This window comes from Lacerta agilis, chromosome 8 (genome assembly GCF_009819535.1).
Source record: "Lacerta agilis isolate rLacAgi1 chromosome 8, rLacAgi1.pri, whole genome shotgun sequence".
Taxonomy (NCBI): Eukaryota; Metazoa; Chordata; class Lepidosauria; order Squamata; family Lacertidae; genus Lacerta; species Lacerta agilis.
Genome location: NC_046319.1, coordinates 40,368,055 through 40,506,960, shown reverse-complemented (window position 1 = coordinate 40,506,960; position 138,906 = coordinate 40,368,055). Strand labels below are relative to the sequence as shown.

General features: G+C 45.0%; 11 protein-coding genes across 24 annotated transcripts in view; 4 read left to right on the top strand and 7 right to left on the bottom strand.

The window, feature by feature from the left end:
- The window catches only part of LOC117052151 (C-factor-like), a 13,283-nt gene extending 8,785 nt beyond the window's left edge, over nucleotides 1-4,498 (bottom strand). The window contains exons 1-3 of the mRNA XM_033158922.1: nucleotides 4,311-4,498; nucleotides 2,950-3,001; nucleotides 975-1,162 (exon numbers count right to left, since the gene is read on the bottom strand). Coding sequence (XP_033014813.1) covers nucleotides 975-1,162; nucleotides 2,950-3,001; nucleotides 4,311-4,463 — 393 coding nt within the window. The 5' untranslated portion in view covers nucleotides 4,464-4,498. The remainder of the gene's footprint in view (nucleotides 1-974; nucleotides 1,163-2,949; nucleotides 3,002-4,310) is intronic.
- Nucleotides 4,499-16,644: 12,146 nt separating this feature from the next.
- On the top strand, nucleotides 16,645-29,744 carry LOC117052150 (C-factor-like). The gene is made up of 6 exons (XM_033158921.1): nucleotides 16,645-16,861; nucleotides 22,011-22,062; nucleotides 24,448-24,635; nucleotides 25,781-25,939; nucleotides 27,153-27,263; nucleotides 29,475-29,744. The coding sequence occupies exons 1-6, from the start codon at nucleotides 16,715-16,717 to the stop codon at nucleotides 29,592-29,594; spliced, it is 777 nt and encodes a 258-aa protein (XP_033014812.1). The 5' UTR covers nucleotides 16,645-16,714; the 3' UTR covers nucleotides 29,595-29,744.
- A 5,399-nt stretch (nucleotides 29,745-35,143) lies between these two features.
- LOC117051932 lies at nucleotides 35,144-57,703 on the top strand. The gene is made up of 12 exons (XM_033158659.1): nucleotides 35,144-35,347; nucleotides 36,995-37,046; nucleotides 38,904-39,094; nucleotides 39,474-39,632; nucleotides 41,196-41,306; nucleotides 42,971-43,078; nucleotides 48,609-48,845; nucleotides 49,965-50,016; nucleotides 53,341-53,528; nucleotides 53,884-54,042; nucleotides 55,355-55,465; nucleotides 57,584-57,703. The coding sequence occupies exons 1-12, from the start codon at nucleotides 35,201-35,203 to the stop codon at nucleotides 57,701-57,703; spliced, it is 1,635 nt and encodes a 544-aa protein (XP_033014550.1). The 5' UTR covers nucleotides 35,144-35,200.
- Nucleotides 57,704-64,483: 6,780 nt separating this feature from the next.
- LOC117052157 (C-factor-like) lies at nucleotides 64,484-77,463 on the bottom strand. The gene is made up of 6 exons (XM_033158935.1): nucleotides 77,160-77,463; nucleotides 75,881-75,932; nucleotides 71,864-72,051; nucleotides 70,523-70,681; nucleotides 70,027-70,137; nucleotides 64,484-65,339 (listed from the first exon to the last, which is right to left on the bottom strand). The coding sequence occupies exons 1-6, from the start codon at nucleotides 77,304-77,306 to the stop codon at nucleotides 65,217-65,219; spliced, it is 780 nt and encodes a 259-aa protein (XP_033014826.1). The 5' UTR covers nucleotides 77,307-77,463; the 3' UTR covers nucleotides 64,484-65,216.
- Nucleotides 77,464-86,472: 9,009 nt separating this feature from the next.
- Nucleotides 86,473-94,612, bottom strand: LOC117052134 (carbohydrate sulfotransferase 5-like). 5 transcript variants are annotated; one of them, XM_033158898.1, is made up of 2 exons: nucleotides 94,547-94,612; nucleotides 86,473-88,007 (listed from the first exon to the last, which is right to left on the bottom strand). In XM_033158898.1, exons 1-2 carry the CDS (start codon nucleotides 94,595-94,597, stop codon nucleotides 86,808-86,810), a joined length of 1,251 nt encoding a protein of 416 aa, XP_033014789.1. In that variant the 5' UTR covers nucleotides 94,598-94,612; the 3' UTR covers nucleotides 86,473-86,807. The 5 variants fall into 5 exon arrangements, with proteins under 5 accessions (XP_033014789.1, XP_033014790.1, XP_033014791.1 ...); XM_033158899.1 differs by lacking the exon at nucleotides 94,547-94,612 and adding an exon at nucleotides 89,437-89,859; XM_033158900.1 differs by lacking the exon at nucleotides 94,547-94,612 and adding an exon at nucleotides 88,869-89,035.
- Nucleotides 92,339-98,616, bottom strand: TMEM231 (transmembrane protein 231). Its single transcript, XM_033158914.1, has 7 exons — nucleotides 98,463-98,616; nucleotides 98,212-98,375; nucleotides 96,248-96,376; nucleotides 95,399-95,542; nucleotides 94,869-94,950; nucleotides 94,652-94,757; nucleotides 92,339-93,008 (listed from the first exon to the last, which is right to left on the bottom strand). The coding sequence occupies exons 1-7, from the start codon at nucleotides 98,599-98,601 to the stop codon at nucleotides 92,828-92,830; spliced, it is 945 nt and encodes a 314-aa protein (XP_033014805.1). The 5' UTR covers nucleotides 98,602-98,616; the 3' UTR covers nucleotides 92,339-92,827.
- Nucleotides 98,617-98,795: 179 nt separating this feature from the next.
- On the top strand, nucleotides 98,796-104,226 carry GABARAPL2 (GABA type A receptor associated protein like 2). The gene is made up of 4 exons (XM_033158932.1): nucleotides 98,796-98,998; nucleotides 99,205-99,260; nucleotides 100,679-100,851; nucleotides 103,704-104,226. The coding sequence occupies exons 1-4, from the start codon at nucleotides 98,965-98,967 to the stop codon at nucleotides 103,792-103,794; spliced, it is 354 nt and encodes a 117-aa protein (XP_033014823.1). The 5' UTR covers nucleotides 98,796-98,964; the 3' UTR covers nucleotides 103,795-104,226.
- ADAT1 (adenosine deaminase tRNA specific 1) lies at nucleotides 99,332-117,045 on the bottom strand. Of its 8 annotated transcripts, XM_033158885.1 has the most exons (10): nucleotides 116,846-117,030; nucleotides 115,812-115,880; nucleotides 115,581-115,635; nucleotides 113,061-113,191; nucleotides 112,098-112,593; nucleotides 111,803-111,948; nucleotides 110,896-110,995; nucleotides 107,983-108,069; nucleotides 106,349-106,445; nucleotides 99,332-99,385 (listed from the first exon to the last, which is right to left on the bottom strand). In XM_033158885.1, the coding sequence occupies exons 1-10, from the start codon at nucleotides 116,997-116,999 to the stop codon at nucleotides 99,347-99,349; spliced, it is 1,374 nt and encodes a 457-aa protein (XP_033014776.1). In that variant the 5' UTR covers nucleotides 117,000-117,030; the 3' UTR covers nucleotides 99,332-99,346. The 8 variants fall into 8 exon arrangements, with proteins under 8 accessions (XP_033014776.1, XP_033014780.1, XP_033014774.1 ...); XM_033158889.1 differs by lacking the exon at nucleotides 115,581-115,635 and having other exon boundaries at nucleotides 116,846-116,963; XM_033158890.1 differs by lacking the exon at nucleotides 99,332-99,385 and having other exon boundaries at nucleotides 105,735-106,445; nucleotides 116,846-117,027.
- Nucleotides 117,046-118,420: 1,375 nt separating this feature from the next.
- On the bottom strand, nucleotides 118,421-128,554 carry KARS1 (lysyl-tRNA synthetase 1). Of its 2 annotated transcripts, none has more exons than XM_033158879.1 (14): nucleotides 128,288-128,405; nucleotides 128,067-128,199; nucleotides 127,435-127,600; nucleotides 126,967-127,060; nucleotides 126,425-126,611; nucleotides 126,183-126,308; nucleotides 124,892-125,011; nucleotides 123,955-124,117; nucleotides 123,676-123,849; nucleotides 123,198-123,283; nucleotides 122,617-122,702; nucleotides 121,275-121,401; nucleotides 119,001-119,144; nucleotides 118,421-118,620 (listed from the first exon to the last, which is right to left on the bottom strand). In XM_033158879.1, exons 1-14 carry the CDS (start codon nucleotides 128,377-128,379, stop codon nucleotides 118,534-118,536), a joined length of 1,785 nt encoding a protein of 594 aa, XP_033014770.1. In that variant the 5' UTR covers nucleotides 128,380-128,405; the 3' UTR covers nucleotides 118,421-118,533. The 2 variants fall into 2 exon arrangements, with proteins under 2 accessions (XP_033014770.1, XP_033014771.1); XM_033158880.1 differs by lacking the exon at nucleotides 128,288-128,405 and adding an exon at nucleotides 128,414-128,554 and having other exon boundaries at nucleotides 118,422-118,620.
- A 44-nt stretch (nucleotides 128,555-128,598) lies between these two features.
- TERF2IP (TERF2 interacting protein) lies at nucleotides 128,599-133,550 on the top strand. 2 transcript variants are annotated; one of them, XM_033158907.1, is made up of 3 exons: nucleotides 128,599-129,455; nucleotides 131,337-131,407; nucleotides 132,570-133,550. In XM_033158907.1, exons 1-3 carry the CDS (start codon nucleotides 128,858-128,860, stop codon nucleotides 133,029-133,031), a joined length of 1,131 nt encoding a protein of 376 aa, XP_033014798.1. In that variant the 5' UTR covers nucleotides 128,599-128,857; the 3' UTR covers nucleotides 133,032-133,550. The 2 variants fall into 2 exon arrangements, with proteins under 2 accessions (XP_033014798.1, XP_033014797.1); XM_033158906.1 differs by having other exon boundaries at nucleotides 131,334-131,407.
- Nucleotides 133,551-138,344: 4,794 nt separating this feature from the next.
- Nucleotides 138,345-138,906, bottom strand: part of LOC117052138 (carbohydrate sulfotransferase 6-like) — a 1,477-nt gene continuing 915 nt past the window's right edge. The window contains exon 1 of the mRNA XM_033158905.1: nucleotides 138,345-138,906. This exon is cut by the window's right edge and continues 915 nt beyond it. Coding sequence (XP_033014796.1) covers nucleotides 138,643-138,906 — 264 coding nt within the window. The 3' untranslated portion in view covers nucleotides 138,345-138,642.

The following is a 138,906-nucleotide window of genomic DNA, read 5'->3' as shown; positions in this document are numbered from 1 at the left end:
TGCCCACTTCATTTGCCTTATGTATTTATTCTCATGTAACAATCTACACTTGTACTATAAGTAATGCCATTTTTACCCCATCCTCCTCCCCCCAAAGAGTTCAAGCCATTGTTAATGATTCCTCCCCCCATTTTGTTCTACCTCCTTCTTGTGCCCAGAAAAGATGGGACACCGTTGTCTAGACAGTGCACTATTCTGCCATTTTATTCCCAGCAACACTTCATCTTCACTAATTCAAATCAAAGTCAGGTGACATAAACTTCTCAGTTTGCACGACGTGTTACACACGCAGAATTTGGAAAAGGGAGACGGAGCACCTGCAGGCCGAGGAGCTTGATGCTAACTTTTTGTGTGGTTCAGCCAGCAGCAGTTCTCGTGCCACTGTGGCTCCAGCATATTTGAGATTTGTGGAGACTCCTTCATTAGGCAGTGGATTCAGTATGTCAGTGGTGGCCCCTCCTACCAGAATTTTCAGGAAGCATACATGTCTTTACATTCAGAAACCAGTGAAGAGTACTTTGACTACCTGGACACTCTACTGCCAACTTGAATGCTGCAGTTTGCTAGTTTTAGACCCCAGACTTAATGTAAGGGGATGGCAATGTGCATTACTACACTTGCTTCAAAATATGGTAAGCCAGTCCCACTGCATTTGGGGTCCCTGCTGTTCATTCTGCTGTCTGGAGCCTCAAGGCCTGACCCTGACAGCATCCCTGTTAGCATGGTTATGATGTTTGCATAGCAACAAATAAGTGCTATTGTGAATGGTCATTATGCTTATTTTACATATATTTCAGATATACCTAACTGATGTAGCATGCATTTCTTACTTTTAGTGATCTTTTGACCCAACTGTTTACACTCCCCACACAAACCCCAGGATATATTTATCTGCAAAGGACACTTAGTGCATCAGATGAAGTGAATCATTTGACTGCTCCAAGCCTGCCAATTGCACCTCCAAGCACCTGTACCTTGCTCACTAGCAATGGCCCAGTCACATTAGTCTTGTATACATCTTCCATGTCTTCCTCGCTCACAGTGTCTAGCGTCATGCCTTTCAAAATGCCAGCATTGTTTATTAGCAAATTCAGCCCTGTGTCTTTCAGGTGGTCCCCAACAAATGCTGCAGCTTCCGTAATGCTCGCAGGATTTGTAGCATCTGCAAAAGCAGAAGCAAAAGAGATGGTTAGAAGCAGGAAGGAGTTGAGGAGCACTGGGAGCAATTCTGACCATTCTAACTCCACCTACAAAATGCAGGGACAATGTATGGACTTCAGCTACAGCAATACAAAAGAAAGAATGGTTCTCAAAGCACTCCCGAAAAGTTCATTGTAGTTGTTAATGCCCAACTTGATTATCCTCTTCAGGAGGTAACCTGAACTACACAGAATGATACATTAAAAGGAATTTGGAAATGGTCTTTAAATATTTAAAAAAACACCTTAACAAATGCATTTTAGAACAAGAGTGGCCCATGTGGTATTCCAGCAACACCTGGACAGCACAACTCCCATCATCCCTGACAACTGGCTGTGCTTTGGGAATTGAGAGTACTACAGTATTCAGAGGGCAACACATTGGAGGCCCTGCTTTAGAATAATCAACTAAACCTCACACCTCTATCTCTAATTCACATCTATGCAACACAAAACCATTATTAGTATAAACCAAACCCATTAACATAAAGCACACAGTGTTCATGAACCCACTTATATTAGTAACTACAAATATGCTTTCAAATAAAGTAAAAATGAAAAGGTGGAGACACAGACTTTTTGTTGGAACACTGCAGGAAAACACCATTGAGGCTTCTTTTTTGGCCAAGAGAGCAAATTACCTATTTTGCCCCTATAAGATTATAGATTCTGTTATGGGCAAAACCATTGTAACCGAATGGGGTTTTTTTGTTTTTGTTTTTTGTTCATTTGGCAAAATCCACTGAAATTAATAGACATTGCTAACTTAGCTTCATTAATTTAAAAGGGTAAAACTTAGTTGGTGACAACTCTATATCCTTTGTTGGACAATGAAGCACAAGCCATTGGCTTCTTGGAGTTTATTGTCAGGAAAAGTGAAGCAACAGTAATCTGCTTGCAATCAGGATCATCATCCTTATTTGAGGGAAGATCAATACATTGTTAGTCAGAGTGAGACCCGTGCGCTGTTAGTAACAGACTGGCAAGAAAAATATGCTTTTTCAACATCCCTTGAAACTCTTGAAAATGCAAACTCCTGTATATAGTACATAAACTCGTCTGTCTTCCTGTATGGGCAATATTCTACATTTTTAAAGGAGCCTGGAATTTGGTAGATGGTATTGCTTATTGAATCATATGCAGAACAGTGCCCTTATTTAATGCTATGTAGAATCATAATGCACTCTTTACTTACACTTGTCTTCAGCTTTGTAAAAGATTTCGTGAGAAGGAGTTATTATCTCTTCACTGATTAGCCTATATCAGTGAGTTTATCTTTTTAAAAATCAAGAATGATACCTGGTGTTTTGCAGCAGCAGGTTAAAACCTCTTGTTCTAATATATGAAGTTTGGGGTAATTATAGAAGGGGTTTATGGCACTGAGGGGGCACGATTGTGACTATTGTGATGGGACCCTGCACTTCTGAAGTAGCCACTGTACCCATGACACTAGGTAACAGAATTATGAAAAACAACAAATGTGCAGAGGGAGGAACTGCATTAAACTTCCTCCCTCTATAGCAGCCAATGCCATATTCTAGCTAAGATGCAAATGGCTGAAGAAATAGGGCACAGATCTCTAGCTACCAGGATCCAAACCAAGAGGCTATTTCCTCCAGCCTTTGGGGAGAAGATGGAATGATGCAGAAGGGTTTGCTGCAAAAGAAGGGAGAGGAGTGAAAATGAGAGAGTCCCATGAACATATGCTGGCTGTATGAAGGCTAAAAGGTAAGTGGAAGAGAAGGCATACCCAACTTCACCATCACAAGGTTTGGATGACTGGAAGCCAATTTCCTCAGTTCCTGAAAAGACATAAAGAGCAGAACAATAAATATTAAGAAGTAAAACTATATCAGGAAGGCTGCTGTTGGAGTATGCAATATTACTCCAGGATATTATTATTATTATTATTATTATTATTATTATTATTATTATTATTTTAAAAAAGAAATACTGGGCATGATCCAGCCACATTTAAGCACTCATTGGAATAAGTGGGAATTAAAACATGTTTAGACTTGTTCTATCCCTACTGGTTCTTCTTGAAGTGGGTCCAAGTGCTCTGACAGGATTGGAAGACTGGCAGGCATAGCAATCTTTTGCATTCAAATAAAATATTGATCATGAATATGGTAATTTATTTTGCATCGGCAGCTGGGAGGTCAAGACAATTTTAGATTAACGTTGACATAAAAATGATTTGTGGATAACCAACTCTTAATGATTTCACACCTTGTTTCATTACAGATTTGCCTTTAATGATGCTATACATGTGAGACCAGAAGTGAGACTGATCATTATCTAGCTCAGTACTGTCTTTACTGCCTGTTTTCTCAGTATAATACAATTACTTACCAAGAGCTGATATATATATATATATATATATATATATATATATATATATATATATGGATGCTAATGAACTATGGTGAAGATTATAAAACCATGGTCTACTAACAGTGCAGTTGTATGCACATCTTACTCCAAAGAAAGCCTCATTAAGTTAGATGAGACTTACACATTGGTGAAGTGTATGTGTATAAAGGATGTCAGACTAAAAGTGCTCTCCACCCTGGCTGTTTCTTGGCCACTGTCCTTGATATAAATGCATTCAATCAAAGTCTCATGTCAGTGCTGCATTAGTGAAACTGATAATTCAAGGTACAAGGTTCATCTCCAGTTTTCTGCTCAAGAAAACTGATAATTTACTTTATACCCCAATTCTTGAGCTTTTAGCTAACCTAGGAGTTTAAATAAACACAATGAGTAATGATTTCCTTCGCCTTGCTTTAACACGTTTTTGGGGTGAAAGTTCCTACCTAACACGCGACAGCAATTAACTACTGTAGTGCAAAATAACTTCCGGGCTCCTAGGCTTTGATTCCCAGAAAGTGCTGCTCTTCCTCCTTCCCTCAATTCCCAGTCACCCGACCAGCCCCAATCTCCACCCGTTTGCTCGGAAATAAACCCTGCTCAGTTCAATGGGGCTTCCCAGCGACTAAGGCTGCAATGCTGCCCCAGGGACCAAAGCGGGACTTGCTTCCGAGAACCCTCCTCCGTCCTCAAAGAAGCGGCTCCCAAGAAGCCCATGTTGGGGCTTGAGCCTCTCACCTGCCCGCGCTCCCCGTCCGGAGACCGGCTACAGGCAAAGAGCCACTGCGGCGGGTTGGGCATATCCAGGAGCTGGCGAACCAGCTCCAGGCCGATACCTCGGTTGGCTCCGGTCAGCAAGACGCTGCGCGCTCCCAAGCCCTCCATGAGCATCTGCTGCACGCCGTCCCGGGACTGCCTCCGACAGAAAACTTGCCTGTGGGACAACACCCTTCACGCCTTCTCTACCCGCCACACACCGCCCACATGTGGCCGCTTGCGGGAACTTGAGCCTTTCCTCGCAGCCTGATGACTGTGATTTTTTATAACAGTGTAAAAGAAGGGGTGCTCTGCACTTTGCGGAAGGTCTGCCTCAGTGGCAGAGCATCTGCTTTGCATACAGAAGGACCCACGTTCAATCCCCGGCATCCTCGTGTATGGCTGGGAGAGAACCTCTCCGAAATCCTGGAGAACCGCTGCTGCCAGTCAGTGTAGACAATACTGAGCTGGAAGGAGAAACAGTCTGACTCACTTTAAGATAGTTTCCTGTGTTATTCTGTAGGCCCAGTATGGGCAAAACAGCTGCTCATGCCAATATATCATCTAAGACTGTTGCTGTTTACCTGGGCTCTAACCTGCTCCCACTGCTGGTGTTTGAAGTTGTACACAATCATTATCTTTCCCCCTGTAAGTTTGTGAGATATATTTCTGTTCAGTGTGTATTCCCTCAAACAAGCTTCCATGGGCGTAGCCAATGGGTGTGTGCCGGGGGGGGGGGTGTAGCTGCCCTCCAATCAATAAAAATCAATAAAAATACATAGCAAACTCAGGTTTTGCCCCCCCCAAAAAGGCCTGCTTCCCCCCAACAAAAATCCAATTTGAAACTGTAACCTACATCTACTTTGAAGTTAAGGTGTGTACATTTGGGACGTCCGTTGCAGGTGTGTAGATGACAGCTTACTGAATAGGAGTTTGGTTTTCCCTCCCCGGCAACACCTCCCAATAGGTAAGTGAAGACATACCAGCCACCTCACTGGACAGCAGTGTGCAAATGCAACTTGAAACACAGCAAGCCCCCCCCAAGCCCCCAAATAATCTCACTGTTTTAAGCAACCCATGTGTGCATAAGCAAAAAGTAGGGGGAAGCATCTTCTAATGGAAGGCAATATGATCCAACATCCTGCTTGATGCAGCCAATGGGGATTTGTTTGAAGATCTCCAATAATCTTGAGCTCATTCGCCTCCTTTGGGAGTAGGTTGCATCCATTGTCAAATGGCTCTTAACTGTTTAGAATGTGGGTGGGGAAACTTTTTCGGAACAAGGAGGACATTCCCATCTCAGCAACCTTCCAGAGGGCAAACAGTATCTTCTTGTTAACGTGACGTTTTCACAATGGGTTTCATATAAGAAAAGTATATATGGCTTGGTTGTTTTTTGTTTTTAGAAATAAGACTCAAAATGTGCCTTCTTTTAATCAGTGAACCCCACCCCCTTACACTAAACATTTTTATCTTATACAATGACGTCATTGTAACCAATCAATTTAATCTTTCCGATCTTTAGCTTCAATTCATATTTTAAAAGTTGTTGTGTGCTAGAGATAATTTGTGTGATTAAATCTATGTTATAGCCAAGTATATAAAATGGTTCATAACTCATTTTGATACCACACACCCTGAACAAATGGACAGTTAACAATCATATCTAAACCACCACCCTCTGCTCCTTTGCTCCTCACCATCTCCACACCTCACTGTTTAAGAGATCACCATTTTACAACAGCACAACCTGGAGGCAAAACATTTTTTAAGATGAATTGGTGAAGGTTCCCTAAATGTAGTAGAGAGAGATCCTGTTAACAGGAATAAAAAGAAGTAAACAGAGAAACCTTCGTAACTAGAGACCAGAGGCAACCTCCCGCTCAGCCTACAAACAGTAAACAATATATATTACAATAAATAAAACTGCCATTTTGCAGACCAAAGCTCAGCAGAGAATACAAGAATTAGTCCAAAATAACAAGGTATATTTTAACAGCTGATTCTAACAAGGGAATTGCAATTTTCAGTTTTCATTTCACGTTTCTTTTTCTTTTCTTGTCTTTTGGAGTGTTAAGTCTCCAGTCAAAAATATCTGCAGCCTGCATCTTGTTCTCAGCAGCATGTGTCACGGAAGACCACAGCATAAAAGGAAATCCACATTTGTATCTGATGTTAGCCTCACTGTGTTTAGCTGGGCAGAAATACAGTGGATGTCTTTTTTTCAGACACAGGCTTCAAGTTTTGGTAAAGTTCAATCTATGTCCCCTTCAGCTTTATCTGGTCAATTTGCCTAGTCACTTTCAAGATGTTCCTTTATAGCACTGTTTGTGAATGAATGATTATGTCCTATGTGGGAAATCCTTCTTTAGGCTTTTGGGCTTGGGCTCAATGGGTATGTTCAATTTGATCTACAGGGAGATCAATTTCAGGGAATTGTTTAGAGAACCAATCTGCTGGAAAGCCCATCATATTTTGTTTCTCCAGACCTTCTTCATCCGATCTGGCCTTCAAATTTGGTCTCAGATCTGTTTTCCAGTTACTCAAGCTGGGCATCTATTTAATGTATAGCCTCTTCCATTTTTTTAAAAATGGCTTTTTTAGACTTCATGAGCATATTAAATGCTTCAGAAGCTGTTTTAGTTCTTTTATCTTTCCTGTGAGTTCTGTCACTTTTTCTTCCAAAGATAAGTCATATTTAATTTCTATTTTGAGATTTATTTTTTTTACTAGAAATAGTTGCAAAGTTAACTCAGAGAGAAGCTTTTGGCTATCTTTTGACAGTTTTCTGTATTTTTGGTGCCATTGCTAGGTCACTGTCAAATATTTCAATGAAACAATCAGACTCTATCTGTCCTTTCTTTAAAATATGTCTCTAGGCTCATTTCTTTAGAATTTAAATAGTACCTTACATATCCTGGAACAAGACAACTTTCTTTTCTTTTCTTTTCTTTTCTTTTCTTTTCTTTTCTTTTCTTTTCTTTTCTTTTCTTTTCTTTTCTTTTCTTTTCTTTTCTTTTCTTCTCTTCTCTTCTCTTCTCTTCTCTTCTCCCCCCCCCTCTTGTTCTGTTAGGATGTGAAGAGTGAAGTCTGGGTAATTGTCCCCATTGATTCTAAATCTAAGAAAGTGGGGTAGCCTGTGTCACACGTTTCTCAAAAGAAGGCTAAATCCAACCATCTTTCACCAGTCCTGTAAAACCCTACTACACACACATGATTAAATATTTGCCACTCCACTGGTGGCCATAGCAACACCGTTCAAACCACCAATCTTAAAGGCAAACATTGGCATTTTATACCTGTAATTATGACGAAAGTAGAAAGTAGATTAGCAGCAGAATCTTGCACACGTCCGCTGAGAAGCAAGTCCTACTGAGTTCAATGATGCTTAAGTTATGCCTCAGCAAGTGGTTATAAAATTGCATCCATAGTCTCTTTTCATTATCCAAGACTGCAGTTAGCTTTTAGTTTTATGTCTTATTTTGTGTTTCAATTGTTTGTTTGTTTGTTTTGACTGGAGTGGGGAGTCAATGCATCACATCTCTGGTGCATGTACACATAATGCACACAAACCACTAAGGCACCTTGCAGTGTACACCTTGCTGTTTCATAAACTGCAGTTGCTGGGGTATACATTTTAAATCATTAGCCTCTTGGAGGACATTCAGTTTTTCTAGTACTGTATGATCTTCTTCTTCCAGATAGTTTGGACTCCAGCTTGCAGCAGCCCCAATCAGCAGAGCCATGCACCAGCAGGGCACCAGCTTGGCAGAGGTTGTTCTTCTTATATATCTTCAACACCTGGGTATGATAGTTTTGACGCGGGTGGCGCTGTGGGTTAAACCACAGAGCCTAGGGCTTGCTGATCAGAAGGTCGGCAGTTCGAATCCCCGCGATGGGGTGAGCTCCCGTTGCTCGGTCCCAGCTCCTGCTCACATAGCAGTTCAAAAGCATGTCAAAGTGCAAGTAGATAAATAGGTACTGCTCCAGCGGGAAGGTAAACGGCGTTTCCGTGCACTGCTCTGGTTCGCCAGAAGCGGCTTTGTCATGCTGGCCACATGACCTGGAAGCTGTATGCCGGCTCCCTCGGCCAGTAGCGTGAGATGAGCGCCACAATCCTAGAGTTGGACATGACTGGACCTAATGGTCAAGGGTCCCTTTACCTTTATGATAGTTTTGTCTCCTCATACTGTTCATGCTACAGAATGGTCCCTACTTCTGCATCACATGCTGAAGGACCATTTGGGGCTGTTTTCTGGGCTATAGGCTTTGTGTTAATCTGTTGCAGGCATCCTGCTCTTCTTCCAACACAACATGCTTTGATCCGCATGATAATCATGGAAACTAGTCAACACCAAGAGAGTCTAGCCTTAAAGGCTCAGTGGGCATTTAATCCCAGGATTCCTTGATCCAAGTTCAACTCTCTGTCCAGTGCTGAAATTATGCAGGAAAACAGAAGTGAGTGTGCACAAGCCCTGTTGTTGTTGTTTAGTCGTTTAGTTGTGTCCGACTCTTTGTCACCCCATGGACCAGAGCACGCCAGGCACTCCTGTGTTCCACTGCCTCCCTAAAGCTCTATTTTGGTCAAATCAGAGTCCTGTGTAGCCTTCTCAAGAGAGGAGCTGAAGGGACTGTCAGAAAATGTAATGGGGGCTGGCCCATTCTGCACCACCTGTAATTCAAGGATGGATTATGTCCACTGCACTGCAATGTCTCTCATGTATTTTGTATGCTTGAATGATAGGGAGTGGATTTGTTAAAGCAGGAGTAGGAAACAGGATCTGGCCAGCAGGGCTGGATCCTGTGTTCCCTCACTCCCTGCATGTCATGTTGACGGGTGAGTGGGAGGGTTCTGGTAATGCATACAAGGTAAGTTGAAGAGAGGCAAGGCAAGAGTTCAGGACACAGATAGCATTAAGCTGGAGGCTAAAATGTCACTCCAGAAATAGGTAATTCCAGAATGAGCGTTAAACAGAGCTGCAGCTCCACCTGGGTGGCTAACTCTGCCTTTGGTGAGAGAAACCTCTTCACTTAAAGGGTGACAAACCATAGACTCTTGATGGTGAAGAGGGATAGTGGTTCTGCTGGACCTTCTGGTTTGGAGTCAGATGGGGGCAACACAACCTTTTTGGGCTAGAGAGATGCTGACAAAATGGGCTCCTGTTCTGTTGTTGCTTACAGTTGAGCGGGGACATTGAGGGCTGGCCCTGAAAAGTGTAGGAATGTTTATAATATAGTTTTGTTTAGTTGCAGAGTCAAACATTTCCTTACTGAGGTCTTCACAGCAGCAAAACGGCTTGCTGACTCGTTAGAGTCTTTCTTAGTTGCGAATCCCTTTTATCCCTCTTAAAAACAATACACATGAATCTGTGTGATAATAAAACAAACTAGTTTACTGTCAGATTCATACTTAGGTTACAAAATAAACTATATGTTACAAATTAGTGAGTCTTAACAACTCCATCATAGCATCTATCAGCATCAGCAGCTTAACTGTTCCACGGTCCAAACAAAACTGACACAGAGATGACAGTTGGTCCTTCTTGGAACGTTGGACTTGACTGACACATCCCACAAAAAGTACCTCTCCAATCTGATGCCTCTTCTAAATGCATGGATTCATTCCCCCCCAAAGATGGGGAGTTGAACCACCAGATCATTACATCAGGAGGGAGTCTTACACCTATCTTATTCCTGGGGGCAACAACTGCCTATTGATGAAGTCAAGCATTGATAACACCCTGGACCAAACTGTTCAGAGTAATCTACCTGGTAAACAGCCAAGTGCTCACATGGTTGGCTGAACACTTCCAAAACTGCATGCATCTTATGGCTGGTACACTAAATCTCCAAGTGTGTGCTCAGGTAAACAATCTCAAAGGCAACAATTGAACTTTTATATCTCATTAAAAAGGAACAAAATATGAAGGCAGATTAACCTTGGTCCATTGCCAGTCTAAAAAACCAGTTTCCAAACTCCTTTTCCACTTCAGAAGTAATTTAATCTATGAGTACTTTGGTGTAAATAACATAAGTGAGCAATGTAAGTCAAAAGTGCTAAACACTTATGCTCAATATCTTTCCAAAATGCATAACACTCCCTTTTCCTTCTTAAGAGATTCTTATATGCACTTCACTGTACTAAGAGCCTCTTAATTTGATCATCAGATTTCTCTGTCCTTAAAGATCTAGCAGCATTTACCAATGACTGTTTGCTTCTTCAACATTCTGCATCAAACTAAGTTTGTGTGAGAGATTTTGTTTCCTGATATCCAGGTTTTATGAAGCATGGCCTTAGGTTTTCTAGAATATATAAAATATAAACTAGTTACTTTTCTTATTTATGAGTTAGCTTAATCATGGTCCCTAAAATCTGCCTTATTTTACCTGCCACAGGTAATGTCCATCTAATATGTCTTCCCCCAATGTGGACACCTTGCATAGGATGTGTGGCAGTGTACTGTTTGCTGCTCTTTATGTAGCCTACCTATACGACCTATGAAAGGTGATTACTATCTGCCTGGTCTTCTAAATAGAAATATGGAACTTGTGTGTGTGTGTGTGTGTGTATGTATGAATTCTTAGCACTCAGAACTCCCTTGATCATTTAAAACTTTGTTGGTTCAAACAGTTAGAGCGTGTTTTTTTATCTGCCTTCAGCCCTTTAAGGATTGTCTCTTCTTAAAGCTAGAATGTAGCTCACACACCAGATGTAAATTTCAACTGGCAGACAGAGAAACCTCTCTCAGTTGCAAATTATAACCATTTCAAAGATAATTATAGAAAGGGAAGCTTTTGTGCACCCAAAGCCCATCAGTGTTCTTACGTGGCTTTGGGGCAGAATCCCAGGAGCTGACAGCTTCTCAGTCTCCTGACTTAGAAAATGGCTTTTTCAGAGCATCAGAGACTAAACTCCTGTTCACTCTTCTCTCTAGTGTGAATTTGATAGCCAAGATTTATGCCTGGCTATCACCAATCACCACTTAATTATGTCCATTGGCGACTTGCCAGGGTTAGTGTTTCCTTCAAGAATAAGGCACAATGGAGGCTATAATGTATTTAAGATATGTGGTTTGTTTACACCTGGAGCTTTCAGTGGAGGGGCTCACAGCACCAGCACCCCAAAACATGCCAGCGTATACCATAGTAGCAGCAACAATGAGTCCAGCACCATTCTTTCTCTGCAGCCTATCTTGCACTGTAGGGCACAACTCAGAATAATGGTTCCTCTCTGCTTCCTGGTTGCATCACCCTTAACTCCAACCCTTTTCCTGTCCCCTTGCCTAAGTTCTGGTCTCTTTTATATCCCAGAAGAGGGCCCCTCCTTTGATGTGCTAAAGCTCATTACCTCAAAAAGGACCAGCTTTTCACACTTATTCACAGTTAGCCCTTGAGAGAGGGAGGAAATCCACACATTTGCAAATGAGATTCATCCCCGCAGGTGGTCACCTCACCAAGAATTCTGTCTGACTTCATTAAAACTTGTTGATTTGGCTAAGGTTACAAGGTCTAATACACAACCCGGAAGTGTGCCTAGGTTAATTATATCTTCACATATGCTAATTCCAGGGAGATTAACAGTGGCTAATCCACATCTTAAATACACCTGAGTCTGACTATTACCGGTCCTAACATATGTTCAAATAAAATCCTAAAAATTTATTAAACCCAAGCATTTAGCACCCACAGATCTAGAATATATACATATATGAAAGCTACTTAGATGTAAGCATAATAACTCATACATGATACTTACAGGGGTTTAGGGGCTGTTTTAGGTATTACATACCTTAGTTCAGGATGCTTGACCTGAGTGGAAATTGCCCATTAGTTATATACCTTAAACCAGGCTTCCTCAACCTTGGCCCACCAGATGTTTTTGGCTTACAACTCCCATGATCCCTAGCTAGCAGGACCAGTGGTCAGGGATGATGGGAATTGAAGTCTCAAAACACCTGGAGGGCCGAGGTTGAGGAAGCCTGTCTTAAACAGAAGCATACTAAGAGCATGTGTTAATGTTTTGTTTAAAATACTAAATTTTAGTTTCCTGTGACAGAGAAGATACGAGCACATTCTGTGGTTCGAAACATGTGAAGGAGATAACTGATGTGGTTAGAACAGGTGCAAAGCGTGCCATAGAGAACATTCTGTGGTTGTGAAGATAGGTCAGAGAGTTAATATGTCTTGTGCTCAGGCAGAATAACTGAAAACCAGATATACTGTGGAAATTTTAAGGATTTCTTGTGATTTCAGGGGCTATATATGATTAGCCACCTGTATTGTCAGATTTTGCACAAATAATTACAAGGGGTATATAGGGGACGAGTAGGAACTCTGGTGGTTCCCACCCTAGGACAAAACATACTTTCAAGTCTACTCTGGGGGACAGGGGCGTCGCTAGGGGGGGCGCTGGGGGCGGTACGCCCCCGGGCGACAGGGGCCACAAGCGGCGGGTGGGGGCGACAAGCGGCGGGTGGGGGCGACAAGCGGCGCCCCTCCCGCCACTCCCCAGGCAACGCCGGTCACCCCGGGAGCAGCAGCGCTGCACGGATGGGGTGCTCCCTCGGCCGTGCGCTGTTGCTCCTGGGGCGACCGGAGCGAGCGGCGGCGCATGGGGGTGACAAGCGGCAGCCCCTCCCGCCATTCCCAAGCGCTGCCGCTCCCTCCGTCACCCCAGGAGCAACAGCGCACGGCCGAGGGAGCACCCCGTCCGTGCAGTGCTGCTGCTCCCGGGGTGACCGGCAGCGTGGGGAGTGGTAGGAGGGGCCGGCGCTTGTCAGCCCCACGCGCTGCCGCTGGCTCCGTCCCCCCGGGAGCGGTGCTGCTGCTCCTGGGGCAACGGAGCGAACGGCGGCACGTGGGGGTGGCAGGAGGCAGCCCCTCCCACCATTCCCATGCGCTGCCGCTCCCTCCGTCACCCTGGGAGCGGCAGCGCACGGCCCGACGACGGAGTGCGCCTGCGCGCGCAGGCGCACTCTGTCATCGGATCGCCGCTTCCACAGCCTCCTTTTGAGCCGGAGAGCTTAAAAGCGAGCTCTTCGGCTTAAAAGAGGGCTGCAGAAGCGGCGCCGGCACCCCCGGAAACGCCCTGGGGGCAGAGCGTCATGACGTCACAATGTGATGTCACGACGCCCCGCCCCCGGGGCGTTTCCTTTGCCGCCCCGGGTACCGCGGAGCCTTACTCCGCCACTGCTGGGGGAGAAGGGTTGTTATAGATCTAGAATTAGAAATTAGCAATGTGGTAGCATTAGGTAATATTTGGGACATGGATGGGAAAATACAGGTTGCAGCAGTTCTCATGAACTGTGCCAAACATGGAAATTCCTGGGTTTAGCCTATGCAAACTAGCCTGCCCAGACTAGCTGACTGCAAGCTAATGAAACAATGCCATCAACACATAAAATAAACATCCTTGGGTCTAGGCAAGACAGAGCTGACATGGTTCCTGCGGACAGAGAAAGGTTTGTGATTGAAAAAAAACGTAAGAAGGCAAGTTGTGCCAACAGGGGGGAAAGTGTCATTTTGCATAGAAGCTTAGAACAAGGAGTTCTGGGAACAAGGAGGAGGAGAAGATAGGTAGCTGAGGGGCAGAATATTGGCAGGCTGGCTGAAGGCAGGCTGGGACAGAGGCATGGAGATCATAGAATCATAGAATCACAGAGTTGGAAGAGACCACAAGGGCCATCTAGTCCATCCCCCTGCCAAGCAGGAAACACCATCAAAGCATTCCTGACAGATGGCTGTCAAGCCTCTGTTTATAGACCTCCAAAGAAGGAGACTCCACCACACTCCTTGGTAGCAAATTCCACTGTCGAACAGCTCTCACTGTCAGGAAGTTCTTCCTAATGTTTAGGTGGAATCTTCTTTCTTGTAGTTTGAATCCATTGCTCCGTGTCCGCTTCTCTGGAGCAGCAGAAAACAACCTTTCACCCTCCTCTATATGACATCCTTTTATATATTTGAACATGGCTATCATATCACCCCTTAACCTTCTCTTCTCCAGGCTAAACATACCCAGCTCCCTAAGCCGTTCCTCATAAGGCATTGTTTCCAGGCCTTTGACCATTTTGGTTGCCCTCTTCTGGACACGTTCCAGCTTGTCAGTATCTTTCTTGAACTGTGCTGCCCAGAACTGGACACAGTATTCCAGGTGAGGTCTGACCAGAGCAGAATATAGTGGTACTATTACTTCCCTTGATCTAGACACTATACTCCTATTGATGCATCCCAGAATTTCATTGGCTTTTTTAGCTGCTGCATCACACTGTTGACTCATGTCAAGTTTGTGGTCTACCAAGACTCCTAGATCCTTTTCACATGTACTGCTCTCAAGCCAGGTGTCACCCATCCTGTATTTGTGCCTTTCATTTTTTTTGCCCAAGTGTGGTACTTTACATTTCTCCTTGTTAAAATTCATCTTGTTTGCTTTGGCCCAGTTGTCTAATCTGTTAAGGTCATTTTGAAGTGTGATCCTGTCCTCTGGGGTATTAGCCACCCCTCCCAATTTGGTGTCATCTGCAAACTTGATCAGGATGCCCTCAAGCCCATCATCCAAGTCATTGATGAAGATGTTGAATAAGACTGGGCCCAAGACAGAACCCTGTGGCACCCCACTAGTCACTTCTCTCCAGGATGAAGAGTAGCCATTGATGAGCACCCTTTGGGTTCGGTCAGTCAGCCAGTTACAAATCCACTGAATGGTAGCATTGTCTAGCCCACATTTTACCAGCTTCTTTACAAGAATATCATGGGGCACCTTGTCAAATGCCTTGCTGAAATCAAGATAGGCTATATCCACAGCATTCCCTTCATCTACCAGGCTTGTAATTCTGTCAAAAAATGAGATCAGGTTAGTCTGACATGACTTATTTTTCAGAAACCCATGCTGACTTTTAGTTATCACAGTGTTCCTTTCTAGGCGCTCACAGACCATTTGCTTAATGATCTGCTCTAGAATCTTTCCTGGTATTGATGTCAGGCTGACTGGGCGGTAATTGTTTGGGTCCTCTCTTTCCCCCTTTTTGAAAATAGGGACAACATTTGCCCTCCTCCAGTCTGCTGGCACTTTGCCTTTTCTCCAGGAATTCTCAAAGATTACTGCCAGTGGTTCTGAAATCACCTCTGCCAGTTCTTTTAATACTCTTGGATGTAGTTCATCTGGCCCTGGAGACTTGAATACATCTAAATTAGCCAAGTATTCCTGTACTACCTCCTTACTTATTCTGGGCTGTGTTTCCCCAGCTGAATCATCTGCTCCATATTCTCCAGGTCTGGCATTGTTTTCTTTCTTGGAGAAGACTGAGGCAAAGAAGGCATTGAGGAGTTCTGCCCTCTCCCTGTCCCCTGTCTTGGAACAAGCCCCTCTTGAGATGCAAATGCTGTAACCTCTGCGCTCCCTCCACTGAAAGCTTCCAGTGCAAATATGAGTAAAATAAACCATATTTCTTAAATACACAACAGTCTGTGCCATGTCTTGAATTCTCAGTGGCAACACAGCCCTGGGTAAATGCCTGGAACCCTCTGGATATGTGCTACTGTTCGGCAGAGACTGGGGTGGTGGTGCACAACCTTTGTATGTGCTAGTACATACAAAGGTTGCACACCACATTTACACACACACAAAAAGCAACCCTGCCACTTAATTTTATGGGAATTGTGCATATTGCTAGGGATCTGTTTGCATCCTGCTAGTGACTGTGGTAGAAGCTGAAAGATGTTTCAGCAAAATAGCACTCCTAAAAAACTGCTGCCGTTCTTCTGCAGAACAAGAATGGTTAAGACGTCTAGCTAGTTAGAGTGTGAACTTGCAATTGAAACTGACTTTCCACAGAGGGAAATTGAGCGCTCTTTCCTGCCAGCAGCCGCTACTTCTCGCTGCGAGGGTAGTGCTTGATCCACAGCACCCGCGCCTTCTACCCCGCTCACTCTCGGCAGCCCTTACTAGGGCTTACTGGAGAGTAGGGGTGGCGTGCCGGGTGCCCGCCGGATCTCATGTCTCCAGGACGCTCTTCCTGGAGTTTTTCTGGGGGGTCGCAGCACAGTTGCGACTCCCCCTTCCCCCACAGCGACAGAGAAACCTCGGAGCCGAGGTTTCTCCCGACTAAGCAGGATGGCGCCCAACCGGAAGTTCTGTTCTGCTGTAATTCAATACTGCCTCCCTCTTCCCTGGCAGCTACAGGAGAAATGGGGAATGATCTCCATCATTCCTCCTCCTCCTTTTCATTCCGGTCTCAAATGTAATGCACTGTTGCGAAATGCAGAACACGGACCAATACAAGAGCTAAGAAAAGTTATATAATCCTGGTTGGAGAAGCTGAGAGCTAGATTTAGCCTTCGGGTTGGGTTGGCGAAGACCTTAGTCAGTTTGGCACAGGCTAGGAAGAGAGATGGCTGTGCTGAATGCACGCAGTGTCCTGGTGACTGGGTCCAATCGGGGTATTGGCTTTGAGCTGGTCAAACAGCTGGTTGGGAAAAGTAACCGGCCAGAATGGGTCTTTGCCACCTGCCGGGACCCAGAGGGACCACGTGCCCAGGTGAGCTCCAGAGTGGAACTTAGGGTGGGTTTCCCTTGATGTCAAGGAGATTGTGCACTGGCCAGTAGAGGTGTCTCACGAGGCTTTTTAAGTTCCACATTCCTGGGGTAGGTTAAGTGGCTTGGAGAGAGTTTGTATGTCGGCTCAAGCACAGATTGTTACCCCTTTTGGGGTCCCTTTGCTGAAATTTTCCCTTGCAGAGCTAGGAATGAAAAGCTGGAAAGAAGTTAATTACTCCCACCTGAAGAGCATTTAAACAGAGAAGTAAATATCCTGGTGAGTGCTGGAGATAACAATACATACCATGGGATGAATATTACTAAGGAGTCAATTACATTGTGCAGAGTGATTATTTTTTTCTGGGTCAAAGTGCTTAGGATTAGAATATCGCTAAACATAATAATTTGTATTGAAACAAGAGTGCTAGGAAACTGATTTGTGAGTCCATATATTAAAGTATAACACTCTGTTTTTCATCTGGGGAGTGCCTCTCCCCAGCTAAGCAAGAAGCCCTCTTTCTCCAGCTCCTTGCTAGGCAGTGTTCCTAGGGCTTTCACAAAAAGCCATAACCCCCTCTTTTGCTGTAAACAGCAGAGTAGCATTGCAAATAGAAATGCAGAAATGAGAAACGATTGCAAATATGTTGTTTTCTACTTTCCTGTTGCTTGGCTCAAATGAAACAAGTTAATTTTTAATCTCTTGGTTGCAATAGTTTGTTCTTTTAAGTTAGAGAAAGAAGTGGTTTGCAAATGATTTTTTGGCGGAGAAACAAAGCTGCATGCAACCAGAAGCAAGTGTTCCTTGCGATCTTTTCTGAAAATCATACTTGGACCCTCTTAAATGGAAGCTCTTTCTCTGTTCATATATTAGAGAATAACACTGTTTTTCATCTGGGTTACTTAGTCATATATAAGCACATGCTTGGTAGCCAAAGGCAAGAAGAAATTGCAAGCAGGCAAGTGAGCTGAGTTCTTCCTCTATGCCTAACTGCTAGAGGATAGAAGCCACAAATTATATTGGGTAAAGACTTGTGGTTCTCTTGGGCAAGGTTTGTTTTATCTCTAGTGGTGAAATCTGATTTCTCAGAACTGTATGCAAAAAGTTTGAGTTTGGAGATTGCTAAACAATTTTTTTATATTATATAAGTTTGTATATAAGTAGCTTAAGGAAAACAAGAAAGTTGACCAATAAAATGGGGAAAGACAACAGTGCTACCCTGCCAAATGACTGAGTACATGCTGTTTGTGACAAGAAAAACTTAAGACCATTAAATGATCCATATATCATGCTGTCATGAATTCCATAACTACTGCACTGGTGCACTTAGGGAGTGTTGCAAATTGTTAGCATTGGTATAGGTGATAAATATTGCTTAAAAAAATATGAAGCCCATTGGCCCGTTGGCAGATCAACTCTGCATAACAGAATTGTCTGCAAAAGTGACATGAAGGATGGCAACATTTGTTGAATATTGCAGAGCTTACGCAGACTGTCCAGAAGCATTCGGTTACAATCTGGCAGGATGCAGCAGGAACAAGATGCTGCTCACTAGTAACTTGTTTACTACAGAGGTTTATTATTTACAGCAGATTCACAAGTTACCATAGCTGTCAAGTTTCGGATTTGAAAATAAGGGATCAACAGCCTCACCTATCCCAGGGACATGGCAGTGGTGGGCGGAGCCAGAAGCAAAAGTGGGCAACACTGGTGTGAACGCGCGCAGTAGGCTTACTGTATTTTGGAAACGCTGCCCGTGGGCTACAATGCCTGTAAGCGCGGGAAATGGCTCCTGCTTGCTTTGAGGCTGCAAGGAGGCAAGGTCTTCCCAGTCCCTGGCCAGCAGGGGGAGGGAGAGGAGCTGCTTCCTTTGAAAAAACGGGAAATTAAAGGGATATAAAAAATAAGGGATAGCAGCGGGAAACTGCTTGAAATAAGGGAGATTCCCGGGGAAAACGGGATACTTGACAGCACTGCAAGTTACTATATACAAGATACAGACATGGATCTTAACTCTCTCTCTGAACAAACTCCAACAAAACTAACTACGAACCAACCACTGACCACTCACAAGAAAGTAATGAGTCACCATGCCTATATGGGTGACCTCGTCCAATAGCAGAGTTATAGCCAGGGCTCCCATTTCACTAGGCAGAATAACTCCCTCTGCTTGGTCTTCCTGGCCTTCGCCCAACTCCTTAATTGCTTCTGTGGGAAGCTGTATAGAGCATGTATACAAAATCCCAACAACATCAATCCTGCTGTGTGAGAATCCCTTGGAGACAGTCAGGTTGTGTAGCTACTGCAGTGACCAGAGGAGGAACGGCTGCTGAGAGGAATGCAGAAAGAAGAAACGTTCATGGTACACCTGCATCAGCAAAACATGATGCCTTGATCTGCCTCAGCTGCAACAAAACATGTCTCTCCCATATCGGTCTCTACAGCCACAGCAGGCGCTGTAACTCTCCAAGGGTTTCACTTCATCCACAAAGGTGCACTCTTTCTTTCTTTCTTTTTTTTTTTAAATAAACTTTATTACGTAAATTCAGACAAACAATCAATAAAATATGCATTCAATAAAAAATACACATCCTTTCAGCCTCAACAGAAAAAAGAAAAAGAAAATAGAAATTTACAAAGCAAGTTTGGTTATATCTTACATAAAGAAAAAATAAAAAATAAAAATAAAAATTCCCTTCGCAATACATTGTCTATAACAAAAAAGATAAAGTAGTGCATTCCAACTTCAAGGAAAACATATCCTTTACCTTAATTTCTATTACCCTTTAGCAGTACATATCCTTATCTTATTTCTTCTGTCTATTTATATCTCTTCTTATTTACTACCTCCTTCTTCAAAGCTTCCACTTGTCCTGATCCTGGTGCTCATTCTGACACTCCTTTTACCACTCTAAAATCTTATACTCCCATTTCTATTTCATTCTTCTTTCTTTCCTTTCTTCTAATTACTTCTTTGTTCAAGATACAGAATATCTAGAAATGGAGCCAGCATTTCACCGTGGGGCATTGCTTTTTAAAGTATTCTCCAAACTTTCCCCAGTCTTGTTGGAAATTTTGGTCACTGCATCCTCTAATTTTGTCCGTTAGTTTGGCCAGATCGATATAGTTAAATAATTTTTCTTGCCATTCTTTGATTTCTGGTGTTTCCTCCTTTTTCCAATATTGGCCTATTAAAGTTCTGGCCGCAGCAGTAGCATAGTGAAATAATTTTTCGTCTTGTTTTTTTATTTCTCCATCTATAATTCCCAACAAAAACAGTTCCGGATTCTTTTTTATATTGTATTTCATCATTTTTTTAATTTCTTCTAGTACCTGGGTCCAGAATTTTTGAATCTTCTCGCAATGCCACCACATGTGTACAAAGGTCCCCTCATCCTTGTGACATCTCCAACAAGAGTTGCTTTTAGATTTATACATTTTATGTATTTTACTTGGTGTCATATACCACCTATAGAACATCTTGATCATATTTTCCCTGATCCCCTCTGCCGCTGTAAATTTCCATACCTTTCCCCACAATCTCTCCCACTTTTCGAATTCTATTGTTTTCCCCAAGTCCTTCGCCCATTTGATCATAGTTTCTTTAACCATCTCGTCTTTTACCTCCCACTCCAGTAAGATGTTATACATGCTAGATATTACTTTGCTTCTAATATGTAATAGATGTTTTTCTAGTAGAGAAGATTCGTTTAGGAACCCTTTTTGTATCTTATCTTGGTTGAATTTACTGTTTATTTGATGATATTGAATCCACCCTGTTAGGAAATGTTTGATCTCGTTATAGTCTTTTAGTTTTAATTTGCCATCTTTTTCTTCTATCAAATCTTTATATTTACCCCAGTTTCCATTTGAATTTCTTTTTTTGACTGTAATTATTTCGATCGGAGAGACCCATTTAGGTGTCTTAGGTTCCAATAATCTCTTGTGTTTTTCCCAAATTTTTAATAAAGATTTTTTGATAATATGATTATTAAACCCCTTATGTGCTTTTATTTTATCCTCTACCAGGTACGCATGCCAGGCAAATTTATTTTCAAATCCCTCTAGATCGAGCAACTCGTGATTTTCCAATACAATCCATTCCTTTAACCACATGAAGCCTGCCGCTTCATGATAAAGTTCTAGGTCCGGCAATGCCAGGCCACCTCTGCTTTTTATGTCAATCAGAAGTTTATATTTGATTCTCGGGGGTTTATGGTTCCAAATAAATCTTGTCAGGTCTTTCTTCCACTGTTTAAAGATGTTTGTACATGTTCCAAGAATTGGAATCATTTGGAACAAGAATAACATTTTAGGGAGGATGTTCATTTTGATAGCTGCGATTTTACCAAGGAGGGATAGGTTTAGTCTGTTCCAAACTTCAAGATCTTTCTTAATGTCCTTCCATACTCTAATGTAATTGTCCTTAAAAAGGTTGTTGGTATTATTTGGTGCACTCTTTCACCAACAGTTGGTAACCGTTACTAAACATTAAATTTCTATACTGTCCTTCATCCGAGGATCAACATGCAACTGTGAAAATTGTATTTTCTATCTGCAATAATTGATGACAGAAGAAAATGATTTCTTAAGAAAAGTTGTGTGAGAGGGATTCAGAATTCTAAGTTAGTTTTAGGCTTTTTACATTCTGGTTATACATGCCTCTGTTCAGATTTGCATAAATTCATACTATTTCATTCCTTTTTATACTTCCTTTCACTGTTTGTAAAGAGGAGAAACCTTTCCTTTGTTATAGGGGCATGTTGTGATTTGTCCAGGAAATTCAGCATTCTAAAGTGTGTTTATTTTGTAGTTTATTTGCTTCCAAGCTCACTATTTCTATTTCTGCTACCTTGCCTTACTGTTAAACTTTGTTTTATAATGATCTAATGACTGGGGATAAATAAATAAATCTGATATGACAATCAACCATTTATTGAATTACTCTTACTGGTCCAGTTGCTCCTGTGGTTTATCGTGACTTTGGGTTTGAGCCCCAAATATCTGTTCTTTGCTGTCACACAGAAGGAAGAAACATGGTAACAACATGAATGTCTAGTGGGAAAGCACCCTCCTCTTCCTATCCTGTCTCAAATAATCCCTTATGCAGGATTTGAAGTTCTATTCTCTCTCTCCTTTTTTTTTATTTCAGGAATTGAAGAATTTGGCTGCTAAGCACCAGGGAGTAGAGATTCTTGCACTGGGTAAGTGCCTGCTCTCTCCACCCCACCCCATCTTAAATTCCCTCATCCTAAATTACTGTCTACAATAGCTAGAATTCAAGGCCATCTCATTCAAGGTATTTTGCAGGTTACATGTGCATTGTTTCTCTAGTGCTCACTTAGGGAGCTTCCAAATGGGGGCTCAATACTGCAAATGCAAAGTCATTTAGATGTCACAAACAGGTTGTTGGCTGAAATAAGTATGGTTTGCTTGCTTGCTTGCTTAACTACTTGGATTTTCCACAGAAAGGAGAAAATCTAGACTAAATTGGGTAGTAGCAGGGGGAGGTGGGAGATACAGACTGGCATTCTGATGCCAACAATGTGTCATGTGGAAACTGCAGGAAAAAATTGCATGTACATTATGAGGAGTTCTAATGCCACAGTAAATGCCTTCTCAAAACAACTTTAGAATATAAAAACTCGAAAAAAATGTTGGATCCAGGACCAAAGCAAAAAAGCTAATATTCTGCCAGGTAGATAAGAGAGAGAGAGAGAGAGAGAGAGAGAATGTTGTTCTTCTTCTATTTGGTATAAATTCAGTATGTTGCAGCAATTGGCATGCATAGTGAGTAAATAGGCAATGTAATAGAACAAACATAGGCAGTGAGTACTGGCAACTGTATAGTCAAAGCCTGGCCTTGAGCATTCTCAATCCAACATTGAGAGCTTCTCAGAAAAACAATTTTTTAAAAAAATTATATAAAAAAGGGGAAAGCCCAATCACCCAGTGAGGGCTGTAGTTGTGGAATGTTGTGTGTCAGTTAAAAGTGAATAACAATGGAAAAGCAGGGAAATGAAACCGTTTTCACTTTCACAAGTATAAAAGGTAAAGGGACCCCTGACCATTAGGTCCAGTCGTGTCCGACTCTGGGGTTGTGGCGCTCAACTCGCGTTAATGGCTGAGGGAGCCGGCTTACAGCTTCCGGGTGGCCAGCATGACAAAGCCGCTTCTGGTGAACCAGAGCAGCACACGGAAATGCCGTTCACCTTCCCGCCGGAGCAGTACCTATTTATCTACTTGCACTTTGACGTTCTTTCAAACTGCTAGGTGGGCAGGAGCTGGGACCTTCACAAGTATAGCAACGCCTATAAAAACACTGCTAATGCCGTGACCCCTGAATCTAGTAGTAAGCCAGACACAGGTTGGGAGGCTGCAAAGATACCAGCTAAGGAACTAGACAAAGTTCAAGACTTGAGGGGCTTGTTGGGGACCAGGGGAGCGTTGTGACTAAAGCCAGGGCACTTATGAGTGTCTTCCTCTGAGTCTGATGAGTCAAATGCCTCCCACGACACTTTGTTGGTCCAGCAGTGCACCAGGAGGAAGGAAAGGCGATGGAACTCAAGAGAAGTGTCCATCTTCAGGTCAGAAGGATAGCCCTTTAAGGCTCTGAAGTTGTTCACAATGGGGTGGAGGCTAGAAAAGGTAGTCTGGAGGTCAAGATTTAAAAGGTTTCAGTCTGGTCCTAACCTTCATCTGAGCAAGTAGGTCACCTAGAGCTATCTGTGGTACTATTTCTGCCCAACATGCAGACAGAAGTTGTTACTTAAAAGTAAGAAATACCTTTATTCAGACAAATAATGGTGCAGGCTCAGCAGCAGAAAAATTACTCGGGAGTCATGATTCAGAAGTTCAGGAACAAATAAATAAATTCAGAATTCGACAGAATTGGAGATGTCCCAACAAGTTTCCATGCCCCACCTGCCAAGCTTTTAAAGACTAAGTGTGGTGCATTTACTCATGAGACTTACTTGCCTTGATGGAATGTTGGGTTTGCAATCATGTGATTCATTGGGCAGGGTGAGTATGCTCCTGTCTACAAAGGTGGCACCTGGTTCTAGGTAACAAGACTGCATGCTCTGGTTCAACTGCTGCTTCCTCTATCTTTGGTGGCTCACAACCCTCCCCAGCCTCAACTGGGAACCAAGGTCAGGTTGGAGATCCATCTCCCCTGCTTCCCCTTCTGAAGCAGATGACACTGGGGTGGAAAGGGGAAATCTCCCCTCCTCTAACCCAGGATCCCACAATTCAGCCCCTCCAATTTTTATTCTTCCCCTTGTGTCAGGGCTTGCTGTCCCAAGCTCGAACCCAAGGTGCTGCAGAGCTCATGACACCTTGCTGCCTTCTCTGTGGAATACCTGTACAGTTCTGTCAAACATGTGCTTATCCATTGCGTGCATTTTATCTGCTATACATTATATATATGGCATGTATGCATAAAAATGTGCCAAGTAAATTGATCCATAGTCCTCTGGATTTCCAGAGCAAGAAGAGAGCAGGTACAGAGCAATAGCAGTGCTGATGAGGTCTGCAGGGTTAGATCTTCATTCACTTTCATTTCCTTTAAAATATTTTTGCTACTGTAGATACTTCCGAGCCATCTAGTGTCAAGGCTGCTGCAACCCGAGTCACAGAGTGGTTGAAGGGAGCTGGGCTAAATCTTCTGATAAACAATGCTGGGATTTTAAAGCTAAGCACTCTGGAAACAGAGACACCAGACAGTATGGCTGAGGTATACAAAACCAATGTGATTGGTAGCATGTTGGTGACTCAGGTAAGACTCTTTGTCTCTTTGTTGCATAAGCTTTTTGGCATGTTGCAGAGCCCTTGACTTTGGAAGGTCATGATGTCGTTGCTTTCTGGTTGTTGGGGTGATGGGTCGGTGTGCCTTTTGAACATATGAACAGCAGGAACTTTTTATAGCTGCACGACACACCAAAATTTAACAGATGTTGTATTTGCGGTTATGGAAGTAAAGTGATGAGAGAAGTTTGCACCTGATGAACAGATGTACCGGTAGCCTCTGTCTGGGTGAGCTGCAAGAGAACTTTGGCCTGCCACTGCAGGTAACTCCTGGGCTTATGTTTGTCCTCACAGTGAGAACGTTGAACTGGAGAGGAGATACACTGACCTTCTCACTGAGGCTAAGGCTGTATATAACTATCTAGACCCACTCCAATCCAGGTTCAGAAATTGATTTGGGACTGAATCAGCCTTGGTTATCAGTAGAGGGACAGAGAGAGGGCAACCCTGCTGCTCCTGCTTGATCTCTCATGACCATAGACAGTCTATGGGAGATTGGTACCAGCAGCACTATTCTGCTGTAGTTGCAGTCTTATCTCATTACTCTTGAGCTATGGAATGTTGCAGGACACTACATGTCTCCAGAGTTATTTAACATCCATATGAAACCTTTGGGTGTGGCCATATGGAGATCTCACACAAGGTCCAGCTCTATTTGTCTGTAACTTCAGAATCAAGAATGGTGGAGCAGGTCCTGGACCAGGGTCTGGATGCAGTGATAAGCTGGATGAGGGCTAATTGAATCCACTTTATTTTTCTTGCACCCAGGAGCCATAGCCACATGGCTCTTTGTTCCAGGAAGCAGGAGAGAGAGAAAGGGAGGGAAGCAAGGCTGCTGGATGCCTGTTAAGCCATACCCACTGGCAACTTGTGCTCAGGGCTCTTTCATGCATGCAAGCATGAGTCAATAATTGAATATCACAACAGAAGTCTCTTTCTTAGGTATCCATTTTTTATTTGTTTTAAACCTGTCTTTTGCTGGTTTGGCGGGGAGGAACTGTTTGAAAACAATTTTATCTGTTTTCCTGGTATGTTTGTCAATTGCCTTTAGATGATGGAAAAGGTGATTTATAAATTAATAATAATCCACATTCATTATTCCCTCCACTCCTCCAGGCATTCTTGCCCTTGCTGAAGAAGGCATCTCAGGAAAGCCCCCAGAAAGGGATGAGCTGCAGCAAAGCTGCCATTATCAATGTATCCAGTGAAGCTGGTTCCATTAAAAATGTCCTTGTATGGAGTGAAGGGCAAGTCATTGGTTACCGTTGTAGCAAGGTATGGAGATAACAGTTGTTGGCTCTGCAATCGAAAGTTTGAGAGTAACTCTCGGTTAATTTCACCTTAGGGTGCTGAAAAGGTTCTTAGAAAATCCATCCTATCTTGTGTTGGGATTTTTATTTATCCTCTGCTGCTTCAGCAGGACTGTTCTGATTAGTGTAAATCACATGAGTGTCTAAGAGAGTGTGGGAACGGAAGTCTGTCTTATCACTTCCGCCTAAGTGTTGTTATTGTATCATTTAGTTTCGCTTCTGCCATGTCGCAATTTGTACTCTTATTCGGAGAACTCAAACGTGATTATGGAGTCTCTGTATATAGACTGTAAATAAAGTAGTTTAGAGCTACAGATGAGTCTTTCTTCTTGCTGCCTGATGCTAGAATATCTGTGTGCTCTTTTCATAAGGAAAGGGTTGCAGATTACTGGCGCTCTGGACTGAAGGGATGTTCCAGCCAGAGAGGGCCACTGGGAGGACGCTCCGGAGTCTTGGGGAGTCCGCTGTCTGCCCCAGAGCATTTTTCCAACATCTTGACCATACCCATTTTTGTTTGTAACATTCAGACACTTCCATCTGTTAAGAGTTAGTGCATGCTGGCCTATTTATTTAATTTAACAGAATATAGATTGATAGATTTAAAAAAAATCTCTAAGCACATTACATAAAATAATAGATTTTAAAATAAATATATAACATTTATTTAAGATACTGATAGCATACTTTTAAAACAAACTGATATAATTAAATAGTTATATTTGAAAAAGAGTATAAATAATTTATATATTTTTTAAAAAAGTATACATAATTAGGAATGGGCATAAGCCCCTAATTTCTGGTTTCTCACAGCTTCTCATTTTCTCAGCCTTAAATTCAATCATCTTCCTTTCTGCTGTAATGTGATTTTTCGTATTAAAAATCCTCATGAAAATATCAGTCCAAATTTATCTTAATAGAGACATTTTTGATGCAGTTTTCACTGATACCCATGTTTGTATGTTATTTTTACAAATATAAGAATTTTATGTGCACTTTTCTATGTATGCTATATGCTTTCTTGTACATATTGGTTCGAGAACGGAGCCACAAAATTTAGAGAAGTGTACATTTCGAATAGAGATTGTTGTATTTCAGTTTGTGTACTGGTTTGAGTAGCTTCTCATCAAAATGGAAACAGAATTGAATTTCTACCTGCTTTTGCTTTGTCTCTCTCCTAGGCTGCTCTGAACATGCTCACCAGGTGCCAGTCCCTGGGATATGCCAAGGACAACATCCTGTGCATTACATTGCATCCTGGGTGGTTACAGACAGACATGGGAAATAAACTGGTAGGTGATTCATGTATGGGGAGGAGTAGTACCTGCAGACATCCTGGAGAGTGAAGTCAAATGGGCCTTAGAAAGCACTGCTAATAACAAGGCCAGTGAAAGTGATGATATTCCAGCTAAACTATTTAAAATTTTAAAAGATGATGCTGTAAAGGTGCTACACTCAATATGCCAGCAAGTTTGGAAAACTCAGCAGTGGCCAGAGGATTGGAGAAGATCAGTCTACATCCCAATCCCAAAGAAGGGCAGTGCCAAAGAATGCTCCAACTACTGCACAATTGCGCTCATTTCACACGCTAGCAAGGTTATGCTTAAAATTCTATAAGGCAGGTTTAAGCAGTATGTGGACCGAGAACTCCCAGAAGTGCAAGCTGGATTTCGAAGGGGCAGAGGAACCATAGACCAAATTGCAAACATGTGCTGGATTATGGAGAAAGCTAGAGAGTTCCAGAAAAACATCTACTTCTGATTCATTCACTATGCAAAAGCATTTGACTGTGTTGATCACAGCAAACTATGGCAAGTTCTTTAAAAAAATGGGAGTGCCGGATCACCTCATCTGTCTCCTGAGAAATCTCTATGTGGGACAAGAAGCTACAGTTAGAACTGGATATGGAATAACTGATTTGTTCAAAATTGGGAAAGGAGTATGACAAGGCTGTATATTGTCTCCCTGCTTATTTAACTTATACGCAGAATTCATCATGCGAAAGGCTGCAGTCCCAAGCCAGAATTAAGATTGCCGGAAGAAATATCAACACCCTCAGATATGCTGATGACACAACCTTGATGGCAGAAAGTGAGGAGGAATTAAAGAACCTTTTAATGAGGTGAAAGAGAAGAGCGCAAAATATGGTCTGAAGCTCAACATCAAAAAACTAAGATCATGGCCACTGGTCCCATCACCTCCTGGCAAATAGAAGGGGAAGAAATGGAGGCAGTGAGAGATTTTACTTTCTTGGGTTCCATGATCACTGCAGATGGTGACAGCAGTCACGAAATTAAAAGCCGTTTGCTTCTTGGGAGGAAAGCAATGACAAACCTAGACAGCATCTTAAAAAGCAGAGACATCACCTTGCTGACAAAGGTCTGTATAGTTAAAGCCATGGTTTTCCCAGTAGTGATGTATGGAAGTGAGAGCTGGACCATAAAGAAGGCTGATCGCTGACGAATTGGTGCTTTTGAATTATGGTACTGCAAGAAGATCAAACCTATCCATTCTGAAGGAAATCAGCCCTGAGTGCTCACTTGAAGGACAGATCCTGAAGCTGAGGCTCCAATACTTTGGCCACCTCATGAGAAGAGAAGACTCCCTGGAAAAGACCCTGATGTTGGGAAAGATTGGGGCACAAGGAAATGGGGACGACAGAGGACGAGATGGTTGGACAGCGTTCTCAAAGCTACCAACATGAGTTTGACTAAACTGCAGGAGGCAGTGGAAGACAGGAGTGCCTGGCGTGCTTTGGTCCATGGGGTCACGAAGTGTTGGACATGACTAAACGACTAAACAACAACAACAACAACAGTACCTCTGGTGGGGGACATGTCATACTCCTTCTGGACTAGTTTGCCCACCTTTGCTCCCCACCCTGCACTAAACTCTCACCTGTGGCTCCTAGAAACTGTCAGCATGTGACCTGACACATACAGTGGTACCTCTGGTTGCGAACGGGATCCATTCCAGAGCCCCGTTCACAACATGAGCAGCATGCAACCTGAAGCGCCTCGTCTGCGCATTGCGTGGTGCGATTCGGTGCTTCTGCGCATGCGCAAAGTGCGATTTCGCACTTCTGTGCACGCGCAATGCGCCAACCCTGGAAGTGACCCGTTCTGGTACTTCCGGGTTTGGCGTGTTCGTAACCCATGCCGAACGCAACCCACAGCAAACGCAACCAGAGGTATGACTGTATAGACAATTGCAAAACAATAAGGTCTGTGCTGCCTTTAAAAGTTTTTTGTGCTTCTGGAATTTGCTTCCTTACTGTGGGTGGGTGTTTTAAACTTCTATTTAAAAATCCATCCACTCCTTTTACTTTCCTAACCAACTCGGCACTATATTATTATTATTATTATTATTATTATTATTATTATTATTATTATTATTATTGAAAGAATTCTGACAGACCAGTTTTACCAATTTTGTTTGTAAAATAACATCTTTTTCCTGTTTAACTCCAAGTCGTTGTGTCACTTTTCCTATTCTCTTTCCAGGGGCAGCCCCCACTGACTGTGGACTACAGTGTGCGAGAAATCCTGAACACCATTCCCTCTCTCTCTGAGAAAGACCATGGCACATTTGTGAACTTAGATGGGAAAGTCCTTCCCTGGTAAAACACCAAACAACCTGCTTGTCTGCACAGCAGAAGGAACCCCTCACTACCAGAGGCAACATAAACACCTGAGAATACATGCTTTTTTTCTTCTACTTCTTTAAAAAATACATCTTCAGCTGAAACTCTCACCATCTAGCCTTCCTTTGAACTACTCTGTGTAATGAGGTTAATTTCTAGTGACTTTTGCAGTCTCATTTGCTTGTATTTCTTTTTAACAGTGCAAGTCATCTGTTAACTCACTTATTCACACTTTCAAGATATAGGCATCAAGGGTGCTAGTTTACCTCCACTGCACACATGTTATGGATGCTTCCAGATGTGGGTGACCTAACAACAGCCAGTGGTTGCTGTTCTGCTTGAAGCAAAAAGCAGAATAACAACTATTCTCTGAGATTGCTGGAATCCAAATAACATTGTCTGGCTGTGTAGATAGTCTCCTTTTCCCCAGCCTCAAATGTTTGGAAAGGGTTATTTTGGTGGACTATGGCATGTGAAGGCTAAACCAGTCAATGGGGCAGTCTTCCTCTTCCCCCACCAAAGCATTTGAAGGGTCACAGCTAGATTTGCTATATCTAATGCAGATATTTGGAGAAGTGCTGTAACAGCTCAGCGGCAGAGCCTCTGCTTTGCATGCAGAAGGTTCTGTGGTCAACCCTGATTCCTCCAAGAATATAGAATCATAGGAATGCCCCTTGTCTGAAAATCCAGAGAGCCTCTGCCAGTCAGTGTGGACAATACTCAGCATGATGGACCAATGGTCTGACACAGTATACCGCAGCTTCCTTCCTATGTTCTTCCCTCAGGGGCTGGGCCCAGCCGTTTGGCAGAGGGAGGTAGCAAGTAAACAAAGCTATGTGAGCCATTCTGCCTGACCTGTGCCCTCTAAGCTAACTTGGTGCCCTCAGGGGTGGTGGTGAACTCTGTCTCAACATTAGTGTTGAAATAAGAGTAACCATAGCTGCCAACCTTCCCATTTTTTGTGGGAAATTCCCCTATCAGTACTATACTATAGACTATAGTACTGATAGGGGAATTTCCTGCAAAAAAAGGGAAGGTTGACAGCTATGAGAGTAACTACCCATATGATTATTTGGAATCCCGTACAGATGCAACAAGACTGAGAAGTGCATGTAAAGGCAATTATATTTGGAAAGGGAGGGGTTAAAGGGATAGAGTTGATTCTTAGGGCTCATCCATACCACAACTAAAAATCCACATTCTTCTAAACCCATTTTGTTCTCCATAACCTTTTGTGCTTCCCAGAGGCAGAGGAAGGGGGCTGCGGTGGGTGTGGACCGCCCGGGATGTCACCACTGAGGGGGTGACAAAATGTTGGGCGGCACTCACCGCAGGGCCTGCAGCGCGCCCAAGCCACACATCTCTCCTGGGAGTGACACAGTGGCTTGGGCGCACACAGGCTCCACCCTGCCCAAAGGGTCCGCCCGCTGCCTCCCTCTCAGCTGTAGGGCAGTTGAGTGGGAGGAGGCAGGGAGACTCCAGAGTCCCCACGGTGCACCCCGCCCCTATGGGCAGCTCGTCCCACCCCTGGGCAAACTGCACCAGGCGCCTGAGCGGCTTCCTCTGCCGCTGGTGCTTCCATACCTATCTGATTTGTTAATGCTCTGTGTTTATCAATTAGAGAGGAACACACACACGCACACAAAGCAAACATACTGCATTTTTTCATGGAGTGCAAGCACTTTGCTTTGAGTACTTGAATGACAGTATCTGTGAATGAGGCTCTGTTTGCAAGAAAGACAGATCATTTGTTCTGTTAAAACAATGCAGATTATGCATACTATTTCCTTTATGCCCACTGGGATCAGGAATCAGGTGAATAAGGACTAGTGTGGCAATGGGCAGGAGTTATTGTGTGCCACAGGTAAGAAAAAAAGTGGCAACCATGCCAGCAGCTGGAAAAAAGGAGAAAGTGAAACACATCAGAATGCCAGAAAACAGCCCCTATATTTACCAGTATAGTTGTTCACTTCTAGGCTAAATATATGTATATTTATATTAAACAACATATAAACAGATTTACAGAGTTATGCAAAACAAGCTGCAAAAACCAGCAACCCTCTTCCCCCACGAAATAAAACAGTAAATGGGAGGGGCTTCTCTTGGTAACTGATAGGAACAGCAGTGCCATTAAAAAAAATAATTAGGCAGATCAAATTTAGAATGGGTGAGAGTGGGGAATGTGGTTAAGTGCTTGGAGGAGTTTCAAGATGGGAAAAACTGGGATAAACAACAAAGAGCAGCAGGGTATGTGCCTACCCAAGAATCATTTGATTTTTAAAAGCTTTTCACATTTTTAACAAGTAGTGAAAAACTGGATTTGAGAAGAGGAAAAACATAAAATGTCAGTCTTTCAGTAAGAACATCATATGATTCATGCAAAATTGTTGATGGTACAACTGGACACATTAAGTGGCAGTATGGATGGGCTCTTAGAGAGCAGAGCCAAACCACAGAGAAGGCAATAGCTGCTGGAGTAAACTAGACAGGCCATAGATAGCTGTAAAAGCTTTTGGACGTCCCTATTTTCATCAGAGAAATGTTGGAGGGTATGTGTATGGTTTCTCCGTTCAGTATTCTTGACTGATCTATGGTTTTGACTTGGTTCTCTGTTAGTGATTCACGCATCGGCACTGCCCTTGGAAGTAATTTCTCTGCACCTTTACTAGATTATGGTAGATTGATAGTGGAGCCTCAAATTGCCAATTTCACTCCAAATTTATGTAATAGCCTGGGAAATTTATGCAAATTTGCACAACTGTTATGTAGACTTGTATTCCCATACGGGTTTAATCAGGTGAACATACAAGCAAAAGTTGTAAAGCATTGCCTGAGAAGGCTTTGCCAGCTTGGTGCCCCCTGTCATGCCACACATGTACCCTCAGCAATGTGGCTCCTGGCACCACCCACATTTTCACCTCAACTCTCCATACCACTTTGTCATTCCCTTGGCCCAGAGCTGGGTTTCTGACAGGTATTTCCTAAACTCCCTTTGTTCCTACAACAGATACTCTGTACCTGCATATTTCCCACCTCTAATGTAGTCCATCAATTTATTAAAGCAGAAATATTAAAAGCCTTTATGATCATTTAATGTATGGAAGAATATGGTTTCAGTTTTGTCTGATCTTATTTTTACTTTGATGGCTAATAACAATATTGACCCTGCTGTATCAAACCAACTCTACTACTACCCTCCAAAACACACACACTCCACAACTACATACAACTCTCACTCCACCTGCAGTTCTAACTCCAAACTCAAACCCACCAGTATTTAAACTTCCTTTCAAACACTCATCCAATCACCAATCATTCCAAGCTTACTCTCTCCCCCTCCCAACCTAGCATTTACCCTCATACAACTAATATACTTACCTTCACATTTCTCACAGATTATTTTACCTTAATTACTCTAATATTGTTACATATACACACAATATTATTTACGTAAGAAAAGTTAAACCACGTTATTAAGCTCTCCTCTAAAAGCAAATCTTACTACCCAAATCTTTTTTGTGGATTTGTTAAAATTATCAAAATGAATGCAAGGAACAAATAATTCAAGTAGGTTAACTGTTTAAGTATGAAATGGTTGATTGCAGTAATAAATGATTTTTTGAATTCTGCAAATATTTGATAATTTTTAAATTTTAGTAACTGTAAAAACATGATTAGAACTTACTATGATTTGCAATTTCCTAATATTGTAAGCTATTCCTTTTGCATTTCAGTAAAGTAGGTTTGCCTATCTAATGACCTAGCATTTATCCTCATTAAATAATACTAAACTAAACAATACATTTATTATGTTGCTATTCCATGTAATTCAATATGCTATGTTTCCTAACATAATTTGGGGTGAGGTGCAGGAGAAGGCTCCAGGGCTACGTTTGGGCCACAGCCAAGGCAACTTTTGTTCAGCCCTGCATCATAGTTGTCTTTCTCGAAGTGGAAGGGTTAAAGTGGACTTTAGGACCCACCCACACTAGCTGCAAAGTATAAGAGCTATAGCTGAGCATAACAGGAAGAGCCAGAAACTCTGCTCTGTCCAAAGGTCACCCAGAAAGAAAGGTACAAAACAATGGCTTTGCTGGTATAGCTACCTTTTCCCACCTTCTCTCTTGAAATATGCAACAAGGCAAACTTCTAAAGCCTCTTGCTAAGCCAATGCATGAAGGCAGCTCCCAACAAATCTCTTTCTCATTATTTCTTGTCATGTAGTATCTGGGCTGCTGCCAGTCTGCCTGACAAAGGAGCTGAGTAGTAGAGCTGCTCCATCTATATGGCAAGGTTAGCTGATCACCTTAGGTGGCAGGGTCCACAGGGGCAGCAGAGCTGGACATAGATCTTTATTCCCCACCCCCCTTATTCCTGATGTAGATCTTTACTCAATCCTCCCTCCCTGGCAGGGAGGGGAGTGCCATTTTGTCATTCACCTCAGGTGACAAAATGTCTTGGGCCAGTTCTGCTAAGCGGACTTAGCAGCAAAACACTTCAGGGAAGAATTGCACACCACCCAACATTCCTCAGATGAAAATAGGGACATTCTATCCCTATTTTGTCCTGCAGGAAGCAGTGGAGGATAGGGGTGCCTGGCGTGCTCTGGTCCATGCGGTCGGACACGAAGAGTCGGACACGACTGAACAACAACAAGTCTACATCAATAATACTTCATTCCACCGCACATACACCCCTTCACTCCAGCAACAGATTTAGGATGGTGCAGGTAGTTCAACCACACAGGGTGCTGAGCCGAGCCAGTGGATAACAACAACAACAACAACAACAACAACAACAACAACAACAACAACAACGGTGATGATGTCTCTGTACACCTGGGGATGAAGAAGGTGGGAAGCACTTCTACAGATGAGACTCTGGCGCTTCCCACTTTAAAGGACCAAGGACTTGTGCACCCACTCCCAGCCTTCTTTGCCCACCCCCACCAACACCCCTGGTGTCCATGGCAATGCCACCACCCATGCAAAACACTGACAGGACCCAGGAGGTGGAGGCGTGGGGAACAAAACACAAGTGCACACTGGGCAGGGTGGGTGAGTGGGAGTGCAAAAAGCAGCAAAGGATGTGGAGGAGGGCTTCTTGCAGTGGCGATCAGGGAAAGCCAAATGATGAATAAGGACAGGTTAAGGGAAAGGGCGGAGGCGCTTGGTGTGTGGCGTTATCCGCTCTGGGATCCGGGCCTTTCTGGGCTACAGTGTTTCTGTGGTGATCCTGGCAAAATCAGGGCACTTGGACTGTATGGAACTGGGTGTCAGAATTAACTATCCTTGGGTGCCACTGAGTTTTCTTAGGCACGGACCGATAAATGAATGCTGTCTCTGCCCTGCCAGCTTCCCTTCCCCAGCTGGTGACAAGACTTGTTAATCTGCTCCTGCCTGCTAGTGGCAAACCCCGCTTCTCTTCCTTTCTCCTCTGCATGAAGTTAGTTGCACAACACTGGATTTTTGCCAAATGCAGAGCAGATGCTGATACCAGCCTTGCTGGAGAAACTGAGGGTTGGAGTTAGCACTGGAGCTGAGAGGACAAAGGGCATTTTCAGTCAAGTGCAGGCTGGGAAGAGAGATGGCTGGGCTGAATGCACGCAGTGTCCTGGTGACTGGGTCCAATCGGGGTATTGGCTTGGAGCTGGTGAGGCAGCTGGTTGGGAAAAGCAACCGGCCAGAATGGATCTTTGCCGCCTGCCGGGACCCAGAGGGACCACGCGCCCAGGTGAGCCACAGGTTGTACATTGGGATGAGTACGGAAATGAGGGTGATGCCGAGACACTTGTGCACCAGGCAAGCTTGTTGCACTTCCCATTCCCAGGGTCTGACTGCTTAAACACAATTTAGTGGCCCCCTTGTGTGCTTTGACAACCGTTTCTTTTACAGAATTAGGGAAGAATGAGTAGGAAAGAGATTTGGTATCTCTCACCCATTAATCTGAAGAACATTTAAAGGGAGAAGTGATTATGCTATTGGGGGTTGGCTGTTACAAGAACAGCTCAGATTTTGAAACCAATAAGGTGAGTTAAACATTACTAAATAGTTCTAGTTGCAGGTAGGTAGCCGTGTTGGTCTGCCATAGTCGAAACAAAATAAAAATTAAAAAATTCCTTCCAGTAGCACCTAAATAGTCGCTTCAGTGAAGGTTTTGTCTGTGTCAATGTGCTTACAATTGCAATGTTTGTTCGTATGCAATTGGATTGGAAGAGTGTGGAAAAAGAGCCTTACAACTTGTCAAAGAGGTAATGTAATCATTTAGCCTGCAGTTAGGGACTGTCTTCTTATAGTGGGGTGTGGGTTATTGATTCCAAGCCCCAAGATGTCTCTGATCCCAAGGAAGGCCCCTGGGGTTAGGGGGTGGAGATCCACCCTCTGAAGGAGACTCAGGCAAACTTTCAGTAATGCCTCCCTTTACCTCCCTTCAAGATATGCCCCCCTTGCTTCTCCACCTCTGTCACCTCTCCCTATTATGTAAAAAGCCTCCACCTTCAGGCAAGGTGGGTGGGAATACCAGTAAATCTGATACTGAGCCAGCACCCACCCTGCTTCCGTTGCCTAGGACAGAGACGCCAGTGCTGGCCCATCCTGTATTTCAAAAGGAAGGTGCACAAGGCTTGTTGGTTCATACCCTTGTTGGTTCATACCTTGTGCTTAGCCAAGTCTTTAATCTCTTATGTAACCCACCAATCCTTGCAACCTGTGACTAATCTGAAAATAAAAGCTAAAACCACGAGTTCCAGTTAATTGGGTGGGGAGAGGCAAGCAACACTTATGCAATCAAAATCAAAACCAGGACAAAAAAATATGCAGTAGATCTTGATTGTTTGTGGAACACATAGAAAAAACAAGTACTCAGTTTCCCTTGATTCTTTAATAAAATGTGTGTTTGCAGCCTAACCCTGTGTATACACTATACCTCTAAAGCACCTTGAAGCACTCCCCCCCCCCGAATTCTTGGCACTGAATTTTGTAAAGGAGCTGAGAACTGTGGCTCTGTGAGGGGTAAACAACGGCAACCAGAATTCTTTGCTTGGTGCTTCAAATGCCTTTCAAGGGTATAGAGTGTTCACAGCCATGGGTTTATCACCACTTCCTTCTTGATTACCTAATCAAGGCGAGGTATTTCAAAAGCATATATTGTAACCACCTCCACCCTTGTGGACAGCAGGATCTAGAATCAATATAGACTGAAAATTGTTTGTTAAGGTTGAGAATGAATTATTCCAGATTGAGGAAAAACTACATTTTTGAGTTATGAATGGGTTAGTGTGTACATAGCCCAAATCTTCTACTTTCTTCCCTCCAATTTTAAAAAATCCAACCTCCAGGGCTTGATGTTGCATCCTAAATCTATGGTCTGTGCATCTTCCAGGTCTTGAAGGATTTGGCTGCCAAGCATCAGGGAGTGGAGATCATCCAACTGGGTATGTGTTTGCCCCCCACCAAATTGCCTTTGCCCCCCTTTCCCACATTGTCAGAGATAAGAGCTGAGATTCAAAGTCATTTTGCAAGACTACTTTCCTGCAGGATATGTTCTAAAAAAAACAACTTAAATATATAAAAGTCAACTCCATTGTCTACAGTTGCTGAGAAGCATCCTCACACTGAGGATTCATCTCTTTCTCTTTAACTCTTTTGCATTATAACTTTCGATTATATGACACACTATTCCATATCTAGGCACGTTTGTACTCCTAGTGATGACCCTACCTCTGATATTATGAGCAACTTGTAGGTGTTGCAATATGGACAAAAATATGTTTTTATACTAGTTCAAAGAGGTCTGGGCCTCTGCCAGAAGACTGCACCGTAATCCTTTGTGGGATTGTTGCTATTGGGTAGCTGTGTGTTGCAATTAGACAGCTACAGCTACTGAAGAAAAAAAATGTGAATAAATGTATTGTTTCATGCACCCCCGTCTCTGAGCAGTGAGAGACTCCAGGTGTTCCAGTGCTTTCCTAGTATTTGCTTTCCTTGGAATGAAGGTCAACTAAAACTGCAGTGCCACTTGAGCATAGGATGGATGGGCCCAAAGTGTTAACACTCCACAGATCTGGCCTCCCCATTAGGGTTCCAGGGAGAATGTCAAGGCACATTTTGGGTCCAGTGCAGAGCAAGGCAAGCCTCTGTCTCCAGCTTCCGGTATCAACCAAAACGCTCTCACACATAGAGCTTCCCTTAAAAAAAACAAAAATTTTCATTTTAAAAAAAGACATAGAAAAAAGAAACAAAAATAAAACAAAAACACCTTGATAAATCCTTTACATCAATAGGTGACTTCCTCCAGTCCCCTCCCTCTGATTTCACTAACCTATTCTTCTTTGGCAGTCTCTTTAAATTATTACCTCATATCATATTTCCATAAAACAACTTAAAAAATTAACCTATATCCTAAATAAATTCTGAAAAACCTATAGCTACTTCTATTAGCGTTACTGAATATTACAATATTTTTTCAAATACAATTTAATTTTTTCCCAATCTTCTTCCACCGTCTCTTCTCCCTGAACGCAGAGTCTTCCAGTCAGTTCAGCAAGAACTGTGAGAAAAGTTCTTGCCGAACTGACACAAAGAGCTTCGCTTGGCCTATTGTTCTCCATCCATTACTGAATTGCAGCTGGCAGCCTTTTCAATGAAGAACCTTCCAGACTGACTTTGCCTATCCAAGGCTCTCTATTGTCACTAAAGGTCAAGGTTGCCCAGCTGTGGTTTATTATGTTCATTATCTTTGAAAGTGCATGTAGTTCTTAAATCTTTTCCAGCATGGGCTTCTTATATTTAAGACAGGTAACGTGCAACTTATGTGTGCTTAACATGTGTGATTTCAACTTTATGTGATTGAAGGCCAGCTGGTTGAAGTCACACAAATTAAATGCACAGAAGGCAGAGAGCTTAAAATCTTTTTGTGCAGGGTTTTCCCAGCATGGAAAGAGCTTTTAAGCTCTCAAACTTGCCTTCTGGGTGGAGGTTATACTGTTTGGTGTGCTGGCTCCAAATGTAAGGTTGCTTGCGCAGAGGCAGCTCCAAGGGCGTATATGTGTTTTTGCTTATACACATCATCCCTGGAATGTAACCCCTGCATAAAATGTGAGTTACTTGTATCTATTTTCTTCCAGTTTCTGGCAATTAAATCTCAGGGGGTGGAAATGGAACAATATTTGATGCATATGAAATTCCAATTCTTCCTTCTAAATATTATCATAAGAAAAAGGCTTATAATGTGTTGATTTGTGGTGAGAAGAAAAGTTGGACTTATGAAATTCTTCTCTTTGCTGCTGAAGACACTTCTGAGCCCTCTAGCGTCAAGGATGCTGCAACCAGAGTCACTGAATGGCTTAAAGGGGTTGGGCTGACCCTTCTGATAAACAATGCTGGAATTGCAAGGGTAAACTCAGGTATGGAAGCTGAGACGCCGGAGGACATGTCTGAAGTGTACAAGACCAATGTGATTGGGCCCATGATGGTGGGCCAGGTAAGGCTACCTGGTTGTTCCTCCTTCACAGAGATTTCTTGTCATGTTGCAGATCCCTTAATGTTGGAGAAGTAGGTGGCCTGATGTCACTGCTTCCTGGTGATGGGGTGATAGACAGCTGTGCCTTTTTCATGGAGAAAGGATATGGAACCAAGTTTCTATTAGCTGCATGAGAGAATAATATTTAAGGTTGTACTTGTTGAACCAGGTGTTGCAGCTCCCTTCTGGACGAACCATGAGAGAACTCTGGTATACCACCAGCAAGTAACTGCTGGGCTTACAGTTTCACTGACACACTGAACTTTGAACTGGTGACAAGATGCCCAGTCGTCTACATGAAGGATGCAACTGTGTGCAATTCTTTTCTCTCCTTCTCCAGGCATTCCTGCCCTTGCTGAGGAAGGCATCTCTGGAAAGCCCCCAGAATGGGATGAGCTGCAGCAAAGCTGCCATTGTCAACATCTCTAGTGAAGCTGGCTCCATCACAAATCTCTTCATGTGGGAGCATGCACAAGTTGTCAATTACCGTTGCAGCAAGGTATCAACATGTCACAGACAAGTAGTCAGTTTAGTGCAGTGTTCTTCAACCTTAGTACTTCAGGTGCTGTTGGGCTTACAGTGCCCTGTGCAACACTAATATCCAGCAGCCCCCACCGCCTCTTGCCTTCCATTGGATGTCATAGTTGCGGCACCTAAAGTTCTGCACCCGGTGCAACTGAACTGGTCATGCTCCCCTAGGTCCATCTTTGTCCCTGATGACTGAATAAGCAGACTGAGGATTATAGGAGTTGTGGCCCAATAAAATCTGTGCATCCAATTTAAAGAACACTGGTTTAGTGGTCAGTTATCCAAGGGGCATGTTTCTTTTGCCTTGAAGGTGCTGGCCAGGTATTTTTCCATGTATAAGACTAGGTTTCCCCCCCCTAAAAAATAATGCCCAAAATTAGGGGGCATCTTATACATCTCCCCCCCCCATTTTCTTAAATCTGAGTCCCCCAAAATAGGGGACGTCTTATACATGGGGGTGTCTTATGGACGGAAAAATACGGTAAGTATTTGCATATCTCCTGACCTTCATGACTATGAGCCAGTCTCCAGTTGGCTTTTTTGTTTGGGGGGGGGAGTTTCTCAAGAACCAAGAGGCTGGACAACCTCAGAGATTCATGGATGAACATTATTATCTGGCCCATTTTTGGCCCATTTTGGGACACTGCTTTGGCTTTCCTGGTTGACTATCTAAGTGGGGTGACTGACAGAGTGACTATTTTGATGCTTGTGGATATTTCTGTGTTTTTTATGATATTGTTGGTATTTTGCTTAAAAGACAAATAAGATAAGGTATAATCATAAAAAGAGAATTCCCTGGATCGCTAGATCCAGGTTTGGGGCAAGTACTCTTTGGTGAGAGAACCCCAGCACGGATTTAAAATAACAAAATATGCAGTAGTGTAAAGCAGGGAAATATAGGTTGTTAGACCTTTAAAATACCCCCTTCTAAGTTGCTTCCAAAGTTCCCCACTTCCTTTAGCATAGAAAAAGACCACACATTTGGTAGGTTAAAAATGGTTTACTTATAACCTCTTCAAAGGTCAGATTCATACAGCAGTAATAACACACAGGAAGTGAGAATTAGGTTCCTAAGTGGTGAGAGTTTCTAAATTATTTGTATAGAAACACAAAGGTGGATTGCTTAAGCCACACAGTCTGAGTTTGGAGCATCCAGCTTAGACCTCCTGGATGCTCCATGGTGGAATGGGGGAAAGCGGGAGGACAAAGAGCTTGATAACCCTTCCTCCCAAGGAGTGACCTAGCTAAGCCTGGCAGGACAAGCTTCCTTATCTAGGAAAGGTCATAGCTGGTAAACCCGCTGTAGATGGAATGTGGTACAACTAGCCACAGAAACCACCTGTGTCTTTCGTGAAGGACTACATTGCAAAATTCACAGAAGTGCAGACTTCAAAAGAATGCAGCATTTCAATTGAATATTGGTTTGGGAAATGGAAATAAGATTGGTTCAAATTAAAATACAAAAGGGGAAAAATTATCCCCCATCCTTAGCTGTATCATTCAGCTACCTGCTTCTGGTATGTCTCTCTCCTAGGCTGCTCTGAATATGTTGACGCGGTGCCAGTCCCTGGGATATGCCAACGACAAAATCCTGTGCATTGCACTGCATCCTGGGTTTGTGCAGACAGACATGACAGGTGGAGGGGTAAGTTATTTGTGTCAGAATCAGAGCACCATACAAGGAGCATTACAATTATCTAACTCGTTTGGCCTACATTGAAATAAGGGTCAGGGTGGATAATGAGTTTATTAACTTGTTTGTGTTTCAAAAGAATTTTAAAAGACATTCTCTAGTAAAAAATTTTTTTAAAAAAAATGAAAATAAGAAAGCCATTGGTCTGATGATCCAATCCAGCAAGAAAATAGTCTCACACACTGGAGGGCTACAATCCAACATAGTGCTTAAGTCATTTAAAATTTCAGCTATCTGCTGAATTGTGGCTGGATCCACAACCCTGACAAGAAAGATACTCCCGATAAGTCAAGAATCAGTCTATGGACTGATAATAATGCGTTTTGAATGTGTTTTAAACATGCAACATCAGATGGTGCCAGAGAGCGAGAATTGTTTAACTCTCATTGGATTTTTTTTCCTTTTGGTAAAAACAATCTATTTCTGACTCATTTACAGTTTTGTATTCCTGTGTTTCAATCCACCCTGTGAAGGTAGTGCCAATTCCCTACTATTTATTTCCAGAGCTAATTGTCTAGACAATGGCTATTGTGGCTGATAGCGACTGACAAGTGTTAAAAACATACGGTGTTTCCGGACTATCTTCATTTTGTGGGAAGGATTCAAGCACATCCCAGAACTCTTAGTTCTGATTAACTATTGCGAATTAAAGGGTTCTGTTGTCCTTGTGAAACATAATCACTTAAATTAAAAAAAAGAATCTGAATGTTTGTGGTTTGGAAAGTGATGGGGAGGCGTATTCAAAAGTGTGTGATGAATGAATGAAGACATCTGCAAAGGAACAATATTACCAAGCTGAAGGGTTGGGCTTTGGTTTCAATGTAGAGAAAATACAAAAGGCAATTTGATTTAGCATTTGTTTTTCAAGGTAGTTATTGACAGAAGAAATTCTAATCCGGTCTTGCTCAGAACTAGTTCAATGGGGCTTACTCCTAGGTAAATGGGGTTAGTGATTGCAGCCTGATTAGCTGGAGTGGGGATATTAGAAGTGCGTTAAGCGGAGGGGAAGAAGACAAGGCAAGGTATGGCAAATCTGCTTAGGAGTATGCTCAAGTGAACATTGTGGGAGCTGACTTTTGAGTAAAATAGTAAGGAAGGGAAGGGGAGGGAGGGAGGGAGGGAGGGAGGGAGGGAGGGAGGGAGAAAAGAAAATTTCTAATTAATTTCTAGGAGCCTTTGGTGTCATTATGAAATGCTTGTGGAAAGTACATATGTGTTTATGTATTGCATTTTTATTCCACCTTTTCCTCCAAGGAGCTCAAGGTGGTACGTGTGGTTGTTCTTCCTCTCCTCATTTAATCCCCACAATAGCCCTGTGACGTAGGTTAGCTTGAGACTCAGTGAGTGGTCCAGTGATCTTCATGGCCAAGTGGGGATTTGAACCCTGATCTCCCAGGTCCTAGCCTGACACTCTCATCATTGCACCACACTGGGTCATTAATGTCTTATTGGATCACCCTTATCCACAGATATAGGGAGCAGTCGTCCAGAATGCTTCTCTGTTTATGAATGTTGTCCCCTGTACTCTCAGTTGATGTTACTTAAGTTTTTTGTCACTCTTTTTTCCCTTTTCTTTTCTTTTACTCACAAGTCCCTAACCTGTTCTTTCTTTCCAGTTACTCACAGTGAATGAGAGTGTGCAAAGCATCCTGAAAACCCTTTCCCATCTCTCAGAGAAAGACACTGGGACTTTTGTGAATTGGCAGGGGAATGTACTTCCTTGGTGAACCCAAGATATTTAGCTGCCTGATGTGGAGTAGCAAAGTGCCTCAGAGTGCACAGTCCAAAAGCGGCTCATATTATTTTGACACCAGAGGCAGAAACACACACAAGCTCCTCTCTGTCTCCCCCAGCAGTAAAAATGCAACAATAATAAATTACAAAACTATGAAAGACACCTAGTTTGATACAGTCAGAGGTGGGGCAATGCATTTTGCCGCATGCGACAGACCCCCATTGGTTTTTATTTTATTTTTTAAATAATGTTTTATTTGGTTTGTAACAATATAGCAACATAACAATTCAACAATGCATGGCACCAATACGTTCTCAATCTAATAACAGAGAATAGGAAACCAAAGGGCGGAAAAGGGGAGCGAGATAAAGGATCTGTGAGTTGAAAATCATACATTTCACACACACACACACACACACACACATATTTCTTATATATATATACTAGTTAACATAATAAAATGTATAACATTTCTTATATATATATATAAACATTTCATATGTATTTGTTAACAAAATTAAAATTTAGAGATTCCAATGAATCTAGATCAGTGATGATTATTAATAAATTAAATGCTTCCTGTATTAGTATATGAAAGTTAGCTATATTTATATGAATGTGAATATAAAAATGAGTATGAATAAGATTATGAATGTGATAGGAAAGAGAGAAGCTGGGAAAAGGAGACCTGGATGCCCAGTATCTTTACCTTTTGTAGCTTATATCAAGTGGTTGTTGGGGATTGGTTATTATCTGGAATGCTTGCATGGGCAGGCTATAAATAATAAAATTATTATTATCATCATCATCATGCCAAATTGTTGTGAAGTTATCCTTTTGTTTCTGATCTGTTAACAATAATAATTTATTCATTAGTTTTTTTCCAGTAGAATGATATCCCATACACTTTGTACCAGTCGTCTACAATCCCCCCAGAGAGATTTTTCCAATGTCTGGCTGTAATAAGAGTAAATTCTACACAAATCCAGTGGGGAGTCCCTAAAGTGTTTGGACGGCACCTTGTTTGCCTTTTTCCAGAAAGTCCTGCAGCCAAACTGGTGTTAAATCTATTGCTCTGACTTCCTTTAGGCCACTATCAGTGAGGCTGAGAGGGAATCTTGTCATCTGGGCAGCCCAGGACCTCCACACACACTGCCCAGGTTTGTGCCCTGGGGTCCCTTGGGCAGTAGCGAAGCGAGACAGGGGCGGGTGCAGCAGGTGTTGGGGGATTGCAGGGGGTCATGCAGGGTATGTAGGGTGACAGGGGAGCTGGCACTGTCCGTCCCTCAATAACTTTGACGGATCTCCTAAAAAAAGCTCAATAACTTTGGTCCTCTAAAAAAAAAAACAACTCTGTCCCAGATGTTAGCGGGGGTTGCTATGCCACTGCTGGCCTGGATGCTGCTGACTTCACCCCCGGAAGTGCGCTCCATTGTCTCTCAAGACAAAAAGATCCAACAACAACAATTTTGTTGGATAATTCACCGCAAAATTTGGAGAAGGGCAAATGAGCAAGAACTGTGAATTAGACAATTTATTCCCAATCCCTACCCAGCAACAGACTTGAGGACAACCAACTAGCTTAGCAGGTGTAGGCAAGGTGGGCTCAGGGCAAATTGCAGGACTGCTGCTATCAACCCACCCGCAGCATGTGTCACTTTAAGTGGCTGCCTCACCGTGTCTAGTGTTAAGTCCAGCCCTGGATGCATCCCTCAGCAGATTATTTCTTTATTCAATGCATATTTTAAGGCTGTCTTTTAAAGGTTGTTCATTACATCTCAGATCGGCAGCATGAAAAGTGTGTTACTCCATGCAGTCACAATGTAAATATTATGGAATTTATCTCTTCCCTCTCACCACTGCCAGCATGTACTGTATATAATTTCTGTTGCTTATCCCAGGCTGCAGGTGTGAGCAGTAGACTAGGGAAAACCAACCCTGTCCAGCTGTACTGCCACCACCTTTATAGTTCCCCAGTCCTAAGCCAGGAGGAACTTAGGTTGTTCTGGACAAGACAAGAAAGACAAGAGCGAAACAGTTCACTCACTGTCTTTTGAGCCCCAAGCCCACAAAGGAGTCAGTAGTGTGCAACCAAGGTACCAGATTCAGAGCTTACGTCAAGAAGTCACACAAGGAATAAATGGAACACTTTATTAAGGAGGTTATAAACATAGAATAAGAACTCTTTACCAATAAAATACAGTTAAGAATGTCCAATATAAATATATATTTGGAAAGCCAGGTACAGAACAAAGTAAGAAAGGTAGCTTGCCTCATCCTAATACTTACAATCAGAACCACAGACTCCACAAGCAAGCTGTTTCCAGGCACACGTGGTTCTTGCAATGCATGATTCTTCATCTGAACAGGGTCATTAGACCCATGTCAGAGACAGGTTTATATACAAAAAGGCCTGCATACGGAGGGGTAGGTTTTCCTTCAAATCTGGCCAAGTGATGGAATCTTCTCTAAGCAAAAAAAATGACAAAAACTACAGTATTCATCTCACGGCTGTGGTGGAATTTTAGGTAAGTATGTCCTCATTACCATTTATTTCAATGCAAATGAAACACAATGCAAATAGAGAAAAGGTGTCACCCACTGTGTATTGTTTGTGGAGTGAAAACAACAGTGAATACAGATCATATTTGCGGAAATGATTTCCTTTCCAGGCATGAGACAAATAAGCAAATATTGGCCAATTTCCACTCCCATTTCCATTTCTATTTCCATTTCCATCATAATTATTCAATATCCTGTCTCATACTGTACATTTTAAAGCACCTTGGATGTGATGGTTAACGAGAACTCCAGGAACTGCTATATGACAAGTTGCCTATTCTAAAAGGGTTAACTGGGCACAACAAGAGGAGCCACCTCTTTTCATTTGTTGGGTTGTAGATCCTTCCTTGCATTGTTTATTCTGTTATCAGCAGGTTAGGCACTGCTTTCCTTTTGAGTGAAGACAGAGGCAAAGTAGGTGTTGAGCAGTTCTGCCTTCTCTCTGTCATCCAAAACATTTCTCCATCTTCTCCATGCAGAGGACCTACTACTTCCTTGTTCTTCTTCTTGCTTCAAACATAGCTGAAGAAACGTCTTTTAAAAAATTAATTTTAACCTATCTTGCAAGCCTGGGATCATTATGAGCTTTGGCCTGCCTGACATTCACCCTGCAACTGTTGGCTACTTGTGTATACTCCTCCTTCCTGATTTCTGCTTTCTTCCATTTCTTATACAGTGGTGCCCCGCTAGACGAATGCCTCGCTAGACGAAAAACTCGCTAGACGAACGGCATTCATCTAGCGGAAGCTGCCCCGCAAGACTAAAAGGTCTATGGGGCTGCTTCGCAAGACGAATTTTATTTTATTTTTTAGCGCGAAAACCTCCGCGCTCCATTGCCGCTTCGCTAGACGAATAATTCGCTCTACGAAAAAACTCGTAGAACAAATTATTTTCGTCTAGCGGGGCACCACTGTATATGCCCTTCTTACCGTATTTTTTGCTCCATAAGACGCACTTTTTTCCTCCTGAAAAGTAAGGGGAAATGTCTGTGCATCTTATGGAGCGAATGCATGGTCCCTAGAGCCAAATTGCCCAGGGAGGAAAGGCAGATCCTGCTTTTTCTGTTTTAGAAAGAGCTAAAGGCTAACAAGAGGGAAAGAGAGTGTTGAAAAGAACCCGCTCAACAGCTGATTGCAGGAGATCGGGGAGGGAGATAAGGGAGCTAGCTCCCTTCCTGCCCCGCCCAGGCCCCTTGCATCGTAGTTCCTTTGCAAGGGCTGAGGATCCTGGGAAATTGAGTTTTTCAGCCATTTGGGGCTTTCTGTTACTTTTCCTCTTGCTTTCTATTACTTGCTGATGCTTACTGGTTTGCTTTCTTCTTGCTTCCTATTACCTACTGGTGCTTACTGGTTTGTACTGGTTTGCTTTCCTCTTGCTTTGTATTACTTGCTGGTGCTTACTGGTCTGTACTGGTTTGTACTGGTGCTTACTGGTTTGTACTGGTTTGCTTTCCTCTTGCTTTGTATTACTTGCTGGTGCTTACTGGTCTGTACTGGTGTGTACTGGTGCATACTGGTCTGTACTGGTTTGTACTGGTGCTTACTGGTTTGTGTTCCTCTTGCTTCCTCTTGCTTGCTGGTGCGTACTGGTTTGTACTGGTGCTTACTGGTTTGTACTGGTTTGTGTTCCTCTTGCTTCCTATTGCTTGCTGGTGCGTACTGGTTTGTACTGGTGCTTACTGGTTTATACTGGTTTGTGTTCCTCTTGCTTCCTATTGCTTGCTGGTGCATACTGGTTTCTACTGGTGCTTACTGGTCTGTACTGGTTTGTACTGGTGCTTACTGGTTTGTACTGGTTTGTGTTCCTCTTGCTTCCTATTGCTTGCTGGTGCGTACTGGTTTGTACTGGTGCTTACTGGTCTGTACTGGTTTGTACTGGCGCTTACTGGATTATACTGGTTCGTGTTCCTCTTGCTTCCTATTGCTTGCTGGTGCGTACTGGTTTCTACTGGTGCTTACTGGTCTGTACTGGTTTGTACTGGTGCTTACTGGTTTGTACTGGTTCGTGTTCCTCTTGCTTCCTATTGCTTGCTGGTGCGTACTGGTTTCTACTGGTCCTTACTGGTCTGTACTGGTTTGTACTGGTGCTTACTGGTTTCTACTGGTTTGCTTTCCTCTTGCTTCCTATTACTTGCTGGTGCGTACTGGCTTCTACTGGTGCTTACTGGTCTGTACTGGTGCTTACTGTTTTGTAAGCAATGCTTTTCCCCCTTTGCAAAAGCTGCACAAATCTGAACTGATCCTTTGCAAAAAAAAAAAAGCTGTAAAACTTTGAGCTGATTCTCAAAAAAAAACCCATGGGTTTTAGAGGAGGAAAACCAGAAAAATATTTTTCCCCTTGTTTCCTCCTCTAAAAACGAGATGCGCCCTATGGTCCGAAGTGTCCTATGGAGCGAAAAATACGGTAAATCTTAGCTTATCTGCAAGCTCTGTATGCAGCCACACTGGTTTCTTTAGATACCTCCCACTTTTCTTTCTTATTGATATTGTCTGCAATATTTCACCCATCCATCTGGGAATCCCTCCTCTCTGGGTATTTCTGACCATGGGATCTCACTGAAGCATTTTGAAATCAGCCTTCTTAAAGTCCAGAGTGCGTGTCTGACTACACTCTTGTCTTTTTGTATCTGGTCTGTTGCCAGTTTGTCAGACACAGGATCTGAGCAGAGTCAGGGGCCAAGCAATTTATGTAACTGTAACAGTAACCTTTTGGGGGAAGAATTGAGTGCTTAAAATTGCCATCCTTGGGTGCCACTGAGCTTTCTTAGTCAGACACAGGAAGATAAGAACTTCTAAATTCAGTCTGCCAACTTCCCTCCCCCATTTATCCTACTTCCTTCTATTACAGCAAGAATCAATAAAAATCTAGTTTCTATTCCTGTTTCTTTTGAAGTGGGAACTTGCAAGGCATTGGGCTGTTGCCAAATGCAGAACACGAGCTGACAGAAAAACAAACAGCTTATGCAAGCCTTGCTAGATAAGTTGAGAGCTACATTTGGTGCTACGGTTGGGCTGAACAAATCTGTTCAGCGCAGGCTGGGAAGAGAGATGGCTGTGCTGAATGCACGCAGAGTCCTGGTGACTGGGTCCAATCGGGGCATTGGCTTGGAGCTGGTGAGGCAACTGGTGCGGAAAAACAACTGTCCAGAACAGGTCTTTGCCACTTGCCGGGATCCAGATGGACCACTTGCCCAGGTGAGCCCCAGGCTGTGCATTGGGATGAACATAGAAACAATGGGATTCCCCATGATGTCCAGAAGATAGTGACCAGGGCAAGGCTTTTTTATATTTTCCATTCTTAGAGTGAGGATGGTACCTTAAGCAGGGGTTTACTTAAGCACAGATTAGTAACTCCTTTTACACACACACACACTTCTTTGCAGAATTAAGAGAGGAGTTAGAAGGAAACTGGTTGATTCCTTTCACCCAGTGATTTGAAAAGCATTTAACAGAATTGTCTCAATGGGTGTTGGAAACTACAAAAATAACTCAGATTAGGCTAAACATTCCGAAATACATACCATATGATGAATATCACTAAATAATCAAACATAATCGAAAATTCTTTCTAGTAGCACCTTAGAGACCAACTGAGTTTGTTCCTGGTATGAGCTTTCGTGTGCATGCACACTTCATATTAACTTCATATTAACACACTTCATATTAACATATTAACTTCATTTTCTGTGTCAAATTGCTTAGAATTGCAATATTCCATCTTATTAAATTATGAATGGGTGGGTGCGAGGTTTAAAGAAGTTTCCCCTCAGCATTTTCTTGTATAAATCATAGAATTGTAGAGCTGAAAGCAACCATGAAGGTACTCTAGACCAACCCCCTCCAATGCAGGAATCTCAACTAAAACATGCTGACAGATGGCTATCCAACCTCTGCTGAAAAACCACAAATGAAGAAGAACCCACCACCTTCTGAAGGAGTGCACTCCACTGTCGAACAGCACAGCTCTCACCATCAGAAAGTTCTTTGTGATGTTTAGTTGGAATCTCCTTTCTTGTAACTTGAATCCATTGGTTTGGGTCCTACCCTCTGGAACAGAAGAAAACAAGATTGCTCCATCTTCCATATAGTTTGCATGACCTTAAACCCACCCAAGGACTTGCCACTCAGAGTAGACCTCTATATAAAGCACAAGTTTAAGCTGGCATACTTTCTGCAGGACACTTTTGCAAATGCTCTCCATGCTGAAAACTAAAAGCAGATGGGACGATCTTTTCCATTCCTATCCCAGTTCAAATAATTCAGACTTCAGGACTTGCTGTTCCATCCTAAGTCTGTACTCTCTGTATCTTTCAGGACTTGAAGAATTTGGCTGCCAAACACCAGGGAGTGGAAATCATCCCACTAGGTATGTGCTTGCCACTCCCTCCTCAAATTCACTTTTCCCACAGTGATGTGGACAACAGTTGATATTCAAGATCATTTCAAAATATTACTTTTTAGCAAATAAAAAGTGCATTCCCTATTTGTGTTGTTTAGTTAGATTTGTTTACAGTTTTATTGAATTATAAAAGAAAAAGAATATAACAAATAAATCCAAGTACGCTGTCACATTACAGAACCACTCATCAAGCTTTAACAGCTGAACAAGATCAACAGAGGAACACAATTTTTGTAAATCATAGTTTTGTCATCTAAATTCATGCATTAGCACAGGCAAAGAACATTGCAGGTCATTTGCAGTAGTGTAAGTGATAAATTACTCATAAGTAAGTTTCACTGAGTTCAATGGAGCTTACATCCAAGTAAAGTAACTTAGATGCAAATTAGGTTAATTACTGATAGATTTGAAAATAGTTTTGAAAATTCTGTCTCAATAATTGCTGCTTGCAATTGCAATTGTTAATCCAGCCCTGACAATGAGAAAATGTGCAAAGAATGGCAATCTCTGCACACATTTCTGTTTTCGATCGGAATTCTCTGACATCCCTATGTGAGAGTCTCATTTCAGTTCAGATTGGATCAGATTCTTATATTATATATAAGGTACATATTCTTAAAAGGTTACATGCCACCTCAATCTCTGAACAGCAAGTGATTCCAGAAGTTCTAGCACTTGCTCAGAGTTCAGTTTCCTTGGAATGAAGGTCAGCAAAGACTGTGGTGTATTAAGTATATATGGCTTTATTTGAACATATATGCAACCTGATTTGGCAAGCTTGTTCTTATATATTCTACCCCAGAAACATAGAGCAGGGGTGGCCAACTTCCAAGAGACTGCAATCTACTCACAGAGTTAAAAACTGGCAATGATCTACCCCCTTTTGGGGGGTTCAGGTCAAAGTTGTTGAGGAGGAAAGCGACATTGAGCTTGTGTTAGGAAGGAAAGCCCTGTTTTTGGTGGGTCGGGTCATTTTAGGGGTGGAGGGCAAAGATGTTGAGTTTTTTTAGGGGAGCCAAAGTTTTTTAGCTTCTTTGGGGGGAGCCACTGATCTACCAGTGATCTACCACAGACGTCCAGTGATCTACCAGTAGATCACGATCTACCTGTTGGACATGCCTGACATAGAGGACCCCAAGAATTGGAAGAGACTCAAGGCATCATCCAGACTGACACACACACCCCGCCACAAATTCAAAACATCATTCATACATCTCAGTATGCAAAAGTTAGGATTGTATTCGATTTTCATTCTACTCAGAGCTGACCAACTGAAATTAATGAACCTAACTTAGTTAGGTTCATTAATTTCATTGGGACTGCTCTGAGTTGGAATCACGAAACTCTTCCTCTATTTTAAAAGGACACATTTTTCCTGTGGTGATGCCTCCTGTTACCCTGGCAGCCTTCCCCCTCCCCACTCTGTTGCTTCTGCCCATTTCTCAGCAGGGTGGGTGTGGGTTAGAGGAGGGTAGCATCTGCACACTCAGTTGCTCTTAATGGCCCAGTACTTGGCTCTCCTTGTGTTCTTAATGGGATCACTAGCAGCAATCTCGTGAACAGGAGAACTGGTTCAGCCTGTATTTTTCACTGGCCTGCCTGCCTTCCCTTCAAATATTTGCTAAATTATACCCTTTACTAAATTCAGGGTTATGGATAGTCTGCCCCACATCATAAAAAGACTATTAAATTTCTGTAGGTATACAGATACGGGCAATAATTTCACCTTTGCTCAGTAGTGTGAAAGATTATGTAATGGTTTCAAATTCACTTTGGAATAGGATTATATTGTTTAGAGTTCATGAGCTTACTGAGTGTGATCGTTTTCAATTGGATGTAATAGTTAATAATGCTACCGATTAGGCTATTATCAATTATCATTATATGTCCCTTCAGACAAAGGGTTATGCTTGCTTGCTTGCTTCGGGTTTTAAGTAGGAAGGGAGAAGAAAACATTTGCATCAAGAAACAGTAATAACAGAAAACATATAAGTACCACATTAGATAAAGGGGTGTATCCAATTCTATTCATAGAGGAGACCCATTGACATTCATGGGCATCACTCATGTTGATCTCTTAATTGCAATGAGTCTACTCTGATTATGAGTAGAATTGGATACACCCCTTAGTAAATATAAAAGCTAGATGGAATAAAAGAATGGAATATTAAATTGTCCCACTGTAATTCAAACTTTGACAATATTTTAAGTGGGGTCATCCCTTGGATGGTGATGGGACTATAGTTAAATAGTCAGGTGCACAGCCTGGAAGTCATTTTGGACTCACAGCTGTCCATGGAGGCACTGGTCAATATTGTGTCCAGGGCAGCTGTCTACCAGCTCCACCTGGTACCCCAACTGAGACCCTACCTGCCTGTAGACTGTCTCACCAGAGTGGTGCGCACTCTGGTTATCTCCTGCTTGGACTACTGCAATGCACTCTACGTGGGGCTACCAAGTGGAAACACACTGGGAGCCAATGAAGATCCTTTAGGACCGGTGTTATATGGTCTCAGCAGCCACTCCCAGTCACCAGTCTAGCAGGTGCATTCTGGATTACTGGTAGTTGTAATTTTCAAATCACCTTCAAAGGTAGCCCCACGTAGAGCACATTGCAGTAGCCCAGTGTGTTTCCAAGCACAATTCTAAGTGCCGGTGCTGACCTTTAAAGCCCTAAATGGCCTCCGTCCAGTATACCCAAAAGAGTGTCTCCACCCCTATCATTCAGCCTGGACACTGAGGTCCTTCTCCTAGGGTCTTCTGCTGGTTCCCTCACTGCGAGAAGCGAAGTTACAGGGAACCAGGCAGAGGGCCTTCTCAGTAGTGACGCCCTCCTTGTGGAACATGCTCCCTTCAGATGTCAAGGAGGTAAAGAATTGCATAACTTTTAGACATCTGAAGGTAGCCTTTTATCAGGAAGTTTTTAATGTTTAATGTTTTATTATGTTTCAATATATGCTGTAAGCCACCCAGATGGCTGAGGAAACCCAACCAGATGGGTGGAGAATAAAAATAAATAAATAAATAAATAAATAAATAGCAAATCACTGACTGATATCATTCCAAAACATCTACAGAACTCTGGTCAATGAGGAGACAATAACTATAGGAAAAGTTATAGATGGACTTTGTTTAATTTTCAAGAACCAAATATGAGATGTACATACCGGTAAGTATTATAGAGAAGATGCTTCCTTCTAAATATTATCAACACAAAAAGGCTTCTGTTGATCTGTGACAAGAAGAGAAGGGTCTTACCTAAAAAATGGGATTTATTCTTTGCTGCTGTAGATACTTGTGACCCATCCAGCATCAAGGCTGCAGCAACTAAAGTCACCAAGCTGCTGAAAGGAGCTGGGCTGAATCTTCTGATTAACAACGCTGGGATTTTAAAGCTAAGCTCTCTTGAGACAGAGACACCAGAGAACATGGCTGAGGTGTACAAAACCAATGTGATTGGCCCCATGATGCTGAGCCAGGTAAGGCCATCCTATTGTACCTTCTTCACAGAACCTCCTGGCCATGTTGCAGAGCCCCTAATGTTTAGAAACTGTACTGTTTTCAAAGAGAGAGGATGCAGAACGGAACTTTAACAGCTTCATGAAAAACTGACATTAACAGTGCATCCTTTGGGCTTGTGGAAGGTTGTACTTGTTGAACCAGGTGTTGCAGCTCCCTTCTGGACGAACCATGAGAGAACTCTGGTATACCACCAGCAAGTAACTGCTGGGCTTACAGTTTCACTGACACACTGAACTTTGAACTGGTGACAAGATGCCCAGTCGTCTACATGAAGGATGCAACTGTGTGCAATTCTTTTCTCTCCTTCTCCAGGCATTCCTGCCCTTGCTGAGGAAGGCATCTCGGGAAAGCCCCCAGAATGGGATGAGCTGCAGCAAAGCTGCCATTGTCAACATGTCCAGTGAAGGTGGCTCTATCACAACTGTCTACATGTGGCATTTGGCAAATGTGGTCAGTTACCGTTGCAGCAAGGTGTGGACACAGAAGTACTGCAAGTTAGAAGCTAGAAACTGATTTTTCTGTTAATTTCACCTGAGGGTGTTGACAATAGTCTTAAAATAATGCAGTCCACAATATGCCTCCCTGACCCTTGCCTATCTTGGTAAGTAAATATCTGGCCACATGAGGGATCCAGCCCCCACTATGGAGGACCTGGGACCCCAGAATAGATGTTTGATAACTACCCCCGCTCACGTGAGCACCTGAGATGTGATCAACAAAATGATTTATTTAAATTAATCAACAATGGCAGGAACAGGAAGACATAGACAACCCCACAATGGTACTCTCAAGATGAAAATCTTCCCACATCCCCTCATTGTCTAGAGGTGCCAATGAATGTATTCGGCTTCACTCACAATTAACCCAAAGAGTCAAACTATTAGCTGGTGTCCATTCCTTGCTCCACAGAAATGTAAAAAAGAAAGAAAAAAGAGTGCATTAAAATACATTAGCCAGAAGATGGCAGCAAAAAGGCTTCCCTGGGTTCCCCCCCTTTTTTTGGTGCCTGCAGCATTATCAGTAAGAACAGCAAACCAAGACCCCTGTTAGTAGAAACCATCCATGATTGTAAATGGTGTTAAAACAAAACAAAACAAAACAAAACAGGAACTCACTTGGAATTCAGTCAGAAAGAATGAGCCATTACTGATTTCTGCGAATAGAAATTACACCATAAGATCTCTACTGCAAAGCTTATTTCATTCATTCATTCATTCATTCATTCATTCATTCATTCAAAGAAAACAATATAGTTTCCAAAAACAAAACAATAAAATTAGCATCAATGTTAAGATTTAAACAAAACAAAACAAAAATAACCTGTTAATAGTGAGAGCATTAAAACATATCTCAGTAATACAGAAGCCTCCTTTTTAAACTCATACCCTCCTGTGGCACTGGGTGGCATTCTAGGAATGGACGAATCTTTCAATGTTGGCTTTTCTTATTCATTTTTTTTCGGTTTTCCCCATTTCCCCATCAGTTTGTAATTTTTAATATGCATTTTTGTGTATGACTTCCCAAGCAATCCCACCTAATATAACACACTTTTGTACATTATTTTCACCACCAAAAGCATTCTCCCTAATATATATGCTTTAATTGGACAACTGCATCACAAAATTCAGAGAATCACAAATGTCAAAGGATTGCTGCATTTCAGTTTAAATATTAGTTCAGGAAATCAGATAGATTCACATTAAAATGAAGAATGGGAGCAAAATTCTCACCAATCCTTAGCTGCATCATTCAGCCCCTTGCTTCTGATATGTCTCTTTCCTAGGCTGCTCTGAACATGCTTACACGGTGCCAGTCCCTGGGATTTGACAAAGATGAAATCTTGTGCATAGCGTTGCATCCTGGGTTTGTGCAGACAGATATGGGAAGTTCAGTGGTAAGTGATTTGTGGAGGAATCTGAACTCTATGCATATTTACTGGATTTAACTCATTTGGCCTTACATTGAAGTAAGGATCAAGGTGTATAATTAGTTTCAAAATCAGCAAGGAAGACATAAATGGCAACAACCCCCCTCCCTTTGGTGCTTCAAAAGAATATTAAAAAAAAAAGTTGAGGAAAGCCATTGGACCAATGGTCTACTCCAGGAAGGAAATAGAGTCACACACTCTGGCTACAATCCAATATGTTATTTAGGTGTGCTTAAATTCAAACTCCAGGTTTCTGTTGAATTCTGGCTGGATACCCAATCGTCGCAGAAAGATGCTCCAGGTAAATTAAGGATTTCCGTGCTCTACCATTATCTGCATATGTTGCTCCCTGGGCAAGGAGTTTATTCTCTTTTCTTTTTCTTTTTTTCTTTTAATTTTTTTCTTTTCACCAAAGAAAGACACACAAAAAGTAAATGCAAAGAAAAAAAACTTACAATCACATACAAAATACACGTTTGTTTTCCAACACATACCAAAAATTATTGTTGCACCAAATATTATAAATTCCCTTGTAACCCCCACTCCCCCTCAATACTTTATTTCTACCATTTGTTGTGTTATTACCCTTTAATAGTTAATCATCTTATTCTGTTATTCTTTTCTTACTCATTCCTGCATGTTTCACATATTATCCATTAATATTACAATCCCAGAACATTGTTTTTTCATGTATTCCTTCACTCCTTCCCATTCTTTAACTATTCTCTGATTTGAGTGGCCCCTAATAATTGCCGTCAATTTTGCCATTTCTAAAAACTCACAGAGTTTGTTTTGCCATTCTAATAACGATGGGATTCTCTCCCCCTTCCAATTTTTTGCAATCAGTATTCTGGCCGCTGTGGTCACATATAGGAATATGTTTTTCTTTTCTTTGGGAATGTCACTGGATATTAGGCCTAACAAAAAACCCGCTGGTTTTTTGCTAAACAAGATCTTAAATAATTTTTTCAGCTCTTCATATGCCTCATTCCAAAATTGTTTTACCAGTTTACATTCCCACCAAATATAATAAAAAGTTCCGGCCTCCTTCTTGCATCTCCAGTATAAATTTGATTGTTTTTTGTACAGCTTAGCCAGTTTTTCTGGGGTGATGTACCAACGATAGAACATCTTCAACATGTTCTCCTTTATCGTATAACAAGCCATAAAATTGCAGTCCACCTTCCACAACCTTTCCCAGCTTTCTAATTGGATTGAATGACCAAAGTCCTTCGCCCATTTTATCATTACTTCTTTGCTTGCTTCATCTTTTAGTTCCTACTCTAACAAGAGATTGTACATCTTGGCGATTATCTTCTTTTTAGGTTGTATTAATTCGCTTGGTAATTTTGACACTTTTTGTTCAAAGCCTTTCTTTTTATCCCGATTAAATATGTGTGCTAATTGATAATATTGTAACCAACTGTTACAATAATTGCTAATTTCTTCATAAGCTTTTAATCTTGTCTCACCATCTCCTTCGATTATTAGTTGCTGGTACGTTGGCCATATTGTTTCTGTATTTCTTTTTCTTACTGCTATAACCTCCATGGGTGAAACCCGTTGAGGTATCTTCGGTTCTAGAAGCCATCCATATTTTATCCATATTTTATATAATGACTTCCTGACTATATGGTTCAGGAAATCTTTATGCCCGGCCACTTTTTTGTACACTAGATACACATGCCACCCATAACGGTTATTCCAGCCTTCCAGATCTAAGATTTCTGAGTTGTCTAATGTAACCCAATCTTTTGAACACTCATCCCCCACCACCACTTTCTGAACATGGCCCAGGAGGAAGGAGCAGAACCACTGTATAACAGTGCCCCCAGCTCCCAGCCCCTCTAGATGGTCCAGAAGGATGTTATGGTTGATGGTGTCAAAAGCCACTGGAGATCCAGCAGAACTAGGAAACAGCTCTCACCTTTGTCCATAGCCCGCTGGAGATCAATAATTCTACCTGGCCCCTAGGAGACTTTGGTGTCAGGTTTTGTGATTATGATACCCATGCTGTTTGTCACTCTTTAAAAAAAATATACTCACAAGTCCTTGTGTCACTCTAGTCTGTTCTTTTTTTCCCAGGGACAAGGCCCTCTGACAGTGGATGAGAGTGTGCAAGCAATCCTGAAGACCCTTTCCCATCTCTCTGAGAAAGACAATGGCACTTTTGTGAACTGGGAGGGAAACACCCTTCCTTGGTGAGCCCCAGATATTTTGCTGCCTGAAATGGAGCGGCCAGGTGCACAATCCCTGAACTGGGTCAAGTTATTTTTGGAACCAGAAGCAGAAAATCTGACCTCTCCCCCTGCCTGACAGAACAAAAGCAATAAAAATAAATTACATAACTAACAATCTGCTGCCCTTTCATGACACCCCAAATCAACTACCTGAGATGACCACCCCACTCAACCCAACAGCCTGCTTATTTACATAGTACGGATAATGCAGAAATTCAATTCATTTCACATTTAAAGCTAAATATATCCAAAACCTTATGAAACAATGTTAGAACGGAAACACAGCCATCCTTCAACATTTGCACTTATCTGTATTTTGTGATGCTGTTCCTCAAACCAGTTTACAAAAATGCATATACATCTGCATACATATGCACATAACAGTGCATATATTAGTGAAGGTAACATACAAAAATGTATATATTAGTCAAAACTGTTTTTCTCAGCTTAACCCACCCCACAGGGTTGTTGTGTGAATAACCTAGGGAAAAGGAGACCCACAAATGGGCCCCTTGGATGTGTGTAAATGTAACACTGAAAAATAAGGAATAATTATTTGGTCATTTGAGGGGCACATTCTTGATATGACAGTGTAAGTCTGGCAGGCCCTAGCGGGTGCCCCCAACCAAATTAGCCCTCCAAGGCTTGTGCCAAGCGTACCCAGTTGCCTCCCACCCCTCTTCATAGGCCTGTCTCCAAAGTCAGCCTGTCCAGACTGCATCACTGCAGACTGTACATGAGAACTCCCCAAACATTTCCAGACCTTCCAAGTGTCCATATTTTCCACAGGTGTCCCTGATTTAGAGAAGGCATCCTGGTTTCTGATTTGATCACAGAATGTCCCTTTTCCTTTGTTGTTGTTCAGTCGTTCAGTCGTGTCTGACTCTTCGTGACCCCATGGACCAGAGCACGCCAGGCACACCTATCCTTCACTGCCTCTCACAGTTTGGCCAAACTCATGTTAGTAGCTTCGAGAACACTGTCCAACCATCTCTTTTTTTTCTCAGATAATTTTTATTGATTTTAAATAAAACGCAAGCATGAATATAGCATAACACAAACATAAATATAACATAACACAAAAAATTTCAAAATAGTCTACTTCCCTTCTTCCATATTATGTCTTCCTTACATCATTCTTATATTCCACACAATTAATTCATTTCATCACATTTTAAATTCATTTTTCTCTAACATTTAGAAAAATATTATCTGTCATCTTAATTTTATTCATTCTGTCGTAACTGTTCTTTCACCCTATGAGATCAACGTCATTCTTTTACGATTTACACACCTTGTCTAGATATTCTATAAACCTTCCCCATTCATTTCTAAATGTTTCATCTCCCTGTTGTCTGACTCTCATTGTCATTCTTGCAATTTCCATATATTCCGTAATTTTTTGTTGCCATTGCTACACCATTGGTATTGTCTTTTGTTTCCAGACCTGTGCCAGCAAGAGTCTCGCCCCAGTCGTAGCGTACATAAAAAAATTTTGGTCGCACTTCCTTATTTCATTTCCTACTATTCCTAGCAGGAATGCCTCCGGTTTTTTCTTAAACGTATATCTAAATATTTTTTTCAATTCATTGTATATATTTTCCCAGTATTGTTTTACCGGGTCACATGACCACCACATATGAAAGAACTCACCGTTCTTCACCCCACACTTCCAACATATTTTGTTACCTGTTTTGTACAACTTTGTCAATTTAATAGGGGTGAGATGCCAACGATACATCATCTTATACAGATTTTCTTTCAGTGATGTACATGCTGTGAATTTCATTCCATTATTCCAAAGCTTCAACCATTTATCAAATTCAATATTATACCCGATGTCCATTGCCCATCTTATCATGACACTCTTGATCTCTTCATCTTTCATATTCCATTCGAGCAGAACGTCATACACCTTTGATAATGTTTTGATGTTATTTTGGAGTATCTCCTTCTCTATCCATGATTTCTCTTGATCGAAACCCTTCATTTTTTTGTCTTTTACAAATATACTATACAATTGGTGATATTCTAGCCACCCTGTTACTTTATCTTTTATTTCTTCAAAAGATTTTATTGACATTGTATTATCTTCCTCTGACAGAAGTTCTCTATATGTCAGCCATCTGGCTTCAATGTTAGGTTTTTTAATTGTAAAAGCCTCTTGTGGCGACACCCAACCTGGGGTTTTTTTTCCAAACCAGTCCTTATACCTGCTCCACACCTGGTAAAGTGGTTTTCTGATTGTGTGGTTAAGAAAACCTTTATGCACTTCCACCTTATTATACCACAGGTAGGCGTGCCATCCGAACCTGTTTTCTACCCCCTCCAGATCTAATAAGTCCGTATTTTTTAATCTAAACCACTCTCCTAGCCAGTCCATGCAAGCCGCCTTCCGGCAGCGAGAATCCACCTGTCCAACCATCTCATCCTCTGTTGTCCCCTTCTCCTTGTGTCCTCCATCTTTCCCAACATCAGGGTCTTTTCTAGGGAGTCTTCTCTTCTCATGAGGTGGCCAAAGTACTGGAGCCTCAACTTCAGGATCTGTCCTTCTAGTGAGCACTCAGGCCCCTTTTCCTTAGGCAAAGGTAAAGGGACCCCTGACAGTTAAGTCCAGTCGTGAACAACTTTGGGGTTGCAGCGTTCATCTCGCTTTACAGGCCGAGGGAGCCGATGTTTGTCCACTTCCGCAGTTTTTCTGGGTCATGTGGCCAGCATGACTAAGCCACTTTTGGCGAAGCCAGAGAAGCGCACGGAAACGCTGTTTACCTTCCCACTGTAGTGGTACCTATTTATCTACTTGCACTGCATGCATTTGAACTGCTAGGTTGGCAGGAGCTGGGACCGAACAACTGGAGCTCACCCTGTCGCAGGGCCTTGAACCGCCGACTTTCCAATTGGCAAGTCCAAGTCCTTATTTTCATTGGAGAAATGTTGGAGGGTATAGAGTTATCCAACCCTCGAGCCGTCTGAAGGCAATTCTGTATAGGGAAGCTTTAAAAATTGTTTATGTTTTTATATATGTTGGAAGCTGCCCAGAGTGGCTGGGGCAACACAGTAAGATGTGTGGGGTAAAAATAGTAAACTTATCATTATGGAATGGGGCACCCCTATTTTCATTGGAGAAATGTTGGAGGGTATGCATTCCCCTACACATAAAACCTAGGATGTCAGGGAGGAAGCCTAGCTGCAACCCTTTCCTCAGACTCGAGAAATATTGTGCGTATAGGTCTGCCTGGCTGGCTGTTGTGCTTTGCAAAGGACCCCTGTTGATGTCAAAATGGAACTGTCCAAATTTTAGGCCTTGTGTTGTTACTAAGTTGTGGGCCTGGTTAACACTATCTGCTTGGTGACAAGCTGTGAAAGGAAAGAGTGTTGATGGCTTTAATATTTATAGAAGGGGGTATGGATCAAGTAACACCATTTTGATTGGTCTGGGAAGCAAGAGGCTCTGATTGGCTGGAGATGCTAGTCAGTGAAGAAAGGGCAGTTAACTGTTGGGAAAGACAGTTGATGAGGGAGATTTGAACAAAGACCAGAAGCAACTGAGGGGAGAGCAGATAGCTGAGCTCTGGAGATGCTCTTACCCAGCTTGGTAGCTACTTGTTGCTGGTGACATTCAGAAGAAGGCTGTAGTAGGCCAAGTGGTTGCCCTGTGTAAAGGTCTTAGCTAAAGAAGGCTGTGCAATCAGGTTTTTTAAATCAGCAGCAAGAACTACAGCCAGAGGAGCTTTGGGGCCACAGGCAGGTTGTCCCCAGCACAGTGCCGGATTTATGTATAAACTAAACAAGCTATAGCTTAGGGCCCCACTCTCTTGCGGCCCCAAAAAAAATTAAAGAAAAAAAACCCTGGGTGTACATTTCCAAAATATGATAAAAACCAAATAAAATATAGGGGTGTATAGGGGATCAGATGTTAAGATGGCGGACTATCAACATCCTCCCTTCTGACCTCCGTATTTTACTGGTCTGTTTTTATGATTTATACTGTTTTTATCTGCTGCTTAGGTTTTATCTTTGTTTTACTTTTATTTTTATTTGTTTAAGTAAGTGTAGATTGAGTTTTAAATTTCAGTCATAGGGCAAAAATTCTACACTCTAAACTGGTGTCCCTTGGATTATCACCATTTGAACTACTGGGAATGGATTTAGGCCCTGCCAAGAGAGCTGTTAATATAAGGCTAAAGGAGGTTGATCTCCAGCTTAACATTCTGACAGGAGGTGGCACCTGTTCACCAACAAGCCTGGGGTTAGCACCAATAACGAAATTACCATCTTACTTATCTTCTATTTCTGTGGCGGCGCATAGGTATGCCTTTATCAAGGCCAGATTTAATGCCTTTCCTTCTAATGTCATGGACAACAGACTCTCAAATGGCCAGATCTCATTGCTATGCAACTGTAATAGTGGTTCCATAGAAACATTACAGCATATACTTTTTTCCTGCCCAGCTTATTCGGCAGCCCGGTCTAGATTTCTGTCCCCACTTCTGATAGGACAGGCTGATAGAACCCAGGAGGCTAAATTAATTCATTTATTGAATGATGAGGAACCGAGTAGATCTCTTACAGTCGCTAGATTTTTGATAAATGTCCTATCCCAGAAAAAGAGAAATGGGTCACTGCATAGTTTCGATACTTTAACTAATACTAAGTATCATTAAGAAGAAATTAAGTTATTAATCAACTCTTAAATTAAGTTTTAGCTGAATCCCTATGCTGTATATGTATTAACTAAATTGAGGTAAAATGTTGTTCTTGATGGGTTGCTAGATTTGATATTGTTTAAATTGCAGTCTTGCTGCCTCGTGTTTTTTTTTTTAATTGTCTTACGTCAAGTTGTTTTAAATTCTATGTTTTGTTCGCTTGTCTGATTTGTTCTTGATATGGGCCAATGGCCGTAATAAATTTTACTTACTTACTTACTTACTTACAAATAAAATAAAACCTACATACAGCAACAGTGTTTTGTGTTGTGTAGGTCCATAAATTACCATATAGTATATATTCAACACAAAAAACAGTGACAATTTGTTGTTGACAAAGGACAGCTGGACATATAAAGGGCCCAATTGCCTTTGTAGCAGTGGCCCAAAGGGGCCACAATGAATATGATAATGTGAACCCCAATAAATCATTTAATATGCTTCTATAGAGAATTATGGTAACCTGCTGCTTTAAGAAACAGATGATTTGGCATGAGACCTTCCCTACAGGGAAAGTAGTACAGTGAATATGCCAATCACACAAAGATGCCATTCATAAGCTAGAACAGTGTTTTTCAAACTTTTTTGGGCAAAGGCACACTTGTTTCATGAAAAAAATCACGAGGCACACCACCATTAGAAAATGTTTAAAAAATTAACTCTGTGCCTATATTGACTATATATAAAGTAATTTTTCAATTTTTCCCACAGCACACCAGGCAACATCTCGCGGCACACTAGTGTGCCACGGAACAGTGGTTGAAAAACACTGAGCTAGAACATAAGTTGATACATGAAAATGGCTACACGTAACACTGGTTCCCATGCATTGGCACACTAACAGAATGTAAAAATCTCTGAGAATCAAGGTTTAGTTAGCAATGCTTATTGCGCATGCATATTAGATTAGGTAATGTACATGCATACTAAACTGAAATGAGGTAATGAAATATGATTGGTTAATTTGAAATCCTTTGTTTGAAATGTTATAAATACCCCTGCCCAGACCTTTCGGTGGGGTTGCAGGCTTGCAAAAATGATTCAACTGTAACCCTTATTGCTTTGCAATAAGGAAAACAAAATGGACTCCAAGCTCCTCTACTCTAGTTTTATTGGTGTAGCTCAGAAGAAGGGCCTTTTGCCCAATGCAACACCTTCAGTAGCTTTTAGGGCCTCATCAAACCTAAATCCGGCTCTGCCCAAGCAGCTGGACTGGATTGTGACATGTGGATTTGGCTGAAGTGGAGACTTTGGGAAATTGGACTGAGATAAAAGCCACTTAGAGGCTAGTGTCAATAACAGTATCTTAACTGCTTAGAAATTGTAATTGAGTGCATTTAAAATGCCTTTATAAATAGCAGTATCCTGTTATGTATCCCTTTAGTAAACATAATTTAGTTCATCCGATGTTGGTGTCCATTTCATTCCTAATTGTATTTATCATGGTCGGAGGCAGCTTTAAAGGCATTCTAAGGAAATGGTAGCAGTAGAAAAGGGTCACATTGAGGAACTCTTAAGTTTTGGTGGCAGGGAGTTTGATAGACCCTGCAATATAAAAAAATTAAGAAGCACAAATTCCTAAACTGAGACTGTGGGACTACTTTTCTTTTCAGTTGTGGCAGCAGATGAATCAGTTCTTCTCATGCAGACAAATTGCATTTTCTACACACAGGATTTTTTAAAAATGGAAGATAATCGGGTCAAGTGAAGCCTTGATTGCATTATTTTACCTTTTTGCAAACCACTTTGAGGTTTTTAAAATAATAAAGCAGTGTATAAATGTTAGAAATAAATAAATAAAATGAAGAGCAAACAACGTGAGAGGGTTGCCCACCTTTTCATTTGACCCCTGCAGGTGTGACCAGCACTGATACCAACTGGAGAAAATGTGCTGCACTTTGCTGTAGGTAGCAGTATGAGGGGAACCAGGAACCAAGAGCTACCAGGTGACCCAGTAGCCAGGGCCAAAGAGGAAGTCAGAAGAACACAGGGCAAACCAGAAGCCAGGATCAAGAAGCAAGCAAACAAATAAAAGTAAGTAAATATAACTAATCATATTTTATTTACTTGCAGGTTTATAAACTGCTTCACAATCAAAACTTCTCAAAGCAGTGTAGAATAAAATCAAATATAAAATATGAAAGATTACAAACTCAGTAACTGAACACATTCAAACTATTTCTATGATTATACAGTTGTTATTCCATGAAATGACTAGGTCTTTAAAAGCCTTCTTTAAAAGCAATAAAACAATAGCTATCTAAATATCAAAACATGTGGCATTTGCCTAATTTCAGTTGGTAACTCAGATTAGTTACGTTTCACTATTCTAATTAGTGTTGTGCGTAATTTTGTTCATAGATCAGCATTAAACTTATATTTTTAATTATGTGTAGATCTCCCCAGAAAAAGGAACCAGTGTTCCAACACACATTGACCTGTAAGAAATCTGCTTAGCTAGCACTTTTGAGAACAAGTTTTTTCCCTTTTGCATTTTTTTCAGGATTGAGAAGACCCTTACATTATGTATCACTCAGAGACTATGTTTGTGAGAAGGCACAATAGTGACACAAGACAAAAACAATTAACAGACAGGCCAGGTCATATAAAGCAACCAGAAGGAATTTCTGGCACACAGAGCAGCTAGAAGGAAGTTCTAATATTTTCAGCAGAACTTGTTGCATTTATTGAAATTGAAGTTTGTCTATTCAGGTATTTGGATTGCCCATGGTGCTGGGTTCCCATTGCAGTGAGGACAATAACATTGTGCTTTCACCAGGGAAGGGTTTCCCCATCGATGTTTACAAGAGTGCCATTGCATTTCTCTGAGAGACATGCAAGGGTGTTTAGGATCTCTTTCACACCCTCATCCACTTTCATTAGGGCTGGTGTACCCTGGAAAAGGAGAACAGGTGAGCGATATACTCTTGCACTGTGCAAAGATGTAATGAAGACAAATGGGTGAAAGCAACACACTATTATTTATTTTATTATTTATTACATTTCTATACCACCCTTCATCCAAGGATCACAGGGCAGTTTGCACTTGCACCAAGTTCACGTATCAAGGGCAACCAGAGCTCCAACATTCAAACTGGGCATTTTGGAAGCAATGGATATCTGCCACTGGGCCAGTGTTTGCCAGGCACAGAGTTTAGATCATGTGTGATCCTAGGGCATGGGGTGGGAACTGAACAGCATAAGTAAGAGCTGAGAATTTTTGCAGTCCGCCTTCCTTGCTCATGTTGTTTTTTTTAAGAAAAATGTTTCCCTCTCTTTGGAAATAATGGGGGGGATGTGATTGATTAAGGTCATATCCTGGGCTTGTGTAAAGTTGTCCCAGATTTGAGGACACGTCACAGTGTGAGAAGTCTATCTTTGGATCCTAGCTTTCCCCTGTTCCTCACCCAGTCTACCCTCAGCCTGGTGCTTTTTGACTGTGCTAGCATCAGAGCACCAACATGGGCTGGAGTCAAAGAAGTTGCTGTGGTAGGGGAGAGTTGGGTTAGTGATCTAGCTATTATATTGGAGAGAGAAGTCCAATGTGTCCTAAGGCCCCTAGATCACTTTCCCAAAGTGATAATTAACACAGAATTCATTGCTACAAGATGTACTGTTGCAGGGGCGTACCCAGGATCAAAACTGGGGGGGGGGGGCAAGCCATGGTCGTTCAGGTTCAAAACCAAAAACAGCTTCAAAAAACAAAAACAGCTTCAAAAAACAGAAAAACTCCCCCCCCCCCAGAAAGCCCCAAATGGCTGAAAAACTCAGTTTCCCAGGATCCTCAGTCCTCGCAAAGGAACTACTCACCATGCAAGGGAACTCAGTTTCCCAAGCTCCCTTGCAACGATGAATCCCGGCAAATTCAGAAACTGTTCCTCTCTTGCCAGCACAATGTAGCATGGATACAAAAAGCAGGCAGAAGAGGAAGGATGAGAACCCAGGCTAAGACCATGGTCAGCCCTCGAATTCGCCCCCTGACACTGCCCAAGTCTCAGCCTGCATCCCCATTTGACCAAGCAGGGTGCAGGCTAGGATCTGGTCTCTGATAGGCACGGCAGCTCTTTGTTGGCATGAGGAAGGGGGAAACAGCCGGCGCAACACACACACACACACACACACACACAGTGGGCAACTGTGCCTCAGCAAGAGGGCAAGAGCTCAGTTGTTATTGAGATTTTGGGAGGGGGAGAAAGACCAGTCGTTGAGCTTTTATTCAGGAGGAGAGCTTTTTTTTCCCTTTTAGGCTGCCGATAACCATTTATTTTATTTTTTGCTTCTGGGGGGGGGGGCAGCTGCCCCCCCCTGCGTACGCCCATGTACTGTTGGCTACTGGGTTTTTGGAAAGGATGGGACCAATTCATGAAGCTTTTATTGATCAACATCTGTCAACCACAATAACAGAGAATACAACCTCCTTCTCCAGAAGCAGTATATCTTTTAATACTTGAAATAAGAACAAACTTATTTGAGTAATACCCCTCCCTACTCCCTCACTATATTTAAGGATCTGGTGACTTCTGTTTCAGTGTATCTGAAGAAGTGTGCATGCACACGATAGCTCATACCAAGAACAAACTCAGTTGGTCTATAAGGTGCTACTGGAAAGAATTTTCTATTTTGTTAAGAACAAACTATCAGCAATGGTCATTATCTTCATATATTGCTGGAGTGGGAAACCTCTGGCCTGCAACTGAAACTTGGCCCACCAGTCCTCCCCATTTGGCTCCCAAAGCTGTTTTGGGGAAGCCACATGCCCACCCAACCCAACTCCTGCCTTCATACATGATGTCAGGTGTAGGGTAGTGAAGGTGGTGCTTCAAAGGAACAAAAGGGCTCAAAAGAAGCTTAAAATGGGCTCCCATTTGTTCCTTTGTCTGAGCAAAGCATGCTTCCAACCACTTATGTTGATGGGCAGTAGGAGCATGTGTTGCTCAAAGAGGGCAAAGCAGTTTCCATTCAGTGGAAATTGCTTCTCTTCCCCAGAACTGGCTCCTTTCCATGTGGAGAATCGCAAAGCCCTTTGCAAGCATTCTCACTCTTCTCCTGTTCACATCCCACATTGAAGGTGGAAAAGAGAACCAGAGGGAGGCTTACAATGCATTCGACTGATAACAGCCTTTCTGCTGTGGTTCCCAAACTTGGGAACCCCATGTGGGTACTTGACAGGTGAGTGAGACAACCCACATGTCAATCATATGACATAATAATGATGGTATGTGATTGATATGTGGGTTGCCCATCCTAACTATCAAAGTGGGGCTGCAAAACAGGGCCAGAAAAAGATCTAGCTCCTGGAGCCAAAGAAGTTCCCTACCGTTGATATACTGCAGCATGTATGTATGTATGTATATATATATGCATTTGTTATTATTGTTGTTTCAAGCTGCTCAGAAAGCTTCGTTATGGGTTGTCAAATAAAGTATGCAGTCCTGGTAAACTTCCAAGTATGATCTGTAATGCCCCCATGGACAGGGCTGGAGGTCCAACCACAATTCAGTACAGATTCACAATAAAGTAATAGGCTGATGCTCACTGAGCTGTGAAGTCTATTTTGGCTGATGTGGGGGAGAAGGTTTTCTTGTGGGAGGAAAAAGGCCCGTGTAAGGTGGGAGCAGCTGAATACACTTGCCCCGGGCCCCAGAGGGCTGAGTTAGCCAAGGAAACCTGCCAGGGGGCTGATGGATGTTTGCTGTCATGCCAAGAAGGTCTGGTGCCTCCCAGTCACCTCGGGCCTGGGGGGAAGAGGATGTTTAAATAAATTTTTGCGGGACTTCCGGTGTGAGCGCCATCTCCAGCAGTTGGGAGCTGTCTCAGCTCCGAGACAGCTCCGGTTCCCCTGGGGGTTGGAGCCCCGCAACCGCGCTGCGGGCTCTGGCAAACCACGGGAAGAGAGTCCCGTGGTCAAGGGTTTCCAGCGGGCTCCGTGGTGCCGACCCGTTCTCAGGCTTCCCTTGTAAAAGGGAGGCATGAGTGAATGGGCTCCGGCACGGGGCTGTGGAAGCCGTCTCCAACCGGGGGAACAAAGCGGCAGCCGGCCGCTGGACTTTGAGCGCTCTGCTTTTCCTCAATCTGGACTTTAAAAAAAAGGGAAACTGTAAGTACGGACTTTAATTTGGACTTAAAACGTTATAATTAGGCTTACGGAGAGAGACTTAAAATGAGGAAGTCCGTCTCTCTCTGATGCGGCAAGATCAAAGTAACACCAGATTTGGCTGTTGCTATTTAAGACTGGCTTGAAGTTTTATGTTGATTCTGATTCTGAACGCTTAAGAAACCCCTGTTTGGGGCAAGACTGAGAAATTTGATTTATTTCTTCCGATTGACTGTGAATTATAGTGAGAGAAAGTTTACCCTCTGATTAAGGGGGAAATGGTGGCTGGGATTTGAGCAGTGAAGATGGAAAAGTACTGAAACTTTACTTCCTGCCTACTCCTGCCTGTTTGGTTCCCACAGTCTTTCCAGACCCAACAATGATTTCAGCGCAGAGGAAAATACTGTTGGAATTACAACTTTTGCAAAAGAATGTCATTGACAAGTTTTTTCAGATTCAAAGCACTTGGAAGAACTTTACTGATGATCTGCTCCAAGAAACAGTTAGAGAGAATTATATTCCAGAGATTTTATCTGAAGAAGAAAAGGCACAAGTACAACAAGAAGAGAAGTTTCCTGGACGTGAGAGGTCGGAAGCTGGCAACCGAGACAATATAACGGGTTTCTGGGGTGGCAGCTCAGAAACTTTGGAACAACAACTCTGGGAAATACAATTTGAATTGGGGAGTGGAGAAAAGATACTCTGTGACAAAGTTTTGGCTTGCATGTATCAAGGAAAATGTGACATTCTGGAAGAAGAAGGGAACTGTATCATCTTGGGACAAGAAGAATCTGGGCTGGGAAAATGTTGGGGGGAGATTGAAATGGGAGGGGGGAAGATGGTGAGGAGTGGGTGGGGTAAAGGGATTTATGAGATTTATTAGGAAGGCTGACCATGGTACCCCGACGTCAGAGGGCAAAAAGGATTTGGAGAATGGAAGAAATATTTAGGTTTTTATGAAAAGGTGTTGATTAAAATATTTTTGAAGTTGGAATTAGAAGTAATAAGTGTGACAGCTTTACTGAGTTAAGAGAAGAAAGGATATAAGAAGCTAAGGTTTGGAATATGATGTTTTATTTGATAAGAATGTTTTATTATTTAAGATTTGTTGATTATAATTGCAAGATTAAGATTAGTTGTAAGGAATTAGTTTTTATAATGTTACAAAGTTACTGAAGAAGATTAGAAATGAACGCACAAGAGAGGGCGTGAGTAGGTCCCAAGCTTAGGATTTAGAAGAAGTTAAGGATTTTCAAGTAATTGTGTTGTATTGTGTGTATTGTGTTGTTTTGTATGGGGTGTGGGTATTTGTAATTGGTTTAATTTGGAAAATCCAATAAATTTTTATTTAAATAAATAAATAAATTTTTGCAATACCACAATGTTATTTAACATATTATCCACTCTGAGCCTTAGTTGGACGTAGGTCCAAGTGTTTCAGTGCATTTGATGACCTCTGGGAAGTGGAGGGCACTATGAATCACTTACTCCTGAGTTTCCCATGTCTGTCTGTAACCACCCAGGATGCAGCGCAACACACAGGATCTCGTCTTCAGCAAATCCCAGGGACTGGCACCGTGTGAGCATGTTCAGAGCAGCCTAGGAGAGAAATATGGCAGGATCAGGAAGGTGGTGAATGATGTTATAGGAATTCTAAGGTTATATATAGTGCTTTAAACCCGTTAAATTAATGGGCGCTAGAACATATGTGGACTTCAACAGATGTACAGCAAGATTTTTTTTTAAAGGTAGTGATCATGAGGTAAAAACCAATTTGGCTGAGATGTGCTGCCACTGGAGCCCTGGAGGGGGGTGGGGAGTGTGAGAGGCAGAAGAAGAGGAGAGAGGTGCATCTGCTAAATCTTGCCTGGAGTTTGAGTCCTTTCTGGGGTGCATCCCTTCTGAGTCTGTGCCCCTGGCAGGGGTCAGCTTTGCCAACCACTCAGTGCGCCCCTCTTTGCATCACCATAAAATACCTCTGTACCTTGCTGCAGCGATAGTTGATGCCATGTCCCATTTCCCATCCAAGAAGATTTGTAATGGAACCACTTTCGCTGGACATGTTGACAATGGCAGCTTTGCTGCAGCTCATTCCTTTCTGGGGGCTTTCCCGAGATGCCTTCCTCAGCAACGGCAGGAATGCCTGGAGAAGGAGTGGAATGAAGGGACAACCTTATACTATGTTGGGAGATCTGGTCATCCTTTATTATAATTATTATTTAATAAATTTATATACCACCCTTCATCCAAAGATCACAGGGCAGTTTACAATGTAAAACACAAAATTCATAACATATTAAAACCAAATAAAATAAATAATAATAATAACAACAATAATAATTATAATTATAATTAACACAAACTTAAAAGGCCATTGATTGTTTAACAGCCAAAGGCCTGGTTGAAGGGAAATGTTTTCTCCTGGCTCCTAAAGATATGTAATATATATGTAATGAGGGCACTGGGCAAGCCACCCTGGAGAGATCATTCCACAAACTGGGAGCCACCGCAGAAAAGGCCCGTTCTGGTGTTGCCACCCTTCACACCTCTTGTGGAGGGGGCACATGAAGAAGAGCCTCAGATCATGATTGCAGAATCCAGGTAGGTTCATACTGATAGAGGCAGCCTTTGAGGTATTGCTGGCCTGAACTATTTAAGGCTTTATAGGTCAAAACTAGCACTTTGAATTGGGCCTGGAAACTAACTGGCAGTCAGTGCAGTCAGGCCAGGATTGGTGTTATATGATAAGACTGTCATGCCCCAGTGAACAAGCCAACTGCGGAATTCTTCACCAGCTGAAGTTTCCAAACTGTATTTAGAGGCAGCCCCACATATAACAACTGAGCCTCAAGTGACAGTAGTGAATCAAAGAGTACCCCTAAGCTACATACCTGCTCCTTCAGATGAAGTGTAACCCCATCAAGAGCTGCTGCCCTCCCATTCATCTGGTCTAGGGAAAAACCGGTACCCACTAACAGTGCCTAAGTTGTATCTGAATTGAGCTTCAGTTTGTTGGCTCTCATTCAGTCCATTACTGAAGCAAAACAACAGTCCAGCCCATCCACTGCCACATCAGTGTCAGTTGAACATCTGTCTTTCGTTCAGTTGTTAAAGGTCCTGTACATTTGAGAAATCAAGCATATTTATTTATTTCATGAAATTTCTATACTGCCCGAGTGTAAAAACTAAACAAAAAACACTCTGCAAACAATGAACTCATCACCAGAAAACACTTGCATAAATCATTCTGTTCTCCATAATTTAAGAGCTCTGCAACATGCTGAGAAATGTCTGTGAAGAAGCATGTATCCAGGGATAGCCTTACCTGAGTCATCATCATGGGCCCAATCACATTGGTCCTATACACCTCAGACATATTCTCTGGTGTTTCATATTCCATAGAAGCTAGCCTTACAATCCCAGCATTGTTTATCAGAAGATTCAGCCCGGCTCCTTTCAGACACTCGGTGACTCTGGCTGCAGCAGCTTTGATGCTGTTAGGCTCACAAGTGTCTATAGCAACAAAGAAATTATTGTAAAGGTGATTCTGCTGAACCAAGTTAACCAGTAACTAGTAAGGTCTAACAAGGTTGAACGTCTATCTTAAGGGCAGAAATGACTGAGCAATATACAGTGGAACCTCGGCTCCCAAATGCCTTGGGAGCTGAAACGGAAGCTGCGCCTTGGTTCCCAAACCGTTTTGGGAGTCAAATGGACTCCTGAAATGGGTTAAGTTTGGAAGCTGAGTTTCCACTGTACATGATTAATTAATAGCTGTTACATTTTATTTTATTTGCTAAGTTTGTTAGTTGCATTTGATATGTCAGGCCTGGATATTCTCTTTTTCAGAATAGAGTAGTTGAAAGGCGAAATAGAACACTGCAAGAAATGCTTAGAGCACCATTATGTTCGATGCCCTCCTGAACCATAAATAGTTTGAATTTGTTTGAGGTAAATTCACCACCTCAATCAGTTTGTAAAGTAGCAATTGGATAATCAAATCTATTCCCTGCCCATTTCACAAAGGACCCGAATGTTCCAGAATCAGATGCTCCAGAACCAGATGTCTCAATACAGTTGAAACAGAGTTGCAGAGTTGGCTTAGGGTACTTGACTTTTTGAGAGATTATATGAAACAAATTATTCTACTTGGAGTTATAAGATGGAAATGTATCTGAAAGATGAAGGATTCCAGAGCATTATCGAGACTGATCCTCTAGATGCAGATGATGATGACTTTGAACCATGGCAAATGCTTAGTTACAATGGTGAAAGTTCCTAAATTATTGGTATAGTATTGGAACACAAGAATGGCATGTAAGAGTCATGCGGTCTGAGCTTGGAGCAACCAGCTCAGACCTCTTTGCATGTTGAGGTTCTCGGGTAGACTGAAAGGGGAACAATAGGTGTAATTACTCTTCTCCCAGGCTTTTTGCTAATTAAACAATCTATGGCCTTTTAAACTGTGTATGTGTGTGGGATATTGTTACTGTTTATTATTATGGTATGTATTTTGTGTTTTATATTGTAAACTGCCCTGTGATCTTTGGATGAAGGGTGGTATAGAAATTTAATGAATTATCATCATCACCATCATCATCCCAAGGTGAGAGGGAGTGACCTAGCTAAGCCTGGCAGGACAGCTTACTCTATGGCATTAACCCCTGCATGCATTAAATAGATTTAAGCATGTTGGTTCTATGAGGCTGGTTATCCCACACTAGGTAACTATATTGTCCTGCCTTGCTGAAGGCTCTTGTCATATCCTACCATACCTGAGTGCTCCTCCAGAATACCTGTTTATTGAGCATCCATCCTGATTTGCCAGCAGTAAGTTTATATGGTGATTTGACTTGTCTCACATTTTCCAGTGCATTTTGTCATCACTTTCCAAAAGTAGATTTTTTGTTCTAGGTCAACAGGACACCTTAATCACTTGCATTGAGCAAATTCTCAGTGTGCACATGAATGCTTTCCACAAAAAAGTGATAGTTTGGAGGCACTCTTTTCCAGACAGCTCCCCTTCCCCCTAACTGTTTAGGGAAGTTTTTAACGTTTGATGTCTTACTGTGTTTTAATTTGTTTGAAGTTGTGCAGAGTGACTGGGGCAAGCACTCAGATGGGGGGGCATATAAATAATTCTTCTGATGATGACTGTAATTCAAATCAGAATTCAAACCACATTTTGCAAAGTTGAGGGCCATGTAATGATAGCTGAACTCCCAAGGAAGAGGTTCTTGCATGGAGGCACCATTGGTATCAGCTAGCACTTCCACATGCAGACATTATAGCCTGGAGTAGTGTGTAAAAATTAAAGCATGGAAGATTATAGAAATAATTACGTGCAAATATATTGTTGCATACCAACCCATTCTCCAAGTGGTGTGAGATTCCAGGGGTTCCAGGCGCTTACCCAGGTTTCAGTCTCCTCGAAATGAGGGATACCAAGAAACTGGCCTGGCTATTCTAATAATTGAATCCTTCCTGGATCCAAGATTTAGAAGCGACACAATATACAATGTAAAAAGACTTATTTACTGAATATTACATAGTAGTCTGTCCCCCCCCCCCCGCCGCCTTTTATGCCCCTGTTTCCTGCTCTTTCCCTTGCTCCCTTTACTACTTTTTTCTGTCTTCTCCCCACCTACCCAGTGGAGGTCCCTAGACAGTTAACATCTTGGGGAGCCCCCTTGCAAATTATCTCCCAATACATTTTTGTAATTTTCTTTCAAGATCAAATCAATATTATTTTGATCCAGTGTCACAGAGTCCCTAAAAGGGATGGGAAGCCCATAGGCAAATGCCTACTCTTCCTATTTGGTAATCCAGCACTGCACCCACCCACTTTTCTCATTTAGACTTGCACACTTTTGTATTTATCTCTTTGTTGTTTGCGCTGGAGGATGAACGGTGGTTGATTGTGTAGCAGCTTGTTTTAAAATTCCAAACATTTTAATTAGGAGGAACTGCATTTAAGAAGAGGAGAAAGGTTGGCCCACTCCTTTGTCTATTGAGGCAGATGGATCCCAACAAAAATTATGATGCCCCCAAAACAGAGCAGGAACCTGGGCAAGACATGTGAACTGCAAACTACAACTGAGGAACCAATACAAATGAAACAGAGATCCTGTAAAATGGCCTTAAATGACAGCACCTTTCTCCATTAAGGAGAGAGAATCAAGGGGATAAGAGCAGAGGCATCTTTCCCATTTGGCTGAGTGGCGCCACCATCTGCGGACTCGGGAGTCTCCTTGGAGGAGGCGCCACGCTGAAAGCCCCAGACGCTGCTCAATGGGGCTTTCATCGTGGTGCCTCCTCCTCCAAGGAGACCCCGGAGTCGGCGGAGGGTGACAGACCCGCTGCTGGGTGCCCCTGCTCTCTCAACTCAGGACCCGGCACACGTGAGAGAGAGAGCCACAGGCAGGAACGTCTCTACCCGGTGGTTCAAGTGGCTCGGGGCGCCAGGCTGAGACAGTGGCGAACGAAGGCTAAATTGCACCGAGGTGGGGCAAACCTCCGGCTGCCCACGGGTGGGGTTGCTTTCCCCCGCACTTTCCCTTTTTCTGTTCCCCTTCCCTTTTTTTCTGTGCGGGAATTTTCCAGCGGGAGCTTTTCAGGAGCGAAGTTGGGCTCTCCCTTCTTTTGGCGCTCTCGGGGAACTTGCACTTTGCAAATAATCTCTCTCTTCCCTGCCTCGTCCTGCCCCGCCACTCTCCCATCGTCCAGTGTGCGTATTCTCCCAAACCCAGACACCCCCTCCTCTCTCCTTTCCCCCCAGCACAGAGTTCCCCCTAACGGTTAATGGGGGGTGAAGAGGGGGCCAGGGCAGGAGAAAGTGCAAGGGCATGTTTGCAAAACGGGCAGCAGCTGAACTCTCGTACAGTGCGAGATGATTAATAAAGAGGAAAAAGGCACAGCAAGGGGAGGGGGCTTGGAAAGGAACATGTTTGCAGCAGCTGCTGGGGGAGGAGGAGGGGGAGCGTTGATCATGTAATGAAATAATAAACCGAAATCCTGAAGTCTGATTTTTGGGGGGCGGACCTGGAGAAGTGCGCTCTGTGCAATGCAAAAAAACCAAAAACACGCGCGCACACACATACACCCTCTCCCCTTCATCCAGGTCTTGCAGAAAGATCATAAAGGAGGGAGAGGGAAGGAGGGAGGAGGAGGAGGTGGCCAAGGCAATGGAAAGTCCCCATATGATAGTGGTGCAGGGGCTGCCTCCTGAAGCGGGGATCTTTGTGCCGTGGGGCGCTGCTGAGTGCGTGTGGGGGGCGCCAGAGGGATCGTTGAACCATGGCCCCGGATAGGCTTAAGATGGCCCTGGATAAGAGGCACATACCTAGTGGGTTGATAACCACTCCCTCATGCTTGGCAGCCAAATTCTTCAAGGCCTGAAAGATAACAAAACACAGCAATGTGGACTGAATTGTTTGAAACAATATAGGAAGTGTTACGGAAATTACAGGGGGGGGGCACATCTTTAAAGTTGTTAAATGTTATAAATATTATGCCTGAATGTATCCTTTCGACTTGACAGCTCAGGGAAGATACCTAGCTTTATAAATCATATAAAATCAACCCCTTTGCCAATTTCCTCCATTCCAATGCCATTTTGCCCTTGGCAAAAGGACCTTTTCCCCTGCCACCTCCTGCCATAATCCCTCAAGCGAGAGGACATGTACATACACCCCACCCAGGGGTGACAATTGTTGAGCTGATTGTTGGCCAAGGGAAGCCAAATCTCATCACTGGACTTGCCCCGGGATCCAGACATGCAAAGGAAGTTCTATTGTGCTTTGGGTGGAGGGTACTTCGAGGTGTTTGCCTATGCTAATCTTATACCTGGGTCTTGTCCTGATATGTCTGCTTATGTTAATCTTGTATAACCCTCCCCTTTCTGACGTTTTAGTGATGTAGCAATGATGTAGCAGTGTTGCTGTACGAACTGTATTCTGGGATATGGTGGGAAAGTTTTTAAAGTCATTGTCACCCCATGCTCAGGGTTCACTTGCTGCTGTTTGAACCTGTTGTGCAACAATAAAGGATCTAAGCCTACTGACTGCTGTTTTGCTCCAAATTACTTGGCTGGAATTTCCTTCTTGTACCCCAACGAGCTGGGCTGTTGAGTAGTCTCTCAACCCAGAATTTTCCTTATCAGAACCAAAGAGATTAAAGGCACTTCAATAGCAGGTGTCTTTGTAACCAACTGAGCTACAGAAGCTGCCATGCCACCCTGTGCTTTTCCCAGGCTCTTGCTGGCAAGGGTTGCTGCTCTTCTCTCTCCTTTGACTGCAGTAAGAAATCTGGTCTCTTCCCCCTTCCTGTGCTCCATAGCTGGGTAAAAATGCAAACCCTGGAATAAAGGAAAGACAGGGATAGCAAAACAAAAACTACCGATACCTAACCTGGTCCCTGATACACACACCATCCAAGTTTTTTCTCTATGGGGATGTGTATCTTGATTTGTTGTTGCTCTGCAGAAGTGCCTGAACAACAGAAAGCTTAAGAAATCCTCCACATAAACCCTAGGCACAATTTCCTTGGCACCAGAGGGAATTCACTAGCTTAGGCAATAGGCACCCATTCTACAGGATTGCTGACCCTTCCCTGGAGCTCACCTGAGCACTTGGTCCCTCTGGGTCCCGACAAGTGGCAAAGATCCATTCTGGCCTGTTGCTTTTCTCCACCAGCTGCTTGACCAGTTCTAAGCCTATGCCCCGGTTGGACCCAGTCACCAGGATGGAACGTGCATTCAGCATGGACATCTTCTAATGGATGAAACGTTTTGCTTGCCTAAGTCCCCAGCTCCTCCGCTGCAGTTCACACTAATGATTGCCCTCCTAAACCAGCTCTGGGTCTTTTTTAATTTTGCTGCATTTCTAGCTGCTTGCAGCACAACAAAAAGAAAGAGGAACAAACCTGTTTAGCGTACAATACCTCTACAAGCACTTCAAAGCAAGATTATTCCAAAATAGGCATATGATTTGGCAGAAAAAGAAAATAGGTGGAGATGTACACGTCAGGGAGCAAGAGAAAGGCAGCACCTGCCTGAGAACTTTGAACTTGTGCAGCGTGCAGGTTATTTGGCTATCCTTTGGAGTTTAACCCTCCATTCCCTGCCCCAGCAGATCTTGATTCAATCCCTTGATTTCTGAGCCTAATGGAAAAACAATATTCCTGCTGTAGAGCTCTTGCATAGCTTTGGGGGGGGGGGGAATAAGCAGCTAACTGCAAACCTCAAGAGGGGAGATTTGGTAGGGCTTGCCATAGCTGTGTGCCAAGGAAGGCTTGGCAACAATGTGTGAGAGCCGTGTCTGCTCACCCTCCCCCCTTTCCTTTCCCTCAACTGGAAAAAGAGAAGGGGGCTAAAGGAAAACAACCCAACTGCCTCTGCTTTGGATTTACCTGGAAATTTAGGTGTGGATTAAAGGCTTTGTGAAACAAATTCACCTCAAATTGACTTTACAGTTAGAAAAGTGGCAGGGAAATGCACTGAAAACCATAAAATGAATGGCTGATGGGAAGAAGTATAAATGTCCTGCAAACAAATCAGGATTAATGCAAGATGAAAGTTCATTTTCCTATAATGTCCTTGCAAACAAATCAGAACTGCTTAATAAAGATCAGATGTAATCTACCGTAATCTCTGTGTAAACTTTATGCAACCAAATCAGGATGAATGCTACTAAGTAGGTGATTTAGGATGCGGGTGGCACTGTGGGTTAAACCATAGAGCCTAGGGCTTGCCGATCAGGAGGTCGGTGGTTCGAATCCCTGCGATGGGGTGAGCTCCTGTTGCTCAGTCCCTGCTCCTGCCAACCTAGCAGTTTGAAAGCACATCAAAGTGCAAGTAGATAAATAGGTACTGCTCTGGCAGGAAGGTAAACAGTGTTTCCTTGCGTTGCTCTGGTTCGCCAGAAGCGGCTTAGTTATGCTGGCCACATGACTCGGAAGCTGTCTGCGGACAAACACTGGCTCCCTCAGCCAATAAAGCGAGATGAGCGCCGCAACCCCAGAGTCGTCCGCAACTGGACCTAATGGTCAGGGGTCCCTTTACCTTTACCTTTAGGTGATTTGAAAGAGCCCTTAGTTAACTGATGCAGCTCTTGTTCTGGCTTGTTAGAGATTAAGCATTTCTGGTTAACTGGCCAAGTATGGTCAGGGAGGTAGGAAAAAATTCCATAATGCTCTCAAAGGGAGTTTCTTTGTGACAGATCTTCTTAACTAGGTCTACTTCACAAGTTACATGAGACTGGGGTTAAACTAAATGAATCTCTCCCCCCCCCCAATCCCTGCCCTGCCCACCCCGACTCTGATGACAAAATAAAAAAACTACTAATGAGGTCAAACCAGGTGGACAAGGTTAGCTTGTCACATGGGCGTAGCCAGGATTTTTGTTGGGGGGACGGGCTTAGTCATGCTGGCCACATGACCCGGAAGCTGTATGCCGGCTTTTTTGTTGGGGGGGGCAGAACCTCAGATTTGTATTGATGAGTATTGATTGTGGAGGCAGCTGTGATGGTCAAGTACAAGTGAAGTGTTGGCACAGAAATTCAGTAACTGGAGATACTTCTGAACCCCCTTCTTCTCTAGCTGGAAATGATTTCATCAAGGTATCTGCATTTGAAAAAGAACAAAGACTGTCAGCCTTGAAATGAGGGTGTTAAAAGGGGGCACAGAGGTCTAACTTGCTTTTTGTGCAGAGCAAAATCCTAATAGGGGAGCCTGATCTGTTCAAGTGTTAATTCTGTGAGTCTTCCCTCTCTTGCTCAGCCCATACTTTTGTGTGAATAAGCTTTATGTGACAGAAATGCCAGCGGTCTCACAGGCTTACAAACACACAGACACCAGCTCTGCTGTGTCTGCAAGGGGTCCTCTGGGATTGCTCCACCCATCCACCAGAAATATTTCTGGACTGATATATAGCCACAACTAGAAGAGGAGTTGGCTCCGTGCTGTTGCACAATGTAATGGGATTGTGATCATGAAGACACTATACAGTGTACAGATTTTGAAAAAACAAATTAATTAAAATTTCAAATAAAAAGGAAGGAATAAATGCTACCAGATTCCAGTGACCTTCATTCCTAGGAAACCAAACCCATGGTATGTGCTGAGACCTGTATAACCTTTTACAAATAAGAAACTGGTCTGTAGAAAGATGTCTGTGAGAGAAGGAAGGCAGGATAATGGTCCTGAGAGAGAACTTTAAGGCCCCACTGATACATTCCTCAAAGTGAGCACAGAGGGGTTTCACTGCCTGTGGGATGTTAGCAATATTTTCTCCTCATTTACACAATTGTACCGGTATATGAAATTGTAGTCCACAATGCTGTCCTCCTCGTGTCCTCCTCAGTTACTGAATATTCTTCTAGAATTTATTCAGTCAAACGTGGTGCAAAACAAAAAGTTCAGGTTTAAAACAAAAGCAAAAGCCAGACATCTCCAGGAATAGGGGAACACCTTTTACTCAGACTAATCCAGCTTTGTGCTGCCTGCATTGACTGGCAATTGCTCTCCATTGTTTCAGACAGGGAGCATTCCCAGGCCTACCTTGAGATGCTGAGCATTGAACCTGGGACCTTCTGCATGCAAAGCATATTGTCTAATACTGTGCTATAGGCATTTCTGAACTTGGGAGGTATAGATTTTCTACTATATTAAAAGGTTTGGGCCAAGTGCGGTGGAACCAATCATGCTGCCCTAAATCCGCCTCGGCAGCTGTTAGGAGAGGTAGCAAGAGAGTGAACATGTGAGAGTATCTATGCATGTGTCAATGAGGAGAGGCAGATATATATATATTGTTTTATTTTGATATTTATATTTTGTTTATTCACTTTTTATCTTCTGTCTAGTCATACTTCATATGTTTGTAAATTTGTTTTAGATAGATAAGTCCAACATCTCATGGCACCAGTGGGTTGGAATATGCTGCAGCTACACTATTCTGCCACCAGATGGCAGCAGAGTTGGTAGAAAGAGGCTACAGTTACACTACTGTACTGTACTTTACCACACTATGCTTGCAGTGGGCAGAAAGAGACTGCAGTTATACTTTTTTGCCACCAGGTGACAGCAAAGTACTATTTAAGGACTTTACTGACAAGTTTTAATACACAACAGAGAAAGAGGCGAACTGCAATTCCCAGAGACCCCAGCCAACAGGGATAAGAGCAAAGGATACTGGGAGCTATAGTCTATATTATATTAAAGGTAACGGTAAAGGGACCCCTGACCATTAGGTCCAGAGTCACAGACGACTCTGGGTTTGCAGCGCTCATCTCGCTTTACCGGAGGGAGCCGGCGTACAGCTTCCAAGTCATGTGGCCAGCATGACTAAGCCACTTCTGGCAAACCAGAGCAGCGGATGGAAATGCCATTTATCTACTTGCACTTCGTGCTTTTGAACTGCTAGGTTGGCAGGAGCAGGGACCGAGCAACGGGAGCTCACCCCATCACGGGGATTCGAACCGCTGACCTTCTGGATCTGCAAGCCCTATGCTCTGTGGTTTAACCCACAGTGCCACCTTTAACAGTGGCTCTTTAACTCTATTAGTCTAATAGAGTTACACTTCAGCAAAGGAACTTTCCCCCTCTCGTCCCCCACCATGTGCCCCATGCTCACCCTAGTTCTTTTCTAGACAAAGAACCCAAAAGAGATTTAAAGGATATATGGAGGAGGGGGATTCAATTGTGCAGGCATAAATTGTTGCACTGGTGGAATAGGTTACTTAGTGCTACACTAGATACAGCCCAGTTTTCAGCTCACCCCGTGAAACTTTCTGCTCCCCAACCCAAACGTTAAGCTGGCATAAATATTTCCAGACTGCTTGGTCATGTGCCCCTCTGGCTGCGGGATCAGGCCGAAGAACTGTGCTCACACAGAACCAGTTTACATGTAGAGTTCCTTGTGTGCCTAGGAATATTCCTCCTTGTGCATATTACTCCCCCCCACCTCCTCAAATCTACCCAAGCTGGACAAAAACCACTTCTCTTTTACCAATACTTTGTAGAAACAAATGGTGCAACAGACTGATGTTGCCAGGAAGACATTTGGTAGCTGTGAGCAAGTCTCTGTTCCTGAGCCCGTTTCCCTAAGATCCCACAGAGCAGTTCCAAACACACTTTAAATCATCTTTCCTATCTTCAAGTGTGTGTACTGCCCAAACTGAATAATAAGTGGCTGCTTTAACAATTTAAACTCTGTATTGTGCTAAGTAGAGCATTTTTGTAAACACAAAGCCTAATCCAAAACCCTAGTGCATGCAGCCCACATTACTGTTGCATGGCAAAAGTATATCTCCTTTGGTTTCTAGCACCTGTGATTACTTGCTGGTGCCCATAATAAACAGCAAAGCATGACACTAACCTCAGAAGTCATATATATATATCCCTTACATCTATTTTATATTAAAATCAGCCTAGAGGCTACAGCCTACAGCCTTACAGGCATGTCCAACAGGTAGATCGTGATCTACTGGTAGATCACTGGACGTCTGCGGTAAATCACTGGTAGATCACTGGCTCCCCCCAAAGAAGCTGAACAACTGTGGCGCCCCTAAAAATAGCTCAACATTTTACCTCCTCCCTGAAAAAAACTCAACAACTTTGACCCGAACCCCCCCCCAAAATGGACCTTCCTCCTTCCTAAAAAAAGCTCAGCAACTTTGACCTGAACCCCAAAAGGGGGGGTAGATCACTGCCAGTTTTTAACTCTGTGAGTAGATCACAATCTCTTGGGAGTTGGCCGCCTAAATTTTTATTTTAATGTGATTGTCTTGATCAACTTGCTTGTATTCCTTTCACAGTTCCTGTAAAAACCAGTTTTAGATATAAAAAAGAGATGCTTATTACTACTAAAAATTATGTAATAGTCTGCTGAGAGGGGCCAGTGCTAGGAAAGGGAAAACAGTCACAGCAGCAGGAGTGTAGGCATGTCCCAATGGCTGCCATGTCCATAGCAATCTCACCCAGAAAAACCAATCCAGACTTAGCTCCCAGAATGCACTGCTACACTGAGCACCACACACATGACCAATTAGTAACCCAAACACATGCTGCATAGCCCCCCACACCCCATAAGCAACTATACTTAGCAGCAACTTGTGGCATCTCAACCACAGGTGGATCATCACTGCCCCAACACACACAAATGCCTGCAGCCCCATCACACACCAACGACACCATGGAACCAGAGAGCACAGTGCAAAAAACTGTTCCTTATTGACATGAAAGAAACAATTAAGCAACATACCGAAGGAGAAAAGGAGTTCACAGGAGCAAAGATTTCTGCAATCCTCACTCCCCACCAACCCCCAGTGGGCACCCCATAGATCAGAACCAGGCAGAGGGCCTTCTCGGTTGTGGCACCCGCCCTGTGGAACGCCCTCCCACCAGATGTCAAAGAGAAAAACAACTACCATACCTTTAGAAGATATCTGAAGGCAGCCCTGTTTAGGGAAGCTTTTAATGTTTCATAGATTATTGTATTTTAACATTCTGTTGGAAGCCGCCCAGAGTGGCTGGGGAAACCCAGCCAGATGGGTGGGGTATGTATAAATTATTATTATTATTATTATTATTATTATTATTATTATTATTATTGCTCCAGACACGACAAGGAACAGTCAAACACCAAGGGCTTGGCAGGCAGGTGGGGCTGCATGAGCAAAGACAACTGGGGGCAAGAATGCAAGCCAGATCAGACCTGCTGGTGGTGCCAAGACCAGGTGCACCAGTGGCACCTTAAAAGAAGACTGCATAGCCAGGGAGATCACCAGCCACTTGCGCCAGCTTATAGAGAAGCAGGGAGAGTTCACCAAATTCCTCTGTGATGGAGACCCCACATTTCTTACCACATGCAGGATCTGATTGCTCCAGCCCAAGGAGGCAGCAAAGAGTCTCTCAGTGCCTGTGGATGAGGTGCCACAGCACTGAGTGTGCAAACCTGCACCACCAGATCTCCAATACCCTCCTGGAGTGTGGTGAAGCAACTGCCACCTCTGGCCACATGCACCAACCAGCCTCCTACACTCCACAGTTGCCACAAAGCAACAAGACCTCAGCGACAGCTCTGGGTGCAGGACATACACATGTGGACAGCTGGACAGTGACCTCCACCACCAAGACACCCACATTCTTCACTACAAGTGCATGATACACTAGCAGCACACTTTCCACCATAAGGCTCCCACCACCACCACCAATCCCCTTCTCCTCCTTGCCAACATTACCTGCCAAGGACTCAGTCTGTGTCTCTAACAGCATAGCAGCATAACTCACCCTGTCATCCTCAGCAACTAGGCAGGGCTGACCTCCAAAATTTCTAGGAGTGGAAACTCCCTTCCCCCAAGACTTTCACACACACTGGAGGTGGCAGCTCCTCCTGATTCTCTTCCATCATCCCAAGGGGGCAGCAGGGGCACCAGTTGGGGGTGTGCTGCAGGTTGGAGTTGTGGCACTTCAGTATCCTATGGAGGGGTACCTGTGGCATGGTGGAGATGGCACTGAGCGAGGCAGCTGCTGGGAGGGTAGGCACCAAATCTGTGATGGCTGCTGATCTGCAGAGGAACAGCATGTCTGTATGCACAGAGAAGAGGAGCAGGGCTGTCAACACCATGGACAGCTCACAAGCTCATTGTCCTGGAACAGTGCCCCACATACCCTTGGAGGACCTGCCCAAAGTGCTGGATGGAGCTGTCACAAACAAGGGGAGCATACCCACCTCCAGGGCTCAAAGATTAATGTGAGAGAAGAAGCAGCAATGGCACAGCTGTCCCCCAAGGGACTGGGCTCCTTTGGGAGGATGTGCAAGATACAAATTAAATAAAGAAATAAATATAAATCAATCAATCTCTTGACTGCACAAAGACAGCATTCCTCCAAGTTTCCCAGATTTCCTGTGCCAGACGCTATCCAAGTGGTGGCTGCAGTGAGTCTCCTTCCCCCTGCTCCTGTCAAAGCCCAGCAGCTCAGGTGGACAGGTAGGAAGGCAAAGCCTCAGCTAACCCAGCTGCCCCATCCTCTTCTAATGAATATATTATTCTGTAGTGTGAACTTGCTTCCACAGGCAAGACCTTCTCATGAGCTTTAATCTAGGAAAGGTGAAACTGAAATTGTTTTTTTTTTTTAATTATTATTCTTTAAAGCAGAAGTAGCTGACCTGTGACCCTCCAGATGTTGTTGAGATTCCCAAATCCCGTCTGCTTCAGCCAGCCAGCATGGCCATTCCAGTAATCAGGAACTCTGGGAGCTGTAAACCAACAACATCTGAAGAATCACAGCACAGCTAGCCATGCTTTAAAGTGTCCCACAATATTGTCATTTAAAGCAGCTTTTCTTTATAGATCACTCAGAGATGTAGAAAAGGCACAACCCTGAGCGCAGCCTGTGATATTCCAGGCTACATTTTGCAATGCCTTGTCTACTGAGGCCACTGAAAGACCAATTTAATTCTCTTGGAGCCAGAAATCATCATCATCATCATTTATTAAATTTATATATACAACATTCAGTGGCAAACAATTCCACAGGCTAATTGGTTAGTGTGTGATGGAATTCCCCATGTCTTCTGAACCTGCTGTAGATTGTGTTGGATGCCCCACATTCAAATATTACCAGAGTGTTAATCATTTAACTCTGCAGTATCTATGATTTGAGAAGCATCCAGCTGATCTCGCCCCCCTCCATTCAGTCTGGAAACCACCACCCCAATTTAAGGGGGGGGTCACATCTTGGTCACATCTACTTGGTCTTCCTCATGGAAACCTGATTAGCAAATGGTTCTCCAAGTGAGAATTCACCACAGACTTATGGAAATAGCACTTTTATTAACATACAAAGGTACAAAGCAGTGGGATTCAGCCCCAATCCAAACCTGAACTGGAAGGGAGCCCCAGAGCCCATTCTAATGGCAGAATAAATGTGTGAGGGAAAGAGATTACTTCCCCCCCCCCAACACAACCTTCCCCACACATGCCCAACCCCCATCCCAGCCTGTGGTTCAGCTGTATAGCTTCCAAATCATGACTGGCTATGGGGAGCGTGGGCTTCCAGAGACACAACTGATTCCCAGCACTCCACTTTTGAGGAAACTATCCACTGCTCTCCCCACATCTGCTTCTGGATCCTGAATGGTGGGACCCATTCCCACATCTCTGCACTTTGGATTCTGGATTAACAGTACAGGCTCCGCACAGTAAAGTGTGCCTTTGGCTGAGGAATTCCATTCATGGGGAAGGAAATCTCCAATAGGTGCAAGTTCTCTCCTTCTGGGGAAATATCTGAGGCCCATGGTCAGCTCAGTGACATTACAAACAGATGCTAGGACCCCAGCCAAAGTTAGAAAGAAAGCAACCAGCAAGTGCCTCTGGAGAATTATTCCCAAGTACCTCCATATGGCAGCCACATTAAGAAGCATTGAACAATCTTTGCATATTCATCTGTCCAATTTGCATAGTCTTTGCATAGTCATCTGTCCAATCCAAAGGCAGCATTTTAATTTTGAAGAGAAAGAAGAGAATAAGTCCCAAGTTTCTTCTGTGTATCTCTACCAGAAACCTTCTTTTCTCCCCGCTATTTTTTTTAGCAGCTATGAAGCACAAAAGATTACATGTTCAGTGATGCATACAGAGTGAGCATTCAGTACTGCATACAGAGATTTCTCCCACACGTATATATATATAACACATATATAATGATTTTAGGGACCAGCCCATGGTCTGTCACCAGAGCAGACCTCAGCCAAATGGTTCATTTGAACAGCAACATTGGACTTTCTTCCAATTCCTCCACCCTAAACAAGGTGGCCATTCAGAGGGTTAGCTAACATGAGCAAAGAAGACCAAAGCTCATTTATCAGTAATTTGACAGCCCAGCATGTGAACATATTTTGTTTAAAAAATAATGCAGAACCCAGAATACCATAGTTATTTTCTTGCCCTATTCTGAGAAGCAAATGGAAAGTATTTTGTATTGAAGAGTTATGTCAAATATAATGCAGTTTCTGGAAGTTCTACATTGTTATTAAATTTTTAAAATGGCATTCGTGATACCTACAAATATAGCAGGACAGTGTGGTACAACGACTGATCCAATAGGATATATTTCTGCGAACTACATATCACCCCTTTATTCCATTTGCTCTAGTTTATGTAAATGGCAAAAAGGAAAAAGAACGATAACTAGAAACAGAATTCAACAATCAAAATAAATATTTTTCAGTTACCTGGGCAATGAAGAAGAGATTACAGATAGTCATACTTCCCCTAATTTTCACTAAAGGATGCCCAGCTGAATTGACTTTTTCGATGTGGCAACACTAAATCGAATGACAAATCTTTCTGTTCTTTCTCAGAATCTACAAGTTGGTATCCGAGTATATTTAAGGCACCCTTGCAAACCTCTTGCACTTGCTTGACTTTCTGAAACGAGAGAACAGTCCTCCATGCCTGGGAGACATTTACTGCATCTCGGGAAGTGATTTGGAAGGCCTCCCTCTTCCTACTTGGCCCTTGTCCATGGGTGATATTATAGATCCAGTTTTCAAGTTTGCTGGTCAGCTGAAGACCTGAAAATTTATACATTGCTGTAATTTCCACTAAAGGATCTCGTACAAGATCTTCAAACCGGATCATCAAGTAACGATCTTTCAGAAAACTTGGAGGTTTCAGGGTTGCTGTTTCATAAATCTGAACGTGGCTTCTACAGATCTCCTGCAGGACTTTGTACTGGCCATCTTCCACTTTTGTGCCATTCATGCTCAAGACAATCCCATTGTCACGGGCAAGAGCTTTTGCTGATTGCTCCCTGGATTTCACAACAGCTCTGGGGTCACGGACCAGGTGGATGACTTTAAGGTTCAGGGAGGGGTCAGTGAGGAGAGGGTAAAGCACCTTGAGGTCAAAGATCCGGACTTCCTTCAGGACAACGTGGCTATAGCTCTTGCAGGCCTCTTCCACTTTGCTGAAGGGGGATTTCCCACAGACAGCCTTGCAGGCACTTTCGCTGGTGATATCAGTGCGGTGGAACAATTCACAAACAGGATCTGTGCACAAGGCACGACTCACTGCCCACTGGAAGAGATCTGACACATTTCTCTTCCATGGCAGGTAGGCATCGAAGACCGACATGTCACACTTGAAGACTGACCGGATGAGGTCCCGCACCGCCATGTGCAGGACCTTGGCACTGTTTTGGTACATGGTTACCCACACGTGCCAGGCTGGCTCCATCATGTAGAAGACATCAGGGTGTTGGCTGAAGAGCTGCCCGACAAAGGAAGACCCTGACCTCCAGGAGGAGAGGATGAGAATGTGCACCTGGGGTGGTTTCTCTTCAGACTGAGACATAAAGCCACCATGCTGAGCACACAAAAACAGTAGAAATCCTGTCTGAATCACAAGGAAGATTGCAACTGTAGTGCTGGATATTCGGATCCTCACCATTCTGGCTGAAGCAGAGCACAACTGGAGGAAAAAGAGGGGGGGAGCTGTTCAGTTTTCAGTAGGATGATGATGACACACAAGGACCTTGCATGCAAACAAGTTAACAGCCTGGGTTGCCATACATATAGGCAAGGTGAAAGAAAGACTTGTGGCTCAAAACATCTGGAAGGCACCAACAGATTGGCAAAGGTTGGTCTCCACAGAAGTTCACCAGTTTACTAACAGGGGTCTTTCTCAGCCTAATTTTGGAGATGCTGTGGGGAGGGGACAGAGCTTTGAAGTAGTTATACTAAATGTGTAAAAAGGTAAAGAAAGCTAAAGCAACCCCTGACCGTTAGGTCCAGTTGTGGATGACTCTGGGGTTGCAGCGCTCATCTCGCTTTACTGGCTGTGAGTACAGCTTCCAGGTCATGTGGCCAGCATGACTAAGCCACTTCTGGCGAGCCAGAGCAGCGCATGGAAACGCCATTTACCTTCCCGCCAGAGCGGTACCTATTTATCTACTTGCACTTCATACTTTTAAACTGTTAGGTTGGCAGGAGCAGGGACCGACCGAACAACGGGAGCTCAACCCGTCGCGGGGATTCGAACCGCCAACCTTCTGATCAGCAAGTAGAGATGGACAAATCTGTTTTTTAAGTATTTATTTGTTGTCCATAGCTCTATCCCACCTTTATTCCAAGGAGCTCAAGGCAGAGTACAGGGTACAGTTCTAGTTCATTTGCACAATCTGTGCAGGAAATGCAAGTAACCATCTCTCCCCCCCCCCTTAAAAAACAAAACTCAGTAAAGCATAACTTCTCCCGTGACATATGGAGTATTGAGGCATACGACCCACTCAGAGTCATCTACCAAGCAGAGCCTGTGCAAAAGGATATCAACTGCAACCAGTGCCAGGAGGAGGAAGAGACCCCGGAGGTGTGCTAAAGTGAGCCATCCACCGCCAAGCAGTGAGGCAGGCAGTTGCAGGAGGAAGCCCAGAGCGACGCACGTTTCTTCCGACCCGAGAGCTTAAGGACGGCTGCTTGAGATGCGCCCGGGCTTCAGCCGCGCCCTCCGCCAGATGACGCTGCTTGGATACGGGCGCACTCTGCACGCGCTCAAAGGCCGTCGCGGCGTCTTTCGTTCTCTGAGTTACGCCTGCCGCGCCTCCAAGTCCGGCGGCGCACAGACCTCGAACTCCTCGACGCCGCGCGGGCCTGACTCTCCTGTCCCGCACGAGATGAGTGGAAGTGGAGGAGAGCGAGGGCGAGGGCGAGGGCGAGGGCGGGCAGGGATGGGTGCCCAAGCAGAGGGAATCTGCTGCTGCCCCTGTCCCTCCGGGAGGGCCTCGGAGAACCCGGTGGGGGAGACAGAACCCCCAGCTGCGCCACGGCCGCCCCGACATCCCCGCAGGAATGCAGCCGTCCTGGGCCGGAGTCCTCGCAGCTGCCTCGTTTCGTCTCCTCACCTCGGCCAAGACTCACGGGCCCTTTCCTCAGAGACGCGGGGAATTTGGAAAACAGGGGGCAGGCGGGGCCTGGGGGCTGAGACGCGCAGGCTGACTGGCTTGCTGCCCTCGCCGGGTCGCTCCAGGTGCCGCCGCCGCTGCTCCGCGGACAATGAGCCGCTTTCAGACGTGGCCGCCGCCGCGTCCCGAAGCGGCCGCCGAAGGGAGGCGCCAAGGAGGGGCCGGTCCAGGGCGGGAGGCCGAGCAGCCCCCTCTGCGGGAGGTGGGCTCTGCGCCCAGGCCAGCCCCCTGCAAGGTGGTGCGCGCCGTCCAGGCTCCGCCATCCTCCATCTCCGCCCATCAGCCGAGAGCTCCAAGGACGACGGAGGCGCTGCTTCTCGCTTACCACGCGTGGCCGGCCTTTCGGCCCCCAAATGCCTGATGAGGGGTTGCCACACCGGGTGGAGGGGGGAGGAACCCGACGGTGCTACCAACACCGACCTGCACGTCGGTGCGCTCCCAACAAGGCTGGTCGACTCGGGATGCTGACCCGCCTTTCTCGCGCACGCTGTCGCTCAGGCGCCCGTCCCGTGGCTTTAAGGGCAAAAAGGAGCCGCGTAGACCAGGCCCGCTGCTTCGTGCAGCCAGCGGCCGTAGCCCCCGCCCCGCAGTGGACTAGGAAGTAGACTCGACACCGATCGGGTCTACCTTGCAGGACTGCTTGTAGACCTCCTAAGGGCGTCATGCATGCGAAGGCCTTAGGACGCTGGGCCAGCGCTTTGGCGCCTGATTTGCAGTCCGTGAAAGGTCGGGGGGGCGAGGCAGCAATGCAAAGTGCAGCCTGCCGCCTCCCCCCCCCAATGTAAACGAGGCAGCTGTAGTTGCTCATCACTCTCTTCCTGCCCCCTACTACTCATTTATAAAATTATATTATATAGTAAAATACTTCCTCGCAGGGGTGCCAACTTGAATAAAATAATGAGGGGAGGTAAGCCTCGCCCCACATATCACAAGACGTGGCGTAGGCACAGTTGAACGGCAGTGTCCTTCAACTTGGGGGAGGGGGACGCCGGATATATTTTTTTTTAACATTCTATGCAGTCCTGAGCAGCCTTTTGGCTTCAACCAATAAGAGCAGAGACTGACTTCCCTAATAAACTGCCATAAAACATTAACAGCAAAATGGATTAAAGGCAAATGGGAGATGCTAAACTATAGCACAGTCTAAGGATGTGGCATCACACATGGTTTTGTATGCAAAACATCAGTCCCCAGTCTCGCCAAGATAGGGTTGGGAAACATTCCAGTTGATACCAAATTAGATGGACGCCACTGGCCACAATCAGAAGCTGCCTCTTAGGCTTGGATGGCTGGTTTTACAGAAGACCCAATTCTGCTCTAGGGTGGAGTGCTGGCTGACAAACTAAGCATAGAACTGCTCAACATTGCAGCAGGGAAGACTGAGAACTCTTGCCTGTGGCTCAGAAGCAAGGACTGTCTAGCTAGGAGATGTTTTTTCCAAGAACAGGTGTCTAGGCAGAGTGCATACACACATACACACACTGCCCAGTGCTCCTGATGCCTCTTCCTCAGAAGGGCTTGTTAAGCCACTGAAGTGTTTCTTTCCTCAGGGCTTGACTGGGGTAGTTGAAAGGGACTGTAAGAGGCCAGTTCTGTTTACCCCACAACTACCACCTTCTTTTTCCAGGCAACAAAAGGAGAAGCTAGCAAACCACCAGGGCTCTTTAGGATCACTCAGCCACAGAACTGCCCCTTCTTGCCAGAGGAAGCACATAAAGCCCACTAGAAGAAAAATGCTGATGCTTCTGCCACTGAGCAACACTCATGCTGGAAACCCTGCCTGTTACCTGTCACCTGCCTTTTGTGCCTCTTGCTCATCTTTGCCCTTCAGGAAAGAGGGTGGAGCACAAGCAGAGGCTTCCTCAGCTGCAGACTGAGAGGGCTTTCAAATTTGTACTTTACAGCACTTGATGCAGGGTGGGGGGTGGCATAAGAAGGAACCCTCCTTTTTGCTGCTCCAGAAGGCTCTTTGGTGCCAAGTGGAGGTAGGCAAGGAGGCTAGTGGGCTGATGCTGCTGCCACTATCACAGCCATAACCACCACCCACTGACTTTGCAAATGAAGAGAAATGGAAAGTTGGCATAGACCTTAGCCTAGGCAATCAAACTTTGTAAGAGTTTCCTAAAGGGAAATTCAGTCTAGTTTTACACATCTACCACCTGCACAAAATTCAGTATGAAAAAGGCACACCCCCTCCTGGAGCTGTAACAGCCTCACTCACTGTTATCAACAGACACCCAATAGCCAGCGTGGAGGTCCTGCAGAATCTTGCAATGAAGTATTGTCTTTATTGATTACATTTGTATCTCACCTTTCCTCCAGTGACCTCAAGGTGATGCAGATGGTTCTCCCTCTCCCCAGTTTATCCTCACAATAGCCCTGTGAGGTAGGTTGTACTGAAATAATGGCTGCCAGTTCCCTCCTTTGCACTATTAAGCTATAGGAATCTTCTGGGGGACAAGAAACTGAAAATACCTCACCAGGATATGCCATTTTATGTCCAGGCGCAAGCTTCCAGGATGTCATTTTGACACCCAGTGAAGACAATTTTGTTTAAAAAAAAAAACTAAACAAAATCCAGGCTTTTAAAATCTGTTAATTACTTTCATGCTTTGCATTTGTTTTATTTCCTGCTAAATGCTTTTAATTTGTAGTGTTTCACTGTTTATTTAACATTTGTTTTAACATTAACTTTTTTTGATAACCACGCTAGGAACGTGCTGGAGAGTGAGAATAAATGAACTAAACTGTACAAAACCGGCATGCTTTCTCTGCTGTGGGAGGTGGGCAGGCTTCTCCCTACCCTTGTCCTCTCAGACTGAACAGACCAGCTAATGCTGCCTTCTTGGAAATGCAATTGTATTACTGCCTTTTCATACGGCTGTGTTTGTTTCTGTGTTAAAATCCCTATGTAGGATTACAACAACAGGGAATTAACCAAACCTGCAAGCCTGAAATTCAGTGGAGAAATAACAAAACATAATCCATGATAAAAGTATTAAAGAGAATGAATTTACTTAAAACAGTGTATCTCATTATCAACTGAAGCTCCTTCAGGTGTGTGCAGATAGTGTTTGAAATACAACTGAAGACCAAATTGCAAGGCAGCAAATTAGGTCCCCAATATGCTGCTCACATAGCAGCTCAAGTGGAAATACTTGGCTCAGAGAGAACTGAAATACAGAGTTCTTTTCACTCTTGCAATAAGCCTTGACCACAAACACACAGGTGCCTCCTCATCTTCAATGTGCAAAGCTGCTGAAGAAAAAAAATGAAAGCATGGGATATTCATTCATCCTGTTGGGAGTTTTAGTTATTTTTAGAAGTATGTTCAGGACTGGTGCTCTTTATATGACAACCCAGGGGGAACTGGTGTCACTGGTACTGTGGTTAGCACTTGATTCTGGAAAAGGAAGATTTTTATTCTTCCAAAAATCCAAAGAAAGATCAGCAGGATGGCAACATACTGAATCCAGGCAAACTTAATCATCTCCCAGAAACCTGGCTGATATGTAGCAAGAGTCAAGGAAAATTCGATTTTCAAGTGTCTTCACACAAGTTCAGAATACACACCTCAAACACATATGACCAGCAAAGTGAGAGATTAGATCTGGATCTAGAAGAAAGGTGGTTGAGAACACTCAATAAACAATAGGAGACACAAGGAAAACTCCCATCCCTATGCAAGTACAAGTTACGAACATAGGATGAGCCTTCTGTAACAGGCCAACGGCTTATCTAGTTGAGCATCCTGTTCTCAAAGCTGCCAAGCAGATGCCTGTGGGAAGCCTGCAAGCTGGAAAGCAGTGCAACACACTGCTCACTTGTGATTCCCAGCAATTGTACTCAGAGGCATAATGACTCTGAGGGTGGAGGTAGAACATAGTCATCAAGGCTAGTAGCCACTGATAGCCTTGCTCTCCATGAATCTGCCTAATCTTCTAAAGCCATCCAAATTGGTGCCCATCACTGCCTCCTGTGGGAGCGAGTTTAATGATGTGCTGCGTGAAGAAGTATTTTATCGGCCGTGAATCTTCTAACATTCAGCTTCACTAGATGCCCATGAGTTCATGCGAGAGGAAGAAAAACTTTCCTCTATCCACTTTCTCCATGCTATGCATATGCTGCAACCTTTGCTCAGTGGAGTTGCTCCATCCTCTCAATCATTTTGGTTGTACTTTTCTGAACTTTTTCCAAATCTATACTATTCTTTTTGAGGTGAGTTTGTCAGTTCTTATTTTTGACTATTAAATCTACAACTCTCATCAATGCCATCTGCCTCAGTACCTAAGACTTAGTTCACATACTAGGATCTCTCCTATTATCTTCCTCCGCGAAGATAGAAATACTTTATTCAACTTCTCCACAATCTCATACACTTTCGACACACATTTGACTCCTTTGTCATGCTGGCATACTCCTGCCCCTCAGGGTACCTTTCCTGATCTGTGATATACACTCTAGTTGAGCTTCTGATATAGTGCTTTTAAACAACTCCCAAGGATTTTGGAGTAATTTGACCCTCTTGACTTTGCCTATCAGCTTTCTTTTTACCAATACATTTTAGGGTAGTTTCCTTTTTTGAAGTAAAAAGTGACTGTGTGTTGGACTTTCCTGGCAATTGACTAATAGCACTATGGTCACTGTTCCCAACTGGCCCAACAACATTTACATCTTGCACAAGGGCGCTGGGCACCATTAGATCCCAGGTCACTGTCCCCTCTGGTTGATTCCATGACGAACTGTTTAGGGCACAGTCATTTAAGGTATCTGGAAATTTTATCTCTTTGTCACGACTGGAATACATATGTAGCCAGTCTACGTGAGGGTAACTGAAGTCACCCACAGCTACAGCATTTCCGATTTTGGATGCTTTTTTGATTTCATTCCTCATCTCAAAATAATCTTTCAATCAGCCACCTTTGGTGGTCTACAGTGACACCACCTTGCCTCCAGGCAAGTTTCATGGAATTCTTCATCAGGCATTCTTCTCTATTGGTCCAACCCAGCAGCTACTTTCTCCACATTCAGATTGTCGAACACTACCTACCAAGTGCCACGATTGCCAAGCACAGCTCAAAACAGCTTCCACCACTTCCATGCCAGACTGAGACCATGTGGGCCAACCCACAACCACCTGGCAACCAAAGGATATAGGATCAGTTCCACTGGGTAGTGGATGGTTGTCTGGACCACAAACGGTGCATCAGGTGCTCTTCCAACCACCCAGATAGGGCCGGGACCAGACAAAATTGTTGTGACTGCAAAGGAAACAACAAAGACCTTGTGGGCATTTGATCATAATTCTGAAGTAGCTGGTGAAAAACAAGTATCAGTTAACCTAGAAAGGACTGTGCACATTGCAAACTCACCATTCCTCTCCTGATATGCTGCAACAATGTTCACAAGATCATAGTCCTGGGCAAAAGGGCTTGTACCATTGATCACAGATACCTGTCACAGTGAGATCACTTTGTATTAAAAAACAAGAACAGACATATTGGGACAGGCCACACAATGTAAGTCTCAGGCAAGAGATAAGAGTGATGCAGACCAGAAGGGCCCCTGCCTGGTTCAGCCCTAATAATACCCCTTCCTATTCAGGGTAGACATGCTTCAGCTATAATGGGTGGCCATCAAAGAGATCCCTAGACTTTCTGAAGTGTCTTTAGCTCATTATGAGATTGTTGCTTGGCAATACCACAGTACAGGTGAATTTTACGCTATGTGAAATTAGTATCTCCTCCACTGTATAACCTGAATATCAAACAGTGCACATTTCACTGGCATGACCACACTTTGCAATTAGTGTTTGACTCCAGCAGCATCAGTTGCAGTGGAAAAGACATCACAAAGGGCAACAAAACTGCTTGAAAGGACTGAAATGTAAAAGGCCACTCACATTATATCTGCTGTCCAGCCCAGTATGGCTAAGTGGCTGCCTCTGGAGAAGCTTCAGGTCTCCGCTCACAAAGACCTTTGACCCTGGCAAAGGGGAAGAGGCCTGCCAAAAGGCCATGCTCTGCATCACGAATGTAGACATTCTCTGAAATGGAAACAGAGGGAGAGAGAGAAAAGGAAAGGTTTATGGCTCAGCCTTAATCATTCTACAAGTGATACAAACACAACACTCAGAATACCAAAGCTTCCTATCTGGTAGGCAGAGCATCGGGCTGAATGTATGTAAAACAAATGATCAAAATAATCAAATATAGAAAAGGATAGAATACAACTTTTTAACTGGTGGCCTGCATTATGTATTGCATTATGACTGCACCTCAAAAAACTAAAAAAATTATAGTATGAACTAAACCAAGCAATAAATCACGCATGTAGTGTCCCAAGCAAGACCTTTCATGAAATCACATCTCTTCCATGAAGCCTGTGGCCCAAAGTCCTCTTCCCCTGCTGCTGGGAGTCACCAGTGTGTCAGCTGCGGGTGTACATGCACCCATCAAGCCCTTTCTTGGCACATGCAGCATCCCTACCCCCACAATAGCCAGCATAAAACTTCTTTCATTGCAGTTTGTGTGCATGTGTCACAACTGGGGAAGGGAGGCTTAACTCCTCCCAACTATGACCTCCCCTCACCAAAAAAAAAAAAAATTCATAGAAAGCTGTTCTACTAGCTGAGCATGGGATACTGAGTAAATGAAGCAGCAGCCACCATAACCACAGCAAATAAGAGGATTAGGCTGCCTGTCCTCAAACACTGAGTGGCACCTAGAAAGCTATGGCTTGTGGCACTCACCTGCAACTGATAGGTAAATGTCAGAATGAGCTGGATCCCAACTATTTGCTCTGTAGCTTGAAGTGGAAGCTCCAGATGAAAATTTAACAGGTCCATCATTCCATCTTGATTTGAGTCTTCCTCTCTAGCCTAGCAAGCATAACAGGAACTTTTATTAAAGCAAACTTCTTAGCAATAATTTCAATTACTTGTCAGTTACAGAGATGCGATGTCAGGTAAAGAGGAAACATGCACCCCAATACAGATGCTAGATTCATTATAGGCCAAGGTGCCTGCACCAAAGCACCCTTGCAATGGCAGAATACAGCCACCTACAGGATGATGCAAAGCTGGTGATAAGCCCAGACCAGATGGGAAATGTAGGCCCCATTTCAATAATCTTTAGCAAAAGTTCCCCCTTTGCCTCTGCTAGGGAACTTGGAGTAGGCCCCCACCTGCCCAGTCCCTCTGTTCTGGCCTGGCCACAAAAGGCTCAGGTGCAAATTGGTCTCTGAGGCAGCCTTCAAGCAGGGGCAGAGGAAGGCTCCGTGCTACCCGGGGCGGCGAAACGAGGCGCCCCTGGGGGCAGGGCGTTGTGACGTCACATTGTCGTCGGGCCGTGAGCTGCTGCTCCCGGGGTGACGGAGGGAGCGGCGGCGTGTGGGAGTGGTTGGAGGGGCCGCTGCTTGTCACCCCCACGTTCGCTCCATCGCCCCAGGAGCAGCAGCACCGCACACGCCATCTGTGCAACGCTGCTCATCCTGGGGCACGGAGCGAGCTACACAGACAGGGTGCTGGGCGGCGGGGCTCCCCTTGGGGAGTGGTGGGAGGGGCCTCCGCTTGTCACCCCCCTCCCCTGGCACCCGGGGCATACTGCCCCCACCACCACCCCTAGCGCCACCCCTGCTTCAAGTCATCTAGTTTAATACTGGTTGTTCAGAGTACCCGGTAGTTACTGGTCCATGGGGTCACAAAGAGTCGGACATGACTTAACGACTAAACAACGTCTTCCCACTGCTTCATTAGCAAGTCTCCTGCTGTAGGCAGACAAAGCAGAGTACACACACTTTTTGCCTCATACCAACAGCCAAACAGATTCATTTTAAATGACCATGTTGGGGCAGCAACAATCTCCATCTTGGCTCACCCAGTGCAGTCATCCTAGGTGGTGACTGCCCTAGGAAAAGCAGTTGAACCCCACTTCAAGCCTCGATTGCAATCAACCCACTTCCATGATTTTGCAACACACTTTGTGGATAAAATCACTCATCTATTCAACTTGCGAGCAACAGCTTTAACCACAGAGCCAGTCTGAGGTGTCAGAAATTCAATCATCTCCAACTTCAATCAGTGACACTTTGTTTCATCCTCTGATATGGGAAACGTGCACTCTGATTCAAACAGGAGAGAACTGGCACCAATGAACTGGCTACCAGCAACAAATTGGGCAAAAGTTTACCCTGGCTATTGAAAACCAATTGGGTTAGAAAGAGGCTAAGGGTCTTTATTGGCTGAGGAAACTGGGTTCTCATCTAAACAGTACAGGAGTAACACAGCCTTGAGTCTGCCATTTTCACTTCCTAACTTAGCAGGAGATATGGGAGCAGGTGATGGTCTTCCAAACGCACCTGTAAACCAGGAGAAAAGGTAGCCAGGAGGTGCTTCTAGGAAAAGGCTACTGTAGACCAGCAACCTCCACTCAGCCTTTCATCGCAGAGACAACATACTGTACTGGGAGGTGGGAGGGGGTTCCAGCTGGGCAAAGAGTCACTCTTTTGTGGCTATAGTTGCTGTCAACTCTGGGCCCGCAGAGAGCCTGAGCCCAGCAGTCATCATCGTCAACGCTGCTCTTGCTCGGATTGTATTTACCGGCGGATCTAAAGGGCTACTGGAGGGAGGAAACCCGTCCGCGGCCGATGCCCTGAGAGTCGCCCCCACTGGCCGCCCCAGCAAGAAGCACTTTGCACGCGCTCAGAGGCGCCTACCGAGACGAGCGGGACGCGCAGGCGGTCGCCCAGGAGGCGGTTGCAGGCGGGAAAGGAGCTCCAGCCCACGAAGCCGCCGTCCTCCATCAGCCCCACCAGCAGCACCTCGTGCCGGAAGCGGACGCTCGGCTGCTCCGCGTAGCTGCTCCGCTTCAGCCAGAAGCCTGGAAGGGAAAAAGAAGCAGCGCCGGTCAGAGGGAAGGAGGGAGCGGGACGGGGAAGGGACGCCTTGGTGGCCATCCGCTACCCACCGTGGCTCCGGTAGGCCACCAGCAGCGGCGGCACGTAGGTGAGCACGCCCAGAAGCAGCAGCCCGAGCGCCGTCAGCGAGCACAGCGCGACCCGGTGCCGCCGCCCGCCGCTTTCGGAGACCACTTCTAGCCAGGCCATGGCGGCAGCCCGTCACCCGGGCAACGGCCGCGAGCCGTGGGCAGCTGCGCGCCACTGCGGGTCGGGCGCCGTCAACCAATCAGCACGGGAAGGACGCAAAGATATACGCGCGGAGGGCCGGGCCTCGCGACGTGACCACTGCGACGTGCCGCTCCGCCCAACCTTCTGGAAGTCCTGGCTCCCGAGTGGTTGCCGGGAAACGGTGAGCCGGAAGTCCCGCCCGCCGTGCCGTAGTGGTGGCTGCTGCTGCTCGTCGTCGTCGTTGTTGTTGTTGTGACTGTGGCACTACGGGCCCGACGGACCGAGAGGAAGACCGACAGGCCGGCCCCTCCCTTCCTTCCCCCGCCCGCCCGCACCGGCGCCATGAAGTGGATGTTCAAGGAGGACCACGCGCTGGGTGAGGGGCCAGGAGGGAGGAGGAGGCCGCCGTCGTCGCCGCCTTCTCCAGGGATGAGGCCCGGCCTGGTTCCCGGCCTCGGGGGGGGGGGAGGGCGTCTCTCTCGCCACACGCGCAGCACGGCGGGTCGGGGACCGCTGGGCTCTGGCGCCGGCCGGTGTCTCTCCCCGCCCCTCCTGACGCGCCTCCCTTGTTTGTCTCCGCAGAGCACCGCTGCGTGGAGTCCGCCAAGATCCGGGCCAAGTACCCTGACCGCGTCCCGGTAAGTCTCTCGCGGCCGCTACTTAGCCTTTCGGGGAGGAGACCGGAAGGTCCGCGCGGGGTGGGGTTTGGGTGGGCTGGGCCTCTTCAGCATCGGTGCAGGTTTGCTCCCGTTCGAAATCCGCCCTGCGGAGACGAAGCAACAAACAGCCTGTTTGGCCCGAGCGCTTGTACCTTTTTCCGCCCGCCCAGTGCCTCGCCCGGTTGGTAGGAAACTTTGACTTAGGCCTGTAAAGCGAATGGAGGGAGCGAGGGGAGACATTCCCCTGGATCTTCCATTCCCGGCATGAGCCGGGGAATTCAGTCATAAAAGCAAACAAGCAAACGGGTTCTACTTTATGTAGATGTGTACAGAAATTCAGATATTCTGAGATTTAGTTGTGTCAAAAAGGGGGGACTATAATCCTCCCAAAGACTATATGGTAATGTTGTTTGATTATCTTAAGGATAACTTATCACAAAAAGGCAAGGGAAATAATAATTTGTTAACAGCTGCTAGAATAATATGCTAGAATTGGAAAAATATCATTTACTTTTCCATAGATTATTGGCTACTCAAATAACAGTTTGCACACTGGCCAAACAGATGGTCCAATAGGAAGCCCAGGACAAGGATATGGGAGCCAAAGTCCTCTTCCCACTTGTGATTCACCATATCTTTCAATCAGAGGCCTAAGGCCTGTGCTCCTGGTGATACATATAGCCACTGTGGCTAGTAGCTATTGATAGCCATATTCATCATCAATTTGTCTAAATCCCATTTAAAGCCAACCAAGTTGGTTACCATCATAGAATTGTAGAGTTGGAAAGGACTCCAAGGGTCATCTAGTCAAACTCCCAGCGATATAGGAATCTCGACTAAAGCATCCATGACAGATGGCCATCCAACCTCTGCTTAGAAACCTCAAATGAAGGAGAATCCACCACAACATATTGTGGGAGAAAATTCTATCGCTAAACTATGGATTATGTGCAGAAGTACTTTTTTTGTCTGTCCTTTATCTTCTAGCATTTAGCTTCATCGGATTACCCCTACAGGGTTCCAATATTATGAGAGTGGGGAACAATGGAAGTTCCAAACACCTCATAGAACACATGGCTGTGATCTAGCCTTAAGGCAACCAAGGATTGTGTGATGGTGGCTGTTTTCAGATCCGTCCAGGAAAGGATATGGTTGGGGCAGCCACTGATTGAAGTTTGGGAAAAGGCCCTTGTGGCTTAACCTTGAGTGCCAAAAGTCCTCCCTCCCTTTGCATTTCAGAAAACTGAGAAGAGGTTGTGACATGCTGTGGCTGGTCTTGTCTATCATTTTTTTCTGCTGAGCCTCTCCAACTGCCATTGAGTATATTGTCCTTGTGTTAACGTTCTGATGTATCCTGTCCCTCTCCATTTTACCCCCCTCCATTGTCCTTTGAGCAGGTGATTGTTGAAAAGGTCTCGGGCTCTCAGATTGTGGACATTGACAAGCGGAAGTACCTGGTTCCATCTGACATCACTGTGGCTCAGTTTATGTGGATCATCCGGAAGAGGATTCAGCTGCCATCTGAGAAGGCAATATTCCTCTTTGTAGACAAGACTGTCCCACAATCCAGGTGAGGATCTTCCTTCTTCAAGGACAACAGCTGCTGTTTTCTCATGGAAAACAAAGCTGATGACCAGCTGTCTAAAATGGCATGGTCCTCCAGGGCACCTTGGCTTTTGTCCTGAAATAGCTGTTTCCAGTCTTTGCAGTTGCATGTTCAATGTGAAATTGGCTTCCTCACTCCAAGGGAAAGAAAGCAGTTAGCTGCCTCAGCTGAGATGATCTAGGGCAGGGGTAGTTAACATGTGACCACTCTTATCACCCCTCATTCTTAGTTATGGTGGCTTGGGCTGAAAGGAGTTGTAATCCAGCAATATCTGGATGGCTAGATATTTTCCATCTCTGATTTTGGAGTATGAATGATGATTCATTCCTCAGAGGAATCATGGGTGGGGAGAGTGCTGTTGCACCCAGGTCCAGCTTTCGAGCTTCCCATAGGTACTTGGATGCTAGGCTAGATAGAATCAGAGTTGAAATGGCCAATGAGGGTCATCTAGTCCAATCCCCTGAAGTGCAGGAATATTTTGCCCTTAACCCTGAGATTGAGAGTCTCATGCCCTACCAACTGAGACAGCTCTTATATTCATACAATTGTTTGTAAGCTTTCCACTTCCTGGCGAGCTATGCTTACATCATACACGCATAGCCAAGCAGTGAGAGATTGCCCAGGCATCTCCTGAATATTCTGCTTCCATTAAAAGAGGTGGGGAACTCTTTGTCCAAAGACTGGATCCATCCTTAGGACCTCTGCATCCAAGCCTTGGTGTCCTTTGCTCATCCTAGCCCTGCCCTTCCTGTGCACTGTGATACCCCCACCCCATTCCAGAAACACACTCTCACTGCAATTGGGCTTTCAGAAAGCTTTATATTGACTCTAATAGAAGTCTGCCGCCACCATCCCACAGCCTGTGTTGGGATAAAATCTTCATGGAATGTGCAGCTTGTGAGGGAAGGAGTTGACCTTCTCTGCTGCTTCTCCCTTCTGGTAAATAGGGTTGAAATAAAAGCTTAAATCTTTATTTCTAGCTAATTGCTACAGGTAATGGGAGGAGGGCAAGGTGATTCTACCCACCTTTGCCTTAGCCGCACCTTCCGCTTGCTAAGAGGGAATGTAGAAATATGCTCCCCAGTTTTAAGAAAACAAGTAGTCTTTAACCCTTTTCCTTAAGCATCATAAGGGCAAGAATTTCTTTTGTTGTGGGTTATAAGAAGAGAAGAAGAGTTTGGATTTGATATCCCGCTTTATCACTACCCGAAGGAGTCTCAAAGCGGCTAACATTCTCCTTTCCCTTCCTCCCCCACAACAAACACTGTGAGGTGAGTGGGGCTGAGAGACTTCAAAGAAGTGTGACTAGCCCAAGGTCACCCAGCAGCTGCATGTGGAGGAGTGGAGACATGAACCCGGTTCCCCAGATTACGAGTCTACCGCTCTTAACCACTACACCACACTGGCTCCTATAGCAGCAGTTTTCTTCCAGTGGCCCATGGCTGCAGATTATACCTGGCTGACTGGTGGGGCCAGCTGTGTGTGTATGTGGGTTTTTTTTAAATTCATGGATATCCCTCCTGCCTTTCTTCTGTTGTGGAACCTGAGGCATCATACAGGTGGGCTCTCATTGATTTTCCTATGGGGGTGCTACTGTAGTCTAACAATGTTAGGCTATGTATAGCTGAGTTTTTGTTGTGGTGTTCTAATCTTCCTCAACTCTTCACAAAGTGTCTGGTTATAGAACTAAAACATGATTTAGTGCATTTTCCTCAGACAGATACTTTTTCTAAAGCATTTTTGCTCCTTTTACTGTTTTGTTCCAGCCCCACTCTAGCAATCCATAACTTTTGATTTCTGCAGCCAATGTCTGTTCAGAGACAGAACTAGTGTTAATTACAGTCATGAAGAAAAGGAAATTACTGTGCTAGTTTAGAATACACAAATGTTCCTAATTTCAGAGCAACGTGAATAGCAGAGCTAAGGTGTGTACACAGGAATATGCAAGATCACCCAAGTGGACAAAGTGCTTGCTATAGAAAAATCTGTAATGCTTGTAACTGATTTGGGGAGTAGGAGTGTTTACCCTTTTTCTTTTCTCTCTCTGCCATTTTTCCTTCAAAGTTTCCCTTACCCACATGAAATAAGGCTGAGGACTACATCTTCCCCAGACCCTAGTATTAAGTCAGAATTTAACCCCTTATGCTGAATTCATGATGTTAGAGGATTTTATGGTTTTAAACAATTCAATCCTATGCCTGCCTACTCAGAAGTAGGCCCACTAGAATTCTGTAGGCATAACTCCCAAGATTGCAGCCCAAGTATAGATCTAATGTGCTTCTGTTCATTTATTTTTGCCAGGCTTTTTAAAAAACCTTCATATTTTTATTAGATTACAGATTGAATTTCTCAAGAGGTAGATAACATTTTAATCTTTTATCATGAACTTCAGTCTTTGTAAAATGTGGCAGTTTACAAAAAGACAGCAAATTATTTACACACACACAATATAAACACCAGAAGATAAAATACCAGATGAAACAATAAAATCCTGGGCAACCAAAAGCCCAGGATGAAAGAGAGATGTGTTCTGTAGCAATCTACACCCTGCCTCCAGCCATCTCTCCCATAACCTCCTGAACCAGAGTGCTATCCCTTCATCTCTCTTGCTAAGGGATATTCTGATAACATTCTGCTACTCTAGAGGCTGCAAGTGGTTATAGTAATCATTAGACAGACACACATGGTACAAGTAGAAAAGTTCCTGTTTAAAGAATTGCCTGGGCTTCCATTCAGTTTGTATTCCCTCTTAGTTGCTATGTAGACTCCTTTGATACCTTAGCAAGTTCCTCACTGTCTTATCTTGTTACCTTCAGCCTGACAATGGGACAGCTTTACGAGAAGGAGAAGGACGAGGATGGCTTCCTGTATGTGGCCTATAGTGGAGAAAACACCTTTGGCATCTGATTGCATCTCCTTCCCTCTTGTGTCTTGTAAATAGCCTCTTGTTTGTGATCATGACCCCGGGGCACATCCAGCATCTGTCACTGGGTTGATTTAATATATGGATAGATTTTTGTTAGCTTGGTAATTTATGAAAGTTTTATTTCCCCATTGCACATTGTACTCATAGCTGTAAATTCCATAGTCTCTCTCCTCTGGGACACATATACTGACATTATTTAAATACTGAAGCAAGGTTGTTGAGGGATTAAAGTGAGGGGGGAGGGGGATTTTGAAATGAAGGTTTGACTAATTATTAATTATTACAGTTTCATAGTAAAGGCGCTTCTAGATTGTTCCAAACAGTCTCAAGATGCTAATAAGTTGATTTTGGCTAGTGTCTTCCTCTTGATGAATTTTGCTAGAGGAAACTGATTAAAATTCCTCTCACAAATATGTTTCAGTTCTGTTACTTCAGCCTCACTTTCTAACACACAGTCTTACAAGGTCAAGCTTTACAAGGGGTGATCCTGCATCTGTCCTATGGGATAAGCTGTGAGCACTGAACCAGCTGCTTTTGCAGATCTAGACATTTCTCAAATTGTGAGAAGACCTCCAATAAGTTGCTTCACACTCTTCCTCTTTAGGAGCCAGATAAGTTTCCTTGAGCTTTTGGTGAGGGACTTTGAAGAGTGATCGGACAGGACTTTCCTTTGTAGGATTATTTAATATCTGGAGACAGGTCCTTGCATTCCTTTCTTTAACAAAGGGTGGTGGTGGTGGACAGTCTTATTTTTATAATATGTAACAACATTTTGTAGCTGTCAGCTGAATGCTACCCATGCCCAATTATTTGGCAGTTATGGAAGTTTTATTTCCATTTTATTTGGAATACAATATGCAATAGGCATGAGGCTTGCTCTGGCTATAATTCTTGATTGACAAAGGCTAATCAATAACCATGTTGTATTGATAGATATATCCAGCTACAGTCATGGAGGTGGGCATATTTGCTCTCCACACCCAAAAAGCAGGTAGATGCCAGATGTAGCCAGTTCTGTTCTAAGCACACCTTAACGATGTCATGAACACTATCATTACATCACATGCTCTTAGTCATCTATCCGGCTTGGTGGGTACCTTGTTTATAATTAACAAAGAGGCAGCCAACTATGGCAGATTGGATCAATTAATTACGTAGGTTTTCAGTGAATAAGCAGGATGGGCATCAGGAAGTTTCACAAGCCCTGTGACGTTCTTCACCTTCCCCAAGGCTGCATTTACAATGATGGCTGGTCCCACAATCCTATGCAGTAATATGTTGGCACTCATGAGAAAATCAGGCGGCTCTCAGGAGTGAGCTGGCCTTCTTCCCCCTCCTGCAGCAGCAATGGACTTCCTCTCCTTGGTGTTCATCCCCTGGTGCCTTTGTTGCACAAGTTATCCATTACACTCACCTCTATGAGCCATAGTAAAACACAATTGCTATCACAGGATACATTTTCAACAATGCATTCATCCACACAATCCAGTTTAGACAGTTGCTGTGCTGACCTCAAAATTCTCTAAAAGCTTATAAAGCTAAATGGAATTGTTTACTATACAAAGTAGCCTAGCTTGCTTTAGTAGAACAACTCCTAAATGGCTTGTTTTAACAGCACTAGGCTCTTGAGCCAGAGAAAACAAACATGGTGCCCTCCAGATTGTTGCACTACTACATGGTCAGTGGTAAAGGATGACTGGATGGGCACATTGATGACCCCTGCTCTAAGCATTTATGTTTGAGCTCCAACCAGTTCAAACAACCAGCATGCAACAGTCACTTTCAATCTCTCCTATACAGTAAGACCGCAATCTGTGCTGGGGTTATGTTCCAGAAATCGCACCTAAAGCCAAAAATCCTGTACAATCAAAACACATGGGGTGCAATAGTGGGTGGCAATTGCCAAAGTCTTTTTATTATTATTGCAAAGTGCATAAAGCTGAATGCACACAAGTTAAAAGTGCATAAGTTGCAGGCTTACTGTACTCAATAAGTTTCTAAAACGTCTGTCAACAAAAGCCTAAATAATACCTTCTTAAAATGGGTATACAACTAAAATTATTCATATTGAGTACCAGAACTGCAAATCATATCAAGGTCTAACATTACACAATTAGATCCCACTTTTTGTCTACTACAGTCAATTAACAATAGATTTGCAAGAGTTGTTTGCAATCTCAGCCTCACTTGATAACCTCAGTCACGCCCAAGTTACATAAAGTCAAAAACGGAAAAGACCATGCTGCAACAATTAAGTAACAGGGTTCATGGGCTGCTACCTTGTTTTAGTATGCCCTTTTGTTAAAATGCAAAGGATGGGGGTGGCTAAGTATGTAAGAGTCTTGGTGGTTTAAAAAGAAGTTTCAAGAATTTTAATGTTGCAAGTTTAAATCATTGCAGCTCTATGCCTGTCAGTCACAGGAGGGACCAGTAACATCCCACCCCCTAGGTGAGGCAGTCTTGCCTCTGAGCCAGGTGTCACAGTGCAACTTCCTCCTCTCACGTGAAGTGCAGGTAATCCCGACTGTTCCTCACCCAGCAGCCCAAAGCTTGGCTGTGCAGTGCTTTCCAGGCTTCTTGGTAACTGGCAGCGGCTTCCTTATACTCCCAGTAAGTCTTTAATTTCTTCTCTCTGAGAAGGAGAAACAAACAGTCCTGGAATGGCTCACTGTCCTGCCTTGCTCCCCCCTCCCAGCTCTTTGTAAACAAAGGATACCCTCACCACTCAGGCCATGCTTAGCCCAACAAATAGCAAAAATTCAACAGCCACACCAAAACTTAATGGCCAAGGGCTGCAATAAAACATTTTGGTGTAGAAACTTTGGTCACAAGCAGCTCTGCCTGTGCTTGCCTTGCAAGGGAGAGACCCAGAGGAGGCCATATGAAGACCCACAAAGTGGGACACTCAGCAGCAATAGCCAACTTGTGCACATACCACCTACTTGGCAAGTTGCTGAAGGTGGAGGGTAGCAGAATAAAAGGAAACTTGGGTGATGTTTTTGCAGGGACTGGAGTAGGCTGTTGACAGCTTTGGCTGTGTTTTGTGGGAGGGGATATCTGTGGACATCTGAAAGGCTGTGAGGCAGGCTCAGGCCTGAACAAAAGCTTTGCACTCAGCCAATGTTTATTACGTAACCTTTTTTATTTTTAAAGCCATGCAGCTGCTGCCCACCATAGAGTATCAAAACACCAACTATATCCAGCACACCAACTTAGCTATGTCCAGCCCTTCTCTTGCCAGCAACTTTGCTGAAGAAGGGCAGGTTTTGCTTCTCTCTGGGCACACTGTGGTTGAACAAGAAGGGGAGTGAGGCACCCAAGATGAACAGGGCAGAGGCCCACTGTCTTCAGCAGCTCCTGTCCCATCGAAGTGTGCAGGAAGAAGACCAAGCTACCTGAATATAGAAATACTGCCCCCTGCTGCCCACAGGGAGGGACAACCGTGTCAAATCAGAACCAGCTGCCTGGGCACCAGTATCTGGCTGGCTCAAGGGTACAGAGACAGGAAACAGGCAAAGGGCAAACAAAACCCCAGGAAATTGCAAAACTAAGCAAAGCCTAAAATATGTTTGAGGAAGGAGAGTTATGCAAGCAGCATGGGGGCCAGCATTCCTCTTAGTACACACAGCACATCTATGCAGCCTGCAGAAGCAGGTGCTGGCAGGGAGTGTGGAAGAACACTTCCTGGCCCTGGAAGTGTCTGCACGCAACCTCAATACAGCCAGAGCAAACAGAGCATTAATGCAAAGGTTGTAAGACACCACAGGGGAAAGCCATTCAGTACAGGGAGATGCAGCTAAACTGAAGTGGGCAGCATACAGGAGGGAAAGCCTGGGAAAGAACAAAGATACATTGTTTTCTATTAGAAAGATAGGATACAATCTCCATAGAACCGAGTTGGAAAACTGTGGCTCACAGCCTTGCTGCAGACAGCCTAAACGGATGGAGCAGTACAAGGCGAGAGAGAAAAGAGCTAAACAAACTCAGCAGTCCTGCAAATGCCAGGTGCTTTGGACTTTAGCTCTGTCCACTGGCTCACTTTTCCCATTGGTCAATTTACCTTTCAAAGGAAAAAGTTGCAAACCCCATGGTGGTACAGGGAGAACATGGGGCCTGCTGTCAAAGAAGTGGAGCATGCAGCAGTTAAAAGACAGTGGGAAATTCCTCACCTGAGAGTTTTTGGCAGTTTTTCCTGTGGAATGCTGGCCGCCAGCTTCAGGAATGCATGAAAGAGTTCCACCTTGCAGATTTGAGACCTATCGGCAACAGAAGACCAAATTCTGATCATAAGTCTCATTGCAAAAAGAGACAAGGGTGCCAGCTTGTTGGTTGAAGCGCTGCTTTGTCAAGTTTCTGTCCCCAAAGGCCACTGCAAAAAAAGCTTCTTGCAAGACCTCTGCTTTTTCAGAAATGGGTATCTGCAGGTTGACAGGGATTCATAACACCTAATGCCCAAAGGAGAATGGTGCAGTTGGCAATTTATGAAGGAATCTGCCATCATAAGGCTTTTTTCCTTGTGAGTGTGTGTTTTAATAAGAAGCTCAAGTTCTTATGAGTTATATATAAAAAAACCTTTTAAAAATAAAGGCATGCTGCCTAAGGATTGAGAAATTTAAGCAACTAAAACTGCCAGGATTTATCCATTGAATTAGCACAGCAATCCCGCCTCCCAAATTCAGATGACTGGGGAAGGTACACAAATGCCATCATCATCATGATGAGTACATTTATATTCCAAGGAGTTCAAGATGGTGTACATCAGGGGTTTCTAAACTGTGGTCCATTAGCCTCCAGTGGTTCTGTAGCTTCATTCTGGTGGGCCTGTGGATTTGTGGCTGAAGATGGGAGATGGCACACCAGAATGGGCTTTTCTGTGGTGGCTCTCTGCTTGTGGAATGCTCTCCCCAAGGAGGCTCACCTGGTGCCTTTGTTACATATCATTAGGCCCCATGCAAAACCAGTCCTCTTCTTCCAGGCCTTTGTTTAATTAAACCAGCCATGGCCTTTAAAAGTTTGTTTGTTACTAAGTTATGTTTGTTTTTTAATGTTGTAAAGTGCCCTGTGTTGGTACATCATCATCATAGTCTCCCAAGTCTTAGTCTAATGCTGTGCCCACTACAGCACACTGGGTTGTGTTTCTCACTTGCTTCTCAACAATGTTTGTGTCTAAAATCCAGGAGTTGTAGCTATCCTGCCTCATAAGACTCCCATTTCTGACTATGCTTTCTCATGTGGGGCTGCCAAAACTGAACATGGTATTGATTCTTGATGCTTTTACATGTCATTATTAATATTATTATTAGTTAAGTGACTTACTTATTTTTCATCTACTACCAAAAAAGTATCTAAGCAACTTAAGGAAAGATTAAAAGCCAAAAATGATTTCCACAAACAAACCCAGCAGAAAAGCAACAACAAAAGCTTTAGCAGCAATAATTTTTCATTCAACAGGTGATCAACCAGCTTGTCACAATCCATCAAAAGCCTAGGAGAAGATGACTTAATTTTTAACCTGGTGTCAAAAGGATTTTAAAGATGGTGCCAGGACAGACCTCCATAGATGGAGAAGCCCCCCCCCCACCTTGCCCTTGTTGCCACCCACAGATGAAGGCCAAAAGGTCTGGAAAGCTTGTATTGAGAAAGGATTTCTGAAGGATATTGGGATCCTGAGCCATAAAGGACCTTCCAGGTTAAAACCAGCACTTTGAAATGTGCCGGCAGCCACTGCAGCTGTGCCAAGTCTGGTGTTATATGATCAGCCTGCCTAAGGCTGTCAACAAGCCTGTAATAAAATTACTCTGGCCCTTAGCAACACACATGCCCCTTTTCACTGGGGCCGAGATTTCCTTCTAGGATGACTGCAGGCAACTCAGCCCCCTGGGACAGATTGTATGTCTTGGGGATTATTTTCTATTTCATGTATGTTAAGCGTGCCAACTCTGTTGCCTGGTTCCTATGCGCGCACATACCCGTGAGCAGCTCATGTGTCTTGCTTGGAATGCTACTGTCCCAGGTAGATTTGAAGAAAACACCGCCCTCACTCCCTCATTAAACATCACCATCTCTCAAGGTTATTTTGCCACTCCTTGTAGGGCCAAAGTGCTACACTCAAACACCTCCCCTCACCCTGCAATGACAACTGTCCACTCTCTTCTCCTCAGAGGATCTTTGTCTCCTGGGAGGCTGTAAGCTGATCAGCTGCTGACTAAAAACTTTCCCTTGAGATGCCAAGCCTCGTCCTTTCCCATTTCCTTAGAAGCAGCCCAGTAATAAATGGTCTCATTGTCTATGCAGCTGGTACTGCTACGATTACAGCTGCAACACTTCAGGCTCCTGCTCCACACTGTGGCAGAGATTTCTTTCCAGGGTGATTCCAACCATTTCGGGCCACCCTCCGTGTTCATTTGCAGCTCACGTAAACTGTGTGTCTCAGGCATTATTTTTCATTTAATGTATGTTAAGTGTGTCAGTTCTGTTGCTTGATCCCAACGTTTAGACACACACATATGGAGAATGCTTCACAGCCCACTTGGCCACAATGACTTTCAACAGTGGGAGGCATGTTGATAGCGTATACGCTACTAGACAAGATGACAACATGCCTCTGATTACCAGTTGCTGGTGGGATCCTGAGTGGGAAAGTGCTCTGTTTGTGCTTTAATCCTACTTGAAGGCTTCCCTTTATGGCATCTGGTTGGCCAATGTGAGCACAGGACACAGGGCTAGATGGGCCAACTTTGGCCTAATCCAGCTCCAGGGCTTTTCTTACATTCCTATGGCAAGACCAAGCAACTGACCTGAAGCATTTATCACTAATGGTAAGGACGTTAAAAAGAGGACAAAATGTCTGCCATGAAACCAGTTCAGAAAAAGGGGTGGTACAGAATGAAGTCAATGGAAAGAGTCAGGCTCTCGTGGTTTGAGACTCGCCTCTTCTCTGAAATTCAATAAGTCCGGCTCACTCAGCACACACAGAAATCATCCGAAGGACTGCATCTGCCTCTCTCTCTCTCTCTCTCTCTCTCTCTCTCTCACTCACACACCGCTACCTAGCTGTGGCTCCTGCCACCTGTGACACACACCTGGACTTTGGGCTTCCAATCACTTTCTTAGTTGACCCCTGCTTGAAGCCATGTGAAGTGACATCGAGTGGGTGCTCTGGAACAGCACTCCAGCTGATAGCTGGGAGGAAAGAGAGGAAAGAGGAGTCACTTGCCACAAAATATGCAAGGGAAACGCTAAGTGCCACCTCGTAAAGCCCCCAACTCAGATGATTTATCCTTTTGCAGGCAGCCCAACAGATGGTGGCCTTTGCTCCTACCACTGTTACCAGCTGTGGATCACCAGCTTTGCCTTTTGCTTCCCCGATGCCTGCAACCCTATCGCTAGGCTCTAACACGATGGGATCGTTCCCCCTCCCTTAAAACCCCCAGCTCAGAACCAGACATCTCAACAAGCACTTTGGCCATATCACTGAGAAGGCGGTGACCCAGGTATGCGCTGACACCAAATGTGCACACATTAGTTAGCTGCTGCCTCTCCTTTTCCTCCTTTCCCTTCCTCTTACCTGGTGATTTTATTCCTTCCAATGCAGCCAGCATTGCTTTCTATTATTACAAACAGCAATTTTATCAGTAATGTTTATTTGCTCTGCCGATAATATCTGTTTATCAATCAAGTCCGCAGAAATACCCAGGGAACTTCCAGAAGGAAATTATTGCTCCCCACTCTACCCCCACCTCCAGTTTCCTTCTCATACAATTTTAGAGTTGGAAGAGACCCAATGGTCATCTAGTCCAACCCCCACAATGCAAGTTGGTCTCTTTGGTTTGATGGCAACGTTGGAATTGCCCTCAGACTTTTATGGCTCTGGTAATGTACACAAACAATAACAATTCCCATAACAGAATCACCCTGCCGCCACCTCCAAGCAAGGGAAGGGGAGCGAAAAGCCCAAGTACCCTCATGAACACCCTTGAAGACACCAACCTGCCCCGCAGGGTACCACCTTCCCTTGACGCACAGCATGGTTGGCCTGGACTGCTTCACGGCTGTGGATGAAGCCCAACTGGGACTGCAGGATTTCCACCTCCTGAACTCGGAAGCCATCCGGCAAACACAAAACAGGCAGACCCCTGGGGGACAGAAGAGCACAACCTCTGTTCAGCAACACGGCACGATCCAATGTTTGGAAAAAGGAAACAAGCACGATCCCTAAAAGTAACTGCAATGGGCTGCTCCACCCACTTGGCTAATACCCTCCCCATCCTCACAACTTGCTCACCTTGCAACGATGGCCCTCTGCAGGGCCTCCTGGCTGTAGGGACAATGGCCCACAACCATGGCTGAAAAGTAGATGGGCTGCTGGAGGAAATGCATCAGGAGGGCTCCCTGGCAGCCAAGGACATTCCAGTGCAACAGCTTATCACTGCAAGACATGGAGGCTGTCTGGGCCCCACGGCCCGGCTTGATCCGTAGAAGCCCCACGGTGTGGTAGTCGCCACCTGGCCGCTGGGAATCCCCTGCCTCTCCTGGGACACACTTGGCCCCAGTCCTGTGGACATCCACCACTTTGGTTCCTACACGGTTCTCGGCAGGGAGCTCAGCACCACAGACTTTCTGTCTCTTGGGGAAATGGTCAGCTGCCGTCTCTTCAGACTCCCTTTCAGCTGCCAGAGGCCCATAGTCACTGATGCTCCTCTTAGCTGCCTTTGATGGCTTCAGTGGCTGGCAAGGCTGTGCTTCCACTTCCAAGACTGGGATAATTGAAGCATCCCCACCTAGAAGAAATGGGGGGGGGGGGTGGGCTCTTAGAAGACAAAGACAAGCAGGGGCTCTCGCCCACAGAGGAAAAATTCCCTGGAGCAGAGAACCCATCCTCTTTTGGGGTGAGGCAACCAGAGCTGTACAGTCTTCCAAGCAGCTCTCCTCATAAATTTGTATAATGGCATTAAGATACTGGCCGTTTATTTTCAATCCCTTTCCTAACAATGCATAGTGTAGAATTCACCCTTTTTATAGCTTACCCACAGTGAGTTTCAATTACCTTTATATCCAGCCCAGTGTCTCAGTGATATGCTGGGCTATTTGGCAGCCAGGCTCTTTCACAATTTCTCTGCAGGAACTTGCCACCTCCACCTCCACCAATGCAGCACAGCCACACCAGGCTACCACCCAGCTCCAAGGAAGGCTACCAAGGGCAGGGGAGAAATTCCCCCAACCAAAAGGGCTGTTCTGACATACTCACAAGGTGTGTGGCTGGAGAAAAAAATAAAGGTGATGTGTGGTTTGAGAATCCACTTCCCTTCCTCCGTTCCTGGATGGAAGATGCTGGGCTCTTGGCACACACCTGCCAGCCACAGCTGGTGAAGGAGGTACCTGGGGGCAAGAGGACAGCTGCTTTACAAGAGACATCACCAGCAGTACCCCCTCTGGGGGCACCTGAATCTAATGCGATCCTCCCTGGGACTGCTGAGAAAAACTGCCACTCCATTTGCTTGTTTTAATTTGCATTTATGAGAGTGCTGCAAGAACCTGATGTTGGAGGGCACTCCTTGGTGAGAGAGAAGCATTCCTATGGGGAGGGTGTGTGTGACTAACCTATCTTCTGATGAAAGCTTAAGTTAGGGGAGGACAACCTAGGCAGGATGAGCTGCTACCCTAGAATGCAGGCTTATATTATTAGGTGGGTGAATGTTTGCTAGCATACTGCTGGATTCTGTCATTGGGATGTATCTGGAAGATGGTCCAATCAGCAGAGGTGGTCTACTCTGGTTCTTGACAACTATCCCTGAGTTGCCAATCCCCCTATTTTGGAAGGGTGATTGAGATGGTGACGGGAGCACACCTGCAGGCACTGTTGGATGAGATGAATTTGCCAGGCAGAAACTTTTTTATGTCCATTGAAAAACTTATTCCCCCCCAAGCTTTCCTCAATTAGTCCATTCTATTTCTGCAGCTTTTAATTTTGGTTAACTTTGTGTTCTTAACTTTGATTTGTAATTTGTATTACATTTTGTATTCTGTTTTTTGTATGCAGCTCGGGTATTCTTTGAACGTACAACAGTTTACAAATTCTTAAAATACCGTATTTTTCGGTCCATAAGGCGCTCCGGACCACAAGACGCACTTGTTTTTTAAAGGGGAAAAACCAGGGAAAAAATATTTTCCTGGTTTTCCTCCTCTAAAAAACACGGAGGGGAGCGCTGGAGGGGAAGCCCCTTCTCCCTTCACAGCGGCTCATCCCCGCTTCCTTAAAGGGACATGGGGAGGAGGGGAGAAGGTTTCTCCCCTCCTCCCCATGTCCCTTTAAAGCAACAGGGGATAAGCCTGCTTTTGGCGTCGGGGCCAGGGTGGTGGAGAAAGCAGCAGCATCCCCGCTGTTTCCTCCACCATCCCATGCCTTGCACCGATCCCAAAAGCCTGCTTTTGGGATTGGCGGGCAGCGCGTGGGGTGGTGGAGGAAATCCTCTACCAACCTCCCTGCCGCCCACCGATCCCAAAAGCAGGCATCACAGCTGCCTCCCCCCACCTCCCGCCGAATACGGCGGGGGATGGGGGGAGGCAGCAGAGATGTTGGTGGTTCGTGCTAGCAGCTCCGTTCACGGAGCTGCTGGCACGATCCACCAACATCCCCTTTGCTCCCCGCCGCCTCCCCACATCCCCCGTCGCGTTCGGCGGGACGTGGGGGGAGGCGGCGGAGGTGTTGGTGGATCGTGCTAGCAGCTCCGTTCACGGAGCTGCTGGCACGATCCACCAACATCCCCTTTGCTCCCCGCCGCCTCCCCACATCCCCCGTCGCGTTCAGAGGGACGTGGGGGGAGGCGGCGGAGGTGTTGGTGGATCGTGCTAGCAGCTCCGTGAACGGAGCTGCTGGCACGATCCACCAACATCCCCTTCGCTCCCCGCCGCCTCCCCCCATCCCCCGTCGCGTTCGGCGGGACGTGGGGGGAGGCGGCGGAGGTGTTGGTGGATCGTGCTAGCAGCTCCGTTCACGGAGCTGCTGGCACGATCCACCAACATCCCCTTTGCTCCCCGCCGCCTCCCCCCATCCCCCGTCGCGTTCGGCGGGACGTGGGGGGAGGCGGCGGAGGTGTTGGTGGATCGTGCTAGCAGCTCCGTGAACGGAGCTGCTGGCACAATCCACCAACATCCCCTTCGCTTCCTGCCACCTCCCCACATCCCCCGTCGCGTTCAGAGGGACGTGGGGGGAGGCGGCGGAGGTGTTGGTGGATCGTGCTAGCAGCTCCGTTCACGGAGCTGCTGGCACGATCCACCAACATCCCCTTCGCTCCCTGCCGCCTCCCCACATCCCCCGTCGCGTTCGGCGGGAGGTCGGGGGAAGCAGCGGAGATGTTGCTGGATCGTGCTAGCAGCTCCGCTCGCCGAAAGAAGCTTCTTTCGGTGAACGGAGGTGCTGGCATGATCCAGCAACATCGCTGCTGCCTCCCCCCACCTTCCGCCGAACGCGACGGGGGATGGGGGGAGGCAGTGGGAGCGAAGCCTTCGCTCCATAAGACGCACAGTGATTTTCCCTTCCATTTTAGGAGGGAAAAAGTGCGTCTTATGGAGCGTAAAATACGGTAACTGATCAGCCAGTTCAAGCAAGTCCTGTTCTTTTCTCAGATGCATTGCAGGTAGGAAAAGTGCAAAGTTTAGCTGGCTTAAAGGGCCACAGAGCTGGAATAAGCAAGCCCCCAAAGAGGCTGCCCATTCCAGGGAATCTTCCAACCCCCCCCCCCAGTCCATCCTCAAGCTCATTGCTCACCTCTGGAAGCTCCTCTTGGCCACCACTTCAGCATGACTGTCATTGAGGATGTCTCCTGCAGAAGCAGCACCACCAAAACCAACAGAGTAAGCCCGACACGGTTCCTCTCCAGGGGGAAGCCAAGCACGTAGCCACACCAGTGTGCAGCTGCCCTTGCTCCATTCCAAGGGGCTTGTGAGGAGGGGGGACCTAGCTCAGCGGGCTCCAGCAGGTGGGAAGGGGGCTGCTTACCAGTCTTCCTCATTTCTGACTGCCCAATGCATTTCGTTCCAGTTCCCATGGCAACAATCGCCTTAATTTCTGAGGGGAGGAAATAACGGTAGTTGGAAGAGGGACAGACAGAGAAAATTTTGTTTTGGGCTTCACCCATACAAAGCCAGGCTCAGGAGCAGCAAGGCTGAAGCAACGGCAGTTCCGCAGTTGCCTCTGCGGTGTCTTACCCTCATTTCACACACACACTTCTTAAGTCCCAATAGATGATGGACCCATGAAAGTTATTTATTGTTATTCCTCAGGGTTGAAGGCACAATGGGAGAGCCTACCCAGGCTCACTGGGAAGGGAGTTCCAGAGCCTGAGTGCTGCCACTGAGTGCAAGGCCCTGATCCCTTAGGCTAGGGGAGATACCAAATCACCAGCAGCTCTTGTCTCTCTTCTTTATTCTAGAACCAAACACCCTGGCTTCACAGAATCACAGAGAGGCTCACTTATTTTTTTGCCAGGGTGGGGGCAGTGGAACCCCTCTCCTGAAAGTCTTAGTGCTGGGGGGGCCACAGCAATATTCATATAGGATAAAGTAACCAGGTCCTAATCCACTGAAAGTTTTAATAAGTGCTTTGAAACAGACCAGAAGCTCTTGAAGCATGGGAATCAACACCCTAATCCCAAATGGAACTCTTTCCCCCAAGTATGCCATCCTCTCCACAGTCAGGGGGAGGTGATCTGCCACACAAGCCAGGGACACAACTAGCATGACTCACTTGGGGCAACCAAGTTTTGCTAGGAGGAGCTGAAGGCAGCAGCAGCCTCCTTAGTTATGTCCAGCAGCACAGCTACCCCTGCAAGGCATATCGGTGCAGAAGGCAGATCCATGGAAATAGGCTGGTCTGCTTAATAAGGTTAGTCAAGAACGGCCAAAGAAAGCTTGAAAACCAACACTAGGAAGCGAAAAGCCCTCGCTGGGTTTCCCTTTAAGGCGCCCCCTTTGATCAAGGCGCCTCCTCCCGCCGCAGAAGCCAGAGGCCACCTGGTTCTCTCCGAGCCTCACCTGCGCTCTCCACCTGCAGCACCGCCGCCAGCAGAGTCCACTCTCGACCAGCCGCCGGCTTCCCTTGCTTAGGCAGCCGGGCGTCGTAGTGGCTGTAGCACAGGGCGGCCACCTCGTCGGCGGTCCACATCCTTTGGGGCGGCGAGACGGACATTTGCCTCACTCCCTACCGGGGACCTCCGGAGGTCACGAAGCTCCAACTCCCAGCAGCCGCCGCCGGGGATGGTGGTGCGGGCAGCAAGAGAGAGACCGTCCAGCAGTCCCAGACCTGCCGCAGCACGAGGCGGGCTCCTCCTGCCTCCCTCTGCCCAGCCAAGCATGCCCGCCAAGAGCCTCGTCGCAACAGGCACCGACCCTCCCCCAGGACCCACCAGGCAGAAGGTGCTACCGGCCAGGAAGTCAAGAACCGGCGGAGGCCACCGGGAGCAAGACGGAAGAGCTCTGTGGCGACGGTGCCCTGTCCCTCTCTGGGAGCGCCAGGATCTAAGGCGGCGCTCTGCACATGCGAAGATGTGCTCTCGCTTGGAAATCAGAGCCGGTATCCCTCCCGCCGAGCCTCAGAGGCACTTCCGGCTCCCAGCGGGCCACGTGGAGCGACAATCGGCAGACGCCATAGAGACCGAGCCGGACAGAGCGGCTCTTCCCTTTAGCCGACCAAGAAGCAGCAAGTGAAGGCTGCGCGCATCCCTCTTTTTAGCTATCGGGAATCCTAGAGGCAATAAGGTATGGTGACCGCTCATTTATCTGCCGGGTTGACTTCCTGGTTATTTTTTACACCACCTCGGGCGACCCAGGCATTTCAAAAGAGCATCTCGCGCTCCTCTCAGAAAACTCAAGCAGCGAAGCCCATAGCTGTCAACCTTTCCCTTTTTTGCGGGAAATTCCCTTGGGGGAAGGTTGACAGCCTCCCCAGAAGGGAAGGCAAAAAAGGGGGAGGGCTGACAGCTTTGAAGGGCCTTCCGTGTGGCTTTCCGTTCATCTCCCAACTAAGAAGTACAGTATAAAGGAATAAATCTCTACCTGAAGACCGGGGGAAGGCTCATGGATTTTGTTAAAAGGGAACAGGGCTCATAAAATGGCAACATCACAGGCCATTTCTCAGAAAGTAGCAACAACAGCAAGACAGCTGGAGGAATGCAACATAATATTAAATGCAAGGGAAGGCAACATAGCCTTTCATTTGGAAAAGGCAGGAGACCCCAGCAGGGTGAAAGCCACTGCAAACTAAGCGAGGTTCTTTCTTGACATCCTGCCCCTTTCACTATATGCTGGTTAGCAATCAACAGGGAGCTGAGCTGTGACATTTTACTTCTGATGTTTGCAACCACCCGTATGCTCATTCGCCCAGACATTGAGCAGATTCCCTAATGCCCATCATTCTTCATATGGCTCCAAAGAAAGCATGACGTTCCCAAGACACTTGGTGCTTTCAAAATAACCGTTAATGACAAGCAGAATTTGAGGGGAGACATAATGGCCCAGGCCAGTCCCAGTTGCTGTGTCCCATACGCAGGGAAGGGGGCGTTTCTATGCTCCGCCCCCCCCCCCCCCCAGAAATCATGAAAGGACAAATTCATAGCAAACAGCAATAGCACAACTCCTTTATTCACGATTGTAAAATACAGAAGTATGCCCTGGCATGTTCAAAGGCCCAGGACAGCCTCTGCCCTCTAATGCAGCCTGCTGGGTCACACAGAGGTCCCATCAGCAGGAGAATTGGATTGTGCATCTTTCTTCTTTTCTTCAGGTTTCATGGCTGGAAATAGCAACACCTCCTGCAAAAGAAAGAGGCATTTTTCTCAAACCACCAACACCTCTCCCTACCCACCACAATTCCTGCATGAGGAGGCCTAAGAGCCACGGTAGCAAGATCTCTAGCACTTTTTAATGCTGAATTAGTTAAGAGTCCCAAACTAAGACGCTTGAGATGCATGAACCATATTTTCAGTCATTTACATCTCACACATACTTATTGTAATAGGCTACCCTTTATCACATGGTGATCCCAGGCAGCTTCCAACATATCATAAAATACACACGTACATAATATAGCTAAAAACAGTAATCAGTAAAACCAAGCATAAGTCCTCAAATGGTATATGGCACAGGCAGGCCTTGGCTTGGTGGAAGGAACTCACAAAGAGTCTGTGCCTACCTTAATGTTGTTTGAATCAGTCAGGAACATGGTTAGGCGGTCGATGCCCATGCCCCAGCCTGCTGTAGGGGGGAGCCCATACTCCAGAGCCGTGCAGAAGTTCTCGTCAATAAACATTGCCTCATCATCACCTGCACTTTTTGCCTGGGGGAAGGTGGTGGAAATGAAAAGCTGGACCAAGGGGTCATCCTTGGAACTAGAGTCTGCAGCCATAGAACTCCCTTGGGAAGAGATTTCAAGAGGCCCCTGGAGATGGGCTGCTAAGGCTTCTCTTTGGCAACTGGGTCTACAAAGTCAGAGGACAATGGGACAGGGAATGTGGTCGAGCCCACACCTGCCACTCCACCAATATGCTCATGGAGCCTCTTATTTGGCAGCTGGGGGTTCATGTTGGCTCCATGTGTCACAAAGACATCACACAGGAGTTAAGAAGGCATTTGGGGGGCCAGGCTTTGCCAACCTGGTGGCCATACAACTCTACAAAACATCTGGAGGGCACTAGGTTGGCAAAGACTGCTCAGAGCCAAAGAATCAGGGAAAACCATGCAGAGCACAATTAACTACACAGTCTGACAGGACACCCATCTAGCCTAGTCGTCTCTCTTCTTATCTACAGTATCTCAGTCCAAAACCCTTTAGCTGGATCCCATCTGGAACCTTCTAAATGCTAAGTATGTGCTCTGTTCTCAAGCTTCCCAAGCTCTTGACACTTTCTCAGATTTCTCTCTGTTTCTCCTTTTAAGTGAGATGACATACATTTAAGTAACATATGAGATAAGGCAGCCACAGCCAAGGTTACAGAGAGAAAAGCAGGAATTGGTCTGGGGCAGGAGGGAAGGGAGGTGATGCCACAGAGGCACATTACATTTACTGCAAATCCAGGAGCTGGCTGAGGGAGGCAGACATTTAAGTCTTAGGGAACTAAGTGGATGAGGTACATAATACACATTATAGGCTTTAAACTAGTGAACAGTACAGTATCTCTTAAGACATGGGTCAGCAATCTAAGGCCCGTGAGCCAGATTAGTCCCAACTGCCTTTTAGATCCGGCCCACGGACGGTCTGGGAATTGCCGCGTGGATCACTAGTGCGCGCGTTCTTTCCCTCTCCCTCACATGACAACGCTTTTCTCCTCAGGGACGTCTCACGCTGGGCGCCGTCGACAGCGGGAGTCGACTTGCCCGCCTCAGCAGGGCGGCACTGTGAAGGGGGTGTGTGACGCCGGCTGCTGGCTGCGTTTTCCTCCCCCCTCTCCCTCAGTCCGCCCTTCCTTTTCCGCACCCCTTTTCTTCTTCTTCTTCTTCTTCTTCTTCTTCTTCTTCTTCTTCTTCTTCTTCTTCTTCTTCTTCTTCGTTCCCACCTGCCTGCCCATCCGCCTGCCTCCTTCATTCCTCCCATGGCGTTCAGGTGGGTTGTTGTGGTGACCGTTGCCGCTTGCGGGTTGGCGGGCAGCTCTGTCTTCTACTCCACGGTGCCTCTCAGGAAGCAGCAGCAGCAGCAGGTGGGTAACAGCTCCGGCAACACCCCAGTTCTCCTACCTCTGTCCGTGACTCCTCTGCCGGGGCTGCTACCGACCAACACAGCCCCCTACCCAGCCACAGTGCCTGGAGAAGCCCAACTGCAGCTATTGGGACAACTGGGACAGGTAAAGCGAAGCATCTTCAGGCCTCGTTCATTTCTCCCCCCCCCCCAAAAAAAAAATATTCTGCCCCCCACAAGGTCTGAGGGACAGTGAACCAGCCCTCTGCTGAAAAAGTTTGCTGACCCCTGTCTTAAGACTCTGTTCCCAGAATTCTTCCCATAAATTGAAGCACCACATCCTAAAACACACACAGCATCAAATTTACCCAAATATTCTTCCTCCAAGGAATTCAAGATGATGCTTCACTCCTTTTTTTAGTCTTATTTTCACAACTGCCCTGTGAAGCAGGTTAGGCTCAGACAGAGCAACTAGCTCAAAGAAACTCTCTGAGCTTTGTGGGGATCTGAATCCAGGGCTCAACAGGCAACACACACTAGAAATATTTGGACTAAGGGTGAGGGGAGAATGCAAGGAGGGAAAGGCCAGCTCAGCTACCCATGGGAGTTCTATGGTGACACAATAATCGCCAAGGGGCACCCCCAACCCCGGTGGGTTCCTGCAACATGCAGGCCCTCCCTTGACAGACACAAATCATTAGCATTACACAGGGAAGGAGGCTGCAGCAGCCAAGATGACAGAGAGCCTCAGAGAAAAAAACACAGCTCAAATGGCCACCTATGCAAACTTCACACCTTAGCCTGATCTTCAAAAAGCTGCCGCTGCAGAAAAGGATCATTCAATTCTGTGTAGGCATTGCAGATCTCCTTCTTCATCACAAAAAGCTCAAAGCGTTCTGTCAAGCCCTTCCGAAGGCGATGCCTGCAGAGAGACAACAGGAGACCTAAGATTCAGAACCGCAAGCTACTCAAACACACTTGGATAGCAGTAGGGGAAAGGTAATGAAAGATTTTGATATGGTCTACAGACTAATTGGGAACGCAGGTGGGGCTGCGGGTTAAACCACAGTGCCTAGGGCTTGCCAATCAGAAGGTTGGTGGTTCAAATCCCTGCGACGGGGTGAGCTCCCGTTGCTCAGTCCCTGCTCCTGCCAACCTAGCAATTCGAAAGTACGAATTGCAAGTAGATAAATATGTACCGCTCCGGCAGGAAGGTAAATGGTGTTTCCGTGTGCTGCTCTGATTTGCCAGAAGTGGCTTAGTCATGCTGGCCACATGACTTGGAAGCTGTATGCCGGCTCCCTCGGCCAGTAAAGTGAGATAAGCGCCGCAACCCCAGAGTTGTCCACGACTGGACCTAACGGTCAGGGGTCCCTTTACCTTTTTAACAGACTACAGTGGTGCCCTGCTAGACGAATGCCTCGCTAGACAAAAAACTCGCTAGACGAAAGGCATTCGCTAGCGGTAGGCAGCCCCGCAAGACGAAAAAGTCAATGGGGCTGCCTCGCAAGACGGAAGAAAAAAAAAATCATCGCGAAAACCGCTTTCTGCCTTGGTGCTTCGCTAGACGAAGACACTCGCAGAACGAATTATTTTCGTCTAGCGAGGCACCACTGTAATTAAACAAATTCTACTCTACATTGGTACCTTGGGTTACATACGCTTCAGGTTACATACTCCGCTAACCCAGAAATAACACTTCTGGTTAAGAACTTTGCTTCAGGATAAGAACAGAAATTGTGCTCTGGCAGTGCAGCTGCAGCGGGAGGTCCCATTAGCTAAAGTGGTGCTTCAGGTTAAGAACAGTTTCAGGTTAAGAACGGACCTCCAGAACGAATTAAGTACGTAACCAGAGGTACCACTGTATAATGCATGTAACATTTCTGCACTTTCTCTAGATTCTACAATCTAATTACCAGGCCTGAATAGTTCATTCTATTTTATAGGACATGGCAAGGAGCACAACACCCTTATTTCCCCCAATCCAGCTTTCCCAAGACATTCACCAAACTAACAAACCATAAAAAGAATAAAAATTTGCCTTAGCAAAATACATTTCTGCCAGCTTGCGGAACACAGAGAACAGCTGAACCATTCAAGACTTATAAGGGTACACACACCCCTTCTTCCTGCTTACCATTTTGCCAGAGGACTCATGATTTGAGGGTGATCACAGATAAATGTGGGGTTAATGCACGTAACTTCCAAACATTCCCCAACCAGCTGGAAAACAAGAGGGGATGGAAGAGAGAGTGAGAGCCTTCACACTGTTGCTTTAAACAATTGTTATCTTGGAAAGTGGTGTAAGGTGGGAAAACCCTGCTGATCCTTTTAATCATCTGATGGAATTTAGCCAGTCTACAGCAAAAAATAAACTGTCTGCTGACACTTTCAGGGCTGCCACATTTCCCATAGCAGCCAGTCCACTTTTTAGATTCACTTTGCACATAGAACATCAGGAAGCAGGACTATTCTGTGTGTAGAAGCAAAGTCACAAACCTCAGAAGAATTCCAAAAAGCTGCCTGCCTCTGGGCTTAGTAAAACAAGCTCCACCTTCAACCATCCATCCCTCTGGGCTCTGCCTCACATGCCTTTGGGGTGCAATACACTCTTTCCTGTGGCACTTTGAGAATTTTGACTAGGCCAAGTTCAGCACCATTAAGCAGAGACAGAGAACAGGAGAACTCAAAAGTTAACAGATTACAAAGGACCCTTACCTTATCAAGGAGCCTGGCTGTACTCCGGGGGGGCGGGCATTCAATCCCCCTCTCTTCACAGATAGCATCAAAGAATTGACGAGTTTCTGTGTGCACAGCATGGAGATATTAGTGAAGCCCCTGCCTGAATCCCTTACCTAAATGCATGAGGAGGGCTGGAACCACTTGCATTTTCCCATCACTGGGAATGGTAATGGCCACCAGCAATTACAAAGCAAACAGTATGAAAGACATTGGCAAAAGTAGTATCAATTCAGAGCTAGAGTAACATTAACCCAAAAAAACTACCCATCCCTCTTAGCCATCTGCTAGACTACCCCCTCCCACCCTAAGAGCAGCCCAGGTGAGGCAGAGACACACTCCAAGCCTGTTCTCATACTCAATATAAGGACCTTGGCATCTGGTGTATTTTACTTGTCTTGTATGTTCTCAACATAAAATGAACTGCTACAAACAAATCAGATTTGTCTCCTTTTACCTTCTGTATTAAACTGATCTGCAGCAGGAAAAGTCACTCCCAATATTTTCTCCAGCTCATCCACCATACTAATTTTGCGGAAGGGTGGTGTGAAGTCTATCTCATAGGACTGACCATCTGGGCCTTCAGGGTGGTACATTACCTTGTAGCTGCCAGTGATGTGTTTCACCATCCCTGCAAAAAAAGAGCTTCCCTTTATGCCTATCCATGTCTGTTTACTGCTCAAATTCTCACAAAGATCTTGTCTCCACCCCCTTCTTCAATACTATGGTCACCAACCTGAGAGCATTTGTTCTGTGATCTCCATCAAGTCATGGTAGTCTGCATATGCCATGTAAAATTCACAGGTTGTGAATTCTGGGTTGTGAGTTAAATCAATGCCTTCATTCCGGAACTGGCGCCCAATTTCATAGACCCGGTCTATTCCGCCAACCACTAACATCTACAAAACACGAAGACAGTTGGCCCCACCTGCTTTGTGAAGGAGCATTTGTTTTGTACCTAAACTGGTCTTAGAAGCAAACCCTGAGACTAAGACTACCTCAGGGCCCACTCCACCAGGACTCTCCTAGCTTCCCCCAACCAGGGCCAATAACTAATCTGTTAGTAAGAAGGAATCAAGGAGATTGAAAGGAAACATGTAAATAACTTTGAGATAGGGGGAATATAATCCAGTGTTACATGGAATAATTTGCATCTCAATATGAACAGCAGAACATTTAACCTGACCCAAATATTTCAACAGAAACCAGTGGAAAGGACAAGGGTGCAGGGACGGTACCAAGAACATGATGCAAATGTGTTTTCTGCAGTTCACACAAAAGTAATCAAACATCTGCTGTCATAATCAGTGCAAGTTGGTCTCCATGTTCACCCAATGGTCTGACACGACTCAACTGCTTGGGCAGTTCAATAGGCCCAACAGTATGGGAGATGCACAGCCTTCAAAAACCTCCATCCTGATGGCATTCTTATGCAGAACGTATTCCTCTGAACTTCCTGAAACGTATACTTTAATCAGTTCTGGCCTCAGCTTGCACATTAAGCACAAAGGGGATGCTGTGAAATATTTTTGGGGGGGGGCTCGTTTAATTTCATTGTACACAAGTTGTACAATGACAATAAAGGTATTATTATTGGTGGTGGTGGTGGTGGTGCATCAGACCAATAGAGTGAATGTATTTTATCCTCTTTGTCTGCTGCTCTGACAGTTTACCTTGTGGTAGAGTTCTGGTGCTATTCTCATGTACAAGTCCATGTCCAGCTCATTGTGGTGGGTGATAAAAGGCTTTGCCACAGCCCCTCCAGGTATGATGTTCATCATGGGAGTCTCAATCTAATCAAAGAACAAGTAAACATGAACTACAAATGATTCATTGGCTCTCTCATGCCACACAGTAGCCCCCACCTTCAAAGTTGATTTTCTGAGGCATGTACTTGAGAACTGAGACTCCCGACCCAACCTCCAAAGGCTTCAGGTTTAATGGAAACAGACAAGCAAGAACAAATATAGCTGCCTGGCTGACAAGGGTCAGAGATGATAAGCCTTTTGGGTCACACTAAGGTAAGCACACTTCTGTTTTGTTTTTTGTCTCTATGGGTATTATGGGAGGACAACAAATGATTGAAAGCTGGGTGTTCCAGAGGTTGGAATGTGCGATCTTACCCCACTTTTCAGTGTGAACTTCAGTGAGTATTGCTCCTATCTATATTATTTTATATTTCGTGGGCGGGGTTGGCTCTCTCTGCTATATTTTGTCTTCCTTTTGGATCTGCCAATTATTATTACTACTATTGGTTGGTTTATCTGCAACACAGCATTAATTAGAAAGCTACATCTCTCAAACAAAAACTCTTCAGAATGCTTTTTCTCTGGTATTAAGTCCAAGAGACCAAGTGCCGCAAAGCCAAAGTGTGTGCGCATTATGGCATAAATGCAAACTACACGGTGCTGCTATTTTGTTCTTCCCTCCAGCCAGCTGGGAGCAACAACCCATGAATCACACCTTATCCAGCACTCATGGGTTGTCTCTCATAAACAAACCACAACTGGAAAACCAAATACAATTCTTGGCTTCACATTGTGGTTTTAGATTTATTTAGAAAGGAACAGATCAACAGCACAAATTCAGACACCATGCTAGCACACACTTTTTTTTACTCCCAACTGAATAAAGGAAGTGAAATGTGAACTCTCAAACTGTGTACACATTATGGTGTAGATTCAAACTTCAGTTTACTGATACATGTGAATACAGCCCAACACACACTATATCCTTTTCTACATTTCATTAAATGGAGAAGAAGGTCATCTTGTATGCTCTTTCAACTCAAGGAACACCAAGCTTTAAAAGCATATGTAGCCAAAAGAGGCACCTCAAGTCCAACATCCCACTTTCAGAGGAGCCAATCAGATTTTTTAAAAAACCCACACTAATAACTAGGAATACGATGAAAGTGAAGTAGTAGGAGTAACATACAGCACTATCTATGCACACAATGCTTACCTCCAAAAAGCCCAATTCATCTAGGAAGCTTCGAAGGTATGTTATCATTTTTGCTCGGACTATGAATTTTTGCCTTACAAAGTCATTAAGAATTAAATCCAGGTATCTCTGCCGAAATCTGGTTTCCTGCAAACAATGACTAGATTTAGAGCATAAAACATACCAAAGGAAAACCAACGTAGACAGGATAACCTCAGAGGTTATCAAGTGAACTATTGAAACAGCAGCTCCAAGTAAGATACCTTGTCTTTCAGCCCAAAATGAAGATGAGGTAACATGTGAAGGCATGGAGCTAGGAGGGTGATTTGATACGGAATGATGCTCAGTTCCCCTTTCTTTGTCTTGCCAGGATTCCCTTGAACCCCAATAATGTCCCCACGACGAAGCTTGTTGTTAATGTGCATATATTCTTCTTCAGATTTGTAGTTTCTGGGGGTGGGGGAGGATTAAAAAATATTTTACTGAAACAACTATTTTTGGCAAGCATTTCCCCAACCCCAGTTAGTCATATGTAGAGCAGACCCTTTGAAATGAATGGATATGATTAACTTAAGTCCATTAATATCAATGGGTCTAATACAAATTAAAAGTTAGTTGGATATAACCCATTGTAGGGGATGTCTAGAATGTGTAAAGTGAGCCTGAAAGGAAGTTCCCTTGGGACAATATCCAGAACAATTCAGGAGGCCCAATGACATCATACTTTCATTTTCAGTTCCTTTCTGCCCCACCCCTGGGACTCACAGAAGGCAATAACCGACAAAAGCAGTTAAATGCTGTTTACCTGGAGTTTGCCATAACTTGCAACTTAACTCCCTCCCCACGAAGATCATAAAATATCAACTTTCCTCCAGAGGCTCGTTTGGCATGAATCCGGCCTAAATGACAACAGTGACAAAGAAAAATGCCTCAGATGCTATCAGTTACAGTGAGAAGCCTGGAAAACACATACAAGTTGTGGATGGCAGCACATAACATACAACCTTCCACTGAGACCTTACCAAAGGTCAATTGCGCAGAATTTGTAGCAACTGAAGGCCAAAAGCCACCTTGCTTACTTCCATCCTATTTCTTCAGCTCCATGAAACTTACTGCAGCTTCACTGTTCCCGCAAGAGAAGCAATCAATGACATTCCTTCTTTTGCTTAGAAACTACCCACACAGCACTGCACTAAGTCTTCACTGTAAAAAAAAATTATGTGGGGAAGTTGACAATCACTTTCATTCCCAGAATCCCAATATGGGCCTTTACCTGCTAGTCTCACTGTAACATCAGTAAGATGATCCCCTGCCTGTAGGTGGTTGTACTTGTCTATAAAGTCTGACAATGAGATATCCACATGGAACTTGTGTGGAAAGGGATCTTCAGAAGTGCCTCTCAGTTGCTGGATGGCCTGACTGCGGATCTTGTAGTATTGCTACCGGTACAAAGGAGACAAAGATGTTCGACAAATTAGTACATGACAATTCTGTCCCAGAAACTTGTTTAACCTAAGACAAGGAGCACCTCATCAGTATTACAGTGAAAGATCTGGAAGGAGCAAATAAAAATGTGGAGGAAGGAAAGGCTGCCTTTCTCCACCCTGCTTGAAGTTTTTGCCAACAAGGTAAGCTCTCAGAGGATCCCTTTGGAAATAATATAGGTGCATTTGCACCAGGCCACCCAAGCAGTGTCTTAACCGTGGGCGCAGATCAGGGAGCCAAATCTGGCAGAAGCTCCTGCCCAAGGGGCCCACTTTTTTGCCCAACCATCAGCTGGGCAAAGCCCCAAGCCAGAGCCACTCGCAGATACCGAGCCCACAACGGCTCCCTCTCCGTCAAGCCACCCACTTAGTCCCCACTCCCCGCCCGGCTTGGGCAGCCTCGGCGAATGCGGCTTCTCACGTTGGGGTCGAGGTTTTCCTCGTCCTCAGCCGCGCAGGCAGCGGGCTTCGGCGGCAGCTTCTCTCCCTGCTCCTTCTGCTTCGCCTGCTTCTCGGCCACTTTCTTCTCGGCCTTCAGGCGCCGCTTCAGCTCGCTAAAAGGGAACCGAGAGTCAGCGGCGCTTCCCTTCCCAGCGGCCCTTTCCCGCAACCAACACCCCACCCAGCGGGCCAGACACCGACCTCGCCTGCCCGCTCCCGCAGAAGCTCCGCAGCGGCCAGGCCAGGCGGAGACCCAGGAGCCGCCACCGTGTTGCCGCCGCCACGCCGAGCATAATAGAGGCCGCGGCGGCCGGCTCCGGCACTCACTTCTTGCTGAGGCGGGGCTCGGCCTCCCCGTCCAGAGGGCTCGTCGTGGCGGGCGCTGCCATTTTCAGCGCCGGCAGGTGCTTCTTCCACCTCACAGGAAACAAAAGCGAAAGCACTTCTGGGTCAGCAGCCGCTTTTCTCGCAAACGGCGCCACGCCCTTCCTCGATGAAGCCCCGTCCGCGCCTGCGCAAACTGGAGCGCGGCGGCCGCAAAAGGAAACCTTCCGGTACGTTGCCGCCGCCGTTGAAGGGAGGAATGGGCGGAGTGCAACGGGTCTAGTCGCCCCGCCCCTAATCTGAGCTCGCGGGTGCCCCTGAGCGCGTGCAGAGTGCCATTTCCCTTCCGGGCAGAGCAGCCCGTAGGCGGCGTCGGGTCGGAATTGGGGTGCCCTAGCAGCCCGTCGCGGGGCTCCTCCTTCCGCTGCAGCCCCAGCTGTCCGGACGATGCTGGGCACAGCGGAGGCTGAGGGTGAGCCGGATGGCTCTGCCCCGCAGCCTCGGCTGTTCTTCCAGCGGGAGGACGGCAGTCCCCTGAGCTTCTACGTGCGCCCCGGGGCAGCCAAAGTGGAGCTGGCCCCGCTGATCCTGCGCCACGGCGGGCGCCTGTGCCGCATACAGGAGCCGGGCGCGGTGCTGCTGGCCCGGCCGGGAGAGGTGCCGCCGAGAGCTTCGGGGGTCTTCATCTCCGCCAGCTACGTCGCCGACTGCGTGGCTCGCCAGGAGCTCCTGCCGCTGGAGACATACCGCCTGCAAACGCCGCCGGTCACCGCGGACACGGGCGCTGCCAGTGCCGAGGGCCGACTGCCCTTCAGCGAGGCAGAAGACCGGGCTATCCTGCTGCACCTGCGGAGGAACAAGAGAGGCGGCAGGCAGGCAGCCGCCAGTGGCAACGCTGTCTGGAAGGAGATGGAGGAGGCCCGAGTGACGCCGCACTCCTGGCAGGCCATGCGCGACCGCTACCTGAAGCACCTGCGGGGCAAGGAAAACCTCTGGCTGCCTGCCCAGAGATGCAAGCTCAGAAGCTCGTCTGAATCTTCTGCTGGTAAGCAGGACTGCTTTAGCAGGAATGGGCCAAAAGGCCTCCTGCACAGGATCAGAGCACCTGCTTGGCATGCAGAAAGTGTCCCAGGTTCAGTCCCTGGTATCATCTCCATCTAGGGCTGGGAAGGAGTCCTGCCTGAAGCCATACAGAGAGTCACTGCTGCCAGTCAGGACTAGTAAGGCCTGGCAGAAGGATGCTTTCCTAGCCGGAAGGCAGCAAAGTTTGGCTAGCCATATCTGGCATCACTGCTGCATTATAGTGAGGCAGCTTGTCTGGGGCACCCTGGCCCACCTCCTGCTTCCACCTTCCTGGTTGTCAAATACTACCACTCATCTTGCAGGTTGTTGTCCCCTCTGGGCTTCTATATTGCCTGGAAATGAGACTTTGGCCCGGTGTTGGCCAAAGGAGCCCCCACGGACAAAATTCTCCCTTTGGGGTTCTTTCCTCCTGCCTTTTCCCTTCTCTTCACACCATTTCTGCCTCCAAGTCCTATCTTGGGAACATAATTCGAAATCTATGAAAGTAGCTTCCTCATTCCTTCTCAGTCCTGCCTTTGGTCAACACTGCGCTTCAGCCTGCCATTTCCTCATGACATCTCATGTGGTGTAGTGGTTAAGAGCGGTGGACTTGTAATCTGGTGAACCAGGTTCGCATCCCCGCTGCTCCACATGCAGCTGCTGGGTGACCTTGGGCTAGTCACACTTCTCTGAAGTCTCTCAGCCTCACTCACCTCACAGAGTGTTAGTTGGGGGGGGGGGAAGGAGAGTGTTAGCCGCTTTGAGACTCCTTCGGGTAGTGATAAAGTGGGATATCAAATCCAAACTCTTCTTCTTCATACGCTTTGAAGCTACTGCTGCTGCCTGCTGGTGACCTGCCAAGTACTTCCCCCGTGAGTGTGCAAGTGTTTCATGCACACACACAATTTTCACTCCTCTCTTCACTACCCTTGTTCAACTCCCTACTGTCTTTGACCATTTCCCCCCCCCCCCCCCAGACTCCAGTTTCCCAGTCCATGATCACCTTGCCTCTGGATTGCCTGCCCCTTTGGAGGGGTATCCACTCTACCCTTAGGATTCTTCAAATCCTCGGGCTTCTTGCCTGTTCAGTGCTGCTCCTTCTGACTTGTGTGAGGGTCTTCCCCAGCCAGTTTTCAAAACTCCCATTGTTTTAGGTGCATTTTGCGACAGGGAATTTCATTAGGGTGAGCAGTTCCTAAGCTCTGGGCACAGTATTGCGCCTAAAGATTTCAGATTAAAATTGCAAAGTGGAAGGAAAGCAGGACCCTTTTCTGCCTCCCCACATCCAGCTACTCTCTGAAGACTGGAGAAGAGACCCTCATAAGAATATTAGGGGAGTGGGCAGGGGAAGGACTAGAGGACCATGTGAAAAATGAACATAATATGTTAGCTGCAGTTCATTCATTTTCAGCTTTGTATTCTTGTTATTAAAAAAACATACCTAGACATTCTGTTGTTGCACCCATAACCTAGGTTTAAGGTGCCATTTAGCCCCCAGCTTTCATATCTCAGTTTCTAACACTGTCCCCAGCCTAACTGACCCTTTGTTTCCTCTGAAAAAGAGGGCTTTTTTGCAGTGCAGTGGGCCTTACACTCACTTTAGCTGCGCAATTGCAACCTTACATATGGGGGGTGGGGCAAGGAATAAATAAATAAATCAAGAGTCAGAAAAACCCATCATTCTCCACTCCTTTAGCTAGCTGAGGCCAGTGGGGCTTCAGGACCTGAAGCTGCCATTTCCTTCTCCCATTTTTCAAGGGCCCATGGCACCAAGGTGGTAATTGGTGCATCATCACAAAGGTGGGAAATGTGGCTTGGATGGCTTTTGTCACAGTGAACCTCAACATACTTTTGTCTTTAGCAGCCTCCCAAAGTAAGGAAGTCGAGGATTTCCCCCAGCCAGAGGATCAAAGCCACACTGCGGAAGGATCAAAGGTACATAGCATTTTCCAGACAGCTAACAATGAATTTGAAAACAATGGGGTACAGATGCCTTTGCATAAGATGGCACTGAGTGTTTCAGCATAGCTTATAGCATGACTAAAAGCAGAACTGATTACATTTATTTGACATATTTGGCCTGTGTTGTGTGTGTGCCAGTAAACACCCTTGAGGCATTTCAGGATTGCCATATGCTTTTAATTGGAAAAATGCTCCTTGCAGCTTCAGAGAAGGAACTAGTCATTAACCTCCCTGCCTCCCACACACGGGGAACAGGGATTAACCAATTAACTAATGATGCAGCCTGCTAAACAGGAACCATTTTAGAGGTAGAAGCTGCCAAAGGAGGCTTCTGATTAATGTTTCTATTTCACCTTATAATAATAAATAATAATATTTATTATTTGTACCCTGCCCATCTGGCTGGATTTCCCCAGCCACTCTGGGCGGCTTCCAACAAAATCAAATACATACCTTTGCTGATTGCTAGACCTTTCTGCACTATAGGAAGTGTGTGTTGCCTGATGTTGCAGTAGTGGGGTTTCACACTCTTCAGAGTTGAAGCAGCTGTTCCTTGCTGCCTTCAGGAGCAGGGCTGCACTCCTCTCTCTGCCTTCTTTCAGGGGTGGGTTGGGGAAAATATAACCCACCTCTACCAAACTCTGGTACAACTTATTATATGCTCCCAAAAGAGGCATGCTCTGGCTCTCTCTGAGGCTTATAAACCATTAGTGGGAACCTTAATGTCCACCTTTACCTGCAGCCCAGCCTGACTCATTACTGGTGGGGCTACTTGTGAGTAAGAGCCACCCAAGCAGCTTTCCCTTTAATTTGCTTCAATCTGATTAGAAAAAAGCAGTGCCTCTGCAGTGCCGAAGGGCTCTAGTGGGGAAGGGGCCCCTGGTCAACTTTGTCCACCTGGCAGATTCAAAAGCCTCAGAGGGAAGCTTCTCCAACCCCATTGTCATTTTTCCCTTTTCTGTACATTCTCTAACCCTTCACTATCTTGTTTGAGATGGAATGACTGAAACAAAATTGCCCCATCAACATCAGAGTACCAGGCCCCAGAAACTGACGATAATCTGCACTTTTATAGGCTTACAAAATGTAGAAAGAAACAGTGATCTTGAACTGTCCTAATTCACCTTCCTTCTAGGGAGACAGTGAGAGCCCCAGCTCCACAGAAGACACCTTTTCAGAACACATGGAGCTCAAGTCCTCTGAAGAACAAGCACCTCCTGATCCCAAAACCAGGGTGCTTGAGTTTGTATCTGGTGGAGATTCTGCTGGGCCCCCAAGCCAGCCCCCAGTGGCAGAGCAGCAGCCTGCAGCCCCCTCAGCTGTGGAGGTGGCCACGGCAGTGGAAGACATAAAGCATTTCATGGAGAAGTTTGACGTGGACCTGACAACTGTGACACAAGCTTTTTTGAAAAACAGTGGGGAAGTGGCAGCTGTGGAATGTTGCCTGCAGACGGGGCAGTGCTTGGGTGGCTGCCCTCTTTGGAGCACACAGGATGATGTGGACTTGCTGAAGGGGGATGACGACCTCAGAAGCGAGCTAGTGGCAAAATACGGAGCAGAGAATGTGAACAGGCGTGTGGCATTCAGGAAAAGTTAGCTTGCGACAGCCGTGGTTTACTGTAGGAGGGCAGCAAACAGCCCTCTTCCTTCTCACCCACATTTCTTCAGAGGGAGTTTTCTGAGTGTCAGGCTAGAAGAGGGAAAGTGTCTGGAGGCCAGCAACCTGCAGTTACTGTCTTCTATGACTGAAAGCACAGCAAGCTGTTGTGATGGAGACACCATTCTTTGAGACTTCTCCTCACAAAGCCTTTATTTGCTTCACAAGAGATTTCTGTGGACCTGACACAATCAGCCTCTTTATTCTCCCTTCACCAGCTTGCCTTACGTTGAAACTTAGGTGTGGCAGTGGCTGATTCTGAGGTACTTGGCAACAGACAGCCACACATTTTCTGCTCGGCTTTAGCCAACCCCCTAAAGTTGGAGCATGGCTTGGGTCTTCCTGTGGGGTCATGTGTGTCCCCCCTCTCCAAAAGTGCTTCTACCCAGTCAAGAATACTCAGTAGCACTGATGCACTTAGTCACTGGAATGATATCTGGAGCCAGAACACCCCCACTTAGTTAGCCTAATTGATGGGGGTGGGGTGTATGCGTATACACCCCACCCCCATCAATTAGGCTAACAAGAGTGCTGAGGGGGTGCACCTACATGTCCTGTAGCAAATGGACAGTATTGCTCATCATCTTGGCTATACAGACACCGCCCTGGGATTCCTTGTAGAATAACATTTCATCATCCTCATTACCATTTAATTTGTATGCCGCCTTTCATACAACATGAACATGAAAAGATTTACATAATTAAAACATAACAAAACTAGTCATAATAAATAAAACCCATAATTGAACAATTTCCACACAAATCTTTATAAGATCTAAAAATAAAGATACAAAAATTGAAAATCAGTAACAGCAGCAACAACAAAAACCCACCTAAAAAAAGACTCCACCTAACTTTTAAAGGTGGTTTATCTGGTTAAAATAAGGTAGCAGATGACACAGAGGCTGCATACTTAATTTTTAAAAAATAGATGTAGAGAAGGGCAAACAACTTGTATGATGGTCTTTGAGTATGTGATAAATTTCTGCCACATCATGGCAAACGCACCTTGTATAGAGGTGCAGTAAATATAGGCATGTATTCAGATCTCATTGGCTTCCTTGAGTTAGTAAGGAAAGAGAAATCATAGCTGAACAGCCATGTATGGAACAAATGAGTGAACAGAATCTGTCTGTACTCCCGTCCTCATTAAATGACAAATCCCCTCAATGTTCTCTCCAAATCATGCGGCAAAAAGGTGTTATAGGTGCCAACAGTAACGTATCTCTTTGACAGGTTTTTCAAGAGTTTTGTGAAATGCAAACATCCAGGAGCTCTAAAAGATCAATACAGCCAGATTAAGGAGGTTTACACAACTGACCAGAGCCACACTGGCCACTGCCAAAGTATATATACGTTTTCACATGCTCTTAAACTTGATCACTCATCCATGAACTGGCCCTTAAGGCATTATCAAAGGCTGCTACTATGAATAGATGTGGCACTCACCAGCCTCAAAAGGTTATGCTATGAAATGAATACATTCTATCTAACCATCACTTTTGGACAGCAAGCACACCTCTTTGCATCCCTGCCCCTGTATGATGGTGATGTTGTGAATTGTTCTTGAACATTCTAATTTCTCAAAGAGAATGTGGGAGCAACCAGGGTGTTAACGTTCAGTGTTGTGTCTATGAGGCAGGTGGAAAACTGCTGTACATGATAGAAAACATCAGAGATGGAAGGAGATGGCAGGAAACCATGACAAAAATGGTCCTTAATGATAGTGGAAAACAGAAAAAGGGAGGACTATCAGGATTGATGCAAATCTCCACTGCAAAATTCATTTGGACTGTAAAAATCATGACTGTTATATAAATAAGAGCACATGTGGGTCATCATAAACCCTAAAAGGAAATGGATAATTTGATCATCTTGTATCCAGCCATACGTTGCTGAAGCAAGTAGAACAGCAACCGCATTGATTAGAACCAAGCTTGATGTGAACTTTGTTATTAAAACAGATCAGATGTGTGAACTTTGTTAGAGGGCTTTTCACACAGAAGCTCCCCATGAATTCTTCAAGACTAAATTACATTTCAGCTCCTTTGCAGAGGTCCCAGGATTAGTGGCGTAGGAAGTAGGGGGCGGTGGGGGAAGGTTGCCCTGGGTGTCATCATGAAGGGGGTGACAATGCTCAACGCACCCACTCCCAGCACCCAAAAGAAAGCGGCTTTGGGCAAACAACACTGCCACGCTCCTTCTGCCGCCGCCAGTTGCCCTGGTGGCAAAGGAGAAGCAGGGCGTGGTGGGGGTGGAGGCCGAGGGTGGGGAGAAGTCAGTGCAAGGCCGAACCTCCAGGACACCTCTCCCTAGGGAGGCCACATGACAGCCTGGCCGCACGTGCATCGGCTTGGATCAGGAACACGCCTCCGGTTTGGGCTCAGGCAGAGGTGGGAGCGACATGCACGGGAGCATGCTGTTCTATTTCTCACACCCCTCCCGCCGCCTGCCTTCTCCTTTCCCCCACCCAGGGAGATTCGGGGGGCGTCGTCTCTTCTCTCAAGTGGCTCAGTTAACTACAAATAGTGGGGAGGAAAAACAGCTCAGAAAATGGACTTGTTCTCCTCTCACGCACGCTAAAGCCAACTTCCTTGCTAGGAAGCCTCCATGTAAAAAATGAGCACCTACAATGGTTCCTCCGCTACCACCAGCACCCCCAAAAAGATGCTGAGGAGAGTTTTATCCACCTCCGCTTGCCTGAGTTATGCTACAGTCCTGATTCTCTTCAGGAGATCCAGGGCTCAGTCCCCTCGGAGCTGTTGTCTTTCAGGATCCACCACCACCAATCTAACCCACATTACTATAACCCCAGAGGGAATTTTTGTCACAGGCTATTAAACAGCTTTCTCTGTCTGGCTGTAGTCCAATACATACTTAAATTTGTTGTTGGTGTTTATGCAGTGACATCATGCATACCCTCCAACATTTATCCCAAGAAAATAGGGATGTCCTAATTACTATTACTACTACTACTATTCTGATTGGCTTCCAATATATATATAAAACCATAATAAAACATTTAACATTAAAAAGAAACTTCCTTATACTAGGCTGCCTTCAGATGTTTTCTAAAGGTATGACAAAATAAAAAATAAAAAATTCCTTCCAGTAGCACCTTAGAGACCAACTAAGTTTGTTCTTGGTATGAGCTTTTGTGTGCATGCACACTTCTTCAGATACACTGAAACAGAAGTCTCCAGACCTTTATATATAGTGAGGGGGTTGGGAGGGGTGTGACTCAGAAGGGTGGTGGGAATGGGTAATTGGCTGATAGCTGTGGTAAACCTGTATCTGCACACAAAAGCTCATACCAAGAACAAACTTAGTTGGTCTCTAAGGTGCTACTGAAAGGAATTTTATTTTTTATTTTGTTTTGACTATGGCAGATCAACACGGCTACCTACCTGTAACTGGTTCTAAAGGTATGGTTACTTAAATCCTTGGCTCGGGGCTCCCATTACCGTACTTTCCATGACCTTCCAACATTTCTTCACTGAAAATAGGGACATTACATGGAAAAGCGGGACATTCCAGGATCAAATCAGAAAATGGGACGGCTTCTGTAAATCTGAGACTGTCACTGGAAAATAGTGACATTTGAAGGGTCTGCATCATGGGCACCATGCATTGTTTGTGGGCATCAAGCATTATAGAGTAACAATACAATTTTGCCCTGCCATAAAGCGTTTGCTGTCTATATAGTAGTTTGAAGTAAGGGAGGCAACAAAAAAATTAGAGGGAGTGAGTGCAAATGGGAGTAAGCCCCAGTTGAACTCTAAAAATCACACCCATAAACATGCATAGGGCCAGACAGGCTCCTGTTTCCTGGTCCTTCCATAAAATCCCCATCTTAGCAGCCTTTTCCATTCTCATAATCATAGCATGAGGACACATGAGCCTCTGTACAATATTTCCTGTATAAGCCATTCTTTGCTTCCTTCCAGCTGGCCACTATTGGAACCAGTATACTGGGGTAGCTAGACTGATGCTGGCTGATTCAGTCATGAGCCAGTGTGGTGTAGTGGTTAAAGTGTTGGACTAGGACCTTGTCTGCTCAGGCATGAAACCTGCTTGGTGACTTCAGGCCAGTCTCTCAGCCAGCGTGGTGTAGTGGTTAAGAGCGGTAGACTCGTAATCTGAGGAACTCTGTTCGTGTCTCTGCTCCTCCACATGCAGCTGCTGGGTGACCTTGGGCTAGTCACACTTCTCTGAAGTCTCTCAGCCCCACTCACCTCACAGAGTGTTTGTTGTGGGGGAGGAAGGGAAAGGAGAATGTTAGCCGCTTTGAGACTCCTTTGGGTAGTGATAAAGCAGGATATCAAATCCAAACTCTTCCGCTTCTTCTAACCTACCTCACAGGGTTGTTGTGAAGATAAAATGTAATTATTGGGTTACTATAATATGTAATATGGGCTACTGAAATTGAGGGTCAGAGCCAAAACGGGCACACTCCTAGTATCTAGTTCCCAGTGTAGATAATCCACCAGGGGGACTGAATCCATTTCTAGTTCCAACCAAGCTGTGGATTTTAAATCAATTGTGAGCCACCTAGTAGATTTTTCAGATTAAAAAACACCAGACTATGAATATACAAAATAAAATATTTAAACAATGTTTCAAACCTTGACATGCATAGGCCTCAACCTGCTTGTTTCTGGGGACACCAGCCGGGACAGGGAGCTGCCTGCCTGGATGGATGCCATGAGGGGGACAAATGGGAAGCTGCCGCCCGGAGGGCTGCTTCATCTCCATCGGAGCCTGGATCTGGCAAACAAAGGAACCGCTGACAGCTTCCTTGCGCAATGGCCCAGTATCACCAGCAGCGGGGGCGGGGGGGGGGGGGAAGACAGGCATCAATGGGGGAGCTCCAGCAGCTGACCCAAGATGCTGGGTGTTGCTGGCGCTGGCGCTGGATCTGGATCTGGATCTGGATCTGGATCTGGATCTGGGCTGGATGTGGCGGGAAGGACCTTTGTTAAGGTTGAACAAAGGCTGCTGCAGGGATAAAATAAACTTTATGCAAGGCAGTAACGTCAACTAACTTTTTCTGCTGAGGGAACACGTAGCCCTATGCCTTAATAAGTGTGCTAGTCAGCAAAACAGACTATATTACCATTAAGAGACCATATTATGAAAGGGTGCTTGTTAGATTCAGGGCCTGAATGTAAGGCAAGCCCATCTGTCCCCCCAGCTTTTCAAACAGAAATGGAAGAGGTGATTCCATTGCTGTGTCCAGATCCCTGTCCCTGGGGGAAATTTCAACTGTCACATGCTGCAAACTTGCAGAAATGGAAGTGACAAGATTCTGTGACGAGCTGGGCAGTCTTCTCCCTCGTGGGCTGTTGCATCATTTCTTTTGCATGACTGCTGTATTTCAGGAACAGTTCAAGTCAAGCTGCCATCTTGCTGGCGGAGCTACTGCCAGTCAATGTGGAAAATAGTGAGCTGAATGGACCAATAGTGTTAGGAAGCTTCCGGTGTCTCATCTGGTCCAAGTCCATGCACGCCAACCACATCCACACAGAACGTATGTGAATCTTTCAGATGCCTAAATTGCAGGTGATGCTTCCAGGCTCCTTTTGCTTTCCTGATTGACAAGAGGAGTTTGGGCATAAAAGAGGTCTAAAGCCATACTCTTCTGCTCTTCCTCAGACCTAAGTAGCGGATAGCCCAGTAGCTTCAAGGCATCCTTACAGACCTCTTGCAGCTTTGCTATTTGGAGATAAGGAAGGGCCTTCCTCCAAGCCTGTGACACATTCACTGCGTCCCTGGAGTCAACATCAAAGGCCTGCTTGCCAAGGCCCTGCCCATG

What these genes read in the sequence shown, in the direction of transcription:
- LOC117052157 (XM_033158935.1), bottom strand. Translation starts at nt 77,306, where the DNA reads ATGTCCATGCTGAATGCACGTTCCATCCTGGTGACTGGGTCCAACCGG. An exon ending in AGTGGTTATCAACCCACTAG is followed by an intron (nt 72,052 to 75,880) that starts GTATGTGCCTCT and finishes TTGTTGCTATAG; the next exon opens with ACACTTGTGAGCCTAACAGC. An exon ending in GGCCCATGATGATGACTCAG is followed by an intron (nt 70,682 to 71,863) that starts GTAAGGCTATCC and finishes CTCCTTCTCCAG; the next exon opens with GCATTCCTGCCGTTGCTGAG.
- KARS1 (XM_033158879.1), bottom strand. Translation starts at nt 128,379, where the DNA reads ATGCTCGGCGTGGCGGCGGCAACACGGTGGCGGCTCCTGGGTCTCCGC. An exon ending in CACAGAACAAATGCTCTCAG is followed by an intron (nt 123,850 to 123,954) that starts GTTGGTGACCAT and finishes CTTTTTTTGCAG; the next exon opens with GGATGGTGAAACACATCACT. An exon ending in CAGCCAGGCTCCTTGATAAG is followed by an intron (nt 122,703 to 123,197) that starts GTAAGGGTCCTT and finishes CTTGTTTTCCAG; the next exon opens with CTGGTTGGGGAATGTTTGGA.
- LOC117052150 (XM_033158921.1), top strand. Translation starts at nt 16,715, where the DNA reads ATGGCTGTGCTGAATGCACGCAGTGTCCTGGTGACTGGGTCCAATCGG. An exon ending in CAGAGGGACCACGTGCCCAG is followed by an intron (nt 16,862 to 22,010) that starts GTGAGCTCCAGA and finishes TTTTTATTTCAG; the next exon opens with GAATTGAAGAATTTGGCTGC. An exon ending in GTAGCATGTTGGTGACTCAG is followed by an intron (nt 24,636 to 25,780) that starts GTAAGACTCTTT and finishes CCACTCCTCCAG; the next exon opens with GCATTCTTGCCCTTGCTGAA.
- ADAT1 (XM_033158883.1), bottom strand. Translation starts at nt 116,999, where the DNA reads ATGTCCGTCTCGCCGCCCCAAAGGATGTGGACCGCCGACGAGGTGGCC. An exon ending in GCTGCAGGTGGAGAGCGCAG is followed by an intron (nt 115,881 to 116,845) that starts GTGAGGCTCGGA and finishes TCCTCCCCTCAG; the next exon opens with AAATTAAGGCGATTGTTGCC. An exon ending in CAGAGGGCCATCGTTGCAAG is followed by an intron (nt 111,949 to 112,097) that starts GTGAGCAAGTTG and finishes TCTGTCCCCCAG; the next exon opens with GGGTCTGCCTGTTTTGTGTT.
- TMEM231 (XM_033158914.1), bottom strand. Translation starts at nt 98,601, where the DNA reads ATGGCCTGGCTAGAAGTGGTCTCCGAAAGCGGCGGGCGGCGGCACCGG. An exon ending in GGCTGGACAGCAGATATAAT is followed by an intron (nt 94,951 to 95,398) that starts GTGAGTGGCCTT and finishes TCACTGTGACAG; the next exon opens with GTATCTGTGATCAATGGTAC. An exon ending in AGCATATCAGGAGAGGAATG is followed by an intron (nt 94,758 to 94,868) that starts GTGAGTTTGCAA and finishes TTTCCTTTGCAG; the next exon opens with TCACAACAATTTTGTCTGGT.
- GABARAPL2 (XM_033158932.1), top strand. Translation starts at nt 98,965, where the DNA reads ATGAAGTGGATGTTCAAGGAGGACCACGCGCTGG. An exon ending in CAAGGAGGACCACGCGCTGG is followed by an intron (nt 98,999 to 99,204) that starts GTGAGGGGCCAG and finishes TTGTCTCCGCAG; the next exon opens with AGCACCGCTGCGTGGAGTCC. An exon ending in AGTACCCTGACCGCGTCCCG is followed by an intron (nt 99,261 to 100,678) that starts GTAAGTCTCTCG and finishes TCCTTTGAGCAG; the next exon opens with GTGATTGTTGAAAAGGTCTC.
- LOC117052134 (XM_033158897.1), bottom strand. Translation starts at nt 88,741, where the DNA reads ATGGTTACTTGCATTTCCTGCACAGATTGTGCAAATGAACTAGAACTG. An exon ending in TTGAGCTCCTTGGAATAAAG is followed by an intron (nt 88,008 to 88,657) that starts GTGGGATAGAGC and finishes TTTTTCCTCCAG; the next exon opens with TTGTGCTCTGCTTCAGCCAG.
- TERF2IP (XM_033158906.1), top strand. Translation starts at nt 128,858, where the DNA reads ATGCTGGGCACAGCGGAGGCTGAGGGTGAGCCGGATGGCTCTGCCCCG. An exon ending in CTCGTCTGAATCTTCTGCTG is followed by an intron (nt 129,456 to 131,333) that starts GTAAGCAGGACT and finishes TTTTGTCTTTAG; the next exon opens with CAGCCTCCCAAAGTAAGGAA. An exon ending in ACACTGCGGAAGGATCAAAG is followed by an intron (nt 131,408 to 132,569) that starts GTACATAGCATT and finishes CCTTCCTTCTAG; the next exon opens with GGAGACAGTGAGAGCCCCAG.
- LOC117051932 (XM_033158659.1), top strand. Translation starts at nt 35,201, where the DNA reads ATGGCTGGGCTGAATGCACGCAGTGTCCTGGTGACTGGGTCCAATCGG. An exon ending in CAGAGGGACCACGCGCCCAG is followed by an intron (nt 35,348 to 36,994) that starts GTGAGCCACAGG and finishes TGCATCTTCCAG; the next exon opens with GTCTTGAAGGATTTGGCTGC. An exon ending in CAGATGGACCACTTGCCCAG is followed by an intron (nt 48,846 to 49,964) that starts GTGAGCCCCAGG and finishes TGTATCTTTCAG; the next exon opens with GACTTGAAGAATTTGGCTGC.